Genomic DNA, 136,894 nt, shown 5'->3' with positions numbered 1-136,894 from the left:
GGTATTTTCCCTGCAGCTACCTGGTGGCAACGTGCCTAATTTCTTTCTTTCTGCATGTAGATCCCGAGCCAACAATGTCAGCTATGTTTTCTAATTCTGAGTCTGTGGTCTTTTTTTTCCTGAGATCTGGAGATAAAATGGTAACCAAGTCAGTGAGTCAGTGAGCATTTCCTGTATGGCTATTATTAGTGTGAGCCCTGAATAAAATACTGGAGCTGTGTCGCTGTGCGAACTAAAAGGAAAGTGAGGCTAAAGATCTACTACTTTGTAATAAATAAACTCCTAGAGTTCCTCCTTGTCTGCATTTCACTGAAAGGAAAAACTGTGTCCCTAGCACCAAACCATTTCCAGTGTGGTGGAGGCGTGGGCCGAGTGGCTTCTCTCTATAAGCCTTTTAGTAAATGAAGCCCTTCTAGCTGGGAATCTCATCCTGTCTATCTGACTTTCACTTTGGAAAACATGTTTATCAACTAAGAGATGAATCATTGCTGCATTTATGCTAAATAGACAAGCCAGGGCTACATAGTTATTTTCCACTGCTATGGCAGCCTTTCTTTTCTATTTACATCTGAATCTCAGCCCACTCCTGTGGAATAGAAAGCCTGGCCTCCTTCCAGACTTCCCAAATCTGATTATGGAGTCCTCTGAGGATAGGTCTCATTGGTATACACTACCTTGAAGGCCAAATCCAGCTCAGTGAGAGAGCTGCTTCTCTGGGCTAAATTGGTGTGTTATGGAGATGTCGGCCACTCTGAGTCATCAGCAAACACGAGCTGGTGTACAAGGTGTCCTGAAATGATTCAGGGCAAAGCAGAGTCAGTCTTCAGCTTTGCTCTCTTCTGACTGCTGGTAATGCACAAGAGATTTATATTATGAAGCTTCTTGTTGACTTTTATAATTCCTTAAAAAAAATTGTAAAGAAGTATGTTGCAGTGGTTAAAGACTGCTATGTTCTGAATGTTTATGTACCCCCCAAATTCATAATGTTGAAATCTTTATCCCCAAAGTAATAGTATTAGGAGGTGGGTCTTTGGGAAGTGATAAAGTCATGGGAGTGGAGATTTCATGAATGGGATTAGTGCCTTCATAAAAGAGGCCCTAGAGAGACTCCTTGCCCAATCCACCTTGTAAGGTTAGAGTGAGAAAACAGCTATGTATGAGGAAGCTGGCCGTCACAACACACCTTGATCTTAGACTTCCCAGCTTCCAGTACTATGAGAAATAAATTTCTGTTGTTCATAAGACAACCCGTCTGTTGCATTTTGTTTTAGCAGCCTGAATAGACAAAGACAAAGGCCTGGGTTTATGAATCAGAAAGAAATGGGTTCAGATCCTGACACTTCTAGCTATATGTCCTTGGGCAGATAAATTGATGTCACTAAATGGTAGTTTTCTCATCTGGGAATTTTGGCTAATCTTAGTATCTACTTTATAGGGTGATTTTAAGAATTAAGTGGAATAAAGTACATAAATGCAGAGCATAGATCCAAATGCAAGATATGGGCTCAAAAAACTGGTAGATATTATTGGTATTATATTAAATATCTTATTTCCAATATTAATTGCCTTATTTCCATAATAATCCAATGTTCTTTTAGCTATCACTACCATCATTCATTCTTCCTACTTAGCCATTCCTCTGACTTAATCCTCCTCAGCATGCCCCTTTATATCATATCTTCCCTTTCAGTTTAAAACTATCCATTCATCCAAAAGGAATAAAGACAAAAAGTCATGTCTGATAAGAAGCAGTAATGGGTAGCACTAATATTACTTTAAAAACTCAAAGACTAAGATAGCTGAAATTAATTGAACCCAAAGCCTATTTAAGACTTGGTTGTGGTGTTTGTTTTCATTGAGTTGTTTGTGTTTTGCTATTGTTTATGATTTCTAACAATAGAAGTGGACTTAAATTAGGTAGTTGGGCACTAGACCTTAGAGTATTTACTAATATGCTAAAATTCACAGGTATTATGTTAGAAATAATACAAATATAGTATAAAACTCAAAGCAAAGAAAGAGCTGAAACAAAATCTATTTGTACTTGCAGACGTGGCTTACACTTAGGTTTTCAGCCATGCTGGCAATCACCTGATGTTAGAACAAGGCCATGGCCCACCTTCATACCCCTGAGAGATTTCTATCTTAACCAATCTGATACCACCAACAGCTGTGCTGAAGTGGCCATTCACTGTTCTTTTGATCCCTTCTGTTTCATAGATTAATTAATTTTTCTAGTTCTGGTCTTTCATCTGTTTTCAGGCTTCCAATCTCATATATTTCATGCTGTAGCAGTTGCACTCATTTGCTAGGGCTGCCATCCCACAAAATACCACAGCCTGGGTGAGTTAAACAACAAAAATTTATTTCTCACAAGCAAACTGATTGTTTTCAATTTTTTGGATTGTTTTCAATTCACAATGAGGATTTTTTTTTTTTTTTTTACCTAATCTCAGAGTTTTGTTCACATTCAAAGTTTTTCTAGAGAATACCCCTAAGAGTGAAGGGATTTTATATTTCCATTTTTATTAGATATAGCCAAATTGCTCTGCATAATGACAGTACTAATTATACTCTCCCAGAAACCTCATAAAACTTAGTATTATAAAATATCTTCAGGTTTGTCAATCTTCAGTTGTGTGATATTTTCATGATGTTATTTTAACTCACATTTCCCCAATCTCTGTTGAGCATCTTTTATGTAGTTTTTGGCAAGTTGCGTTTCTTCTTTTTCTCTTAAATCCCTTGTCCCTTTTTCTACTTCATTTTCTACGTTTTCTTAATAATTTCAGCAGTTATCTATATATTTCAGATTGTTGGATATATTCATTGCAAAAGGGATTTGCTAATATTTAGCTTATCAGACATTTATTTATGGTATCTATTGCTATAGAGAGAATTTTAATTTCAATATAATCAAATTTATCTCTCTCTTTCTTTGCAATTATTTGGAGAAAGGAGTTAAGAAATGCTTCTCTATCCTGGCATCACATATTCTTCTGTAATTTTTAAGTTTTATTTTCACATTCAAACCCTTAATCCACTGAATGCAGAAAAGATGTGTGAATCAACTAAGAATGTTGAATAAAAAAATTGGTAGGCATGTTTACCTATTTTATAATCATTATCTGATAGTTCTAATAGCTACAATGTTAAGGAGATGACATGCTTTTTACAGTTTGTTGTATCTAATGATTATTGCTTATGGTAAATTTGTTCCCTGTGGGTTTTAAAACCTTGTACTGTGAACTTCTCTTCAAGAAGCTTTTCTATGTGGATTTAATCCTGGAAATGTGAGTTTGGTATGTCTCTCCAGAACAATCATACTTTTGCATCTGTCAGGCATTCCATAGGTACTGCTATCTGTTTAAATGTTATTTCAGATTATGGGTTTTTGGACCACTCATGTAGTGTAAATTGGAACCCTCAGGCCATATGAGAGAGAAGGATGCACATAGGTATGAATTCTCTTCATAGAGGAATCTCTATGAAGAAAAATAGAGGAATCTCTCTTTTTTTTTTTTTCATACCAGAACCCAGACTGCAATTTGTCAGGGTCCTTATGAGGATGAATTTTTTTTGATTTTACTCTTTTAATGCGAGTATAGCCTTTGTGGTGCCTACTTTAGTGTAGGATCTTAGCTCTGATTTGTCACCCCTTTTTTTGGACCCAAGAATAGCAGCTTTCTCCACCCACTTTCCACCTCTTTATTCCATAAACCCATCACTTAATGCAATTCAAGTGCCTTAGTGCTTTAATTTTTTATCTTGAATATTTCCTTTATTTTCCTGTTTGCTCAGCTATGCATTTAAAAAACTTAAAGGCCGGGCGTGGTGGCTCACGCCTGTAATCCTAGCACTCTGGGAGGCCGAGGTGGGCGGATCGTTTGAGCTCAGGAGTTCGAGACCAGCCTGAGCAAGAGCGAGACCCCATCTCTACTAAAAATAGAAAGAAATTATATGGACAGCTAAAAATATATATAGGAAAAATTAGCTGGGCATGGTGGTGCATGCCTGTAGTCCCAGCTACTCGGGAGGCTGAGACAGGAGGATCGCTTGAGCCCAGGAGTTTGAGGTTGCTGTGAGCTAGGCTGACGCCACGGCACTCACTCTAGCCTGGGCAACAGAGTGAGACTCTGTCTCAGAAAAAAAAAAAATAAAATAAAAACAAACTTAAAAATATTGTACCCATTCTAGTTGTTGTGTTGTTTGTATGTGTTGCTATAAATGGATGCCCTGCTTTTTTGTTAATAAATACTGTACATTAAATAGACCTACTTATGATTCACTTTAATTGAGCAAAGCAGGGTTTATATTGTGATTTATATTCTAAAAGACATTAATACAAACTCTCTGTTCTTTAGTTTCTGTTTCCTTTTCAGTGTTTTTATACATTATTTTTTCTAATCATAGATCACATGGGTGACATATTAAAGGCTTCAAAATCAGGATTAATTGCTCATAAACAGTACTGCACCATGAATAATTCGTTTGCAGAATTTCCATTGATTGGCTATCAAATTACTGCTGTCACATAAATTGCAGAAATACCCAACTGAGAGATTGTGCTATCAAGAAATGTTCCTCATCCCCACCACTTGGGAGTGAAAGCAGTGCCAATTTAAATTTTTCCAATTTATGCCATAAAGAACATCTCTCTCAGCAGTTTCCCAGCTGATCTACCTCTAATATCACTTATATAGCTGTAGACAGAATCAAATGATTCAGTTTATGTAATGTCTCAATTCTCATTCCGAAAGTCTCCATCCAGAATTTTTTTTAAAAAATCAACCAAAATTTATTTTACATATTTCTTCATCTCTTTATACTTTCTCTTATATACTTCTTTAATCTTTTCAAAACCTCTGTACTAATTTACTCATGGGAAACTGGTAGGAGGCATACAGTTTCTAACGAACCAATCAAAGGTCTGCCTCAGTTATTAGGGTTCTCAGAAATCTACTCAGTATCTCTTTTACTGGGTCATCTCAAAGAATGAGTTATATGGTAGCATCAGACAAACAGAGTCAATGTAAGAGACTTTTGTTAATTAAAGGAGACAAGGATGAGGATGAGCATTTCAAGGCTTCTCGTGCCATGTATTTTGGCCATTTCACTCACGGAGCCTGTCCTCTCGTCCCAGTGTCTATGCAACAGAGGTCACATGTAGCTTAAGAAAACTCACTTGTTTATGAAGAGCAAGTCATTACGGAATAGTTTTCTCACACGTTTCTTCTTTCACAAAGTGCTTTTGCTTAAAAAAGTAAATCTTTAAAAAGTTCTAACCCAGGTAATACATGCCATGTTTGTTCTCAGTTATCATTATACAAACTATTAGAAGCCATTTCTTGGTGATTATTTTCAAGTAGCTTGAATTTAATATACACTTCCGATGAGAATCTCCTTTTTGAGAGTGCCTATCCTTATTTTTGACTGATATTTTTTCACTTAGCTTTGCCTCTGACATAGAAATAATGATATTCACACACCAGAATTTCCATATCACCAGTCACTCACTACATTGTATTAAAAATCTATTGACATATGTGGATGGCACTGCTTTATGACATAGATCTTGCTTTTACTGACATATTTTCGAAATGTGTCAATGGTGAAAGCCATAATACACTAAATAAACATAACAGAGAGAAATTTTTTATTACTATAAAATGGCTTAAGATCAATTCCAATAGCAGTTAAACAACTAATCTAATTTTTTGGATTACGAAAAACATGTTATATTAATATATAACATGCTTGATATACACATTATGACACATATTATACTTCAAATCTCTATTAATTAGAATTCTTTAAAAAGCAGAATATTCTGATTAAATTAATTTCTGGTGATATCAATATATATTTAAGTAGCAGAAAGCTACAGTAGAAATAACTTAGGTGTTTGATAACTAAATTTTAAAATCTTGCTTCTATCACTGACTACTCTGAACTCATATTCAGAAAATCTTTTCTTTCATCAAAATAAGTATGGGTTAAAAACACCTTCCTTTCATTAAAAAAGTACTTGGTACATAATATGTTCTCCCTTATTCTATGTTTATTAAAAACACTACAAAGTACAATAAGCTATGTATTAAATAATAAAGTAATATAATTTAGCATTTCAGTGGCAATAATTAATTGATCATCATTCATTTCATTGTCTGTACTGCTAACAATATATAGTAAACATGCGACCAATATTATTTCAACATTCATCAGTATTTTGAGATTTTGCCACAATTTTCAATGTTGTTTTCTCATACTCATCTCAAACTGAAAAAGCCTTGTCTCCCCTGGCCTCTACTTCAACTTCATGACTGTTGCCATTTTCCCATTCTCCAGTTGTCCTTTGTAAGGACATTCTCTAGTTGATGGGGCATGAATTACTTAGTGGTAAGAGCAGACAGGGATGAGTGTTCAATAAGGCAGGAGACACTGGCCACAAACACTGTGGTTGTTTCACTGTGGTTGTTTCTGTCTTCAAATGGGATTCTAGAACCTGGGAAAGGCTTACTACACTTGTAAATATAAAAGACAAAGGAATTTGGAGCAAAAGAGGACCAGGTTCAAGACTTCCTTTGTAGATGTTCTCTTTTACATTAACACCACACTATCATCTTATTTCTTTGTATTTTATAATTTTTCAGCTAAATGTAAACTTTCTATTATATAATAATTAACACTATTAGCTAACATTTGCTACTTACCGGCCACTATCCTAAATGCCTTGCCTGTGTCTTGTCCTTTAATAGTTAAAACAATCCTAAGAATTACAAAAGAGAAAAAAAACCTAGCCTGATGTCTCCAACTGGTAAATGACAAGGACAGATGTTATTGGCTGAACTGTGTCCTCCCAAAATTCATATTGAAGCCCTAACACCCAGTACCTCAGATTGTGACTCTATATGAAGATAAATCCTTTAAAGGGGCAATAAAACTAAAATGAGGCCATTAGGATGGGGCCTAATCCAATCTGACTGATGCCCTTATAAGAAAATGTGGCCACAGGGAGAAACACCAGGGACAACCACATAAAAACACTGTGAGAAGGTGGCCATTGCAACCACAGAGAGAGGCCTCAAAAGAAACCAATCCTGTTGACACCTTGATCTCGGACCCTAGACTCCAGAACTATGAAAAAACAAATTTCTGTTGTTGAAGTCACCCAGTCTGTGGTATTTTGCTATGGCAGCCCTAGCAGACTAATGCAAAAGACTTAAACTCAAGCTATCATAGCTTACATAGTTATCTTTGTTTGTTCCTTATTTTTGTATAAGTATCAGTTGTTCTATCTATATTATTAATACCCACTCTGATCCTTTTTATTCTGACAATTGTACAGAGCTATTTAGGAACCTAAAAGTCACCCTAGGTTCTAAGTAACTTGTGATAGGTTTCATGTTGGTTCATTTTGTTAGAGGAGAGTATAATTTAGAATGGGAAAGACCACCCATTCTAAAACGTACAAAATGATTTTGTTAAGAAACTACTTTAGAAACAACTTGGAGGTTCTGAAGAATTAGAGATAGAAAGAATCCTACCTGAATATTTTGCTTATCTTAACATTGCCTCCTATAATCCCCAAAGCAATTATTTCTGCTATGTGATTGTTTAAAGAGAAGGAATCCAGGGGAAATGACAGACATCTTGTTGAATGCTTTCTGTGCATCTATGCCCTCAGAAACCCTGCCTAGCATTAGGGAAGAGTACACAAGAAGCAGATGAAATATGAGAGCTTTTTACCTAAACCAATCCATAAATCATCTGCAAGAAAAAAATAAATGACTAAGCAATTGTGATTCCAAGAAAACTGCCAATTTCAACCAATATGGAATACTTTATTTAATGTATACCTACAAGGTCTAGAACATTTATTTTTAAATCAGTGCCTATTTAGCCTCCTATCCCCATAATAATTTTCTTTCTTTTAATGTGCAATATTGGAACACATTGCATTGAGGCACATGTCAAAAGCACTGGTGATTAAGAAAAACACACAAAGAGAGTAGCAAGATTACTATAATGTAAATTTCTCAAAAACTAAATTAGGCTTATTATACCAATGACTTTGCTGAAGTTCCAAGTTTTTTAATGGAAATCAATTTGATAGTCTTCTTGTACTACTGATATATAGGTATTCTAATAATTCTTCCTCCTACAAAATGAGTAGAAATACTATATTAAAGAAAACTATTAAAATAATGCTAAACTGGCAAGAAAATAAGGGAACTTTTCAGATTATAAATACAAAACAGGTATAAGAATCCATGGAAGGATATCAGGGACTGATGGAAGCCATCTATCTGGATTTCCTGATTTTTTTTTTTTTTCAACTGAAGTTTTGGTTTGAATAGTTACTAAAGGGTCAGGGTAAAGCCTAGAGCCCTATACAAGTCTGGACGTTTGAAACACAGAACAACAAAGCTAAGGCTATATGCTGGCTCAATGAGGGGAAGGCAATATTTGATCTCTACCATTCACTATACACAAATATAAATTCCACATAGGTCAAGGATTAAGTGTGAGAGGCAAAATGTAAAATGTTTTGGAAAAGAAAGAAAAAATCATTTTTTAAGGTAAAATCCATAGCTTTCAAAATTTTTAATATTAGAAAGTAAGAAAAGACTTAAAACTAATAGTTTAGGACCAAAGTTAGGAAGTTATAAAAAAATAAGATCCACAAAATTTAACACAAAGAAAGAAACAAATAATAAAGAATATAATGGAAAGGTGAAATAGGCAGCAAAGCTACAATAGTTTCAACTAAGTTATGTAAAGGCAATACTAATACTAATAAAAAGATAATAATATGAAGAATAGAAAGGAGCTATAAGCACCAATGCAACATATGCATTTTTTAAAAATAGATATTATAATAGATATTATAAATAGATATTATAAAATTTATGCAAATAATTTTTAAAAACTCAATGAAAATGGTCAAGAAAGTCCTAGAAAAAGGACTGTAATAATCAAAACTAACTCCATTAGAAACTGAAAATCAGAATATGTATATATTTTATATATATACACTATAATATTTAACTATAAGCAATGTCAAAATGGTGTAAGACAATAAAAGATTTTAAACTTTAAAAATTATTTTCAATAGATCATACATTCACAAAGTTCAATAATGAAAAAAAATATAGAAAGGTGAAAAGTGCAAATCTTCTTCCCACCCTTGTCGCAACTTACTCAATTTCTAACCCTTCCCAACAAACAACCAATGTTATCATTCTCTTTATGTTCTCCTACATTTCCTTAAGAATATACAAGCAAATAGGAACATTTATTTTATTACCTCCCTAACATTTTTACACGAAATATAACATATACTATATAATAACTGAACCTTGTTTTTTCCTTAACAGTATATCTTAGAGATCTTTTTATTTCAGTATATAAAGTGTTTCCTCATTTTTTAAAGATTTGTAGAGTATATACTATTCTTTTGAATAGCTATACCAATTTAAGCAGATTATGTCTGCATAGTATCCTCTCTACAGCTATATCATATATATCTAACATTTTTGAGTTTCCTCAAATTTTTTGTTCTTGCAAACAAGTAACCTATGACTATCCTTGTACATGTATTTCTCAAGTGTGTAAGTATATTTGAAGGATAATTTTCCAGACTGGAATGATTGGATCAAAGGATACTTCCATTTGTAGTTTTAATAGATATTGCCAAATTGTCATCCACAGGAATTGTATGAATCTACTCTGCTAATAGTAATGTAAGGGAGAGCTTTTTTTCAGATAGCCTCTGCAAAAGAATGTCATAAAACTACTGCACAATTTGAATTTCTGTTTCTCTCACTTTTAGTATGGTATAGCATCTTTTCTTATTGGTAGAGCCACTATATTTTCTTTTCTTTTCCGTGAACCATCTATTCTTATCAATTATTTTTCTATTGAGTTTTTCCTTTTATTGTGTATTTCTAGAAGCTTTTTAATATATTAGAGATATTAGCTCTATGCCTGTGATATGAGTTGAAAAGTTTTCCCAGTCTGTCAGTTGTCTTTTGGCTTTGCTTATGGTTTTTTCTATGTACAACTTTTTAAATTTCACAATGTTTTCATGTTATTTTTAAAAAATCATAAAAAGAATTAAAAATTTTAGGCAAAATGACAGTGGCCAAGTAACTCCAAGGCCTCCCTTTTCCAAACTCAACAACAACAATGCTAACATAATCTTAGGTAAAATCTGATGCAGAAGCTTTTTATAACCTTGTAATGAACCAAATTAAATATTTTTTTCTGCTTAGATTAAGCCAATCTATTAAGATCTAAAACTTCTCTCCAAACTTTTTTAAGACTTGAGAAAATTCAATTTGTTAACATTCTAGGCCATAAAATCACTATATTAAATCCTATGAGAAAAGTTCTCCGTAAGTAGGGACAAATTCCTAAATCAAGCTATGGGAAAGTCTCTCTCCCATGAAGTACAAGATCTCTCTCAAATACTGCATGATGGCTTGGCAGGTGTAGTGATAGGAAAAGTCTCCAACATTCTAGCGTTCTACTTGCCTTAAATCATTGACAAACATGCAGAAGAAAATCACAAGCTACACTGAGTAGCTGTATTGAGCTTCTCCTCTTCCTGTTGGCCAAATGAAGGTTATTTGCAAGAGGAAGGGGAAAGGGCACAGAGAAAACATTTCTCTTCTTGAAGTTGGGGAGTATTTGCTTCTAAACACAAGAAAACTGGCTTCACTGAGTGACTATCATTTGGTTTAGACATAGGTCTGATGAAATCTCATCTTCCCACTGAACTGGGCTCATTTTAAATCCACTGTGCTAAATCCTGAAAGGCTGAGAATAGTGGATATGTACAATCTGTTCTTACTGTAAAGATTCCTGAGCGTTGTCCCCCATTGCATTTGTACATGTTTATTTAATATAAAACTGATGGAGAATGCCAAGCACAGTTAATGATCTAGAGAAAATGGAATGAGGTCATGTGCAAGTAGAATAGAGTTTAATGGAAAAAAACTTAGGAGAGCAAGGGGAAAGTTCTTAAAAGCAACAAGAGCATTACTGGACTGGGTGAGATCTTGGTTCTAGCGCCAGCATTTCTCTTAATTAGTTGTGTGACTCTTAACAAGACAGATCTTAGAGATATCCAATTTATACACTAATAAAATGAAAAATTTGAATTATTTAATCTCTAAAGGATCTTCCAGCAGCAGCACTTATTATTCTCAAAGAAAGTGAGAAAAGAGGAATCTTTTGATTGGAGTGAGAAACAATAAAAACATTTATTCTTTTGTTTATTTTCTTAGGTATTGATAATTATGTTTGGCAGTCTCCATTAATCAAATATATTGAAGAGTTGTCAAATTTTCTCATAATCATTCCAACTTTAAAAACGTGTGCTTAGGTATTTCTAGTTCTTTAAAAAATATTGAATTATTCTTATAGTTTGTTTTACTATTTTTTTTTTTTAAATATACTCTCACTCTGTTTCCCAGGCTTGAGTGCAGTGGCATCCAGCTAACTTTTTAAGTTTTTTGTAGAGACAAGGGCTCAAAAATGTTGCCCAAGCTGGTCTCAAACTCCTGGATTGAAATGATCCTCTGGCTTCAACCTCCCAAAGTGCTGGAATTACAGGCATGAGCCACTGCATCCAGCTATTTTACTATTTTTGAAGAAATTTTCTGAAAACATGTATACAATGCCCATTAAATGACAGAAGAACAACTGTGGCAAAATAAAGTTTAAAATTCTTTGCCTTAGAAAAATGTTTTCATATACATTTAGTAAATAAGTTGTGTGTAAAATCATAATTCGTTATTTTTTTAGAGACTGGCTTAAACCTTTAGGACACAGTCCTCAAGGGAAATAAATTTATAAAGACTTCATAAAGAAATCAGTTCATTAAAATAGGCAATCTGAAAGGTGTCTATACCTTCCTGCCTCCAGAAACAGGATTTTTTATCATGACCATAACAGATGCGCTGTTTTTTCCCTTCATAAACCTAATGAATCAATTATCAATGGCCTAATATATTCCATTATAGAAATCAGTATGTGAAAGGAAAGTCAATTTTTATGTTCATTAATTAACATGGCATCCATCCTGCACTAACATAGACACTGTCCTTTAGTGAATTTTTTATATGAATGGAAACAGAGAAGTTCTGTGTTTCCTTAAGACAGATGTTGTTTGCTGCTTGTTTTTTTTTTTTTTATTATTTCATAAAAGAAACTTTTATTTACTTATAGCTCCTCCTAGGTGAGTTATAATCAACATTCATGGTATTCTACTCTGCCCATACTTTGAGACTTTCCCATGATGAGTTTCTCAAGATATTTTATAATATGACCACTTTATAAAAAACAAAAATTCTCATAACACTTCACATACCAGCAGGAAATGATCCTTTTAATACTGCCTAAATTAGCACCTCTGAAGCCATAATGGTTGGGGCTTTCACTACCTGTATTACATAAAATATACTCAAACCCATCAATAAAAACCAGGGTTTGGTGGTTCTGCCTGTGGATAAGGGGAAATAACATACTGAATAGAAAGATTAAAATCTATCAGACTTTTTTATATTTGGTTCTTTTCTGTCTTCTTTTCAGATAGAAAATCAATGTTTACTTTTCAGTTACAATGAATTAAAGTAGTATGGAATTTACCTTAAGAGAAACAAAATTGTGCAGGAGCCAGCATCTCAGGATGACATTGAAAAGCACTGATTACAAGATGCATTTTCCCTGAACATCTACAGCCCTGGCAAACACTGTCAGCTATGAGCTGAAAGACAGAAACCGTAAGACCCTAACAGCCATCCCCAAAACAACACGGCTAAAAGGAGATTATGTTGGGTTTTTCCAAGAAAAGCAAGGAGCCAAGTTGTCAAAAGGATACATAAAAAAAATCTAGCTCATATTTTTGGTACAATTATTGCCCCATTATACAGATGAGAAAACAGAATGCCAGAGGTCACACACTTAAACCTGTAAATCTTCATCACACTTGCAACATTTTGCTTTTTGTATGTCTTCTCCACTAGAATGCAACTTTCAGAAGGGCAGGGGCTTTGTATTGTTTACTACTATGCCCTCAGTACCCACAGTAGTGCTTGGGACATAGTAAGTGTTCAATAAATTTGTTAGTGTAAAAACTGAGATAAGCTGAAGTCATTATTTAATCCACTCCACTATTTTAAGAGGAAAATGTTATAATTGATACTGTCTTGTATCTCAATTCTATCATTCTAGAAGTCAGAAAGTTCTTTCTAGTGATTTGGAATTTATAGCAATTTTATCAAATACATCTGATCAAATCAACAACAAACTCAAAATAACATTACAATATAGCCATATGTTTCAAGTCAGTTTTAAAAGAATTTTATACTTCTAAATACTAACATCAATTTTGTATGTTTCCATTTTTTTAAATTCTTTTTTACCACTTTTTAGAGATGGGATCTTACTGTGTTGCCCTGTTGCCCAGGCTGGACTTGAACCTCTAGGCTCAAGCAATTCTCTCACCTCAGCCCCCAGAGTAGCTGGGACTACAAGGTCTCCATATTTTAATGACAAATTTATTCATAGCCATTTGATATGATTTCTAAATTTACAGGAATTTAGTTTATGATGAAAAACTGAAAGGGCATATACACTCACCCACATTTCTGAATCTTAAATTTCATTTAGTGATGTTTTATTTAACAGAACTTTATTCATCCTCAGAAATCAACATAGACAATGAAATAGCTCCTCCTTAAAAAGGAAATAAAACATTAATATATGGTTTTAAGAATATAATAAAACAATGACCTGTTTTGTAAAATTTCTGAATCCATCATAGAGCAGACATAATTAATAAAATTTATCAGAGAACATAGTTTTAGAGTTCAATCATAAAATTAATTATGAAAAGAAACAAAATTCAGTATAAGAGAACATGAACTATATATCTCTCATGTACTGTGTGTACTTGAGCTTGAACTCTTTTATTTCTGAAGTGATGCTAAACACATTCTTAAAGACAGGCAAAAAAGGATGTCACGCTGGCAATGGCTTCCACTGTACAGACTGCCAAGGAGCAAATGATAAGAAACACAAGAAAATTCTGCCTTGTTCCTGAGCAAGAGCCATTAATTAATCTCTTCTCTACAGAAGGTCTTTCAAACTGTTAACCCTGATTTCCATACATTTATGTAACTGACAAGAAACATAATCTATATTGATTAACAATGTGCTCCATAGTACACAACTGGAAACACAACCCATACCCATCACAAAACCAATAAAAGACTGCTTGACCTCTGAAAACATTTTCAAACATCTATCCTTATTCTTTAGGTTATAGTAACTTCTTCTGTATCACCTGCCAATCCTTTATTTTCAATATCTTCTTAATAGACAGCGTGGTAGGATATTATAAAACTGGAGGCTTGAATTGCTACAATGTAGGGAAAGGCACAACAATGTAGTTAAGGAAAAGAAATAATATAAATAAAAAGATAAACTGCAAAGGTTAAAACTCAGAAATCCATCACATCAAGAACCAATATCTAGGGTATTTGGTTACTGAAATTATGGAGAAGTCAGTCCAAATACTATTTGGAATAAAATATGAGAACCAATTTTACGAAATAAAAATAAGAGATAGTTAAGAGCAAGTGTGACTGATAGTAAGGTTCTGAAAAACATAGCTGGAATTAAAAAACAGGAGAAGGAAGAAAGTTGGAAAGCCGGTCAGAATATATGAGCATAAGTAATTCCTAAAATCTTGTGTCAGGTAAGTTTTCAAAATAAGAAAAATGTAAAGATATCAAATATAAAACCCAGTTGATATAAGACTTCTGTTAAAAGTGTTTACAGAGTAAATAGCTGTAGTAGATTTCTAGATCATGGAAAGATCTTAGAATAACCAAGATACTTCCTCATTCATTTTATAATTGTTGCAGAGAAGACATGATCACAATTTCCCTCCTCCTCCTCCTCTTTTCATTTCCAGTAAAGTCACTATATAGGCATATTCTCTTAAACTGGCTTCCAATATTAGAGAAATTATGGTCTATTAACTCCCTGCAATTTTTTAAAAATTGGAATTAACTAATCAATAAAGAACAATTCACATCTGTGGCCATACCACACTGTACCTTATCTTGCCTGTTCTTGGAAGCAAAGCAGGGTCAGGCCTGGTTAGTACTTGGATGGGAGAACAGTTTCCTAAGGTTTTAATCTCAAAATGACTTTTCATCTGAGGTATTTTATACTCTCTCAAAGAGTAAGCCATGTATATATATGATAGATACAGGGCCCAACAACCTTGCAGTAATTTCTAGAGACAAAGCTGAAACTCATGTGAAACCCAGGCTCTGGGATAGAGTCAGATTTATGAGTCCATCATCATCAGAGAGAGTAAAATTTCCCCTTTGAAGATAAATAACAGGTTTCTTTTTTTAAATTAAGGAAACAGAAAAAGTCTCCTTAAATGCATACTACTGGCTACTACATAACTTGCTGAAACACATTAAGATCTTCATGAAAATTTTGTGGATTTGTCACTAAGTTCCAGGCACTGATCAAGGCACTGGTAATGAAACAGTAAATAGACACAAAAATCCCTTTCCTTATGAAGTTCATACATTATTAGGGGGAAATGTCAAATAAAATAAATATACAGTGTGTTAGTTGATAAATGCTATAGAGAAGAAATAGAGCATAAAAGGAAAATATGAAGAACCACAGGGCTCTTTCATTTTAAATTGAGAAAAAAAAAATGCCCTCACTAAGAAGATGGCATTTGAGCAAGGACCTGAAGGAGATGAGAGAATAAACTATGTGGCTATCTGGGAGAAAGAGGCAAAGGGAACAGAAATGCAAAAGTCTTCAGGTGGAGCCATGCTTGGCAGGTTCCTGGAACAACAGAATGACAGCTCATCAACAGAATATAAAGTAGAGGAGAGATTCTTAAGAGATGATGTAAGAAAAGTCAAGATCTGGAATGAGAGGACTTCAGAAGCAAGAAATTGAAAGTATTTAACAACTGCTTTTACATTGCACAGGCAAAAATGCTGGCCCGATCAGAAACTATGCTATTCTGCTATACTGGTTCTTACTGACTTTTTATCAACCCTTCTCATACACTGTTATAAGGGCTTTGGTTTTCATTCTTTCAGAGGGTTTTGAGAAGAATGAATGATCTGAGTTACATATTAAGAGACTCACTCTTGACAATGTGTTGAAAATTGGCTCTAGGAGCTAAGGGCAGAAGCATATTCCAGGTGAAAAATGTTGAAGACTTAGACCAAGGTAGTGATGATGAAGGTTAGAGAAGTAGTCAGTGTGAGAAACACACGCACACACACACATATTAATATTTTTTTTTGACAAGGTCTTGATCTGTCACCTAGGCTAGAGTGCAGTGGCATGATCATAGCTCACTGCAGCCTTACCTCTTGGGCTCAAGCGATCCTCCTGCCTCGGCCTCCCCAGTAGCTGGGACCACAGACACAGACCATGACACCTGGCTAATTTTTCTTATTTTTTGTAGAGATGGGATTTTGACATGTTGCCCAGCTGATCTTTAACTCCTAGCCACAAGTGATCCTCCTGCCTTGGCTCTCAAAGTGCTGGGATTACAGGTGTGAGCCACCATACCTGTGGGTATATTTTGAAGGGGAGCCAACAGTATAGGGTAGCTGACTGGGTGTAGCTTGGAAAGATGAAAGAAAGAGATTGACTCCAAAGCTTTTAGCCCAAGAAATTGGAAGGTTGGAATCAATATTAGTGAAATGAAAAGGGTAAAGGGGAAACAGGTTCAGAATGAAAGTAGAGAAGTTTGATATTTGTAAAGGTTAAATTTGACATGTCCATTCAATATCCAATTAAAAATGTTAGATATATGAATGCACAGGAAAGGATATTACCAGTCTTCTCCATAAATCCCAGACACAAAGAATACAGTAATTTTCTAGCACTAAAACCATATAATTATATGTTTAAATATATGTAATAATTTATAAATCAGCATACAAATATTCAATCATATGCAACTAAGTGAATTATGTTCATATATGTATAATACAGCATTTTTCCCCTAAGAAGTAACAAACAAAGTGGTATGGTTTCTGTCTGACACTTTTATGATACCAACTAGAAAAAAGGGAAGGAGAGAGCATACTTATTTTTATTTTTAGAGGAGGAAGTGGTGCTCAGAGGTATGGGTTTTTGATGATGAAGTTGTTGCGTAGAAACATACTTCATGACAGAGACTGGACAATCACTTCCCCATGGCTTCTTTTCACTAATATCAAGTACTTAGCTCTTGATATTGGAAACGCTTGGCATTTTGAAATAGTTTCCTGTTTATAATTTAAAATATTTTCTCTCTGATCCCTGAAGAAGGAACACAACTTTTGGTAACGAGAAACAGAGACCATATCTCCGGCTTTTCCTGCATTTTTTGGTTGCCCGGGGCCTATTCCCACTGAGGATACTTCTTGCTGGAAACACGGCTCCTCCTAACGTGCCTTTACGAAGAGGTAGCAAAAATGATTCTTGATAACCTCAGAAGCTGTGTACAGGGAAGTCATCTGAATTTGACCAAAGAAATTCATGAAGTCTATCATACCAGGTTCTAGGTAAATGTAATCGAGTTTCTTTTATCTCATTGGATGACTTTTCACCCACAGGTAGGGTAAACGAGGGAAACTCACAGAAGATACAAATGTGTTTGTTGAAGTAAGTATTCTTTCTCAAATCAAATGGAATGTTTTTATTTTACTTCACATATTTTGACCTGGGATTAATTTCTTAAGGATTTATTTAAATCAATGCTCTTTTTTGTAATTCAAATTTCTGAATTTAATCTCTTATCTAATACAATAATTTCATGTGGAAATGTGAAAATCCTAGTTATTTTATTTATCATCCTAGTTATTTATTTTATCATTCATCTCCTATATGTAATTTAAAAGTTAGTTTACTTCTTCTTTCAAACTGTCCTCTGAAAGTTTGGAAGTTATAGAATACTGAAAATGCCACTTTGATGAAGCAAATTACTATGTATTTTTTCCTTTAAGCCCCAAACATACAAATATTAGAAATTTTGAGGTATCTAACCTAAATAGCTAACCACAATTTATCTCAAAATAAAATTATTCTTGTCAATTTTTTAGAACTCTCCATTTTACAGATAGATGCAGCAGACCCAAGACTACCAAATTCAACATCAACCATTCGTAAAATAAATGCTTTTTTTAAAAAAACAGAAATGCATACTTGTTCACAAATGTTATTATACTATTTATAATATTGTATTGGAATAAATAACTCCCTCAAAAAGCCAAATAGTGTGTAGTATTAAATAAATATTGTGTAATTGTAAATAGGAAAAGCATTTGAGCCAAATAGTAACTAGTGTACTTAGTATTCTTCAAGGACTTGTATAATTTCCTCTTAGACATCCTTTTTTTTCTGGACAGTTTTGAAAACAAAAACTATTTGGTTTTATAAGTTTTATTTATTTTTTAAACAAATGTGAAAGCTAAAAAACTGGATTAGAAACAAGACAATGCTTTGAATTTCTGTTATATTTAAATCAATTATAGCCCATTGCAATTTTTCAAGATAGCTGGGGATTTTGTCATTTTTAAAAGTGCTGTTAAAATTTATTTTGATTTTCATCTAGGTCCAACTCACTCATCACAAAAATAATTTTGACAGAATAAATGCACTGATATCATTAAGGACAGAAATACCGGCATTGAGACTTCAAACTAAGTCAAATACTGACAAAACACCTAAATTGTAACAACCTCTACAATTTACCATAAGAATACATTTATTATATTTAAGTTCTCTATTTGGTTTCTAAGAAATTTTTTTATTTCAAAAATATCATTTGCACTCCTCCTCCTTTGGGAAAAAAAGTTCAATTTGAGTGTTTCAATCCACAGAATTGCTATTTTATATTTTTCCCTACAGTACAGGAGAATTCATTCCCATATTTAGTACATAATAGATTTCATAGCACTATTTTCATGTGTGGGGTTACCCTACAGGTATTTATAAAATAAAAACCTGAATTCAGGGAAAAATATTATATTCTCTAGTCATTAAGATCAGGATATAATAATGTGACACAGTCAAGCTTCTTTTGTACTTTTACTTATTGGCTTCCTTCAAGTAGTAAATAATGCCAAATAGTTCTAATAGCACATGGGAAGCTGTTTTGTCAAGTAAAACTAAAAACCACAAGATGAAAATCCTTTTCATTACTGAAGATAATTACACACAATGGATATTTAACCAATCTTCTTTTGTTCCAAAACATTCATATATAATCTGCCTGTTCTTGCAGAATCTAATGGCCTCATGAATTTAAAATGCACTACCATGTTTTTGACTACATATCTATATAGCAGATCTAAAATGGAATATATGCCTATGAGCATATTGGTGTAAAAAATGTAATTACCATATCTGAAAGTTCAGATACCATGCCAGAGATCTGCTTATTTTCTTTTGGTGTTGAAAATCTCTCTGAAATATCCTCATGGCTGATGGCAACTTTTCAAGTCATCATTAATAAGTATACACACACACAAAAAAAGAAGCAAAGAGATATTATTAACCAACCAAAGAAGGTTAGACCTTTAAATAAAACAACAGAAGAGTATACAGCCTCTCAGCAAGTTTTTCTTAATATAACTTCTTTAAAGGACCACAGACATGTCCATAAACCTTTAGGTTGTTTGTAGAAACAAAGAAAGCTTGTCCCTGAAGATACACTCCATGGCTCAGAAGGTTTCCTTTTGTGAGGTCGTAAACATATTCCTCAATGTCTAATACCACTCTTCATTCTCTTGATGCAATAGAAGGACTTCTGTTCCCTCAGGAATATTACAGAAACTTCAAATGTTTAATTTAACAATGTGACCTAGTTAACAATATTAAAAGAACCTAGATGCTTGGCTTTCCTGCTTATGAATGTATGAATTTTTGGTAAATACTTATTTATAAAGTAAATAAGCATTTTACATGAAAAGACTTAATGAATGACACTGTCTACACTTATGCAAACTATTATTGAAATGAAAGAAATCATGCATGCCCACTTCAAAAACTTGCTTGCAAAACTCTATTTAATACTTGAATATTGTTTTAACATAGTGCCAGGTTTGTTGTTAACATGTATTAAAGTTACTGAATTTAACTTACACAGAGACTTAGTACTGTATGAAAATACTCAAAGCAAGGCCTCAAATACCCTTCTTCAAATGATATCTAAATTTCACCCTTATAATATAGATACATGTACTTATTTACTAGAAGAGAATACAAATAAAATCCCTATGCCAGTATTATTACTACTTTATTATATTTTTAAAGAGGCACTTCTTCATTTTTCTTAGAGTATATTTTCCTGATGATCTCTTCCTTTTTATATAGCAGTCAAAAATGTGTGCAAATATCACTGACAACATAATAAGAGAAGTTATTTATTTTTAAGCCAGTTTTGGAAGCAGCTGCTCCCGAACAACTGGAAGAAAGAAAGAGTAGGCAGGCTGAGAGAAGTTAATGGACTACTGGCCTATTCCAAGTCAAATGTGGTAATTCTTTGAAGTCCACAAATTTCAAGTGACAAGACAACTAAAAAAGAAAGCACAGCTCTCAATGTAGAGAGGCAAATTCATTAGGGCAAATAGTCTAGTGTGTGTATGCATGTGTGTGTATGTGTGTGTGTGTGTCTAAGTGTGTGTGAGTGAAGCTGTACTACTGCAATTAAAACAAGAAATATATGGGTGCTCATTTAGTAGGTTATGTAATAACACACATAGCTCTGTGACACAGACCACCACATGAGAAAAAATTCCCTAAACAGTGCTAGCTAGCTGGTGCTGAGGGGAAAATTTATAAAGTTGAACGAATATCCCTTGTGTAAGCAGCTTCAAAAACATTACTAGAAAATGAGTTTATTCACAGACTGAACTAGATATAGCAATTTCAAAAAGCAACATCCTTGTAATTTGTTCATTCATTTTTATATATTTTACACAATCTAGCCAACTCTCAATTGCTCATTTGAAGACGAGAAGCAATGCAATGCAAAGTTTCCAAATGTGGGGCTGGAAGACAGTGTAAATGATATTTATAATTAGACAGGCATACATATGAAATATGCCATTCTAGTTATTTTTATATATGACACTTACTTTATGATAATGGAAAGAAGCTGGCTATGCTGGAAGAATTCTGAAAGCTGGCAATAAATGGTGCACATCAAGAGAAACTCATGAGAATGGAAAGTTGACTGCTCTTCTCTACTTACATTGTTTTTATTTTATTCCAATGGCTCACACTGTTTAAGACTAATTTATATTGTCTATAAAGCCCAGGGCTATGGCTAGGATTCTTGCAAAGATGAGAGTTGCTGTGGCTTTTTGTCTCTAATTCATTCCAATCTCTGTAATAATTATTTGATAGTTACTCTTCTTCTGCACGTGACTGGAGGTTGGCACTCTTAAGGTATCTTTCACTCGTGCTAATTAATGTATTTTTACACACATTAGACAGTCCATTGGTATACTGCAGATTGGCGAACTGATCTTGCTTTTAAGATTTTTGGCTGTAGAATTATAACTGGAATTTTTGGAGCTTTGGGCTAAAAAATGTAAAGGCTGCCACATGCCTTTATTTCTGTTGGTTTCCAAGTGTTCTTGGAGATGTGTTTTCAAAAGAATATTTTAATGGTAAATTCTCAATCTCAAGATTTATCATGCTGAAAGGGTGATAAAAATCTTGCTTTCTCACGTTAAAGTTTGAAATTTAAAATAAGATTATTAAAAGTTGCTATAATTGTAGAATTTTTATGAAATAAAACTTTAAATAAAATATGAATTCCAATTCTAGTATAAACTACATGCTATCTTACATGCCTTCAGATGATTTCATTCTATCTCCTGGATATAATGTATTGTTTTAATGTTTTATGAAAAGAAACTGTATACATATAGGATCACTAGGATAATTAACTCAAATTTGAGAAAAAAATATTTCACTCTTTGTCACCGAATACCACCTACACTATATTGAGACCTGTTCCTTCTTTGAAGAAAAAATATAGTTTAAATAAAATAACATATTTAAGATTGCATTATAAATTAAATTGGAATTCCCTTAAATAGGTACACTGAAAGTCTGTTTCACTATTTCTCATTTTCATTAACTTCAGTGGAAGTTTTCCAGAGTTAGCATCTCATGTAATCATCTATGACATCTCTAAAATCATTTAATATGTTTGATTTATTTTATAAGCCTGTCACATCAAGGACTTATTAGAGCTTAGTAAAAATATATATGGTGCATGTGAATATATATATATTTTTTTCCAACCAGTGCACAATAATTAGAAATTAGCCCCTTTTGTGTAAGTGGCAAAATTTTATGTTCAAAATTAGCTGTTAAAAGACTACTCACATATAAGTTCTCATTCTCTTGGTCAAAGCATTTTGAGGGAAAATGTTCTTAGAGTACATCAGACAGAGGGTACAGTGGGGTCTTGGATAAAAGGTGCATTGTGAAGACAGCAGTTTAAAAAGAATCCACTCTCTTTCACAATTCTACATCTTAATTGGGGAAACACATCTTTTCATGAGATTCCAAGAATTAAACAACATAGAAGAGTTCAATTAAGTGTTCAGTTTACCAGCTCATCTGCCATTCCTTGTCTCCAAAATGCAAGGCCATTAAAGTCACTAAGACACATTTTCTCTGAAATGAAAATCACTAGACAGGAAATACAGTAATTGTAATAATTTCCTAGAATCATTTAGTTCCCTGTGCCCATTAAAAGTATGTTTGAATACCGACACAGTTTCAGAGAAAAACAATGAAACAATCACTATGATAGCTGAAATATGGCTTCATAGGAAACAGGGCTACATTTAATTAGCTTTGACTGTTTATATCTTTCTGCTTTTTGTTAGAGTTCATATCACTGGTATAGACTTTTGAGCCAATCCTTTCCAAATTAAATTACTACCAAAATTTACAAACTTGACATGAAGATTACATTATATTTACAAAGAACTTGGCACTTACAGAATAAATTATTGACTTTTTTAATCCAGCCCAGGGCACCCATGGTTCAGGCAAATGGGAAAGCCTGATGCCTTATGATATATTATGCTACATTAACATGAATAAATAGGTTTCCAGCTGATAATTCCTCCACAGTGCGGTCCCTGTTGCTGAAAACCAGTACCTTCCATTTCTAATCCATGAAGGGGTGTAGAGAAGTTATTAGTCCAGAGAAAGCAAAGGTTGCATGTTTTCTTCCTCATTTTTATCCATGCGTTTTAGTACTGTAGGATCCACTACTGATTGGGATCTGGAAAGGATAAAGACAATGTCAGTGAGTTATTACCAAATAATCACCCAGATGATACTCTCTTCTCTGTCTTTTCTTTGTCATTACCTCTCCCGTGGATGTGGAATATCCTCCCCTACATCAAGAAATTTATGAACTGTGGATGTTGCACATTTAGGAAAAAAACCACTTATGGTGGTGTTTTGCATTGGAGTGAAGAAACAATCCCCTCTGGCCTCTAAATAGAATGATGAGAAGCAAAAGATTCTAAATAGACAATAATAGGCTTAAGTTCTCCCCTCACAATTGAGCAAGATTCTTTCCTTTGAGATATTGAGAATTTTTAGTGTAGGACCAAAGTTTTCCAATAAACATTTCCAAATGGAACAAATACTGTAGTGAAATGATTATTAGGAGAACTTAAATAGAAATGATAGGAGGCTTGATCCCTGTCTTAAAGGAATCCATGAAACAAATTCAACAGGAATGTGCATTTTCCTTTAACCATCATTTTTAATTTTAATGATGACATCAACAAAAAAAATCCCAAATTTGAATGCGATTTTGTTGAATTTCCCACTAGAACATTCATAGAACCTTTCATAGAATGGTTAAAGACTTTTAAAAAGAAAAACCCCCTCTTGTTTAGGCAACAACACTTTATGATTAGGAAAACACATAATTGGAATACCCACTTATACATGGGTTTGATAGCAGGTGGGAATTATATTTCAATTTATCATTAGGAAACAACATGAAAGCGGGAAGGAGGAAAATCAATGAAACATGCTCCCTTTGTGGCAGGAAGCTGCCATCTTAATAGCTATAGCATTAAGGAAGCAGCTGCCCTTTTAAAATTCTCCTCGGTAATGAATTCTTCCCCTGCTGCTGCATTCCAGCCAATTGGCTTTTGCTGTGGCAATATGCCTCTTAACAGACCTCATTAACTTTCGAAAAGAAAGACTATAAGCTAAAACACAACTGCACATGCTAATGAAAAAGAACAGCAACGGAACTAATTATCAAAGAAAAAATAATTACAGGATTAACTGATAAATTGATTCCTTTATTTAAATAAACTTAAATGCATGTGTTTCTAAAGAGGGAATGAAAATGAAGGTGAGAGCGTTAAAAAAGAGAAAGATTTTGTTTCCTAAGTCATTTACACTATTTTATCTCAATGTTAAATAGGCATTAGAGATCTATCTCAGCAAAGGGACTGACTGAAGTTTTTGTGTGTGTGTGTGCATTTTCAAGAGAGAGAGAAGGAGGAGAAAAGAAGAGGAACAGAGAGAGAGAAAAAAGATTTTTGCATCAATTTTAAATGTAGTAATACATATTTATTATCTTTTTTAAAAAATTCAGGAGTAAAATATTTTTTTAAGAAAGTGGACAATTGCACAAAACACTTAGTAATTAGATCTTTAACACTTTTTTAGGTAAAACCCAATGGAGAAAGTGAGCTTCCCAACATGAATCCATGTTAAAAAAGAAAAAGGTTCATTTGCTGTCCTTTGCTAAAGCATTAATTTGACAACCGGTACACACTAGCCTGTGAGTTCCATGAGCAAGGACTTTATCCGTTTCTCTCCTTACTGTGAACACAATGTGTGTCATAGTAAGGATGCATTTTTATCAATGTCTTAACTTCCATCCAGTAAATAATGCCCATATTAAAAGAATTTGGGTATTAAGCATTTGAAATGAAGAGTAATGAGGATAATGGAGAAAACAATTCTTTGTAAAAAATAAATTTTAAAATTCTAATAAAATTAAATCTACTATATAAATGTTGAGGTATGTCCTGATAATATTCCCTAAGTAAACACCAAAGCTTTTCAGACAGCAGGAGGTAATTTAAGTATTTGCATTTGCCATAATATTCTATTAAAACACACATCATACATATATAAACACAAGTACACACACATTCTTTTAAGTCCATGTTTCATGACTTTTTAAAAGAAATATTATTTGAGGGTATGACAATTTTAACAAAATATTTTAAATTACAGTGTATTAGTCAACCTGGGATTAGGTCCCCAGTTTACTTTTGTCATGCACTGTAGATATCAGAATTGTTGGATGGTAAATGTTGGTTCCATATGTGGAACAATTCTTCAACAACAGAAAAAAAGCCAGGCAGAGACAGTTTGTGATTAAGATTTTTTTTTAATATATAGTTGTCCCAAATGTACTATTATTTTAGTCCCAATTTTTTGTTTTTTCTCTCTGATATGAAAGAACGGGATTATTTGTGCAAGATCAAAACTGTTAATGAATTGGTTTATTCCAGCTGCAATAGAGAAAGCTGTCTATTAATAATTCATAATACATCTCAGGGGTCTCCACACAGCCTCTACTGTTTTTGCAATGAAACACTTGTTTTTTTTTATTTTTTGAAAACCAGTAATTTAAATTTAGGCATCCAGTACTCCTCTGTTCATTTATTATGCATCTACCATATTGTGCTATACCGTAGCATTAAAGAGGCTAGATTTTGGACAGAAGTAGATACCAATGCCAGTCACTAGTAATAACAATTAGTTTATTAGAAGAAAGCTATTCTTAGGTAGCTGTGTTTAATCATTTTTATTTTGGAAAACTTTTTGAGAATTTGATGAAATATATGTCCTTTCTCCAGAAAAATGCACCAAATATATATAGTACATTCACACATATACACACAAGATTTTACATACAACTTTTGGCACTTAACAGAATCCTTTGAGAGCCCATCCATGAATCCCTTAGGTTAGGAGAGAATAGATCTCAAGAAGTTCTGTTCTAAGAGAAGGGAGTTAAGAAGCCTAAAGTTGGTTTAAATATAAGCTTGCTGACTAGCAAAAAACCATTTCCCCACAATGTTTTGCACTAGGGATGGTTAGACCTTTAGACAAAGACTTGGCAGAGATATTGAAAAGGGACCACAAGTTTTGACCATGGTGTTTGAATCGAAGTGTGTGTGTGTGTGTGTGTGTGTGTGTGTGTTGGTTGCTTTCTTCAAAGGGAATCTTACAGAAGTCTAATCAATTGCTTAGATAGGAGAGTTGCTCTCTTCACGGTGGAAACAGGCACTCTCCCTACCCCACTGGTTGGCCTGAGCCACCATCAAAACTTTTGGTTCCTCAGGGTACAATATGAAAACCACTGGATCTGGTGACTTCTAAGGGCCCTGCTACATTATCTGTTAATCTGGAAAAACACTAAATTGAGGTTATGTCAAATGACTTTATCTTTGTCTTAATTGACAATCACATACATTTATGGGGTACAATGTGATGCACAAATACTGCATGATCTCACTTCTATGTGGAATATAAAATAATTAAACTCACAGAAGTAAAGAGTAGAATGGTGGTTACCAGGTACTGAGCTGGAGGGTGGAGAGATACTAGTCAAAGGGTACAAAGTCTCAGTTAGAGAAGAGGAAGTTCTGGAGGTCTACTGCACAGCAGAGTGACTATAGTTAATAATGTGTTGTATACTTGAAAACTGCTGAGTAGATTTTAAATGTACTCACTACAAAAAAAAAAAAATGACTTTATCTTTGACTCAAAATTTCTAGACATCCAATCATGGGAGCATGAAAGGCTTTAAAATCTCACTGGAAAAAATATATACAGAAAAAAATAAAACTTGGAGTTTGACTCAGGATGCCTCCCCAAACCCTGGCCCCAGCCCACTTCCCAATCCACCTCCAGCATACCTCTTCATGGACTTGGGGGAGAGTTCCTTTTCTACTTCCTTCACGGGCATGCTGTAGGAGTCCACATTGTACTCACTGTCATCATCATACTCATGGTCTAGCAGTGTTCTTGCCCATGTTCCCATGTCATAAGGGGGCAGCATTCCTCCAAACTCAGAGGGCAGAATCTCAGGATGAATTAGTTGGTGTAGACTGTTCAGGTTGTTACCATGCAAAAATATCTATAAATGCAAGAAGAGTGGAAGGAAGGAAAAACACAGAGGAAACTAAATACCATCCAAATGCTGGGAGGAGCAAGTGAGCATAGGAAGAGCAAACACAGAAGTTGTCCAAGTCTGTTAAGATTTTTAAGATCCTCATCCATTCTGTGAAACAGTTAGGGCTGGTTTTGTTATCCTAATATTTCCTATCAAAATCCTGAGGTTCAGAGATTTTAAGTAGTTTCTGGAAGGTCAAATAATTATTGGGTTAAAGAGCTGGAACCACAAGTTTGGTTTTCTGCTTCATAGGGAGGGGCATGAGCAGAATAAGATGTGTGTGCTCATCTGTACACATCCTGCTGTTGGTTGTGCAAACTTGATGATGTGCATAATGAATGCTGTGAAAACAGGCCCTTCTCATAAGAGACACCTCAATTACAGAGCCTGTCCAAGATATTATGCCCAAAAGCTGTCAGCAGCATGGCTTTCTCTTTATCATCAATAAAAATAAGAATACTGCAACCACTAAATCACCATTTTATAATGCAAAGTGGGTGATGTAAATAATAGAAGTAGATTAGCATCATCATAATGAAAGGTTGAGTGAGGTTCCTGTCCCAGGGGACATTATGTTCTGTAATGTTGCCAGCACCTTCTCTACTAAAGATTTCCATACTTATTGTCCAAATAGAAAATGAAATAATGGATTGAAAATGTAAAGCTGTGTGTATACATTAATTATTGGTATGAGTGTCTACATAGAGCTTTTATTCAAAACTTGAGAAATATTCAAGCCACATACTCAAGATTTCTCCATAAATTAATAACTTTCCTCCTCTTCTTTCATTTCAATCACAAAACTGCAGCTCAGCCTTCTCTGATACAGCATTGTTGTCATCTCATATAAATTTATGTAATGTTTATTTAAAAATTATAGTTTATATGTAACTTAAAAATAATTTCATTCTTCAGGTTCAAGAAGAATAAGCAAACATATTCATATTTGCTTTCTGTAACTTTAGAATCCACTGAAGTAAATATATAGGAAAACAAAGAAAGATTATTCTACAACATCAAATAAAATTGGAGGATGGCAGTCACCAATTAACAAGCATTTTCAGCAAATTATGGAAGAATAAAAGCAGATAACAGCATGTCACCGGCCAAATGGCTGCCAGTAATACATAAGACACAGTATAACAGGTTAATTTCAAACTTTACACATTCCCACTCCTGTCTGAGAGCACAACAGCCAGTATTTATGTCCAGGAAAACACACACACTCCTAAGTTATTCTCATAAGAAATAAAAAAAAAATTTCCCAGGAAAGTTAAGTTCTGGCACCTGAAACCCTTATATTTTAGGTATATAAACTTTATTTTATCAGATGTGTTTCTTTATGTAAGAAATCTTCTCCTTCAAGTCATGCAAGAATTATGGTAATAAATCCTTAGAGCAGCAACAAATGTAATCCTAGCACACTACTTCCTCTCTCTTCTCTAGCACTCTGTTACTTCCTCCCTCAACATCCCTTCCAGCTCTGGCCCTGCTTCCACTCTCACCGAGAAAATGGAACAACGAGATGACATCAACCCACCCATGAACATCTGTGTCCGTGTGTTTTGCCTTCACTGTTAGTACAATGGAATGATAAACCCAACAAAGGCCAGCCTCTCCACCTGCACACAGAATTCATCCTCTCTCCCCTACTCAGTGATATTTCTCAACAATTCTCTCTTGCCTCTCTCATATCATCAAATTTCCTCTCTCTGCCGGATCTTTCCCATCAGAGAAAAAAACATGCTGACTCCACTACCACCGTGCAGACACACAACCTTTCTTGGCCCTACTTCCACTTCCAGTTGTTACCCTATTTCTCTCCTCTCCTTTACAGCAAAGCTCAACAAAGGAGCTGTCTAAATATTCATTGTCCAAATACTCTCTCCTCATTTTTCCTAAATCTGATCCAAACAGGTTTTGTCTCCCACTACTGCATGAAAAAGCTCTTGTCAAGATCCTTCTCATCGCTAAATTCAGTCCAAATCTCAGTCCTTATTTATCTTGAACTCTCCGTAGCACTGGCTATCGATGACTCTTCTCATTGAAACATTTATTTCCAGTACCTTTTGCTTCTTGCCTCCTTTCCTAGATACTTCTTTATAGTCTATTTTTCTGACCACCCTAACATCTTAACACCAGAGACTTCCAGGTCTCAGTTCTTGGATCTATTCTCTTCTTTAACTATACTCACTCTTCAGTGATTTCATTCATTTCATTGCATTCAGTCAATAGCTTTAAAATATTGTCCATATACTAAAAATGTATGTCTTGAATCCACACCTCTCTCTTGACTCCCTATTTGTATTTCTACTCTCTACTTGACATCGCCATTTAAATGTTCACTGGGCACCTCAAATTCAACATGGCCAAAATTGAGCTCACGATCTTCCCCCTAAATCCACTTCCTCCTATTCCCAGCATCAGTTAATAGTATGACTATCATTCCAGTCTCTCACACCAAAACTTTCCACTCATCCTTTACTCTTCTCATCATCCAAGTTCTTAGTAAATCCTTTTTGCACTATCTTCAAAATACATCCTGAATCCAATCATTCTGACCAGCTCCACCCCTATGACTTTAACAAAAGCTTCTGTCCTTTAAATTGTATCACTGCACTCACCTTCTAGAATAATTGCTCTCTACTTCCTCTCTTCTACCTATACTTTATTTTCAACATAGCAGCCAGAATGAAAATGTCAAAATATGTCAGACCATATCATTCTGCTCATAATTCCCCATTGGATCCTTTTTTTTCCTCTTAGAGTAAACCATATAAGGCCCTGTATGAACTACTCCTTTGAACACATCTCCTACTACTCACTCCGTGCTGAAACACATCATGCGTATACTTGTCTTAGGATATGTATAATGGATTTTGCTTCTGCCTGGAGATTTCTGCCTTTCAGATATCCCCACAGCTTGTTGACGCCCACATCCTACAAACCTTTGCTTGAAAGTCCCCTGATCAGGCAGGCCTTCCCTGCTGAGCCTATATAAGGTTGTGACCCAGTCCAACCTGGAAAGCTCTATGCACTTTCTCTGCATCATGTTTCTCTACAACACCTCTCACCTTCTAATATATTATCTAGTTAAGTTATGTATGTATTGTCTTGATGATTCATAAAATATAATACCATTGTTTCTCCAAGGCCAAGATTTGTTGAAAAAAAATTATATGAAGATGCTCTTTTAGAAGACTTATATATGAATTGCGCCTCTGGGCTGGGCAATAAAGATGCATTGCAATTGCCCCATTGTTAGCTTTTGCTTTTAGATTTTTCTTTGTTTTGACTTAGTTCTGTGTGTGATAACATCATTTATTGATGTTTTACTATTTTTTCCTCCCTATATTTTTTTATCTTCCTTCATTTCATGCAAGAAGTCTGGTCCTTGTGGTCTCCTTTGCCTCTGAATATCTTACAATTTTAAGAATTATCCGGAATAATACTTCCATTTTTTTATTTTATTTTTCTACACTGTACCATTAAAGAGTTTATGCTAGGTGATCTGGAATGGAAACAAAGAGGATGAAATACTTTTGAGAATCAGCACGGAGCAGAAGAAAGTCCACCATATTGGCATATTAAGGAAGAAATTTGTGCCAGTTAGTAGGGCAACCTGTTTCCCATCAGCTCTCGATAAGTAGTAAGACCACAACCATGGACTCACTGAAAATGTACTGGGGTAGTGGCTGCTCTGGGGTTTCAGCTTCAGCAAATATGCCTACTTTTCACAGACAACTTGGGAGCACAAAGAGACCTTAATTCAAGGAACTAATATCAGTATGAACAATGAGGATGTCAGAAATGGCCATGATCGATGGGAAGTTTGACTCTGCATGAAACAGTCCAGATACTGGTGAGATTTTTTGGAGAAGGGCCCCCTATTATACCTAAGGTGGGTAGCCCTACCAGCCCATCATACTGGAGATTCAAAGTCAGATTTAATTTAAGAAAATCAAGAACCAGATGTTTCTTGCATACCTGAGTTTGTGGAAAAAGATCCACAACTGCTCCTTAGGTTTTCTTTTACCAGTTTTTCAGAACGTGGGCTTATAGCATCTGAGGTACAAGGTGTTTGAGCAATACTGTGACGCTGAGTCATTTGCAATATCAGTGAGGATATGATAGCTTTGCATTGTGTATTGATTATATAAGTAGAAATTAAGAGCATTTTAACCTATACTTATTTTCTCATATGAAAATTTCCAATTCATATGATTTTAATTAAAATTGTATAGTTCAGATACCTCTCTTAGACTTAGGATAATGCTAGCAATGCATTCTTCTAGGCATTGTCAAAATTGTCAAATACCATCACAAAACTCCCAGGGCACTCCTTGTTTTCTAGACTTGATCTTTAGTCTTTTTCAACAGAGTATAATCAGGTTCAAATCATGTCATAACAAGTCACCCTGTATTCAGTATGCTTCAAGGGCTTCTCTTTTCACTCTGCCTGAAAGCCCAGTTCCCTGCAATGGCACAGGAGGCCCTGTGTGATCTAGGACACCATAGTCCCTTGTAGCCTGTCTCCACTCCCTCCCCCATAGCTCATTCTGCTCCAGCCCTTCTGTCTCCTCACTGCTTGTCAAATACACTAGGCATGTTTCTACCTAAGCACCCTTGAAACCTTCTTTCCCATAAATCCACATATCCAGCTCTACTATCTACTATCTGTGATTCAGAGCAAATCGGTTAACCTTCTGAGCCTTATTTTCCCATCTATATAATGAGAAAAATAACAACACTTACCCTAGAGCGTTGTTGTGAGTATTAAATGAGTTAACATGTGTAAAGTGCTGAGAGCAGCATGTGGCACAGAGGGAATACTGCAGAGGCATTCGATGGTGTAATTTGCACAAAGAGCCCCAGCAGGTTTTCTGGATCACCTGATCACCCCTTTATGAAACAAAGCTTGATAGTATTTGTGAGGCACTTCTATACACTTTCTGAATTCTAAAATATGAATTGATTTGATGGTAGAAATAATTCGTAATATAAATTATATTTGTTTACAGAATTCTTTCTCCTGAACTACTGAAACATTTTCAACAAAGTCATTTACAGTGAACCCTATGTTCACTAGTGTGTGATACGAACACATACTTATAATTACTGCACTTTCATGCATACAATGAGGCCTCTACAACACGGAAATACCTGAAGTGACTTCTAGGTCATTGAGAAACATGACCTAGAATTATCTTCCATATAAATTTAGAAGTAAATATATTTTACTGTGGAATTAGCCATTGGGAAATTGGATACAGCACAAGGAGGTAAAACAGTTTTAAATGTGAAGCTGGAATCTTTTGGTTTGCATATTAGCTCTAAAACTTTTCTGCTCTGTATAGATGAGTGAGCAGGTTACTTATCCAGGTTACTTTTCTCAGCTCTGAAATAGGAGATAATGCTTATTAAATTTATTTTTCAGAGCTGTTGTGAGAATTAAATGAGATGTGAATTAAGATGTGTTTTTACAATCCATATTTTAATAAAAATGATAATCGTGTTCAGTATTTATCATGTGCCATGTACTATGCTAAATGTTTTACATAAATTATCTTAATCTCAGAAAAATAATTACTTCATTGTATGTACTTTGGTCATCTTCATTGTTAGGTAAAACTGAATCTTAAAGATACTTCAAGTAACTTGCAATTTAAAGAAATATTAAAACTTCTGCACATTAACATTCTTTCCAAAATCTGTGATTGATCATGACAGTCATTACAAAATTATATTAGATATCACAAAATTCACGATATTTGTTATAATACATATTGTGAAATAACTAAAACTCATCAGCATATAAAATTATAACTTTTGTTTAAATTTTCATTTGAATTAAGTGTACCCACTGCACTATAGTAACATGGCATAAAAGATTTTTTTGACCTTTAAATTGAGGCTTTAATATATAACGAATGTGCTAAAATGTCTTCCCCCTTTGTGAGAAAGTAGAACAGCTAGTTTTAAAATGTTTCTTTCAGATACACTGTTCTGAATTAATCACAAGGTCACTGAGAATTCAATAAGGTCTTTCATGTTTGATAGTTATATGCAAAATAGAAGTACAGTTTACTATAGCCAATATTATATATACACTGGGCAGTATAATTCATTAAATGAAGGAGAAGAAAGGATTAAAAAACAAAGAAATACCCTTTTCCGAGTCTTCTCCTTAAGGAAAGGTCGGATCACGGTGTACAGGGCATGGATATACCACGGCTGATTAACAAAATGAATTCCTCCAAATCGTGCTGGGAAACTATCCTAGAGTAACATGGAGAAAACAAAATAAAAACATGCTTTAATATACTGAGAAGGTTTAGGGAATGGTTATATGGTATAAAAATTTGTTGTTCCACACACTTAATTGAGATTATCTGTATAGTTAAGGAGAAGGAAGAAGAATCTTAGAATATTAAGCATTATAAATTTCATACAGTAACTGAACCAATGTGTAATAAAGCAAATCCTTCTCAAGAAAAAGGTTATTGATAAGAATTTCAGCATTTAGGAGGGTTGTACTTTAAGCCTGCAAACTGTCAATAGCTTTCAAAAGCCAAGGAACAAAAATAAAGGTTATTAGAGATTTGTCAATTAAAGTATTTATGTTGAATAAACGCTTATTTAAATTATTTACATTTATTCAAAACATGTTTAAATTAGAACATTTTATTAAATTCCAATACAGTCATAATGTGAGCCTATAATGTGAGCAATGTCAGATATCAAAACTCACTTTGTTTTCTCTTTATCTTATTATTTTATCAACTTTGTTATAAACATTCTCCTTTCTTTAACTACAAAAAGGGAAACATGCTTAAACAAAATAAAAGCATAGAATTGTATTGTAAGAAACCTGGAGATATTTTTGCTAGGTTAAATGAAAATCAAAACACTCTGAGCTCACTCCACAGGAGGAAAATGGAACTATCATGATGCCGTTCTCCTCAAGCAAGAGCTCACCTTGTGTAAGCTCTGAATCTGAAGTGATGCAGAAAGGTGTTTTCCTCCTACCCTTGATTAAATAGGTGCATCCCTAGCCCACTCCAAAATATGAAGGAATCCTTAAGCCAAATGAATGGCAACATTTGACACTGCACTTGAGTATGTCCAGAATCTACAAAGAACTCAAGCAAATCAGCAATAAAAAAAAATCAGAAAACTCTATTAAAAAGTGGGTAAAAGGCATGAATAGAAGATTTTCAAAAGAAGGTAGACTAATGGCCTAGAAACACGTGAAAAAACGCTCAATGTCACTAATCATCAGAGAAATGCAAATCAAAACCAGAATGAGATATCACCTAACCCCAGTGAGAATGGCTCTTATCAAAAAGTCCCAAAACAATAGATTCTGTCATGGATGCAGAGAGATAGAAACTGTTGGTGGGACTGCAAAATAGTGCAACCTATATGGAGATTCCTCAAAGAACAAAGTGTAGATCTACCATTTGATATAGCAATCCCACTACTGGATATTTAGCCAAAGGAAAAAAAGTCACTTTATCAAAAAGACACCTGCACTAGAATGTTTACTGCAGCACAATTGACAATGCCAAAGATGTGGAATCAATCCAAGTTCTCATCAATTCATGAGTGGATTAATAAAATGTGGTATATGTATACCATAGAGTTCTATTCAGCCATTAAAAAAAGTAATAGCTTTTACAGCAATCTGAATGGAACTGGAGACCATTCTCCTAAGTGAAATATCTAAAGAATGGAAAAACAAATACCACATGTACTCACTATTAAATTGGAACTAACCGATCAGCACTCATGTGCAAAGATGGAAGTAAAACTCAACAGAAATCCTGCAGGTGAGAGGTGGGAATAGGGGAGGGGTGAAATCATACCTAAGGGATACAATGTACACTATCTGCATGATGGGCACACTTATAACTTTGACTCAAGCAGTACAAAAGCAATCCATGTAACCAAAACACATTGGTACACCCGTAATATTCTGAAATCTTAAAAAATAAATAAAATAAAAAAAGGATTTCACATAAGTGGATCCGATTATTGCTAGTGGTTCAAAATTCCACATTGAACTGACTACAAAGGTCTGCTTAAAATAAATAAATAAACCACTGTAAGTGTATCTCCAGTGGCATCATAATACTTGGCAGGAAAAAAAGAAAAGTAAAGGAGCTGAAATAATTGTAGATTTTTTTTTTAATTTAAATGTTCCCTTGAATAAGAGGTCTGGTCAAAAATGCATGGCATCACCCCATTAAAATATTTTGTTTTCATTTGCAACACTTATGAGCTTTAGTGAATTAACTTAGTGTTTTTGCATATTGATTTGCAGAGCTGCTAAACAGTATTTTGCAAAGTACTTTTTATCTCTGAGAATATAACTATACTGCAACAGTACTTGAAAAAATAAATTAGTATAGCTGAAGGTAAAACTTTTCACCCTTTATGCCAGTGTTCTATTTCTTTTATAAATATGCAGTTTTCATTCATCAAGAGGTTATTACAATAATAAAAATGAATCAGACAGAAATGCAGACATAGTATGTTTTTACATTATGAAACTTTTATACTTGAAAAGAAGATAAATAATGAACATATAAGCAAAGAGAATACTAAGACAAACACCCAGATATTTTATTATTATTATTTTTCCACCTGAATATGGGAAGGACAGAGAAGTTTGCTTAAGGATTTCTTGTCCAAGAGGTGGGGGGTAGGGAGAAGGGATGGGTGTATACCTACTTGATGAGGGCGATGCGCACTGTCTGGGGAATGGACATGCTTGAAGTTCTGACTTGGGGGGAAGGGGGTGGGGGGAGGGGATGGGTGCATACCTACGTGATGAGTGCGATGTGCACTCTCTGGGGAGTGGACACGCTTGAAGCTCAGACTCGAGGGGATGGGGGGGCATGGGCAATATATATAACCTGAACTTTTGTACCCCCATAATAAGCTGAAATAAAAAATAATAATAAAAAAAAAAAAAGGATTTCCTGTCCAGTAGTTTTCCTAGCATAACCTTCCCTAAGGGTGTAGAGCCTGGAGGAGTGCAGGGTCTCACTCCCACTCCCCCACTTGCCCTCAATGTGTGCAAGCCTGGTGTCTGCTCCTGAGCAGACAACACCCCAAGCAACCAATGTTCTCCAAAGTTTTAGGTTCCTGCAATTAACACTTGCCTCCAGAGCCGCCCAGCCTTCACCCACCTGCCTGTCTTTTTTTTTTTTTTTTTTCCTATAGATTACTGTGTGTGCTTGACTCAGAAGGACTTGTCTCATGTTCCTGAGAGTTCAGCAATGCACCTGGATATATTTTTGTTGTGAGGGAACCAACATCTTGGTACTTCATAGTAGGAAGATCTGTAAGAATTTTTAACCTGCTGTACTGCCTGAAGCAGAAATATTTAATATGTTTTTAAAATACATTCCTGAATGAGCATTTGATCTCTAGAACAAAACTGAATGAACACCAACTATCAAAGCTATCAAGCAGAAAGTCTTAGTCCAAGTGATGCTTAAACCTTGAGGACCATAGCAAGCCTTGCTTCTTCTCTCCTTAAAAAATGAATATACACACACATACACAGAACTTGCACACAATGCCATGGGCTTTCTTGGACACATCTTTAAATATGCAATGGCTTGATCAGTACCAAATTGTAGGTGAGGCAGAGTGAAGGAGCAGGGAAAACCCAGACTTTGCAACCAATAGATCTAGCTTAAAATTCTGACTTAATGCCACCTCTCAATAATCAAAGTCCAAAACAAGGACATAATCCTTGATTAATTTCTTTTCCTTACTGTGATCTTCCTCATTTTCAATCATGTCCCAAATCTTGCAACATTTACCCCCTGCCTCTGTGGAGTTTCGTATTCACTGTCTACATGATGTCAATGTGATCCCAGTAAAACCCAAAACCCACTATCTCTACTGCATGTCATCTCCCTGCATCTCCTTCACGTCTGTGTCTTATAGCTTGTTGACTTTGTTCTCTCCCATATGCCTGCCATAGCCTTCCCTCCCTTTTTGTAAGATCTACTCTTTTTGGTTTTCTTTTTCTTTTTTCTTTTTTATTTTTTTGCGACAGAGTCTCTTCAATCTTTTGCACAGGCTAGAGTGCAGTGGCATCATCATAGCTCACTGCAACCTCAAACTCCTGGGCTCAAGTGATCCTCCTGCCTCAGCTCCCTAGTACCTGGGACTATATGCGCATGCCACCATGCCCAGCTAATTTTTTTCTGTTTTTAGTAGAGATGGGGTCTCGCTTTTGCTCGGGCTGGTCTCGAACTCCTGAGCTCAAAGGATCCTACCACCTTGGCTTCCTAGGGTGCTAGGATTAAAGCATGAGCCACTGTGCCCAGCCCAATCTACTTTTGCTAATCCCTTAAGACTTATATCTGGGAACATCATCTCCAGGAAGCTTCTTGTGAGCCCTTCTCTCACTTCTCACCCACCCTTTACCCATAGAAGCCTGTTCTGTGCCTTCACCAGCACAGACCTAGAGTCTGTCACTGTACTTTGCCACATGACCCTGAATTTGTCCTTTTTCTTTGTCTACCTCTACTACTAAACTGTGAGCTCTTTGGGGGCAGAAGTTGTATGTTCTGTATGGTCTAGTGGAGCCTGGCCTGGAATCCATTTCCACTCACGTCATGCCCCACTCTACAGGGCAGAGGATGGAAGGTTAAGCATATGATAGTTCTGCCAATGTGATAACACCTGGACAAGATTTAAAGGCCCAAAGGGAGAGATTGTTTTCAGCAGTCAGTCTCTGGAGCCCACCTTCCTCTTTCTAGGTGTCACATAGGAGGTGAGTGGCCTCTGGGATAGCAGCAGCAAAGATGGACACAATAGTTTCTTGGCCACTGAATCATATCCACAGGCATCTGACCTCAAAACCAAGGGTTCAGCAACAGTCCCTCCCAAATTCCACTGCTCCAGCTCTTCCAATGAGGCTGTAAACACTAACTGCCTGCACTAAAGCCATTTGTTCTTAAATCGTCCAGAGAGATTTCTGTGTTGTGCACTGAACTGAGACAGACTGTACCTTATTCACCTTTATATTTCCAGCATTTCAAAAACATATATGTGTTTGTCCCGGAGCAGAGTTAGATGAATGTTTATTGAATAGACTCTGACGTTTACAATTTAAGAAAACTATTTATCTTTTCTGAGCCACTATTTCCTAATCTGTAAAATGGAAACAACATTTACTAGGACTGCTGATACCTAACAATATCCATTAATTATTGAGCACACCTCCTAGACACAGGGCTATTAAGTTAACCACAAGCAGCCCCACTTTCCAAGTGTGGAAATGACCACAGGGGTACTTTTATAGTATGGTTTAACTGGTAATCATTTGGCCCTACATAGCACTACAAAGTAACCATCAAAATGGCAACATACAATATGACAATTGTTGACACTGTTGGCTACACCACTCTTCCCTGGGAATAATAAAATAGAAAGTGCCTGGCAATCAGTGAGAATACAGCCAAGATGGGATGAAGAGAGGTAATAGAATTCCTACCTTCCAAAATCTTTTGCCAGTTCACTTGCATACACTCTTTTTTTTCCCTTGAGCCAAGCTCTTTGTGTTCAATGCACAGATTGCCTTGCCTGAATGCTTCAGTTAATGGAAAGCTGGCCTGCCAAGGTTCTAGTGGAATTCAGGATTTCTACAAGCTTCTGTTGACATTATACACAAATAAATATCTTTCTTGGGAGAAAATGAGTTTGGAAGTACTTTTTCTGCAATATCTGAGCTTCCTTAAGTGTAGACATCTATGGAAAACCATTGTAAAATGAGAGTCAATCAGAATAAATCTACTTTCTCCTCATATAGACACTGTATATGGGGTAAATATAGATATCATATATATGTACATATCAGTGAATTATTCATATATTTCTAGCAAAAATATGTTTGCCTCAAATATGTAGCTATTCAAGAAGAAAAACTGGAGAAATTAACTATCAGGTATAATACCTAGCTATTCAAGAAGAAAAATTGGAGCAGTTAGCTATTGGGTACAATATTTGGGTGATGGGTACACTAAAAGCCCCGACTTCACCACCATACAATTCATCCATGTAACAAAAACACTTGTCTCTAAATCTATTGAAATAAAAATAATTTTAAATAAATTTTGATGAAATATAAAAATTGTGTTTTAAGATAAATACTGTGACAAGTAATATAGTCAGACTTGCAAACAAAATAAACCAATATAATTTCTGGTGCAATCAGGATACAGTTTAGAGCCACAAATGAGAGCAAAATGAATTTTTCTATGAGAAAGAAATCCACAATTTTGGTCTTGTTTCACAATAACACTGTCTAGGTCTGCTAAGCCAATCAATTGTGTTAAGAAGTGTCCTCAGAATGAACATAGGCAGAAATTGTATGTGTAACTCACTTACTTGGAATTAAATCTATCAGGCTTTCTTTTTAAATGTTTTGTTTTCCTTTTCTCTCCTCCATGTACTTTTTGAAACACTTAGTTTCAACTAAGTGCTATATGCACCATAGCAAAGTGGATGTAGTAGGAAGTTGTAGCACCCGACACCTAGAAATTACACCTGTAATCCCTTACCTCTACTCACAAAGTCACAGTAGAACCCAAAACATTGCATTATTCCTGTGTGATGCTTTTAGTATAACTATAAAACATGCTTATTATAGAAATTTTGAATACAAAAAGTATATTTAAAAAAAGAAGTCACTCATAAGCTTAACAACCAGCGACAAAAGCAATACTCTAAGCATCTTGGTGTATTCTTCCAATTTTTTTAGTTAAGTTTTATATAGATAACAAGAAACTCTATACAGCAGTCTGGAATTATGATAATATTTATAATGGCTCACAGGTATGTCACATATATGATATTACTTTCTCAAAGTGTGCTTTGATATTGAAAGTAAAGGTGATTATTGTAGCAGCTGGTATTACTGGTTCCTTCAGGAGTGTCACTATTGGCCACCTTCAGATATGTTTAAATTTACTAAATTTGGTCTGCCTTGACATGCTAACCACACTGTGTTTACCTAAATATGTCTTTTGGGAGTATCTTTTCTACATGGCATAATGGTATTTATATACTTTACACCCATCTTTTAGAATGTCGTATTAGCTATTTGTATGCATGTCCTACTCATCTGCTAGAAGATTCGGATTCCTGAAGGAAGTCATGCTTTTCCTAGTTCCAAATCCCTGCTTCCATTCCCCACCACTAGCATCCTTTGCAGGATCTGGAACTGAAAATAATGGCACTATAGTTGTAATCCCACATATTTACTCTCAGCATTAGTGGACAGACAGATCCATACAAGTCATTTACTTGCTTTCATGAGGAAAGCAAAGATTTTTACCAAAACATTCCAACTAGTATCTTCTGCCAAATTGAGAAAAGACAGCCAGAAAACTATTTAATTATCAGCTAATTGGAATGTCTTTTTCTGTGCCTCTCTTATAACTGGTAATGAGCCATAATTAAATGATTGCAAATAACAGGTTGAAAACAAAGAATTTTGACCCTCACACAGAGATAAGAGTTTAAATTAGAATTGTAAATATGCCGGAGGCTGCTTCACCTCCATCCTCTTAACTTCTAACTCCTCATTAAAATCTCATGCTATCCGGGTAGACATACAATAAAGGAACTTGATTAGAAGCAAAGAATTATGCAGAAGCAAAATTTCACCAAAAAAGAAAGTAACCTGATATGTAGGGAAACAATAATGAATACTTTTTTACATCCAGGTTATTTAACACTTAGGAATTTGCTATCAGAGAAAAGAGAAAAAATTAATTGAATGGAAGAAAAGAATAGCTAATTTGTTACAGGAAGCAAGTCAGTACATATACAATATATAACATTATGTTTCAAAGTAAGCACTTAGCACAGCTTTCTATTGAATGAACAATCTCTAAAACAAAATGCATGTAAATCACATATTTAAATTTTCACAATTCTTCAGAAAACAGTGTCTTAATTTTAATAAATGTTTTAAGAAATCCGCATGGATTTATCATGATAAACCATTTAAAGGAGTGATTTAAAAATACAATTATAGCCCATTAATGTGTGGCTTGGTAGGTAAAATTCTTGCCTGAATTTTCAAGTTTTGAAATACAAAAGTATTTTAAAATGATTTTGCCCTACTAAATGTTAAAATCCTAAATCTAAATATCCACTAAAATGTAGGTAACTTTTTAGTTTCAGTTTTTATATTTGAAAACTGATGTTCTAGGTTCGCACTTACATAATGTTACAGTATCTGTTTTAAGACACTTGGCCAAACATCAGCTATTTTTTAAATTGTCTGTCATGAATACAAGTGTGTCAACAAGTAATTTCTCTGAGGAATAGACAACACGATGTGTCCTATCCAAAGGCATACATACTATGTTTGACAATTCTATTAAAATAAAATCACTCCCCCATCCTATAGGCACTAATATTTGGCTAAAGAAAACTTCACGACACTGCAGTGCCTAGAAAATCTCTCTTTTGCCCTGCTCTGTCACTCTCTTTTAGGGAATTTAGTTCCCATCTTAGAGATGTGCTAGCTTTGCTCTTTTTCTGTTCTGAGGGTGTCCTCTTATTCGTTTGTTTGTTGTTGTTTTCATTAGAAATGATGCCCAAATGCAGTGATGCTGCCTGTTTCTGCCTCAGGCTACACAGAGGGACTTGATGGAGGGACCTGTCTTCTCGGTGCACACTACTAGGCAGTCTGCCGCAGGAATCTGAGGTTTCAAAAAATCGTGTTCTTTAAACTGTGAGTGGGCAGGCGTTGTAGGGGGAGCAAGTCTCTCACACCAACATTTTGAAGGCAAAGAGATTTGGCTGCATTGCTTTGGTGATTCTACAATCAGTATTTATAGTTTGAACAGGGAAAGTTTCCAACTTCCACTCAAGAGGACTAGGAGGAATCTTGTTAGGCCGCTCAGAACACAGGAGGGGTCAGGGCTGCCCCAGTTTATGAAGCTACAGGCCCTGAGAAAGACACAGAGCCACCCCTTCCTCATCTGTGAGGGCACACGATTGTCACCTGCCCATAGAAAAATGAGAGTTTTGTGATGTTATTATCATGGTTGTAATATTAATGTAGACTATCATTTCTCAATTTTTAGTTTTATTTTTAAAACCTGAAGAAAAAAAACTGTTAGTATAGTTGGTTTGTCTAAATCTATAATGAATAACTGCATTTCCTCTTTTACCACTAAATTAACACTTTCAATAACAGTTACATATTGATTCCATAGGGGAAAAAATACAATGTTATCCATTTCTTTTCATTTGCTGCTATGTTTTGAACACATGTACTGAAATAATCTATAACTCCCTTCGCTTCTAGGCTCCAGTGATAAATCCTCTTAACTATTAATGTGACTCTGTCAGCAAAGGTGCCCCTGTTCCTCCCTCCCAGCACATACACAGAATTTCCAAATAGACCGGATGGATCAATGTGCAGAGAAAGCCTACTAGAGTATATTGTGATTATATGCTCAGGGTCTCTGAAATTTGTGGGCTAGAACTCATTAGGCTATCTCAAAATATCAGGTATATGTTAATTCTTAACAAATCATTTTTAATTTTTTTTCTGTGTCCACAGATAATTACTTGGCGCTGCCTAACTATGCTTCAAATACACCCCCCCTCCAAATACAACCCCCCCACACAACCTGGGACACAATGTTGATGTATTAGTATCAATAGACCCCAATACCTGGATAAAACTCTCAGTTTGGGTGATTGTTTTATTGGTGACTTGGTGCCATTAACCATGCACATAGAAGGGAATATCTAAGTCTGGAGTACTACAAAATATAGATGAATTAAAGTGGAATATTATATGAAATATTCTCCATCAAAAGAGCTCTACCTAGATTAAAAACTATTACCCAAAGTAAAACCAACACTAAAAACTAATTTGCAATGTTTAGCCATCATAACTGCATGGACAAGAAGATCTCTTTTTTGTGAGCAAAACAGATATGGTCTTCTCACCAGTTACTTTTTCTGTCAGAGCAGGCTGATAACAGATTGGAGCAAGTCACAGCCACGCAGCCTCAACATGAAGATACAAGATTTATTTAAGTCAGCCGCTGCTGGTGTGTGCCTCATACAACCCGGGAGTGAGACAGCCTGGAGAACGTGACACAAAGCCATTCTCACCCAGCCTCACAACCCACGAGGCACTGATCTCAATCAAGTGTAACCACAGGAGAGAACGCAAAGTAAAAACTACTGCCTTAAAAAATATGACATCATCATGTTCCTAAGTCAGGCTCTTTTATTAAAACCGAATGGAAAGGAAAACAAATAATTATGCCACTTGTAAACAAGAGAGAATGTGTAGTAATTTTCTATGAACTGTTTTAAGGCTTGTAGCACCAATATGTCAGCTGATAGCAGGAAGGCCTTCCTATTACTCCACCCAGTATATCAATAATAGATTGGGTCTCCCACTTCACTTCTAAACAACTTTAGATAACACAAATTTAGAAGTGCTGACATTCTCAAAGTCAAATTTGCCAAAGGGTGGTTAAGCAGCAAAACTTCAGCTAGCAGAATTGAGAAGAAAAAAATTATAATAATCATCAGGCAAAAGTCCTTTAATGGATATTTCATAACACTGCTGCCTGTCTCAGACATGTGAAACTAGGCAAGATTGATTTTAATGATGAAACAATGCTACAAGGGTTTGGCAAGACAGGATCTGTCGTGTTCTGTGGAGGGAACATAAATTGGTAAAACACATTCCTGAAAGAAACTTCAAAACATCTCCTTGTTATATCCCCTAATGTTGTTTCTAGACGTCAATTATAAGAAAATTGTCATTAATTTGGGCAACATTTTATGTGCAACATTGTTTGTTTCGTTTTTACATTTTGTAATTAGACAACTACTGAAATCAATTTAAATTTAGTTCAACAAAAGAGTGAATAAATGAATAATGTATTGATAATATGTAACACTAAAGAGCCATTAAAATGGCATTTTCAAAGAATTCCTAATGACAAAAAGTAATCAAAATATAATATTAGGTTAATAAATCAGGAAAAAATATTTTAAAAAGGAATGTAAAAGAAAGAACTTGGAAGAGACATTAAAATATTAACTCAGTTAATTCTGTGGCATAATAGATGACTTTTATTTCATTCTTCATATATTTTATATTTTGCAAATGTTCTGAAATGACCATGTACTACACACATGCACACATGTATCTATACTAGTAAATATGTATAATAGTAAAATATCACACACTTTAAAAAAATCAGCACAAAACTCACAATATATATCAATTAAATTTAACAAATATTTACTGAAAATGACTCAAAGCTGGGAAATGAAAAAGGAATGTGAATTAAGCAGTCCTTGCCTTGAAGGAGTTTATAGTCTGCTAAAGAGAATAAATAACATAAAGCAAGGAAAGATAATTTCCACGATATGGTATGAGTTTTAAAGCAGAGAAAGAATGAGAGATTGAAAAGTTACAGGATGAGGAAAGAGCTCACAAAAGACGTAGTATTTAGAATGGGTCTCAAGGGTGTCCATGAGAATCTGGTAGAAGAGTGTCCCAGGGAGAGGGAGCAGTAGGAGCAGAGACGGGGAGACTGGGCCTCCTTTAGGACACAGTTGCTGGGACCATTTGTCTGGAGTTGAAGGTAAGCATGAGGAAGTCTTAGCAGCATGGCTGAGAAGACAATTTTGAGCCTACCTGGATAGCCCAAGCTGCCTTGCAGAAAAGTTTGTTTGTATCTTAGCACTGGCCACTCTTGAGAAGGGAGTGGAGTGTGAGGCAGACATCTATATGCCTGGTGTCCCCACCACTGGACAGCGGGGATGAGGCAGTGAGGGCCAGGGACCGGTCAGAGCTGGAGTAAGACTTGGGAACTGACAGAGAGAGGAGTGGAATAAGGGTCATGGATGTCTCTGGTGCACATTTCTTGGAATAAAAAATAGGGATTTTATGTTTTGACCTGCCCAGTTTGTTTGATGGAGACTTGCAAAATTTCCTACTTTACTTGATTTCTAGTAGAGAGAAAGCAAAAATGGAGACACGAAACCAAAGCTGTTAGCACTGTGCAGGTGATCAGAGCCTGATTGTCAGTCATACCAAGGTGTTTACTGTAAAAGCCAACCAAGGCACACGTGCTAGAAATGTGAAGAAGACAGAGGCTATACAACTTGACCAATGGTTGGATGCAGAGTGGGCATGGGAGAAAATCGCTGAAAGCAGTTTGCTACATTTTAATCTGGGTTAGTTGAGAGACCCACTAAATGTGCTAGAAACTGAAATAGGAAAAGGACCATATCTGAGAGTAAATGTGATGTGTTGAATTCCAAGTTTCAGTAGACCATACACATGAGGATGTCCCCAGGCTGGGATAGCTCAGGCTATAGTAGAGATGAGGAAAAGCAGAAACACAGCCAAAAAACAAAAACAAATTCAAAAGATTCATGAATACATGTTAAGTCATTTTAAAATGCTAAGGTAATCTGTATATTTTAAAATAATAATAATACACATTTTTCTCCCCAATTTCAGTTCTTGACTAGTATCATAGTGCTGGCTGGAGTAAGGAGTTGGGAGAGAAGAGGGAGGTTACTGAGCCAGAGTGATAATTTCCAATCATTTGCCAGAACACTTTTAGCTCTACCACCTCCTTCCAGAACTGTGTGGTGTCCATATGGATTGTGAGGCAGTAGATTATAAAGATAGCTTGAGAGGATCTAAAGATGTTTCAGGCACATGTTCTTCAAAAAAAGCACACATGAACAACAGCAAGTCTGGGGCTCAGGGTGTAGGCAGCCCCTTGGCCCGACACTGCTGATGAGGAACTCCCATTCGGTCTCCAAATGTCTTCTGCAGGGATGGCGGGGAGGGCGCTGATGCCTCAGTTTAGCTAATCTGGGAATATCTACATTCTCTTACCTGTTAGTTTTATAGCAAGAAGGAAGCAAGGGTTCAGCTAGGGATCATAACCCCCTTTCAAAAATCCAGAAACACTTACTGAATGTACCACTTAATACAAAAAAAAAAAAGAACTTCTAACTCAGTGCTTCAAAGACTTTACTGTGCTCTTCTTACATTTATTACAAAATCTGATAGATACTTATCAATTTTGGTTAATTTGAGAAGATTCTAATTAAACCACCAGGAAATGCATATGGCCCAAGTGGGATTCTTCTTGCTTTTGCTTTACCCCCTGGGACTTTACTGGCAAGTAATCATCACCCAAAGCTATTCCCTAGAAGTTTTCTTTCATATTGCTGCAAACTCTTCCTACAAATAAAGCTTCTTAGGAAGTAATATTCAACAAGTTGTTGAACCATTTGCACTTCACTGGAGCAAAGTTGGGGATGATTAGCACTTACTGTCTTCCTAAAGCATTATTGTGCATTCAGTGTCTCGATTCATTCTTGAATTTTATAATGGAATTGAAGAGTTCATATTAGTCTTTGTTCTACCAATTTGCATGAACAAGATATGCAAGCATCCCTATTTGTCCAAGCATTCACATCAGAGCAACCACACACACAACTGCAGTCTTTTCCTTCTGTAATCTCAGTCACACACACACAAAAAATTCCATTGTATCTGATGGAAAGTTTCATTCTAAGGTTCAAGTATTAATTCTACAAAATTTCCACACTTAAAAAAGTCACCAAAAAAATTCCTTCACATGTAAAAGTTAACAATTAGGTGGATATTATTCTGAAGAGTTTTGCTTTTATCTCTCTAATATTCTCTCTGCCAAATAGATTTAACCAAAACCAAAATAAAACAGCAACAAAATACCCTATTTCTTTTAATGATGCAAAACAAAAATGCTTTCTGAATATAATCCTATGGTGTTCTTCAAAAGAGATAATAAAAGTAGTTTTTTTCTCATTCAACAAGTATTTATTGTGCCTACAATGTACTCTATTGACACAAGGTTAGCAGTAAGATGCCTACTGTGATAATGCTACTTTTTTTCACCATTCAGAACGTACCTGAATCTATTGACTCACTGACTTTTTTTTCTATTTTGAAATAATTATAGACTCACAGGAAGTTTCAAAAACTGATCTGTGTGGTCTCATGCACTTCTCACCTAGCTTCCCCTAATGGGATACTTTACTAGAATAACCACCAAAATCAGGAAATGGACATTGATACAATCTGCAGAGTCTATTCACATACCACCAATTTTGCAAGCACTCACTTGTGAGTGTGTGTATGGGTATGTAGTTCTATGCAATTTTATCAGCTGTGGAGCTCTGTGTACCCACTACCACATTCAAGATACAGAAATATTCTATCACCACAGGGCTCCCTCATGCTACCCCTTCAGAGGCACATCCAACATATCTGACCCCAATTCCTAACCCCTAGTAACCACTACTCTGTTCTCTATCTCTATACTTTTGTTGTTTTGGGAATTTTATGTAAGTAGATGATACTGTATGTTACCTTTTCAGACTGGCTGTTCTCTCTTGCCTAATACCTTTGACATCCATCAAAATTGTGTGTGTATCAATAATTTCTTTGTTTTCATTTTTTTTCCTTTTTATTGCTAGGTAGTATTCTATGGTATGGATGTACCACAGTTTTACCCATTCACCCATTTTAGGACATTTGAGTTGCTTCCAGTTTGGGGCTATTACAAATAGAGCTGCTATGAATATTTGTGTATAGGTTTTTACGTGAACATAAGTTTTAATTTCTTTGCGATAAATGTTCCAAAGTCATATGTTGCTGGGTCATATGGTCTCATGTTTAGTGTTATAGGAAGCTGCCAGCTGCCTTCCAGAGCAGCTGTACTATTTTACATTCCCACCAGCAATATATGAAGATCTAGTTCCTCCACCTTTGCTCGCATTTAGTATTTTCACTATTATTTTTTTTTTAATTTTAGCCAGTTGAGAGGTATGTAGTGATATCTTAGTGTAGTTTTAATTGCATTTCCTACATCTTCTCATGTGTTCACTTGCCATATGTATATCCTCCTTAGTGAAATGTCTGTTGGTGTGTTTTACCACATTATTAGATTTTTATTTTTTACTGTTGAGTTTTTAAGAGTTGTTTATATGTCCTAGATTAAAAGTCCTTTCACAAATATGTGGTTTGAAAATACTTTCTCCCAGTTTGTGGCTTGTCTTTTCATCCTTTCAAACAGCATGTTTTACAATGCAATTTCTTTATTATAATTTTGATGAGGTTCATTTATCAACTTTTTCTTTTATCAATTGTGCTTTTGGCATCAAGTCTAAGGAACCCTTTGCCTGGCTCTGAATCCCAAAAAAAGACTCCTATTTTTTCTAAAAGTTTTCCATTTTTATGTTTTACATTTAAATCCATAATCCATTTGAGTTAATGTTTGCATAAAGTTTGAAAGTTTGAGGCTTAGATTGAGGTTCTTTTTTTTTTTTTTTTTTTTTGCCTATAGATGTCTAATTACTTCCAGCAACCTTTGTTCAAAAGCTATGCTCTCTCCACTGAATTGCTTTTGCACTTTTCTCAATTATCAGTTGGGCATATTTGTGTAGGTCTATTTTTGGGTTCTCTACTTTTTTCTAATGATCTATGTATGTCTATGCCTCTATAAAATCCTAATATTTATCTAGCTAATACTATTGTTGTGACATAAATTAGAAAAAACAAAATCTACTTCTTTTAAGTACGTACATTAAAAATATTTTCCAAATATTATCCTATGTTGTTCTATGAAAGATAAATAAAAGTTGATTTTTAAGGAAACAATTCCTTCTCCAAAAAAAGTTGACAAATTAGCTTGTCATTTTAAATCTTTCAATTTCATGAACCAAAAAAATATTAGTTTGAAATGTTTCCTTTAAAACAAAAAATGCTGAATATGCCAATATGAAAAAGATAAATTATAATCCTGAGTCAAAGATATCTATCTAAAGATTGAGAAAAATTGATAGGAAAAATGCAACTAAGAAATGACTAATTAAAAAAACTCTGACATATATAAGGTAACAGTAGACAACAAAGAAATCTTTGCTGTTTTTGATTTACATAATGTCCATAATCTCTTGGACAAATCTGCCATTGCATGGTCTTAATTTTACCTGAGGAAACCGAGGCACAGAAGGTTTAAAGTCCGACATAATCAAGCTGTTGTTAGTCAAGGTAAGCATGGACCCAATCACAGTTTCAAATCTACTGCTTACTACAGTTGGCTATAATTTTTTTTTTATTTCAGCTCATTATGGGGGTAAAAAGTTCAGGTTATATATAGTGCCCATGCCCCCCCATCCCCCCAAGTCTGAGCTTCAAGCGTGTTCATTCCCTAGACAGTGCACATCGCACTCATCATGTAGGTGTGCACCCATCCCCTCCCCCCACCCCCATCCCCCCCAGTCAGAACTTCAAGCGTGTCCATTCCCCAGGCAGTGCGCATCGCACTCATCAAGTAGGTATACACCCATCCCTTCCCCCCAGCCCCCACCTCTGTCCGATACCCAGTTGGTGTTATTCCCAAATGTGCACTTAGGTGATGATCAAGGAAACCAGTGCAGGGACACAGACCAGTGGAACAGAACAGAAAATCCAAATATAAAACCATCCTCATATAGCCATCTAATCTTTGACAAAGCAGACAAAAACATACTCTGGGGAAAAGATTCCTTATTTAATAAATGGTGCTGGGAAAACTGGATAGCCACATGTAGAAGACTAAACAGGACACACAGCTTTCACCTCTCACAAAAATCAAATCACGGTGGATAACAGACTTAAACCTTAGGTCGGAAAGTATTAGAATTCTAGAAGAAAACTTAGGAAGACTCTTACAGACATTGGCCTAGGCACAGAATTTATGAAGAAGACCCCTAAGGCCATCTCAGCAACAACAAAAATAAATAAATGGGACCTGATCAAATTAAAAAGCTTCTGCACAGCCAAAGAAACAGTCACGAGAGTAAACAACCTACAGAATGGGAAAAAATTTTCGCATACTACACATCAGATAAAGGACTGATAACAAGAATCTATTTAGAACTCAGGAAAATCAGCAAGAAAAAAATCGAACAACCCTATCAAAAAGTGGGCAAAGGACATGAATAGAAATTTTTCAAAAGAAGATGTAAAAATGGCTAACAAACATATGAAAAAATGTTCAATATCTCTAATCATCAGGGAAATGCAAATCAAAACCACAATGAGATATCACTTAACTCCAGTGAGAATGGCCTTTATCAAAAAGTCCCAAAACAATACACGTTGGAGTGGATGCAGAGAGACAGAAACACTCATACACTGCTGATGGGACTGTAAACTAGTGCAACCCCTGTGGAAAACAATATGGAGATACCTTAAACAGATTCAAGTAGACCTACCATTCGATCCAGCAATCCCATTATTGGGCATCTACCCAGAAGAACAAAAGTCATTCTATAAAAAAGACACCTGCACCCCAATGTTTATAGCAGCATAATTCACAATCACAAAGAAGTGGAAACAACCCAAATGCCCATCAATTCATGAATGGATTAGCAAAATGTGGTATATGTATACCATGGAATATTACTCAGCTATTAGAAATAATGGCGATATGGCATCTCTTTGGTTCTCCTGGAGAGAGTTGGAACCCATTCTATTAAGTGAAGTATCCCAAGAATGGAAAAATAAGCACCACATGTACAGTTGGCTGTAATTTTTTTATTCATTGGTAAGTAGGAAAGAGATCAAAATTTGAATACTAAAGCAGAGCTTTTTGCTTAAGGTTGCTTTGGCTATACAGGGTCTTCTCCAGTTCCATACGAAACGTAGAATTATTTTTATAGATCTGCAAAAAATGATGCTGGTATTTTAATAGGGATTGCATTGAATCTGTAGATCATTTTGAGCAGTATAGACATTTTAGCAATATTTATTCTGCTGATCCATGAGCATGGTATGGTTTTCCATCTGTTTACAGCCTCTGCAATTTCTTTCCTTAGTATTTTGTAGTTCTCCCTATATAAGATCTCTCACCTCCTTACTTAAATATATTCCTAAATATGTTATTTTCTTTGATGCTACTGTGAAAGGTATTGCATCTTCGATTTCATTCTCGGCTTGACTGTTATTGACATATATGAATGCTACTGATTTGTGTACATTGATTTGGTATCCTGAGACTTTGCTGAATCCATTTATCCATTCCAAGAGTCTCTTGGTTGAATATTTGGGGGTTTCTAGATATAATATCATATCATCAGCAAAGAGCAATAGTTGACCTCTTCTGTCCCTATTTGGATATCCTTGATTTTAGCCTCTTGTCTGACTGTTCTGGCAAGGAAGAAAAATCAACAAGAAAAAAATCAAACAGCCCCATTACAAAGTGGGCAAAGGACATGAACAGAAACTTTTCAAAAGAAGACAGACTAATGACCAACAAACATATGAAAAATTGCTCAACATCTCTAATCATCAGGGAAATGCAAACAAAACCACAATGATATATCGCTTAACTCCAGTGAGATTGGCTTTTATCAAAAAATCCCAAAACAACAAATGTTGGTTTGGATATGGAGAGATAGGAACACTCATACACTTCTGTTGGGACGGCAAATTAGTACAACCTCTATGGAAAGTAATAGGGAGATACTGCAAAGATCTAAAAGTAGCAATCCAGCAATCCCACTACTGAGTATTTACCCAAAGGAAAAACAGATGTTTCTACAACAAAGACATTTGCACTTGAATGTTTATAGCAACACAATTCACAATTGCAAAGGGGTGGAAACAACCCAAGTGGCCATCAAAACACGAGTGGATTAATAAAATGTGGTATATGTATACCATAGAGTACTATTCAGCCATAAAAAACAATGGTGAACTAACACATCTTGTGTTATTCTGGATGGAACTGGAGCCCATTCTTCTAAGTGAAGTATCACAAGAATAGAAGAACAAACACAACAGTACTCACGATTAAATTGGTACTAATTGATCAATACTTCTGTGCACATATGGAAGTAACATTCATCAGGTGTTGGGCAGGTGGGGTGGGGAGAAGGGGACGGATAAATTCACACCTTATGGGTGTGGTGCACACTGTCTGGGGGATGGGCACACTTGTAGCTCTGACTCGGGCGGTGCAAAGGCAATATATGTAACCAAAGTGTTTGTACCCCTGTAATATTCTGAAATTTAAAAACATAAAAAATAAATAAATAAAGCAAAGTATTATATTATATGAAGAATATACTCCACATACTTCTATAGCACTGACACTGCTTTACCCACACTACAACCAACAATCACTTGGATAATTTTCTTAGTTTAACATATACATATATATATACACACACACACATGTAATTTCTAATAAATTAATTTAATGAATATTTGTTATATTACCTTTTTTTTTCCATTCCCCTTGTGAATGTAAGACATCATCCTTGCCACCATGGATTTTGCCATCTAATTTCAATCATATTTTTATACTCTATGTTCTACCAGAAAGCCTTTGGGTGGCTTACAATGATACATAAGTATCACTGTAAGTTGGTGAGTATTTTATGATTTAAAATGACAGGCTGAGCACACGTACTTGTCTCCCCTACTCCCGATACTTCATTAAAAAAATGATAGGAGAGAATATTTTGTAAAGGAAATAAAACCATAAATTGTGAGAGAAGTGGAGAAAAAATAATCATCATATAAATTATTTCAAAGCATTTTTAAAATAAGAAAAGAAGATAAAAGCCTACTGCATAAAATAGAGGCAATATAGGTGTGAAAACCAAGGGGAAAAATAGGCAAATTAAATAAGAAATTGTAGATTTAAATCAAGAGTTAAGTGAAAAACAATCCAGGATGTTAGCCCAGCAGCAATACTAGAAAGCATTTAGACAAATTAAAAAAGACAGTAACTGAGCTAAAAGAGAAATTATTTTGAAAAAATACAAATAATTTGCTAAATAAATATTATGAAAAGGTAACTATACAATATTGGCAGTAAATAGTGAGAAAATGTCTTTTAATTATAAGTTCTATTTTATTTTTTATGAAGAGGTAAATAATATCTCACTCGAAATATTAAATCAAGTTAAGTTTAAAAGAAGGAAAAATAAGACCAAGAGCCTCAATAATTAGGCTAATATAATTTTTTTAAATGTACTACTGGTAGACTTCAAATATATCCCTGCGTGTTTTAGCAGAAGAATTTGGAGTTTTACTCTCTGACAATCTTCTGGAAATAGCCTCGTAAAAGATCATTGGATTCTTTTTGTCCTCTGACTTTACTGAGGTATAATTGATAAAAATTGTATATATTTTAAAAACTTAGTGTTTTGATATACATATAAATTGTGAAATATACACTATAATCAAGATAATTAACATATCCATCACGTCACATAGTTGCCATTTGTCTGTGTGTTCATGTGTAGTGAGAACACTTAAAGTCTACCCTCTTAGCAAATTTCAAGTATATAATACAGTATTATTAACAATAGTCACCATGCTGTACATTGGATCTCCAGAACTTATTCATCTTGTGTAAATGAAACTTTGTACCTTTTGACTAACATCTCAGCTCCCCCTCCGTTAGCAGGTACATGAGGTGGAGCTAGAAGTGGCATTTGCTTGCGCAAACAGAAGTGGGCCGCATAGAGATACCTAACACCACAGAAATCCATCCTTCCTTTCTTTGTTGAACTGAATGATAACTTTCAGAGAGGATTGAGATTTTCCTTACAAAATTATTTGAACTCCACCCTAATGCATGGCAAAAAAAAAAAAAAAAAAAAGTAGCATTTAACACTCTAGGATTTACTCCATTTAGTTTGGCTGAGTTAGTTTGGGTCTGGGATGTCAACATGAGGAAGAAAGTATGTGCTGTCATTTGGATCTAAACAGCCTAATTCCACTCCAATCTTACTTAGACTGCAGAGTCCAATTTGGAGCTATGGAAAGAGACAAAGGGAAGCAGATCAGGTGAAAATATTACTGAAGATAGGGATGACCTTTATGCGTAGCCAGCAGGGAGTGAGCAACTCCCCAAGCAAGCAATCATAGGTGAGTCTGAACAACATATAGTTTTAGGTGGCATAAAGCTTGACTTCAAAATGACTCTTTCCTGCCTCTCACTGCTAGAGCACTGAGAACATTAAAACCGAACATTAGACAAGGTTCTTGGATAACTGGGACTTCACTGAAGATTAAACATCACACAGTGAATTCAAGAATCCAGTCTCTTATCTGTCTCTTATAATAGCTCTATAGAACCAGAAAGGAGATCAAAGATCAGACACAGTGAGAAATGAACAAGAAAAGAATTAAATTTGCAAACTTTTATTAACAACCCCTTTAAAAGTCTATATCAAAGAAATAAGGGGAAAAAAATGACATGAAAGGAGACAAGGGAATATTATAGGACAACATTGTGATGGGGATAAACTATACTTCTTTTTCTGACAGTTGTAATTTGCACAGCTTTTACTCTGCTCTCTCTGTCTGGCCTGCTAAATGTCCAGTGTGCAGAGGTTATGAGCATTTCCCTAAGTGAGAGCAATGTATCTTCAGGTCTAACAGCCATTCTACATGTGGGATGATTCACGAGAGCTAGTCACACAGTACTTTCGACAAAAACTGCTTCATCAATCTATTTTAATACTCAGACTCCTTGCTACCTATGAATTCCATCATCAGGCAGTATTTGTTAAAAATATGGCTGATGATATGCTCAAAGTTCACTGGCATCTTAGTTTGGGCAACTACAATGAGAATATTGTCGACTGGGTTGTTTAAACAACAAACATTTATTTCTCACAAATCGGGGGGCTGAGAAGTCAAAGATCAGGGTGAGGGAATGGTCACGTTCTGCTGAGGGCCCTCTTCCTGATTTCCTCACACGGCGGAGAAAAAGACAGAGACAGTAAGCTCTCTTGTGTGTCTCGTCCTATAAGAGCAGTAATCTGATCACGAGGGCTCTACCTTCATGACCCAATTACTGCCAAAAGGCCCCATTTCCAAATACCATCACATTGGAGATTAGGATTTCAACGTAGGAATTTTGGGGGGACATAAACATTCAATCTATAGCACTGGGATAAATTGATAAAATGTCATTAATTTAGAAGGTGGCAACCAGAATGATACACTATTTAAAAATTATGCCATGAAGAGAAAGGGATGGAGGAATAGGTCTTATGTATTGGGAGAAAAAAAATATAAAAATGAGAATCATCAGATAACTTCAAGTGCTCAAAGGAACAGACCCCTATGTCTTTGAAAAATTGTTACAAACAAGACAAGTGCGTTAAATGGAGTGGCATGAATCCTGTGTTCAAGAGTTGGTACAAGGACCAATGGGTGAAAGATTCACAGGCCAATGTTAGCCGAATTTAGGAAAGAGCTTTGTTGTCAAACTCTTAGAGATGAAAAGTCCTGCTCTGTAAGATAGGGCACTAGCATGCTCCACATGTGCAAAGACAGAAGCCACACACCATCTCTTAAGATTTCTGTAGAAGTAATTTGTACATAAGATAGTCTGTGACTTCTAAGTTTCCTTCAAATGCTAAGATTCTAAGATTCTAGACCTGTCTACACTAAAATTTTATTACAGAATCTGACATAGCATGTGCTTCTGTGTTGTGTATCTGCTAATGTGATTTAGATCTATGTAGCATAGACAACAGTTCCATACAGAATTACATAAAATACCAAGAAATATCATCTCTATTAGATGAGAAAGATCACATTAAGGTGCTCCCTGATACTTTAACACCCAGTTTTCCATTCACATGCACTTAGTTATTAGTCTCGAAAGTATATAGGAAAAAGAAGTGCCCAATAGTAAATTTCTAAGCCTTAAAAATTTAAAGTATATAAATAGTTGTTTATAATTTACCAACATATGATCAAATTTTAGAGGAAAATGAATGTTATTAAAAAGCCATATAGTACATTATGCTATTAATGTGCTTCTCTGTAAATGCACAGTACATTAATATAATAAACATAATTTATCATTAGATGCTGAGCAAATACAAATATAAACCTTTTCAAGCGAATCTTTTCCGCAAGAGATTTTAACATACATAACAACTTATTTCATTTTTTTCCAAGAATCTCTTTAAACAGCATTCTAAATTAAGTTCTATACTGTTGTCTTACCAAAACTCCTGCTTTATTTCATTTAAGGTCAGCCTGATGAGCTCTGGGTATGCACAGCACAGCAGACCCGTCACCCTTTAGTCTATGCAGAAAGTACAGGTGAGCAAACCCGTGGGGTGGGAGAGAGTGGTCAGAGAGACTATGCTTTAAAAAGATAACTGTGTTCACTGCCCAGAGTGGGGATTGGTTAGGGGCAGGCTAGGGGCAGGCTTGGGGCAGGGAACCAGTTTTGTCCTCTGGGATAACCAAAGTGACATAGAACAAAGATTTAAATGAGGTCAGGGGAAAAAAAGTGGATGGGAAAGGACATAGACCTTCCCTTCCATTTCATTATCACTGACCTCCAGTAATGTGGACTTTCAGCACCTCTGGGCTGGATTGCTACGAAAGTCTCCAAACTGCCTACTTTTCAAACTTCTTTCTTTAAAAGTATTCCACTCATTGAGTATTTGTGGGATGAAAGCATGAACAAATGGATGATGCCACATTAATTTTTGTATTATCCATTTTTCATGATTTTTTTCTTCTCAAAATATTCACTGATTCTCCATTCTTCATAAAATATAGTTTAAATTCAAAGCCCATCCCATTTGGACCCCTCCATTCTTCATAAAATATAGTTTAAATTCAAAGCCCATCCCATTTTGACCCCAACCTTTCAGATGAATTCTTCACCTCCTCTTGCTTTCCTTCCTTAGGTCAACCCCTCACATTGGACTGCCTAGACGCGTTACCACCTCCATACTGCAACCTGTGCACCTTCACCTCTCTAAGTTCATGCTATTTTTCTCCCTACGCCTCTCCACATATTCAAATCATGTCATCCTTGCAGACCTAGCTCAACTTTCAACTTTTTCATAAAGGCATTCTTGCAGTTTAGTTCATGTCCCCTCCTCTGAACTATTAAACAATTTCTGTTTGTAAAATTTATTTTACCATTTGTTGAATTGATTTTAATAAGGATATAACTGATAAGCAGAAGCAACACATACTATTTAAAAACATGAGTGTCTTTGTAAGATGAAATTTATTTCAACTTTTTCTTTAATTTAATTTATCCATGGCTATCTTATTTCAGATTTGCCTAAAAATATTTTTTAAATAGTGCTTATTGATGGCTACTGGACTGAATTCAACTTCCTTCTTTCTTCCTTCCAAAAATTGGTTAGTACATGCCAGGTATAATATTAGCATGATATTTAGAGTTTTATATCAGTCTTGTGGTTTATAAAATATTTTTTTTTAAGGATGTCTGATCTTTTTCTCCAAGGCATATTTACATTTACACTAACTCTGCTTCCTAGAATCTTTCTGGAAATTTCCTTTGTGGTCCCAAATGTGACCTATCACATCTATATGTACTAGAACTGCATAATTTTCTTAAGATGAGCAGCTGCAGCTGCCTGATTCCATTAATCTACCCATCAAACTATGCTAATATTATTTTTTAGAGACTAACCTTTTAACATGGTGCATTGTATATTTATTTGTTAAATATTGCTTCATTTTTTACTGTATATCATGATTATTTGAAATAAAGATTTTATGATAAAAATATTATGTTCCAAATGGCAAAATATGTCAAATGCAGAGAGTAGAAAAAAGAAATTTTTACCACAATCCTGCCATTCTCATATAATCATTACATCCACCCCAATCCTTTCCTTCTCTTTTGTGAATATATTATTAATATAGATATTACAATATTTTACCTGTTTATATCACATATATTCCACTAAATATTATGTTAATAAATAACCATTTCTGATATTATTACAAACTCTTTGCAAACATTAAATGGAAAGATCATCCATCACAGAAATCTGTCTCAGCCTACCTGAATATTTCCTTTCTATATGCCTGTTAGGTGAGTCACCATTTTTTAGCATTAAAATTATTATGATCTATTTTATAAATTTATAGTAAATACCAAAAATAATGCTATGTGTTTTAAGTGAGTTTCCCTGGGTAACAGACTCTGAGACCAAGCTTTGCTTATAGAAGGATCATCAAGGAGTGATCTTAGGGTCAAAACTTATAAGGAGGTAAGAGAAAGAAACTAGGCAGAGGGAGACATTCAACTATGATCCAGTCACGACAGAGGCCTCAGCTGATCCACAAGAAGCTCTGGAGTTGGGGTGGCCTTTCAGATTTGTCCGGAATGGAGGAAAGAGGACACATTATTTGTAGTTCTGCAACCAACTAACACTTATTCTCACTATATTCCCTAGGGGCATAGCCTGTGGCAAAGTAGCTGCCTTTAAATGAAGGCAATTTCTAGAGAAGGACTCAGCTTAAGCTATCAGCTGCTAACACTCCGGGCACCTGGGAGAATAACTGCCTTGGCTCTAAGGGAAGCATCTGGGCAGCACATTATATTACCCATTACAGTTCACTCCTTGTGCCACTTAGATTCACTTGCTTCATGTAATAAGTTCATATTATTTTCTCTTTGGGAACTTAAAACAGGAAAGTTAGTAGGAAGAACCATACCTCGCACTGCTTCTACTGCTCTGAAAGCACTTCCTTCTTACAATAGATTTCTTCCCAGCTAAGGGAAATGAGCCAAAGATGTGTCTGTGGATCCGGTGGACCCACTGTGATTCAGATCTCAGCTAGAACTCCATTAATTCATTTCCTTAGCCTATACACTCCCACTCTAATGGGGCAGGGAGGGATTTTCATGATGGTTCTCAGGTCCCTGGATATCAATGTCAACTTGGTTCCTGTGTCCAACAGCCCTTGTAATGGCTGGATAACCCCCTTACTCGAGTGTACAGCTACCCAAGAAAATGGCTGTGGATACCTTTGAAAAGTAACTGATGAAATAATTGTATATACTTGGTGTTGCAGGGTCCTTCTTCATGGGAACGTATATTCTTCTTCAGTTCACAGATTTGGAGTCTGATAATTGGCCCAGATCAGGAAACTAAGCATGGTATTCTAACTTTACATTGGGATAGCTGTCCTCATCCTTTTGATTTCTTTTGGTTGAATATTTTAAATAAGACCTTTCTTGCCTTCCCATCTGTCTCATAGGAACACATGATTTAATAACCATATCCATAGTTTCCTGAGTACCAGGGCCTTATGGCTGCCACCCCAAGTGTGCCACTCAATTCAGTAATTTTACCCAACATACTTATGATGTTTAAATGCCAGTATTATTTCCAAATCTTATCATCCCCATTGCTCAGGAAGGTCTTTATCTAATACATTAGCTGTCTTTCCCAAAGTTCTTCTGATTATCACTCCTGAAGCTTTCAAATGCCTGAGATATTGAACCCTCCAGTGTATGTATGGTCTCTCAAGAAAATCCCATCCTATGTCACAACTTGTGAAAGTTTTAAGAATCATAGCTCTGCAATATGCCTTTAGTCCATCCCCCAGAACCAGTGGTATGGTCCTCCCTGCCAACTGGCTGCTGAGTTAGCTGAATTGAATGGTGTTCTTGCCATTGAGGATGTCATTACCTAGATGAAAGCAGTAAGGAGAGGTATGTATATTAACCATGCCTATACAAATCTCTTCAGGTGGTTTTGGCAGAAAATATTCATAATATTCTCAAGAGTGAAAATCCCAAGTCTTGGATCCTAGGAATAAACCAATGAGTCCCATTTTTTATAAAGAGCCAATACTTGTTACAATTATATTCAACCATTACCTTATAACCTGGAAGACCAGAGGCAAGGTCTATAAACATCTAATAAAAAACTGCCTATTGTTTTTAAGAAGGTGCATTAATTGTAGAAAATGTTGGGGGCAGGGAGGCTACTTTCTTTACATCAAAATTCAGTTGCTCAGTTTTATATGACCTGCCAAGTTTTGCTGATTAATTATATTACATAAAAATCATATTTTAGTCTAACAGGTTAATCTTCTTGTTACTTAAGTTTACTTACATTTTCTTCTTGAGCACAGAGCAGGGAATAAATGTATGGGCAGGACTGATTTTAACCTACTTTGACTAGGTATCATGTCGATCTCTTTCATATATGTTATCTAGTTCAATCCTCATAATAATACCAGGTGGAAGGTATTAACACCATTTTTAGATATGATAATAAAACTGAGATCAGTTAAGTATTCTATCCAAAACTGCAATCTGGACATGGCAGAAGCAAGATTTAATCCCAGGAATGCTTGAATCTAAAGTCTGACCTATCCTAGCAGTTGTCAGGAAAATAGAAAAATTTGCTTTGACTATATCCTGTACAATTGTTCTCCAAACAACTCTGTATGGAAAAAGCAAGTAAATAAAACATGATTTTCCCAGATGTCTACTTGGATGAAGGCAGAAAATTTCTTTCTTCCTCATATGGCCTCATGATGAAACACAAATCACAGTACATCACTCTCTTCCTATATATTATACAACCTAAAAGTGTTTTGTGCTTGTAAATTAGTTTATAAATAACATTATGAGAAGCCCCCAAGGGGAAAGGAAAGGGAGAGAATAATTCTGCTTTCAATGATAATACATGAGCTTTCAGTAAGCAATTCCACCAACTTTAAAAAAAAAAAAAAGAGCTATTTACAAATAATGAAGGAAAAGGAGTCTTGTAGGGAGAACCTTGGCTACTCAAACATAAATTGCGAGACTCAGGGAAAAAAGAGAGAAAAATCCACTTCTGTGGTGGCTCAACCTATTCTGAGTTAGAGGGGCCTAATTTAAAGGCCTTTATGACTAGAGAAAACCAGAACAGCAAAGCGGAAAAGGACAAACCGCAGGAACCGAATTCCTGAGAGCTCTCCATGGTGCTGCTCAAGTCAGCCTAAGCCTTCTTTGATGGTTTCTAGGCAGCACTGAAGTCATTTTAACTCTTCTTTGAGTTAAGGACCTTCATAGTTCTAAATATTTATGAAAGTGGAACACAGTTTCCCTTTATTTACAGAAGAGTGCATTTATTCCCTTTTCACTAACTAAATTATCTCTCCAAGTTTAGTATATAGCAGGAACCCACTATGACGCTGATCACCTACCCCATATTGAGACACCAGGCTTCAACTAAGTGTAGTTCGTTTTCAGTCCTGTAGAACCTCTTCATTGTCCTATGTAGAGCAGAATGTGCTTTCCTTTGGCCATCTTAGGAGAGAGAATGGGCTGACCAGAGACAGCTCTCTGAGGTCTTCTTTAAAAACCAGGCAATAAACTTGACTATCTGCCTGAATGACTACCCAATTGCAAATAAATGTGGCTTTCTATCCTTTAAAGTTTTAGATCAGGTGTTACTAGGCTGATTTTCCAGGACTTATGGGTACATCCCTTGGAATTTTTATTTTGGGAAACAAATTTATTCCATATTTCATCCCAAAAATGTATCTCTGGGCATTCAGATCAAAGAACATTATTATCTTCATCATTACCATCATCATTATGATCATAGTACAATTATTACCATATAAGAGAATAATAATTTCTCTTCTACAGTCTTATGCTAAGGTAAGAATGGTGGCTCTTGACCTTCATTTCTATCACCTTGTAATCATAAACTAGAAAATAATTGTCTTTAGGTCAGTAAGAAGCTTCCAAATCAATGTGGCAGACTGAATACGTATAATTTCCTTCCTTTTCCCCACAAATTTAAATAACAGTAAAGAGTACAAATGATAATAAATTTACAACACCACTGAAAACCAAATGAAGCAGGGGAGCATTAATGAATCAGATATTTTCATGAAATGTTGGAAGATAAAAAAAATACTTGTGGTTCTAACTCCTGCTTCCAAGAAGATGGGATAGTCATACCTTCCTTCATCCTTCCCATTAAGTATAACTAAAAAACCTGAACATTATATTTAAAACAAACATAAAAAGACTCTGAAACGGGAAGAGGAGAAGGCAGATCAGCTAGGGACTTTGGTACCCAAAAAATGACATGGTGGTAAGTTCCCTGGGTTTGATTTTGCCTCATGAATTCCAGATTTAAAGTGAAAGAAACTGGAAACTCCAGGGGACACACACAGATGAAAAGCCCTAACAAAAGCTTGCTCTCACTAGCCAAAGGCCCCGGAAAGATACTTACTGGCAACATACAAAACAGGCAATAACTGCTCTACTCTAGCCAAATAACACAGGAAAAAAGTCCTCACCCAAACCCGTAAAGGCCAAGGGGGGAACCTAGAGTTGTACCCTCACCAGGCTATAATGAGGCACTTCATCCCACATGAGTGCGGTGCCAGAGAAGGCCGAGTAGGCAGCCAAGACTCTGAAGCCTGCTGTATCAGTGTTCATAGCCTGATATTGCACAAGAGTTTTGGAAGATGTTACCAATTGGGGGAGACATATATGAAATCTCTCTGCATTATTTTTTACAAATGCACATGAATCTACAATGATCTCAAAATAAAAATAAAAGGTTTAACAAAAATGTATGTAATCATGAAACAGAAGCATTATGATACACAATTAAGAACACAAATAAAGAATCCATGCTATAGAAAAACCAGAAAGGGAATCAGAGAAAAATCTAGAGGAAAGAATAATAACAATAATGTTTCTTTTTCTAACTGAAGAATTCATTAAGTGTCTAGTGGAAACATAAAAAGATCTACTCCCAGATGCCTGTTTGAATGCCAAGTATGAAGAAAGATCTGAAAATCTTTTACAGAGAAGTTACAACAACATATAAAGTAAAAATAATTTGAAGCCAGGCATCTTGTCAGAAATCATGGATGACTAACAACTATGAAATAGTGATTTCCAAGTACTAAGGGAAAGTTATTTTGAAGTCATATTTCTATATCTAGCAAAACTATCAAACAAATATAAGAACAATATAAATACATTTTATAGGATGCAAATATTCTGCAATTTTACCTCCCTTACACTCTTTCAGATAAAACAGCAACAACAACAACAACAAAAAACCTAAGATTGAGTCTATCAAAATAAAAAAGAGAGAGAGAGAAAAGAATTAAAAAACTTGAGGAAATGAAATCCAAGAAACAGTTAAGACAACATGGCAGTGAAATTTTAAAAATTTCTAAGATGGCAGTTCTAATATAGGTCTAATAAAAAGAGGAAAATATCATAACATAAAGAATATCTAGCATACTTCCAAGAGGAAAGTACATTCCTTGTAGTATATAAGATGGAAAAATTAGGTAATGATAATATAACTTTTGCTTTTATTTATTCATTTCCACATTGATTAAAATTATATTGACTTCTGTATGTTTTCACAATATGGACAAAAAAAGAAGTAAAACTCCAATTGGCCTTTTAAAGTACTTGATAAATACTGATAATATGATGAATCCTAGGGATTCTACATCCTAAAATTTGACAGTGATTCTATTCTCTAAATCTATGTGACAAGACTTTATTGTGAAATTCAGTATTTCAGCAGCTAATATTCTTTACTGAAAGTTTCTTCAGTTAGGCCATCTCATTTTTTAAAAATGTCTTGTTCTCATTTTATGAAAATTAAATCCCAAATTTGGAAGATGTCTAACTTCAGGGCAAAGCAACAGCAATATCATTACATAGTGAACATACCAAATCCAAAAATCCAAAATCCAAAATCCAAAATGCTCTAAAATCCAAAACTTTTTGACAGCTGACATGGCACTCATAGGAAATTCTCATTAGAACATTTCAGATTTTGGATTTTCATATTTGGAATGTTCAACCCAGTATGTATAATACAAATATTTTAAAATCTGAAAAATCCAAAATCTGAAATACTTCTGGTCCTAAGCATTTTCGATAAGGGACACTCAACCTGTATAGCTGTTATGGGAGTCAATTTAAGGTGTCAACTTGAAAGGGCCACAGGGTGCCGATATATTTGGCTAAACGTTATTCTGGACATCTGTGAGGGTGCTTCTAGATAAGAGCAACATTTGAATTGGTAGACGAAGTAAAGTAGATTTCCCTTCCCAATGTGGCTGGGCCTCATTTAATCCATTGAAAGCCTTAATAAAACAAAAGGCAGGGTAAAAGAGCATTTTCTCTCTTTGCCTGGCAGTCTCTGAGCTGGGACATCAGTCTTTCCCTGCCTTTGAATTTGACTTGGATTGTAACTACATTATAGGCTCTTTTGGTTCTCAGGACTTTGGATTTGAACCAGACCTGTACTATCGGCTCTCTTGTGTCTCAAGCTTGCTCACTGTAGATCCTGGGATGTCTCAGCCTTGATATAACTGCATAAACCAACTTCTTTTAATAAATTGCTTTTTATGTGTATACATATATGTATATATCCATCCTATTGGTTCTGTTTCTGGAGAACCTAGACTAATACAACTGTCCTGACACAGTTTTAAGAATTTAGAGGAATTATTTACCTTTTTCTCCTTTTAAGTTCAGAATGTTTGGAAATACTCATCATAGCAGAGTCAGAGTAATTGTGGAGAGTTGAATTGATTGCATCACAACTGTGTTGTATTTGTTATAGAGACATAGTTATACTGATGCCGGTATTCACACATAGAAGTTGCCTGCCCCCTTGCCTTTCCAAAACTAGTCAGGTATAGAGATAGCAGTCAGCACATAGAATGAATTGTAGGAAAGATGTATTCATTCCTTTATACTTCAATATAGGAATTAAAGCTCCTTGAAACACTTTCTAATTATCAACTCTTTCTTTCACAGAACAAAAGCAAAATGTCTCTTAAAGAACTAATTGAAGAGTCATCAAAGTCATTTTAGGTAATCAGCATTGTGAAAAAGAGTACAAGTTGTCCAACCATTCCTCCCCTTCCTGAGATTATAGTTAGATTCCATTTCTCAACCTTCTTTATAATGAGTGTCCACTTGTCTGAGTTCTAGCCAGTAGAGTGCAAAAAGCAACAATGTGTACTACTTCCAGGTCTGGCCCATAGCAATCTATCACATGTAATCCTCTCTGTTTTTCACCTTACAGGGAAAAAGAATAGAATTGAGAAAAGTGACCTTGGAAGCCACATGGAGAAGGCGGCAGGATAACAAGGGAGAAGGGATAACAAGGGAGAAGGAATATGAGCCACTGACTGAATGAGTAGGAGCAGTACCATCCTCAGATCAAAAACATTCACTGGATTTCATGTGAGAGATGGATGAGCCAATGTACACATTTTGGTTTGCTTTTTACAGAAGCTAGAATTAAATTAAGTAACTGGATTACACTCACCCACGTTTTAAAATTCCAGTTGATGAAGGACTTTCAAAATGCAGTTGACTTTTGGTCATAGAAATACACTGCTATTAATTGTGCATAAAACAGCATCCCAGGATAAATCCAAGGAAGCATTCCTCTTGTGAGTTTATTGTGGCTTCTCTGATTGCAGATGAGAAGAAAACCAAGCCCATTAAAAAGAGCTCCTCAGAATAAAGGATAAATAGTATTTTAATTTCCAGAACAATCTTAAAGAACAGAACAAGAATGTTATCTGTGTATGGGATAGAAGAATCACTCACCTACAAGATTCTGGTATCATGGCACCAAAATTTTAAAATATAAAGAAAGGAAAATAACACCTTAAATTGATATTTCAAAAGATTTTAATTAAGTGCCCATGAGATAACATTTATGATGGTGAAATGGCTAGACGTCTGAAAGATAACCATGTCGATTTTATCAATATCTATAGGAAACCCTATTGCCACTTGGATACTAAACTACTTTTTAAAAAGGATAAATGGATGTTCACATTTTTCAGCTTTGATTTGAAGACAGTGAAAAAATGAGGTTCTGCTGGGAGAGGATACAAGATGCATTTACATTGCTGCTGAAAAGAATAAGAAAGAACCAGATTTACTCATCTTTTTTGTTCTCTAATGCAGGATATGTCTAAACATAGCCAATAAAATGAAATGCAGAATAGCTTATATGCTTTGTTCAGTTTTTTAACAGATAATTACTTTTTATCCATTCATCAGTATCTCAATGACTCAGCCTCCCCCCAAAAAGTGTGATTTGCTTCTTTCCCTTGTGTTACTGCAATTATTTGAATACTAGAAGCAAAATAACAACCATTTTGTCAGTGGTTGACTGTAGAAGCATTAAATTTCATTGATAATTACTAATACTATTTATTTAATTCAGTAAATACATGTTAAATAACTCCAAGAGCACTCATTTCTTTATTTTATGTTTCATTAAGGTGGATACCTGCCTCCCACAACTAGACACTTTTAACAGATTTAGCTGCTTATCAAAGGAAATGAACAGAAATTTTAACACAAGAAAAAATATGATTATATATATATATATATACACATGTGTATATGTACAGAATTAATCTAGACCATTATCAAGTATTATATAATCTTTATCCTGCTTGCTGAACTGAACATTTTGTGTAGCTTTTATGTGCCTATTGTCCACTTTTGAGAAAGACATACAATGCCCTAATTTTGGGAACTAAACCTCTCAGCCAGACCATATTCTCACACCATGAAATAAAGTAACTTTAGGGTTTTCACTCATTTTGTTTTAGGTTAAATAATAACTGAAAGGAAGCACACTTAGCTCAAACAGTTATGCATGTGATAGAAAAAATGTCACTTTTTTTACACACTGCCCTTGTCACTGTTTCTTAATATGGTTCTGCCTGTGCATACAAAATGTGGCAATAAATGTTCCTACCTCCAGGCTGTCTGAATGAATACAGTTCATTAGCTGTTGTGTTCATTTTCAAAAAGATAGGCATTGTTTCAACTCCCTCCCATCAATGCACCCTGATACTGTTTTAAGTTTAAAAGGTAGCTTATAAGCAAGAGGTTTCTGCAATTGCCCACAGAATTCTAAACCTGAAAACTAATAACAGCCTAACAACCATTACAAAGAACACTGCTGTAAAGCACAGATTCCTTTTATCATAAATTCCTAATTCAATCAATATCTCACAAAGTTCTTTTCTATACTCTCCCTTAACCACTTTAACCTGCCTTAACACAGGCACACACACACACACACACAAACACACGCACACACATGCATACACACACTCACGCACGCGCAATTTCAAAGCTGCCCGAAATTACAGGTAGGATTTGGAGGACTGATCAAGCTAATGCTAGACTCAAGTTAATGGAGCTCCTCACCCGCCAGCCTTGGACAGTGATGTTCCAAGTCATTAGCATGTCCTCTGTTTTTGGCAAGATTCCCTAGGTAGGACCGGCTTTCAAACAGTCAGAGCCAGAATTTGTAGAAGCTGAACTTTTTGCCTTCCACATGAATAATCAGAGCTCTCAGGGCTAGCAGATTGGTAGCTGCTGGAAACGCTGGGCCCTTGAGTCAAATGAAAGGGCCAGCGAATTGATTACATATTCTTTATTCTGTCACAAGTCCTACTTATTAAGGGCTCTTACAATATCTGGCACTATTTTAGGCATTTTGTAATGGCCCTACATCTGAGTCTTATGTAGCAATTCAAAGAGCTATTCAATCCCTTGTTACAGACAAACCCCTTGCCAGAAAGCCATGCCTTGACTACATTATGAACTTTTTTGGCAGATGGAGTTTGGGGATTCCTGTGAAATTGTGAAAGCAAAAGCACAGAGACACACAGCAGGACAGCACTAGGAATGACAAAGAAATATATCCAAAGGGCAACAAAAACACAGGTAGAATTAGGATAAGTTAAAAAAAATTTACAAATTGAGAGATTCTGGATTCATTAAAAAGTTTGAGTTTTTTCATTAGTAAAGAGTTTTAGGGATATTTTACAAGACAAAATAGAGCAACAGCAATAAAAAATATTAAAAGCATATAACAGCATTTCACTGTAAATTCAGAATCTAAGCTGTTCCACGTATTTCCAAACATTTCATGTTTTAATTGGCTTCCCAGGCAGATATCTTAGTCTACCAGTCACATTCACTTAATCTTGTATTGATTTTCTAAGAAACTTCCTGTTTCTATGACTACCCTAATCAATTAACTTCTTGTGAGTAGCAAGACAATTTTCTCTTTCTCTTTTATTTTTTTTTTTTTTCCAAATGAAGCCTGAATAGTTTCTTTCCACAAAAATATCTAATGTTGCCTCTTACTCATCACGGAACTACATTATGTTGGTAAAAATGGTTGATGTCTTTCATATTTGAAAACATTTGGAGATTCTGCACAGAGAAAGCATATAGACTTGCCTTGGAACAATATTATAAATGGTTTATCAATTTGTGGTTGGGGTGATAAAAGTCCTCTTTAGCTATCAGCAAAGAGGTTTCTCCTTGGCCTGTATGCTCTATCACAGAGGACTGGGAGGCTGGTGGTCACTTAAAAATGCAGCTCACTGAGAAAAAGAAAATAGTCTGCTATTTGGTGTCAAAAAGATACAAAGCCACAGGCCAACCATTTGTGACTTCTTTAGCTAGAATAACACTGTCTATCCTAATAAACAAACGTCACCTATATTAAAATGTCAGGATTTGGAGATGGGGAGACAGTTATTTTAACCTGAGCCTACTAACTTTTTCTTAAGGACAGGCCTGGAAATAATAGAAACCACAATATTCAGGAAAGGCCTTGGTCTTTGGAGTGAAGACATCCTGGACTCAAGTGTTGAGTCAGCTTAGGAAATTTAGTTAAACATCTTTTAAAATCCCTGAAGTTTGATTTCCTGTCCTATAAAATGGGAATATTATAATTACCTCAGTGGGGTTTTGGGGTTCTCTAGATATAACTTCTCCTTTCTTTAATTCAAGTCCATTCTTCTACCCAAAAGATCTTTCCAAAACAGAAAAGCGATTAGGGCACTTTCCTTTCCCAAACTTCCCCATGTCTGGAGAGCACAGGAAAAACCCCATAGTATCCAGTCTTTTGTCCCATAGAGCCAGGTTTCAGCCTGCCTTTCCAGGGTTATTTCTGGTTATTCTTCTCCATGTATTTCTCATTCTAGCCATGTCAAAACAGACGCATCATGTACTTTCAATCCCCTATAGCTATGTGTTTGTTCTAAGTACTTTCCCAATGTTCCCCTGACCAATACACCCATTCTGTTCTTGTCCACTTAGCAAATTCTTGCTCAACCCTCAAAGCCAAGGATATCTCCAAAAATACCACCTTTCTAGCTGTGCCTGGAGCTTATCCCAAAAGAAACAAAGATTAAATTTCATCAGGCGAAACAATCTCATTTGTTCTTTGGCTTCCAACATGAAAACACATTTTATTTGGCATCCAACATGAAAATAGCTAGATGCTATTTAACTACAAAGAAGTGACAGGAAAAAAAAATGCAGTCTGTGTATTTACAACCTGAGCACCAAAAGAAAAATATGGTATTCAGATTCCCAAAGTCAATCACCTTTAATTTATCACAGTTTATATAGTCACTGAGTTGGGAGAGAAGCAGCACACATCCAAAAGAATATGCTGCCTGAAAAATGAGCTGATCCACATCAATTACTTTAATCATTGATATCACCTGCTAGGTGCAAGATGTATCATTTCTAATATAATTACACTTTAAAATTGGTATAAATGAGTAGCCTGTGATTCAAACAAGTTTAGTAATCTGCTCAAGTATTTGATATGTGGCAGGGTTGTCATCCAAATCCAGGTCTGTCTGCCTCTATATCCCATTCTATTTCCACTCTTCCACATCATTTCCCAATTGACCTTATAGTGTGATGATATATGGACCTAGAGTAATGGTCCATGTGTCTTTATACAATGTATCAGATGCTATCTCTAGTCAGGTCACTCAAAATACTCTTTTGCTTAAGGAAAAAGGAGGTTGGTGATGTGAACAGACAGTTTACACAGCCAACTCAAGAGGAAGAGAGAGAAACCCTCTTCAAATCACAGTTACATCCCATTTATAATTCACATCATAAAAGTAAGTTTCCTCTCTGGCACGAGACCTACTGATAGCTTTTCTTATTTTTGGTCCCAATCCTTAGAAAATTTTAATGTTTGCCTAAATAAAATTAACATTATAGAAGAATTATGGTATAAGTTATCACTGAGTTATTAAAAATATTCTCATCTCTTCACTTCCCAACTGGATTAACTGGAAGGGATTTATTATTGCTGTGGTGATGGTGGTCTCTTGGTGATGGTGGTGGTTGTGTTTAGCAACCTAAAATTGTGTAAGCATCTTTACTTCAAATATTTGCAGTCTTATGTAAATCTTGAAAAAAATGTTTATTCATATTCTGGATGAAACATATAGCAATGCACAATGTGATGTTTCTCACATGGTAAATGCAAAGTAAAACAGAGATTTGATTTAAAGTTGGAAAATGTTACTTCAATATGAGGCTAAATATGAGATCATGCATGTCACAATGGAACATTTTTTAGCAATCCTATATTCTTATTTAGAATTATTATGGCTTTTGTTATCACTTCGTGGCCTTTTGGCTAAGATCAAGTGTAGAATTACTATTGCTTTTAGATATATATATAGACACAGACACAGACACAAAGACACAGATATAGCTTATACAGCATGAAAACATCAATTTGAACTGGAGAAAAATTGAGTTTAAAGGTTAGTAACATGTCAAATTTATTTCCAGGAAGAGGTCTCTTATTTTAAATGACTTCCTAACTGGGAATCAGGAGGAATGAACCCTGCCTGCTCAGTCTGTGTTCTGGGAAAAAAGGAAAGGGAATGAGGCATTTATGGGGAATGGAGAGAGGGCAGTTTTCTATGTGCAGCCAGCACAGGTCCCTGCAGTGAGGGAGCATCATTTCCCTCTCTAGACAGGAACATGGAGGTTTAACCTGACTGCAGCTTCTGCCATGCTCACACTTTGCACTTAAAGAAGTTCTGACAGTGGCAGGGTTAATGAATAAGCTCCCAAACATCGCTGAGCTGTCAGTTTGTTCTCCTGCAATGACTTGTCACATTATTATTAAATGACTCCATAAAGTATGTCAGTTAGAAAATAGCAAGGTACTGAATTTATCGTTGAGGCATGTTTTTTTTTTTTTTTGTTGTTGTTGTTGTTGTTTGTTTGTATTTAATTTCTTGGGACTAACATGAATTCTCCTGTCCTTCATGCAGCTGAAGGCCTAGCTTATCAAGAGCAAAGAGAAGACACAGGTTAAATAGGGATAACAATGATAAAAGACTAGCTTGCCATTCTGTGTTAAGTAACATAGTTTTTGGAAGCCAATTTTCTTCACAAACTGAAGACACTTTATATATTGCTGGTGATAGGGCAGAATTAGTATGGATTCTGCCTGATACACACATTTCCAAACATGTATTATCCTGTGTCCTCTCCCAACCCTTATTAACTGTCTCTGTGGAGTTAAAAACTATGTTGTTTAAGAGAAGATAGGAGCAAGACTGACTCACCAAAAGTAAGTAAGGAAACCCTGCGTGGGGAAGAAAGATCAGCATATCTCATTCAGCCCAGAAGCAGACATCAAACCATGAATTCAATTTGGTAAAATATCCTGCCACCTGGAGAAGTAGCCCATTTTTATGGAGTCAACAGTCATCAATTTAGGTGCATATAGATGCAGTCATAAATTACAATGCAGTTGAGATTTGGATAATTTTGGTTTATTCAATATAAAAAAGTCTAACAACCTGACTTAATGAATGACAAAAATATAACTCATTATTTTAAAACAAGTGATATTTTCAGTGGTAAAAATTAGAAATGTTAACTGTTAACTTGCATCTAAAATACATGTTGGAAAAACAAAGAATAAATACTGAATAACCACTCAAGAGTTAACTTGCAAATCCTTTTAAAAGCTTAAAGTCAGTTCCATAAATATTGTACACAAAGTAGCATAAAGCAAAGTACAGAGAAAGAGCAGAAGGACATCTTTGAAGTTAAAAAGAAATTGACAACAGCAGGTTTATGACATGCCACTAAATAATAATTCATTTTTCATTTTATAATTCCCAACCAGCTAAATATCATTCCCTAGAAGATAGAGTATTCCTGTATAAATTCTATATGACAACCCTTCCAACCAAAAAACAAAACAAAACAAAAAACCAATCAAATGTAAAGGTCAAAAGTAATTCAAAACAGTGACTTTTGTATCTTCCAGACCAAATAACATATTGACTAACTTTCCAACAGTAACATGAAGATGTTGCTGATCATATCCCAAATTCACCAGGTTAAATGGAATATTGAAGCTGATATTTAGATAATTAATTAATATATACAGAAAAGGAAAGAGAAACAAAAAATAAGCCTAAAGAGCTAATCATTAAAATCCAAAAAATGTTGCTCGTTCTGATTTTCAAGATTAAAAATCTCAGTTCCTTCCTTACTTGTATTTATATTTAGATATCATGTATACTGTGCCAAGTATCACAAACTCTCATCTAACTATTAAAAGTCTTGACATCCTTCAGCTTTTCTTCCATAATCCTTTGTTCAGTCAGTGTTTTAATTTTTGTGCTCAAAAACTATAAAATTTTTTGTTCTTATTCTGCAAGTAAGACATTTTGTTATTCTAACACATTAGACAAGAAAAATCAAGCATGGGAGAGCAAGAAACTGGGTAATTTGTATATCCTTACCTGCAGGCCTTCAATAGCTAATCGCAGCATGCTTGGTGTAAGTTTAGACGCTTGCTTGAAGGTGAAGTTACTCCAGTCTATGATCAAAACAAACCCATTCACTTGAAGCTCAGGATCTTCAATCATAGCTTCTAAAGAAAGCAAGATGGCACGCAAAATATCCACCAGTGTGTACCTAACAGCAACAGAAAAGTACTGAGTTAAATCTGACCACCATTTTTATAAAAACCATAGAAATTTTTTAGCACACTAAAAATTCCCTTTAAAATACCTCAGGAATTTTAAGGAAATGATTTTGTTCAAAACCTTCTTTTAAGAAGAGGTTTACTTTATATGTGCTCCAGAGACAGAATTTAACATGTATTTTATCCAAATACACGACAATGCCTTTGAAAATACTACAGTTTGTTTCATATTTTATAATCATTTAATTGATCTTCAAGCTTTCTTATGATTTTCTAAAATTTCATTCAACTATCCCAAAACTAGGCATTATACTTTTAAATAGTGCAACAATGCCCTCTATAATACTGACACTTCATATTTTCAAATTTGAAAGAATTGACAATGAGATTTGAAGGAGTCTTATCAATAAACAAGAACACTGTACACGATAGCTACGGATAAAAGTTAACACAAATTACTTGTATTGAGTTTGTATTAAAATAAAGAGGAAAGGTGGGAAAGATGGAAAAAGAGAGAGAAATATAAACAAAGGGGGGAAAAGTCATGGAAATTTACCTATTATAACGCACGTCATCCATATTTAGGAATTGGATCTTTTTTTTTTCCTGCCTTGCACCTTAGCAGTGCCTGACACATTCTAGAAATCCAATAAATGCTCTTTACGTTACTGTAAAAGGGTACTCAACTAGAGTGCAAAGACACTGGTTGTATTAGATTAAGCCCCTTCCTCAATGAAGGCAATGGAAGTAAGAACAAAAATAAGAAGCCCAATTTGAGAGGCATTTTAGAGGTAAACTTGTTAAAATTTGACAATGTAGGCACTAAAATTAGGGAAGTGTAAAGGATGACACACAGATTCCAGCTTCAGAGCCTGAATAAATAGTAAAACCTTGAATCAACAGCAATAATGCAAACATAAGATACTGTTGGAGATGGCTAGAAATATAGAGCTTTGAATAGAACCTACTTATTTGAGAAACATGTAGTATACCCAGAAAGATATATCAAGAAAACATCTGAACAAACAGATCCTAAACTCAGGAGAGAACTCAAAGCTGGAAATTCTGAACTCAAAAGCATACAGACCTTAAGTTCAAGGAAGTGAAGGAGGTAATGCAATCAGAGCTGAGAGAAACATGAGATAATTATTCTAAAAAGGGAATCCTTAGAAATCCCAGCATTTTAAGAGGAGTCAGAAAATTTCCGGAAGATGTTAATTTCAATTTTTGTACAGCCACATTTTTAAGTTTTTTTTTTTCTCCTGAGACATTCAGGGCTAGATGTTCGGGAAAAGCTAGAGAAAGAGCTCAGAAAAGACATGGGTTGGGGAGGAGAGTAGAAATCATCCCCATTTATTGGAAGTGATGGGCTCATCAGGGAGGCAGTGTAAGACAGTGAGTGTGTATGACAGAGTATTTCCATTTCACTTCTGAAAACATTTGGAGGCCACTGGAGAAAGCACAGTAGTTCAGAAAGGGAAGAATACTTAATATTAGAACTTCAAGCAATTTCTCACCCTCTCAGGGTCTCATTTCCTCATCTGTAAAAGCAGTAGTTTGGAACGGCATCTTTTTTAGAATCGTAGCATTAACCAAGCATAGGATATGGTGTCAGAAGACTTCAAGATGGAATCTCTACCCTGCCCCTCGTTACCTGTGTTGTCCTGGATGTGTCAGTGATTTATAATTCTGAGTATCAGTTCCCTTATCTGATAAAAAGGGAGTAACTATACCTATATCTCACTGTATCTCACTGGTGGTAGGGGAGTGAGAGTAGAGGTGGTAGAGAGTCAAAAAGATGGTTCAGGTGAAAGCATGTGCATAATTCTAGGTATACAGCAAGTGTTCAGTAAATGCTGGTTGAAATAAATACATAGTATAATTTTTGTTGTAATGGTAGCCATATACATAGTGTACTAGTCAGGGTATAATCACAACTGAAGAATGTTTTACTTCAAAAGTTAATGATAATCTTTAGGATAGCCTATTACTATTATAAAAAGCAAGGATCAAAAGGTCTAGGGATAGGGCATCCAAAAATACTTTGTGAATATATAAGACAATAAAACTTTTTGCAGAGCTCTATTATGTATTTGTTATTAAATCTGTCAAATATGTATGGTTGAATACCTTTATCTGTCACTTTATGGCTGGCCTACCATCATTTTAAACATAATGGCCTGACACACTGTTGTGAAATGAAACCTATAAACCTAAACACATTGGAAAGTCAGAATAGAAAGGCTTTATTTCTGGTGAAAATTTAGACCCCTACCCCTCCAAAGTCATTTTAATTTCTGAAATTCATCCCAATATCACGGTAAAGAAAATTAGACATTAGAAAACTCCAATTTAGAATGTTCCCCTCATTATGAAGCTGATCATTCTTACGTTACCCATAAGAATAATATGCAACATGAACACCAAAATACCATCAAATAAAACTTAAATCTGAAATAAGCTTTGAAAAGATGATGCATTTGTATATAGTGAAAATAAATTATGGCACCAGTAGGAACTGAAAACAAGAGGCAATTTGTTTTAAGTAACACACTTGAAGTATGGTTTTCCTAAACTTTGTCAAAATCAAAAGAAAAATATATATACATATCATTATTCTGAAGCAAATAATATAAGGCAAATCTCAAAGTCAGCAATGAGGAAAACAGTTTTGCAAAGTTTTCAAGAGCAAGTCTAACCAATTTTTTTTAATTTAATATCTTGCACTAAGAAAAAAATTAAATGATCTTTATATAAATCATAATTTATAAGTTTAACAAAAGAAACATGAAAAGATCCCAGCTACTTTTATTCAAGGGGCAGGTCAAAACCACTCTTGACTTAACTCCAGTCCTCTGTCATCAAACATGTCACACTATTACTATTAGCAGCTCAGCAGGCTATTCCTAAGCAGAACATTATTACACGGGATCTCGCCAGAGTCTGTAAAATATCTTTCAAAGAAATGTATCATCTATAAATTTTATCTCTTCAGGACTCCTACCATTATTCTCCTTTTAAAAATTATTTTAACTGTTACAACTTACACTACAATGTAGAGGTCACCACAATGAAATATTCCACATGTTCGCGTTTGGAGTTTATACCCAAATTGTATGGGTTCCACCATTGCTATTCTTCCCTTGTTTATTAGAAGAAAGCCATAAATAACAAACTAGCACATTTTTGACTCCTGAGTGTGCTTCCCAAAATAGCATTAAGTCAAACCTAAATTTGCAGAAAGAATGATATTATGTAGTAAGAAGAAATTGTGACACCAATAAGGAATTTTACAACTGACATCAGACTAGGTAGACCACTACTTTTGAAAGGAGTCAAAGCAGCTATAACACGTAGACAATATTCGGAGAAGACTTTGATATCCATAGTTCCTATTTACTGCCTGTGCAATTAGAAGGAAAACATTTCATCCCTGTTGAAATTTTTCAGTTATAAAATCAGTTTGCCTTACAGAGTAGAATGTATGTTAAAACATTCAGCTATAACAAATACAAAATAAAAATAAGGACTCTTGATGATTTTTCTAATCTTAGCTTGCCCTTGCACCTTGAAGAAGTTACTGAACCTTCCTAAGCCTCCATTTCTTCTTTCAAAAATGGAGATAATAATAGCTACCTCATAGAACAGAACATAAAATACTTAGTCCAGTGCATAGCACACCAGCAAACAATAAACAAACTTCCAAGATTGCTACATTGTCTTTTGTTCTTTATACAATCACATATTCTACACTTGCTTTTCATACTTTTCAACCATTTATTCTTAACTTGATAGAACTGGTGTGAAGATAAAAATGAAATAAAACATGTAAAGCTTTTAACAGTACTTGACATATATAGAAACAACACGTATTTTCTATAATCATTGCTGAAAATCTTTCTTCTATTTGGTTCTGTGATGCTATATTGAACTTTTTCTCTTCCCACTTTTCTGTTCACTATATATCTTTCATCTTTGGTTCCACTCCCTGCTCCAATCACCCAAATGCAGAAATAGACTTTGGTTCCTTGCTCTCATCATGAAGTATCTCACAGAGTTACTGAGTCATGCACTCATCCCTCTGGCCAAAACACTGGTGAATGTCCCATCTATACCCCCAGAGCAAGTGTCACTCTTGAGCAGCACCCTCATCTCTCCAGTTGCCATCTGAACATCAACACCTTACTGACTGCCTGTTACCTGAAGTATTTTATGTTAACGTAACTCATCTCAGTGCCTTGCAAATTCACCTTCCCTCTGGGATTGCCTATATTAATCAATTATTGAAGAATCATTTTCAGATAGTCCCTTTTCTTCTCTGTGTTTATTCACCAAGTCCCAAATATTTTTCCTTTATATATTTACATGTCTTTAGCACCTAACCTCTCCTTTCCCAGCTTAACTGCTTAATGTAATGGAACTTCTCTTTTTTTTTCTTTCTCTCTCCCTCTTTCTCTTTCAGAAATCTTGCATACTTCCTATTGTGAGATTAATCATCCTAAAACCTGCACATAACACTACCACCCCACGGCTCTTTCAAAATCCCACAGTTCCCTTAATAATCATACTTCTTACCTTGCATATCATGCACAGGCTCACATCGGCCATCAACATCTTATCAAATCCATCTCCCAGCAAACCAGTACACTGCTCTGCTCTCCCCTCACTTTAGTCTATGGGGAACACTCCTCTTCCTTTTCACTTTATCTGAGTTCTACCCTTCTCTGAGCCCACCTCCAGCTTGCCCTGCTCTGTGAGATTGTCTCTATCTGCCAGAGACCCCAGTACCTGCTCCTACTCTAAAACTCTAGTGCACATAACTGTCAGTGTTTGTCCCATGGTCCAGACATACACACTTAATAGCTGTGTTTCACCATTTGATACCACTTTCCATTTTTGGCACCCAACAAATGTGCCCTGCACATTGTAAGTGCACAATAATATATGTTAAAATCAAATTATTTCCCAAGGGCACAGATCACACTACTTTACTTTACCTACAATGGTCATTTAAGTGCCATAATAGCATCAGTTTTTAATTATACCATTCACTTAAGGCTTCCCTCTCAGCCCAAAGAGCAATACAAAACACCTTCCTAGACCAGAGAGAGTACAAGAGCCTTGTCACGCAGCATTGCAGAGGGGCAGCACCTGCCTGTAGCCAGGAGCCCCATGACTTGTTTTACAAGAAAAGTTAATTGTGAAAAATGAATTCTGCAAGTACTTTCAAAAAATATTGAACAAAATCAGAGAAGCTTTTTCTCTTGCCTCCGGCCATGCAGTGTTTCGGTGACTACCTGGCTTAGGCTTCTCCCCTGGCGTTCACAGCATCTCCTCCTCTACCACAGTTTGCAATAAGTGTAAAGATCAACTTCAATCACAAACAGGTCATATCCTTCTACTTTCCAACCTTTCCAGCATGACGGGGAAAAACTGGCATCTTGGCATCACATTGAGCAGCACAACAGCCAGCAATTTCCTTTTGTCACTAAATCAATCAGCCATTATTAAATTCTTCATTAAGGCTGCCCCCGCCCCTCAGTTTTCATTAAGCCACATTTTCTAATGTCTGAAGCACTTCATGTTAGAAAGGTGCTTGGGGGAGAGACAAAGGAGAAGAATTACTTTTATTAATGCCGCAAGATATCATTAGTACTAAAGTTGATGAACCCATGTAGGTGTTTTATATTACTAAGCGGTAATAATAATGCTTCTATCTGGGTAATAGTTTAAGATTTCTGAAGCAATTTCAAATGCATTATCTTAATCTCAAAACAACTGCAAAGTCTCTGAGCTGGCTTTGTTCCTAATATTTTACAGATGAGGACACAGGGTCTCAGAGAAATTAAACAATTTGCCCAAAATCACCATTGGAAGGAAGAGAAGAGCCTGGATTAGACAACACGTAGATCAGTGTTCTTTCTATTCCCTGTAGTGCTTCATACCTAGAACAGAGTTTGATGAATAGCTGTCTGCTTTTTAACGGTAGCATAATATGTGTGTCAGAAGACAGGAGGAAGTCAATACCAATGTGGCACCATGCCACACGCCCCCCTGCCTGGCCGCAGTAGGGGACTTTGGTGGAAAAAAAAGCATTAAGACTTCCATAGGAGTCAGGATGAGAAGCTGCAAAGTCTACAATCCCTGGAAGAAATATTAACTCTGAAATTTTCATCTGTCTGGCTTGTATCAATGAGCACAGAAGGTTAGCTGTCTGAGCCTTGCTTTAATTTTACTGCTGTGGGAATGTAGGCGAGTGAGAACAAGAGAGTCATAGGAAATGAAACATCTACAGGTGAATGTCCTTCTTTGAAAAAAAATTAAAAATTTGCACCTTTTGCCACCAAAAAAAAAAATTAAATAAAACAGAATCATCCTGGAAAAATACACACACATCACACAGGCAATTCTTCTTTTCAGGGCCAAATACTCCAAGCAAATATCCAGTTAGTAAATTTTGTGCCTTCAGAAAATTTATTCTTCCACCTTAACTTTCTGTTCCTAATTATCTGTATTCTGATATTTAATCAAGATTTTGTAAACCATAGATAGAATTATTTTTAATTAACAAAGCTTAATTTTTTGGTATGTTTAATTTTCTTTCCCTAGATTTAGGTTGATAACTGTCTGTAGACACAAAAAAGTTACTGCTAATTCACTTATTAGTTGTGTGACCATAAGCAAAGCGCTTACCTGCTATAACACCTATGATAGAATTGTTTTTAAATGAATGAATGAGCGAGTGAATGAATGCAAATGGCACAATGCAAGATTGAATTCAGTTAACCAAGGAGGCGTGTTCTCTTTACACCCCTCCATCCTGAACTTGCAGCACTGATAAACAGCAACCTCGTTAATCACATGTGACCTCTTTGGTAATTAATTATTCAGCTTTTCATGTTTTCTTCTCAGAGAAGTTGTATGTCACTTAGAGGTACAAAGTATGTGTTATGTGTCTTTATTTGCCCCAGTACCTACTAAATTTCTGTGGACATAGCAAATGCTCTACTGAAGTGTGTTTATTTAGTTAATTTAAATGAAATAGGAATTGCTCAATTTGTTATTTGATGTCACAAGGATCCAACATAACAGGAGTATCCTTTCCTTCATGCTAATAACACTGCTTACTATAAGAAATAGATGGCTTCGGTGAAGTAAGAGTTCAATCTTTCCCTCAAAATGGAGAAAATATATTAATGTACTAAGGATAACTTGATAACGTATTAACCACTGGCAGAATATCTTCAAATATTTTTCTTGAGGCATTATTTCAGTGTACTATAGTAACCACAAATCCTTTGCTTCTTTTCAACCTTGTGTAAAGTTGCATATTTGAAACATGAAAATAGCTTGGCTCGGGGCAGACCTAATCAACGTCCTACTGAAGGTTGGCACTCCTGGTTTTGCTGTTATTTCAGGATTATTTTACTAATTACTGTATAATTGCCCCAGTTTTTAGAGACTGTCCTATTTTTTTCAGAAGTTCTTCACAATATTAGTCTAACATTTCTCAGGACAACTTTTTTTCTCCCTATTTTCCATAGTATGTACCAAGAGTACAGTTTGGAATAAGTTGCAGTCTCCAGAGTATTTGTTAAAAGAGTTTCCCTATAAGGAGGCAATATGGAAGCTGTGCTGGGAAAGAAATCCCATGGAATCCACCCCTGCCATTTACACTTTTACCTTAATCAAAATCCACCCAAAACATGGCATAGCAATGCCTCTAGGATTTTGAAGGTAAGGAATCATAACCATGCCACTAGGTATGACACTGTAAAGCAAAAAGTGGAGAAGTATTCAGGGACAAGAATTCTTAAGGAATCAAGCCAAAAAATTAAGCTGCTTTTTTAAAAAACTTGTTTTTGTCTTTAAAATGACTGAGTACAAGTGTTTCTCCATGATTATCTGGTAAACTGTCCTTGACTATTTTAATCTATTCCTGGTCATTTTTATTTTATTTTATTCATTTTCAATACACTTCCAGAGACAAGTAAAGCTTTATGGCTGGCATTAATGTACACCTGCATGAGTCTATGGTTATTTTATAAATTGTAAGTTATCATCACCATAATCTTCTTTCATTTCGAAGACTGGCCACATTATTTTAGTAAATGAGAATATGATCATAATTCAAACTGAAGCCAAAAATAATTGACCATTTATACAATATTTTCTTTTTCGTGAAAAAGCCACACAGTAGGAAGAAACTGACAATAAGTTTTTTAGGCAAATTCCAGGGTAAGTTAGAGGATCATAGCAATGTCTGATCAGTCAGTTTTCAACCCTTCCGGAGCTTCACTACTGTAAGTGATAATCGATGCCCATTCAGACAAGCCAGAGACCAGACAAGATGCTCAGTGCTTTCTGAATTGCCACTATACTAAGAATCATTTTCGTTCCAATTGTATTTAATTGCTTTCTAATGGCTATTAACCAGATTCCAGGTAAACAATTGTTTGCTGAACTAAAGTATAGAAAACTGCTTTATAAGTCTAATGCGGTCTATAGAAGTAAAATATGCCTTGCAGACTAATTGACAACTTACAGGACAACTCTCATACTTCATGTCATCGTTATGTTTCAGGTAATATAATTTCATTCATGAATATTACCAATAATTATGTGCCAGTGGATTTCAGCTTCTCAGATACCTGCTTGCATACCCTAGGGCCTAGACAGCCATCTACTTTCATTCCAAACTTCCTTTTCTCAAGTAGTGTTAACTATTCTGGCTTTCTGGCACGTTATCTTCACACTCAGTTGATGAAATCCTGTGCACAATTTGAAGGTTTCTTCTGAATCCTAAGCAGGTCACTATTATTTAGGAAGGAAATACAGCATGTAATGCAAGGAGCATCACTGCATCCTCGTGATGCAGTGTAACAACCAAATTATTTTTAATTTTATGTAGTTTACTTTTGTTTTCAGAAATTTTATTAGACAAAAAGAAAGGACATAAAGTTATATAAATCTTTTCCTGCCCAATCTATGTAACAAGTCATCTGAGCCTGTTCTATTCTTCTCTAAAGGAACCACAGACCACAGCAAAAGTCATTTTGACATTTCAATATTTCAATTTTTTTTAGATTTGTTAGAAGGTAAGTATCTTGTAAATACTATGATTTTACTTTAGTCTTCCTGACGTTTCCATGTCTCTCATAAAAGCTTTGGGAGATAGTCTAATGCTTTATAATCACCTGAAACTAACCTATACTGTATTGCAGTAGAAAGAGACACTGAGGCCGGGCGCGGTGGCTCACGCCTGTAATCCTAGCACTCTGGGAGGCCGAGGTGGGCGGATCGTTTGAGCTCAGGAGTTCGAGACCAGCCTGAGCAAGAGCGAGACCCCATCTCTACTAAAAATAGAAAGAAATTATATGGACAGCTAAAAATATATATAGAAAAAATTAGCCGGGCATGGTGGTGCATGCCTGTAGTCCCAGCTACTCGGGAGGCTGAGACAGGAGGATCCCTTGAGCTCAGGAGTCTGAGGTTGCTGTGAGCTAGGCTGACGCCACGGCACTCACTCTAGCCTGGGCAACAGAGTGAGACTCTGTCTCAAAAAAAAAAATAAAAAAAAAAAATAAATAAAAAAAAAAAAATAAAATAAAAAAAAAAAAGAAAGAGACACTGTTTTATGTGCAGTCACTATCTCACAAACATTTACTGTCTTCAGTGTCCTGAGGAGCACAGAAAACTGTCCTACAAATTTAATATAGGTGAAAGCATATGTCAGATAAAATCCTACTCAGAATTGGTTTTTTTGATGCATAACCCAATTCAACTCAAATATTTACTGAGCATCTATTCTAGTTCAGGTGCTGTTATAAATATAAGAACATAACAGTCTTTTTTTGTTATACAGATCAATTCTTTCAGGGTTCTTTATAAATTTATTAAAAATTCATAAAATCCTGATTTTCTCTTTGTTCTTGGAAAGTTATTTGTTTCCCAATAAATGGAGGCATTTTCTCTATTTCATTTCTGGAATTCCCCTATATAATCATCTACACTTCCCACCTACTGTTTCTTAAAACGAGGCTACTTTTTCAAAAAGTTGTTGAAAGCCAGGTGATCCATTTAACAACTCAAGGAATGTAGTCAGAATTATATTCAGATGTGTTGTCTTCTCTAGAAACCTAGGGGATTTGAACTGGAAAGATCAGAGCAAGAGAGGTGAGAACACTGACTCAGAACAGAGGAGGGATGAGGAGCAAAGGAATCTGGCATGTGGCATATCCACCTAACCAGCAATAATAGTAAGGTAAACATGCAGGGAAGGTGATAGAGACTCCTGTAGTCAGATAAGCCTTGAGGCTTCATGGTAGAGGAAAGGGATTCAGGCTGAGAAGGGCTGGTATCACCCTGGCACTGCCGAAAAGGGAGCTCTTCTTCAGTTTCTGGACAGGGGCAGTCCTTAAGCACATATCCCAGTGATAATGGTTTACAAAGGATGCCAAGAGGACAGGTCTGCTTATCCACCAGTCCCTGTCATTGCATATATGTAGATTTGGGGAGGTGGACAGGTGGGGACAAGGGAAAGATTTTTACAAAAAAAAATAGAGGAAGAGGAAACCCAAATAAACTTTAGACAAGCTCTAAATCACTTGTGTACTGTTTTACCTTGATGTACTATAACTTCTAGATTAAACCTGTTCATATCCAACCATAGAAATAAAATTCACAATTATTAGCCTATAGATACTGACAGAGTATTTCTACAGGACACATCTTCTCATTTTCTTTTAATGGACAAAGTTTTAGTAACCTTTCATATAAAGCATGAGATAGCTAACTAAAAACCAGTTTCTTTAGTAAATCTAAAATAAGCACCTCCTCATTTACATGAGAACTGTGACTCTCATCCCAATTAAGTTTATAAATCAGTATATTAGTTCACGTATAGAAATAAATGCAAATAGATCTGAAAATAGAGATATATGTCTCTCTGAATGCAAACTGCCTCCACAATGATATCTCTAACAGACTTCAAGCCATATTTAAATATAAAATTTCCACCGACCCCATTTCAATATAGCTCCATAAACAAAGTTCCAATCTAACTCACATAAAAAATGTTAGTTTCTTTCTTGAATAAAATTTTTCAGTTTTGATATGCACAATCATTGACTTGCACAATCCTACAATATATTAATACTTCTCCGATTTAAAGAAACACTTCTTAAAAATTGTGGTCAATGGATGGAATTTTATAGTCCTTTAAGCTTTAAGCTACCTGATAAAAAGTGGAATAAGATCTCTATAACTAACAAAAGTAAGTAACAAAACTCCGTTCCCTTGCAATGGCTAACTCTATGACCTTCTTAGCTTTACGATTCTTCAGGTAGTAGTTTGTCTTTATATTTACCTTAAAAAATTCAAGTGATTCACAACCTATAATTATAGACAAAAAGTGACCAATTAAAGGGGAGAAAAATAGTTAAAAAGGTTAATTTATATTCTAAGATCCCAAGACTCTGAGAAGCCTATTCAGAAATCTGTAAGATCTAAACGATCTCTCTGTGACTAGAAGAGCCTTTTACAATTGCTCCAGAGACGGTATAAACTAACCAGATGCATTGAAAGTCATCATTCACAGAACTAAAAATACACCAATGTTTTAAGAACCAGCTTCTTATGATTCATAGTTCTGGTAGCATTTTTAAGTCCTATGAAATATATTTAACTTTGAACTTAATTGAAACTATATTTACAAAAGAGCCTTTTATAATTTCTTATATCTTTCACTCTGAGAAAACAATTCTGATTAAGGAAATAGAAGTGTCATTGTCTACATTTGTCTGTAATAATGTAGACAAAGTAAGAATATTATTTCTCCTCCAATAAATAGCAAGTGAGCTCAAAAAGTCTACCAACTGACATATCTGAACATTTTCCACTTCCTTCCGAAAGATGAAAAATCACATCAGACAGGAAACACATTCTTTAGATTAGTGACAGGTGTAGAACACGCACACCAGTCAGTCTTTATTTTCAGTGTCGGCAGGCATGCTCAGCGACAGAGGATACAACTCTTCCTTTTCATTGAAGTGACACACATCATATTATTCCTTCATCTACACATCACATCATCAAGCAGAAAAGTTCCCAAGCAATAGGACTACCTGCTCTTGGTTGCACACCAGGCTATTCTTAAAAGATAAAACATCAGTACTAAAGAGAGAGGAGGAGGAGGATGATAATGAGTCTAGTTTAAGAATTTCTTTAGGAGGAAAAGTTGTCTCCATCCTCATACTCATTTCTCTAGACCAAGGAAGTTATTCAGGAGGTGAAAAATTTAGAAGCTTTATTTAGAAGTTAAGTGATTTAGATCTCAGCACAATAATATGGTTCAGAAAACACTTAAAGCTTCAGCAGAAACTGGGTGTTAGTGAAGTAACAGTTTTAAAAGTAAAAATAAAAGCCCTCCCCCCATCCTAGGATACCCATCAAAAACTCATTTCTCAGTTCCAGCTTGTCTCTTCTCTCAGGCAAATAAACAAAAACATCAAAGCCATAAAATTATTACACTACTCAGGGTAAATTCTGGAAAATGGGAGAGTAAAAGGCTCTCTAGTACAAGTTTGGATTTAGGACGTACCTGCTCTGATCCCAGTTGGCAGCAAAAAGGACTAGAATCTTCCTGCCATAATGGTCCAGATTGGCCAGGCCCCCAGGGAAGCCATCCTTCAGTGCCTGCTTGATGCCAGGGTCAGTGGCCTTGAAGCTTTTGAACATGTCCAGATTCTGCTGCCGGTACTCAAAGTACTGTGCCAGGAGGCGGAAGGCCTCAAAGTGATGAAACTTCCTGGCCCGCAAGAAGCGTAAGATGAAGGCATCATCCGTGCGCAGAAAGCCAATGTCCGGCCTGGTGATGACCATGTCCCTCACCTCCTGAATGTCCTGGTGCAGTGTGTCTGGGTTCTCATTGAGCTCCAGGCGAGCCTTCTCCAGGGTCTCAGGAGAGAGACCAGCTTGCAAATGAGTCATTGTTCTGCTTATTCCTGAGCCTTCCCTTGTGAAGCGCTTGTTGACTGTTCCACAGCAAACCTGGCCCTTGCCACCACCACGCTCTGGCCCCCAGACCTGGCTGTTGCCTGCTTCCTCTCCCTTACAGGAAATGATTTGTCTTGGTGTCCAATCAAGTACCCTGTTGCTCCTGATTTCCCACAGCTTTACTGTGGGGGATACAAACTTCTTCCCCCACCCGCTCAAACACGATGCTCCACTTTGGTTCCTTATTCCTTTTCCTGTAAAGAGATGTGGACCTCTGGCGGGCTCTGCACTCCTCTTCTTGTCCTTTCTCTCTCCTAACAAAACACCCCTAATTCCACCTACCACTGGTGGTTCTGATCTTGGTACTGTCCTCTTCCCTTCTCTTCCAAGATGTAACAAAAACAACCCCCACGCACATCTCAGCCCCAGCACTGTGATGCTTCTGCGGTCTCTCCTGAAGGATGCGCCTGCCAGGGATCACGATGGAAATTCTGATTAATAATAAGGTGGCTCTTCAGCGCTGAGCTCCAGGGCGGGGAGAGAGCGTCTTAGCCAGAAAGAAAAAGAGAGAGAGAGAGAAAGAGGAGGAGAAAGGAGCTTATTTCTCCCTATACTTATTCAAAGATGCTATTTTTAAAAGACATATTTGTGGGATTTTATTTAAGATGATTGTGATCCAATTAGGTGGAGACTCTGCAGATAGCGCACCTTCCCCCCTCCCCTTAGAGAGACACAGCGTGATCTCACAAGGCACCGGCAGGGGTTTTGGTGGCCTTGGCACCAGCGTGGGCTCCCCCTACCCCACCCCCAACTTCTGCCTTCTTCTAGCCCTTTATTTCAACGGACTTGCCGCGGGAGGAGAGAGGAGATCTCTTTGGGAGTGTTTCAAAAACGGGGGGAGGAGAAGGAGTTAGGGAGAATAAAATAAAAATGTCTTTTTCTTTTCTATATAAAACCCCAAAGCAAGAAAGAAGAAAGAGCAGCCAGCTCCTACCAGCAAACCCGGAGGCGGGGACGCTAAGCAATGCGGCACTCCCTGGCATCCATCAGCCGCGGCTTCGGCAGCGGCAGCGGCGGCGGCGGCGGCGACAGCAGCATCAACTCCTCTCGGCGGGATGGAAGGAGCAGAGAAGAGGGGCGGCAGTGGGGACCCGGGCCGAAGACGCACTGGGGAGCAGCCGCGGCCACATCGTCTGCCGGCAGCCCGCTGTCTCTCCCAGCAGGAGGGGTGGGGACCGCAGAGCTAGGGCCACCGCTGTCCCAGGTCCTCGCCTGGCCTTGCCATTTTCGCCTTCGGGAGACAAGGGAGGGAGCGGGGACCCGAATGCCTGGATGGAGAAGGCCCCGCGGGCGGCCGCTGCCTTTGTGCTCCCGGGGCCGCCTGGGCGGTGGGCGCAGTGGGGCGGCTGCTGCGCTGCGCTGGCCTGTCCCCGTGCGCTCCCGAGCGGCCCGAGCCAGGAGCGCCCCACCGGGCTGCTGCTGCGGCTCCGGCTGCTGCTGCTAAAAGAGGACTCGGCTCAGCCCAACTCCTCTCTAATTATCCCAGCACAGATCTCGCTGCGACGTAAGCACTCGCTCAGCTCGCGCACGCACTCCGCTCCTATCTCCCTGCCTCGTTGGGGTAGGACGGCAATTTTGATGGCATAGAAATATCCCGAGTCCCAAGTTTAGCCTGCTTCTTGTCCTCACTGCCCAGCAGGCTGCTGGGCGGGCATCGCCCGGCCAGCCGGGGCGGTGTTGCCTTCCAGCCTCCCCACGCCCCTCGCTCACCCTTTGTGTGCGAGACCCCAGAGCGGCCGGGAGAGTAGCTGTTGTAGACAGTAATTCACACTGACACGCATTTTCTAGTTCCTGTAGGAGGTAATTTTGATGTGGAAGGAGTACGGAAACATTTTGTACTTGCCGCATTTGTTGTTGACTGAGATGTTTAATTTAGAAAAGAAGACTAGAGTGATTCCAAGGCATTGTGTTGAGGATTCAGCCTCTGGAGGAACTTACATGAATAGTTTTTCAACCATAAACTCTTCCTGCTAAATTCCTGCTGAAGAGGATGAAAATGAGCACTGGGGCAAATAAGAATAATAATGCAATTCTCAAAGGAAGAAAAATTAGGCACTTCTTGACTCACTGTTCATCTCATAATAAAGGAAAGATTTCTGGAGACACATACGATCTTTCCCTCAATTTTATGCATCTGTATACCAGACTCATCACAAATGAGCAGGAGTCTTTGAGCTTAAGATGACTGTCTACGGATGTGAGGAAAAGAAATGTTTTCTAGCTTCAAAACACTGCATGTATTACTGAGCATGTCACTAAGAACAACTTTTGGCTTACAAACTGTAGACTGGAATCCTGAGTTCAAATTAACTCAATACAACAAATATTTACTGAGCTCTACTAGGTGTGGGGCATTGCTCTGGATTGTATAGATAGGAAGTGGTGTTGAAGATAAGAAAATTTTGTCATGCTTTGAAGAGTATTAGAACCCTCAAATTACAGGCACATTATTTTTATTGTTCTCATGGCAGTGGTGTCGACAAAAGGAAAGAAAGAAGAAGGTTGTATGACAGAACTATACCATTATATTAATTAAATTAATGCTAAGTAATGCATTACGGGACCCCAAATAAAAGAACAAATTAATTACTCTCAGAGACACACACACACACACACACACACAGTCATCATTCTCAAGGAATTTACATTTTAAGTGGGGGAGGCAGAAAATAAACCATATAGATACATGTGTGTATATGTATATATATATAGGTGTGTTATACATATTCACTGTATAGATTTAAGGTCCTTGTACGACTTTATGTAATTATGACTCTCACAAGCATCCTGAATGCAAAGTGAACTGTTAAATAATTTGGTTCTCAGTTCAAAAAATTTGGAAAAAATCATTTTTGGCCAATCTTTTAGAGGTTGAAGAAAATTTCTGTCTCATATAACTATATGAAGAGATTTTAGTCATCACCAACATTGAAAGACAATTCTCCATGTATCTCTTATGTTTCTACATGTCTTACAAGAAGAGTGTCTTTTTAAGGAAGTTTGTATAGTGAACAGACTTGGAAGATCCTTGGAAGATAGAGATAGTACCTCCATCTGGACAAAAGGGTAGGTTTATTTATGACCCCATAAGCCATAGTGTTTCTGTCCTGAGGAAAGGGCAAGCAGGCTTATTTGAATTCCCTGACCTCAGAGCTACTCTGTTGTAATGCCACCCAGTGTGTGTGAAAGTATCACCCTCTTCTCTTGGCCCTGTGGGAATTAATGATCAAGGAAGAGTGCAAGATATGTTGATGTTCCTACTGCTTGCTGTGCCTGGGTGATAAAATCCTTTATCTCTAACCTAGGAGTTTTGTATCTTCTACCAGCATCCTGAAACTATAGCTGGCTAACTTGTTAGCTTGTAAGTAGGGTTAATACTCAGATCCTTCATCTTGCTGAAAAACTCATTGCTTAATTTTGTTCTTTAGACTACATTTTTGAAAGGAATTTATAAAATTCAATTAAATCTGCCATCCCATGGTATGATGGGACCAATATTTAGTGACAACATTTTTATTATTTGTTGTTTATGAATAATAGAATGGCTTCAAATAGGTTTATTTCAACATATCCATATATAGTATAAATAGCCTCTATCATTCACTAAGTTTGTTGGTCAGTTTGGCAGATATAAGAATTTTTTCTATTACATTTACAATCTATTAACTCTTTTCTCCAATGATTTTACTATGATTCTCTCTGTACTTGTACATTTGAACTCAGTTCTGAAACCAAAATAAATATAGAAAGCCACCTAAAATTAAACAAGGTGTTTATCCAGATGACATCAGAGCATTTGATTCTCATTCAATATTAATTTACCCTGAAAAATTAATGCAAAGTTATGTAGAAATTAAAATATGAGCATAAATTAACTAAACAAAAGGATTAATTAAAGCATTGTTGGAAAAATAATTAAATCAATTTCAGGTGTTTTCAAGTAACTAGAAAGGCAAGTTTGGTTTACTGCTATATTTAAAATGGATAGAGTAACTAATTTATGTTTTTAAACATTTTATCTCATTTATTGTTAAAGAAAATGTATATACAGAAAGGGTCACAAAACCAGGATGTACAGCTCAATTATATATTACCAAACAGACACCTGTATAACTATCCAACCAGGTTAAGGAATTGAGCATTGCCAGTAACCAGAAAACCCCTCTCCCACCCCTCGTGACTACTGGCCTCTTCTTTCCAACAAAGGAACCCACACTATCTTCATTTTAAAAGCAATCCTTAACATTTTTTTTCAATGTTACAAACTAACTACAGTTTATTTTTCCTGTTTTTAACATAATCATTCATATGTAATTTTGTGATTGGCATCTTCTATTCAACATGATGTTTGTGAGATTCGCCTATGTCGTTGCATGTAGTTAGTTCATTCATATTCTGTGACGATGCATGAAATTGCATTTTATAAACATACTATGATATATTTTTCCATTCTATTACTGATGAAAATTTGGGTTGTTTTTCAATTTGGGGCCATTATGACACACTCTGGTACACCTCTCTTGGTGCACATGAACATACCTAGGAATGAAAATTGCTAAGTCACCTGTGATGTGTATCACATATACACGTCAAATTTAGTAAATAATGCCAAACTATTTTCCAAATGGTTGTAACATTTCATCCTTCCACCCAGCAGTATATGAGAGCTCTCACTGTGCCACAGTCTCATGAATTCTTTTTATTGTCTATAATTTTAACTTTATCCATTCTGATTTTGAACAGGTGTGTTGCATTATGGTTTGGGTACGCATTTCCATGATTACTAGTCAGGTTAACTTTTCACATTGTTTTAGGCTACTTGTATACCTTTTTGTGATTTTGCCCATGTTTATAGTGAGTTGTTTATTGTTTTATTATTGACTTGTAGAAGATCTTTATAGATTCTGAATATGAGCCCTTTCTTGTGTGTGTTGCAAATATCTTCTCCCAGTCTGTGGTTTGTCTTTTCACTCTTTTAATAGTATCTGTTACTTAAAATAATTTTAAATTTAATGTAGTTCAATTTTTCCCCCATGAATAGTACTTTCGTTGGGCCCTCTTTAAAAATATCCCACAGTTACTCAGTTATTCTCTGATATACCTTTTAAAAGTTTTATTGTTTTGACCTTTCCCATTTAGACTTGCAGTCCACCTGGGATTGCACTTACTGCACAATACGAGAAAGAGATCAAGTATTTTTTATTGATTTGGCACCATTTATGGAAACTATTTATTGAAAAGATCACTTTTATTTTCCTACTGGACAGAAGGGCAACCATTGTCACAAAGTAATTCTCCATATATGCATGGATTTTAATTCAATATAAATTTTAAACTCCACTTTGTTTTACACAACCAACATTCCTCAGTGGTTCTCAAAGAGCGTGCTCCAGACCAGCAGCATTAGCATTACCTGGGAACTTGTTAGAGTTGTGAATGCCCATGCCTGACATACTGAATCAGAAATCCTCCCAAAGGTTTAGGGACTTGTCTAGTTTTCTAGTCAGCCCTTTGGGTAATTCTAATTTATGCTAAAGTTTGAGAATCATTGCTTCAGATTTGCCCACATATTTATTGTTATCTATTCATTTCTCTATCTCTGAGCTTCCGTACAATTCTTTTTTACTTGAGGAATACTTTTTATTATGCTCTTTCATACAGATCTGAGGGTTATAAACTACTTGTTTTGTTTGCCTGAAAGTTACTTTATTTTACTGCCAGTCTCAAAGAATATTTTTGCTAGATGTAAGATTCCAGATTAGCAGCTATATTCTTTCAACACTTTAAATAATTTATCCTATTTTTTTTCTGGCTGGTCTTATTTCTGTTTATAAAGTTACCTGTAAATATTTTCATTATTCCTTTGAAAGTAATTTCTATTTTTCTCTGATTTTATTGTCTCCTGTCTTTAATTTTCAGCAGTTTTACTCTACACGTTTTATTATTTTACTCCTTTACCACTCTTTTATTCTTGCATTATTTTATATATTTTTAAAATTCTGCTTGGAATTTATAGGACTTCTTGACTTTATCTTGATGGCTCTTATCTGTTTTGGAGTGTTCTAAATCATAACATCTTCAAATATTGCTTCTGCCTCCTTCTATTTCTCTTCTGCTTCTGGAATTCCAGTTACACAGATGTTATATCTCCTCACTGTTTCCTCTACATCTCTTCCTTTGTTATCTACATTTTCCATCATTTTTTTCTATCTTTTATTTTGGACATTTTCTGTCTAACTTTCTTTCAGTTTATTAAATCACTCTTTAGCTCTTTCTAGTGTGTTGTTCTGTCTCTTTATTGAATTCTTAATTTTGATTATTGTATTTTCTAGTTCTAGGATTTCTACTTGATACATACACAGACATAATCATAACAGAAATAACAAATAGAGATATATTAGTTATGTTATAATAATTATTAATTAAGTTTTTATCTCCTTATATATAATGAACATACTGATTTTAAAATTTTTAATAACTTTAATATCTGGGTCCCTTGTGGATCTCTACTTTTTATTATTTTATCTGTTGCTTCTACAAGTTTTAATTTGTACCATATTGTCTCCTTGAGTGGCTATTTTTTTTATTATATACTTGTCCTTGCACTTACAAAATTATTTTTAGGAATAAATAGATGCCTAGGATGATGTTATCTGTCTCCAAAGAGTTTTCACATTGGCTTCTATCAGTCACCTGAAAACACGAGCATTTATGGACAACTGGGCACTAAAATGCAGATCAACTTAATTCCATTTCAGGGAATAAAATTATGTGAAATTGAACTACATTCTCTATGAGGATAAGTATGTTTCTTGCAGTGGACTGAATGATTTTTCCCTCCAAAATTCATATGTTGAAACCTAATTCTTAATGTGATGGTACTTTGAGGTGGGGCCTTTGGGAGTTGATTAGGTTATGAGGGCAGAGCCCTCATGAATGGGATTAGTGCCCTTATAAAAGAGACCCCAGAGAGCTTGATCACCGCTTTAGCCATGTGAGATTACAAGAAGAAGATGGCTATAAGTGAACAAGAAAGTAAGCTTTCACCAGACATCGAATATGCTGGTGGCTTGATCTTGGACATTCTAGACCCCAGAACTGTGAGAAATAGATTTCAGTTGTTTATAAGCCACCAAATTGATGGTATTTTTGTTATAGCAGCCCAAACAGAGTAAGATACTTCTAATAAACTCCTTTGTGCTGGGCCCTGGACTCTAAACCTTTCTTCTAAACCTTCAAAGATGTCAGCCTCTCCAACTCTAAGCTGCTCTTTCTTCAATCATAAAATGACCCCAGAGGATAAAGTGATCCCAAATACCAAATTTACCTCCTCTGACCTTCCTCTGTTCCTATCTTATTGTCTGTCTGATATATTCAGGCATAGTTTGCTTGTATTTATTGTCCCTTCTAGATGTCCTCAGCAGGAAGGTTGATCTCCAAAATACCTAAACTGAATCCTTTTTTCGTAAGAGACTGCAGATTAACTTAAGCCAGTCTCCAAATTCTCTTATTGCTAAGAGGAAATTTTTTAATGTCAGAGATTATAATTTAATATCTATATCCATATTCATGTGCATAATTAGGAGATATATAGAAACTATTTCATGAGGATGAACTATGTCTGCATTATTAAGTCACTACTAGGAGCTCACATGTTCATAAAAACAAAAAAATACTTAAGCATTAAAACACATTTCTAAATTTTCCCTTTAGTAATTATTATTTTTTAGTAATTATTTCATCATCTGCAAGTATCACTCACAGACAAATGATAGTTGATCCCAAAAGTATAAGAAAAAATTTATAGGTTTACATTTAATTAAACTAAAATTTAAAATTCGGCATCGTTTAACTTTTTATTTTGAGATAATTATAGATTCACATGCAGTTGATGAAACAATGCAGAGAGATCCCATGTATCCTTAGCCCAGTTTCTCCCAGTGGTAACATCCTACAAAACTATAGTACAGTGTCACAATCAGGATATTGATATGGATATAGTCAAGAGTCAGAGCATTTCTGTCAGCACAGGGATCCTTCATGTTGCCATTTTGTAGCCCCATCCAATTCCCATAGCTCTATTTAACCCATGGACTCCAAAAGACCCGTGCCTCTAAAATATCTATATGCATCGAAGACTTGAGAGTCTTTTTTCTTCTGCAATTAGAGGGTTCATAGCTAATAGTCTCCTAAACACAGGGGGCATTATGAACATTGAAATAATAACTCAGTAATCTTCATTGTCATAACAATTCACAATCACCATTGTCATTGTCATAATTAATAGACAAAATTTTTTCCTCCAGACATTTACTTTGGTTTCTTCTTTCTTTTTTTTTAATATCTAGGTAGCACTCTAGCTAAGTTAAAAACTAAAATGAGTGTGTTGCCTTTAAAAGCATTGCAGAGAATAGGTGTTGCAAATTCTCATTTCATCTTAGTGTTGTGCTGTGTTGCCAATAATATCACACTTTCACAGAAGCCAGTAATAGCAAATTGATCCAGCTAGTCCCCTTGTGATACAAATACTTCCCAGATATCTGGTTAGAAGCAGTGGAGATTGTATTGCTCTCCTTTCTTTCTAAGAAGTAAATGTAATCAAGGAGGTGATTATGTGAAATCTTATTAGTCTGCAGAGTTTTACTTAAAATTATGATATACATTTTATGCAAATATTTTAATAGTATTTCATTTCACAGATCTATATTAAGTCAATTTTTTGTTATTTTATTTTATTTTGCAATGTTATGCCTTTCTTTTAATAAAGGCTTTCCTGAAAGGATAAAATTTGCCTGAGTCACTGAATCCCATGTGTCAATAGTTCCAATATAACTAAACAGGTAAAACTAGATTAATATAGTCATCAAGAACCACCTCAAGGAAAACCACTCCCTAAAAGGTTTGACAGGGTTTTGTGTGTGTGTGTGCATAAAAGGTGATGAAGGTCTGGCTGGATGTATAAAGAGCCTCGACTATTTTTAACCCAATCAGTTGTCATATGCTCACTCCCTGGCCAGCAGCTTGGAATAAGCAACACTACCTCCCCTAAAGTGTCTATCCAGGGTGAAGATACTTCAATAGATACACATATGGAAAACTACCATTTTGCTGAATTTTTTCAGACTTGTCATTTCTTATACGAATGCAGTTATATCTAAGCTTGTCAATGGCAGCAAACATGTCTGTGACTAAATGTCACCCTGTTGGTGATGTCTCATCAGTAGATAAGAACAAATTCAGTTCTGCCTCATTGCTCTTGTTTTGAGGCATATAATTTCAGTTCTAACATATTTTCATACCAACTGTTCAAACTTGAATCTCTTTCATTTTTCTCAGGAATAATTTTTTCTCAAAAATATTGACAATCTTGTTATTGCATCATATCTGTTAGTAATCATCTACTAGGACCTACTAGGACCTGCGTTTGTTTTAGTGCAACGTAATTAGCTAAACTTCAAAATGTTAGAAGTAAATTTTTTACCATAAGCACATGGAAACCGTATGTATGTTTGCCCTGCCTGAGAGTCCTAATGCCAGCATACATTAAACACTCAAAAAGGCCATCAGTGGGGGGGAAAAGTGGAAGAAAAGTATAACTTGTGAAAGCAAAAAGATATCCTGATGTGTTCCAGATATAGACCGTGTTTTTAAAGTACAAATAGTCCATATAATATACAAGTTAAACATTGTGGATTCTTGAAAGTATTTCGTTTTGACATTTGACTCAATTGTTACCAATTGTTTTGATTTCTTTTGCACTTCAGTTAAATTGTCCCTTGCAAGTATTTCCCTTAGATTTCCACGGGTCCACTTCTTCTCTGGCTGTAGTTACAGATAGTCATGTGTCTTTCCCAAACTGCTTCCCTTCTGGCTTACTAGAGAGGATTACGTGGTAGGAGAAAACCTTGAGACTGTCCAGCTGGATTTACACTGATGGATTATTAAGATGACATGCTTAGTAATACAATGAGCACTTTAAAAATCATTCTAGTAAGTCATGGATTGAATCCTCATGTGAAATTTGAAAAAGATGTTGTTTAAAAATTCAAATGATGTTTCAGTCCTTTATTAATTCATCTGTTCTTTCACAAAATATGTATTAATAATTAGGATGTATTAAGAATTAAGAATTAGGATGTAGGCCCTGTGCTAGACAACTTTTCCCTCTGCTTCATTTTCAGCTCAGCACTGTAGAATATACTATAGATAAATTATCTAAACTATTGGAGACTTATTTTTCAGAAGCTCACTTTTAGGATTGCTATGGTCATGTTTTCTAGTGTAAGATGGACACAAATCTACAAATTCAAACAGAATCCAATAGGATAATGACAGAATCCTATAGGATAATGACTGATACCAGTGATACTGTGGCTTTTTTTTTTTTTTTTTCCCTTTCAAATCAGTGATGTGAAAGGTATCCTTTAGCATCCTGTTAGGAGCAGCCCAACTTTTCACAACCATTCAAAACAGGTTTTCTCAACCTGTTTTAGATAACAACACATATGAGGACATCATTCATGGACCTGTGGCTTTTAGGTTTTGTGCAATCCCTGAAAAGCTTGCTTTCTCTGGTATTCTTCCACTCAAAAGAAGTATATTGGAAAAATAAGAGTGACTTATAAGAATATAACCTGGAATTCTACTCTCAGTTATATGTGTAAAGGTCAATAATTTCCAAACTTCAGTCCTTTAAGTCCTAGTGGTAACAAATTACATGTAATACACCTCAAGTGATCATTCACAAAGTGCGTCTGTTGGCTCCCTGTAATTAAGAGCTACTGGCCTTGGCTTCATCAATTGAAGTGAAGCTTAGCAAGTTTCTGTGTCTGAATAATTAGGTGCCTTTGATAACAGCACTTTTGATGACAGTTTTCCCTTTAGTGGTGTCAGTAACAACCTTAGGTTCCCAACCTCTGATTGCCTCAGCTCTGCATAGCCAAATCCAATGTTGGCTGCACTGGGAAATTCTGATCCTTCTCTGCTTTCCAGATCAATCAAACCAAAAGTTTCAAATTCAAATATCATTAAAGACCCAGCCGGCTGTCTTAAGATGGGAAGCAGCCTATGTAAGGTGACAGGGAGTGTTGGTAATTGTGGCAAACTGGAGAGCATGCCCAGCCTCCAGGTGTCCCAGTTTCTTTTCATACTGCTCAGGACACCAAAACATCTTCTGGGCTGTCAGTTTGCAACTCTTGACATTAACTAATATATTCTACCCAAACTATTCCTCTCTCGTGCTTCAAACCTCAGATTTAGGGGACAGCTACAGCTTTTGCTCCTGCACTGACCTCCTCACGCAGCACCTGGAACTTCCTTATTATCTACCTACAGGTGGACCCAATTCACAGGACTGAGTTGTGAAACATGCCCCAGACCCTTACATACTGTTGTTACAGACCATCCATCTGTTATTCTGCTTCACTCCTTCTGGTTGCTTTCCCTGTGGCTAGAACGTTACCTTCTGTCTGAAATCAGGTGCCTGCCTTCCATAGACAATTTCTCTAGAATCTAACCATGAGCCCTCTGACTTTTAAATGTTCTTCTACCAGTATGGGGACTGGAGGCTTCACTCGAACATGCAGCCAGGTTCCAGAACTTACTGCGACTATAATCATGGTCAAGAGCGTGTCTTTCCTCTGACACTGTGCCCGAAGGATGCAGTCCCCTCCATACAAGCGCCTGAAGCCCAGCAGCATCTCAGAGAGATTTTATGGCTCCATATTTCTTCCTGTATCTAACAAACATTGTTCCTGAATTCATTAGTTTTCCACATGCTGAGTGCTGCAAGTTTCTCTCCACATTTCAAGAAACTATGGAGAGCCTGGTGTTGACCACCAGAAGGAAAAACCATTCATAATACACAGACCAGAACACTCTGCCCTGTAAAAGCAGCAGTCAGCTTGGTCAAACTGTTAGCTGTCCATTTGTATGCTGCTTGGTTGCAAAGGTTAAGAGGCGTATTTACTATAAATATTTTCCTATACCTTAGCAAATTTGCAGCATATGCCTATCTGGAAAAAGGCATGAACAGCTCTCAGAATGAAGGAAAACCTAATAAGAAAACAACATTATTAAACTGATAGTAGCAATTTTCTCCAACTAGAGTTTCTAAATTGCCTGTTGCTAGAACATTAATCATTGAAAATCATATCTTATTTCTCTCTTCTGATCCTATAATCCTCTAGAAGCTACAAGACAGGACACTAAAGATAGCTGCAAGTTTTCTGAAATCCAAGTACAAGGGGATATCAAGAGTTTGATACATATTTATTGTCGAGTAGAAGAAATAAAATGCTGGTGTCATGATTTCAAAATTAGTCAAAGAATAATTGACTTCATATGGCTGTAAGAATTCCTTAAGTATAAAACAACGGAGGAAAAAAATTTCCCAACCCAAATTTCCAAAATATTTTCATCACTTCATGCAAATGGATCTACTCACTATCTCCTATAGTCAACAAGTACATTCTCCCAGCACCATCCATTCCTCCAAGCTCACAGCATGAGAGTAGAGCTATGGTCACAGATGCAGTCTGGCTTCCCACCACAGAAAGCTGCAAACTTGATAGAGCCTGACTAACATACGGTGGCCAAAAGCTCAGTGGTCACTTGGGGTCTGGTCTCTCTAATGCCAGTTAAAATTAAGGTTGCACGATTTAGGGCTATAAGAAAAGATGCTCAGAAAAAAATTAATTTCAGATAAACAACATATAACAATTTTTAGCATAAGTATTACTATGCAATATTAGAGACAGACTAAAAAAATTTTTTAATTAAATTGAAATCTAACTGGCATCCCATATTTTCTCTGGCAACCCTAGTTAAAAAGTCTGTTGGCTACAGAAGGGAAGAAAGAATAGTAATCTTTAACAGTGAAAGACAGGGTCTGTTTTATCAATTCCAGAAATGGAAGCAGAGGTGAAACGGGAGGAGGAGCTGGTTAGCAACAGCAGCCTCATGGTGACGGTGCTGCACCTGTCAGGTCAGGTGGTCAAGTGTCTGCTGGAGAGTGGGCTGCAGGACTATGGGATGGTGGGGGAGGGGAATACAAAGAGTGGACTCAAGAAAGACCTTGCATAAGAACTCACTAAGGGTGTCCACAGCCTGGAAAGCACAGTCATTTGACTTATCCAACCTATCTCATGTGACTGTCCTCACTATTGGAAGTAGCAGAGAAACTCTAGGACATTCCCCTGTCCTATGAAAGGGAACTGAAGGGTTGAAAAGTTGGAAGTTCGGATAAACTTGGTGGCTGTTTGGATTAAATGTGTCTTTAAGTGTAATTCCAGCCTTTGAAATGCCTCGTAGCTTAAATGAACTAAAACAGCAGGCAGGACTATGTCTGTCTTACATCCACAAGATCCTTAAGCTTCTTCAATAAAAGAATGGAATCATGTTCATCATTGACTCCCCAGTACTGGATGCAAACTTGGCTCAGTGGAGACAGCTGTAGATGTCTGTTGATTTGATGTGTTGTGATTATGAGACTGAAAATAGTGTTTCTCCAAAGAAAAGAAATGGGTCTCTCAGGGCATCAAGACCTGTATTTTCTTTTTTTTTTTTGAAGATGATCAATAATTCAAAGTATAATTGAGATTGTTTAAAGTAAAATAAAAGCAATCTGCTAAAAATAATAGTAACAAATATAAAATTGTAATATTTCTCTTCGTTTGAACACTGGAAACTACTGAAGCCATCTCTGTGCAAGACCGAACACTCCACTTTTTTAGGAAATGGTTAGCTGTACTCCAGTGGCAGTGATCTCAGTGTGACCAGGGTTTAAATTATTAGATGGAGAAGCAGTGAACTTAATATCTGGTAGTATACACAGAATAATGTCCCATTTCATCCTTCTTCTACCTCACACTACTGACCCACTGCCCCAGCTGGGATTGTTCTGAGACTCAGAATGTCCTTTCCAAAGGATAAAATGTATAATTCACAAGGAAAATGGCTGCTTCAGCCTAAGAGGCTTAACCTGGAAAATGTCGCATGTTGAGCATAAAATAATATATTAGACACCATGAGAATAAGGAAGTGACATGAAATTAGAAGCATCAAACAAAGCAAAAATTCTAGCTTATCTCGTAAGTTTTATCTTTCACTATAATGCTCAGACTGCCTAGTTTACATAAAAATTCACTTAGCTTACATAAAAATTCACTTATATAAGTACGACTTATATACAATATATATTTAAACTGTTTCAAAATTGATATTTTAATAGTTTCAATAGAAAATTATACTAATTTCTAAAGCTGTCATCTTCCCTGAAAATAACAAAATGAGAATGTATTCTTAGAAAAAAATCTACCTCTTGCAGAGGATTCACCAAATTCAAAAAATTTGTAACTGTTCAGGCTAAGGCAGAGGGATAAGATTAAAGAGGAGTATCATAGGGCTTTAAATGATTTGGTTCTATTTTATTTTTTTAGGATGTATGATGATTATAAGGGGTTTCTTATAATATTCTATCTGTTCCTATGTCTTAAATGTTTCATAGTAAGCTTTTAAGAAAGAAGTAGAAATCAGAGTTACGTCCGTTATACATATCCTATGGTGGCCTTTATATACAGGTCAAAGTATGTGCCACACATTTATTTAGTATGATTTTTGTCTTTAGGAACATAATCACCCATACCCTCTGATGCGTCTTTATGCATCCAGTTACAAATTAAAGGAAGATACTTTGATGAGCAAGAAAAATGGCTTTAGATTTTAAAGATCTATCATATACAGAAAATAGTATTTATTTATAGGCTTCTCTAACCCCATAAACCTAACTACCACCCTCTCTTTCCTCTTCTCCTCTTCAAACGTTTTGAAGAAGCTGCTTAAAGTCACTCTCTCTTCTCAGCTGTCCTCCGTTCATCCTCAGCCATGTCCTCTGACTCACTCCATTAACATCGTAGTCATGCATTAGTGGTTGTCACTAGCAAATTCTCACTAAATCTTACTTAATCTCTGTAGCATCTGCACTGTTAATCTCCTCATCTTTCTTGTCATATTATCCTGTCATCTTTAGGCTTCCATGAAATGATATTTATTTGGCTTTTCTCTTCTGAGTCCAGATTCTACCACTTATCAGCCTCTTCCCCTTGACAATTTTACTATGAGCCTAATTTTACCTATAAGACTGATTTTTTTCACTGTAAAGATGACTCATTGCAGCATTACTAGGACTGTTTATTGTATCTGTATAATAAAAGACCAGGCAGTCATTTTAAAATATAAAGTAAATCAGTTGTGATTGTCTGGAAAAAGTAGGTTGCACGAAAGTATTTTTTTTACTGGAATTATCAATAGCAATATAAATATGTAGAGAGCAGGAAAAATTAGATGCATATGCACTGTACTTTACCAAAGGTTGTTTTATGGAGTGGATTACATAGAATGTTTACCTTCTAAATTATGTATTTATATCATTGTAAATTTTGTATAAGCAGATGTTACTTTGATAGCTATAAAATATGAAAGAGAAAGTGAGAAATAGGGATATAATAGACTTCATTGTATTGTCAGGTTGATTAAATAATACAGCACTTGGCTTGGATTCATTGTGGGTTTAACTGTCTGTAGGACATAGTAAGCCCACAGTAAATGATAACTCTTATTATGACCTCATTGCACATTTATAGTTTCATTTCTCTTCCCTCTAAAATCCTAAAATGTTTATGTTCCCCAAGGTTGTCACCGTTGCTCTTTTTTATCACTCTATATGCTTCCCCTGCCATTCCCATGCCAATGACTGACACATTTCTAGCCCAATTACCTTGCGAAGCTACAGACCCACCTACCACAGTCTTGAGCATATTTATACTTGCAGATCCTACGTACCCCAAAATGCAACATGCATAAATTTAAAGTCTTCATCTTGACCTTCCATAAGTACTCGGCCTCTGGGCTCCCTAGTTCAGTGCCTGATACCACAATCAACCCACTGCATGAACCAGAAACCTGAAGGTCAACCAATATTCTGCTGTCATTTCTCATAACTGATACCTGGTCCAGTCGATTCTTCCCCTTTATCTCCTTTAGATATCTGGAATCCATCCACTTCTATTCAGCCTCATTACCATTCCCTTGGTCAGTCATCACACCTGTAACTGGATCCTATCAGTCTCATTGCCTCAGCTTTTTACCATTCCAATTCATTTATTCAACAAGCATTTACTGAGCAGAGTTTATAGTCATTGAGGAGAAAAATAAGTAAATTTGAAATCACAACTTCTATTTCCATCAGTATTGGCTTTATTATTCTTATTTCATATAATATTACACAGACATACATATATTATGCTCAATTTTTTAAGAATGTAGACATTTTAATGCAATCAAACCCTAGGATGACAGTGATATGACAGTGATGGTACAGGGGATCTTGAAGACACAGGATAGAAAACCAGCTTAGAGTGGACTATTTCAAGGAAGGCTTCCTGGGGGAAATAACATCTAAGCTAAAACCTGAAGTATGAGTGACTGTTGGCTGGACAGAGAGAAAGAGAAGTGTTCCATGCCAGAAGTACCATTTTCAATGTCCTAAGCCAGTCTTCTTAGCATGAAACATTCCATTCCAGTGTAGTAGTTATTTGTCATCAGGATACAAGAAACAGAAGAAACAGGCAGATCTCTGTAAACTTTGTAAGGACATTAGATTCCATCCCAAGGAGAATGGGAACCATTGCATGATTTAAAGCAGGAGTATCATGTAGTAAGACGATCACTTGGTCACAGTGGTGCCTGCCCTGCCCTCCAATCAGAGTGAACATTATGCTTTCTGCTTAAGACGCTTCATCAGATCTCTATTTCCCTCATTTTAAGCCCAAGTATTATTTGGTCCCCGTTTACTTCTTTATTCATATATCTTATTATTCACCCAGCTTTTACACACTCTGCTTCAGCAAAATCACTCTTCTATCACTCCTTGAAAACAAAAGTACTGCACGATCTTGCTTCTGAGCCTTTACATACTCTGTTCCACGCTCTGTTCCCTAATTCTGGAACATACTTCTGCGGTGGTAACAAGTACTAATCATTCAGGACTCATCTTGTAATCAACTCCATTATATGACGCATCCATTCCTGTGTAAGTTTGATCTGTGCCTCTACTCTACAATCAAAACACTGTATGAGGATCCCTGTATTTTTATCACTTATGCCTTACTGTAAATGCCTGCCTTTTTCTTTTTTTCTTTTTGTATTGTTTCCTAGTGTGCATAAATCCTGTAAAGTTAGGGGTTTGTTCTGTAGGGATATGATAAATATATGCTGAATTATATATCAATACCACTTAGTTTTCTTACTTCTTAAGAAACGCAGATTTCTTAAGGAATGCAAAAGCTCAAATAAATATATCAAATAAAATATTATAATGGCATTAATTTAAAACATATAAGAAATATCTTTATAAATTATATGATAGAAATTGTAGGAGTCAAGAGACCAGATATTAGTTATGTCTTTCTTACTTGCTGTGGTCCTAAGTTAGGTTATTCAAGATCTCTTAACCATTTTTTCTTCACTTGTAAAGGAAAAGTGTTCAGTCAGATGATTTTAACATGTCTTTCAAGTTTAAAATCCTCTAACCAGATAATAACATTTAATGTAGGTAGAATCTATGTAAGGTACAAATGTTTCCCAGGCCATTTAACTAACAATATAGTTTATTTATTTCTATTCAATTGTCTAAAACGGAAGTGAGGGAAATAGAATATATCTTTGTAAGCCATTAGTGTTTGACAAAATATCTTTCACACTCTCCTGATAAATTGGTTTGTTTTTGTGATTATGCTACCGAACGGAAAATTTAATTCTTAAATAAAATTGAAGTGGAAAACAATTTGTCTCAACCATAAATAGTGCCTTGAAACCCACTGTTAAATCTACTCTTAGTAATTCAATTCTAATCACTACAATTCAACCTTATATAGAAATTCACTTATCAATTGAATGGACTTTTTTCCTGAATCTGTGTGTTGTATTAGTATCTTTTCATGCATTAGCTTCTTTGATTAGAGAAATACAGAAGCTGGCGTGGAGAATTCTGAACGTGTGTATTATATTTCTTCAAATGAGTATGATTTAATGTCAGAACATTGCCATACAGCTATAAATCCAAAATTTCCAGTGTTAGATGATCAAGGTAATATCACCTTTGAGAATCTATCCACAAACTGCCAGAGCAAAATTAAAAGCCATTCATCAAAAGAACATACTGACTATCTTAGTAGAATGGGCATTGATTATGTACCAATTAAAGCAGACATGACTCACACTGAATGGAAATCAATGGACTCTATCTGTATAATAAGCATGATCCTACCCTCACTGTCTTGGAAAATAGAGCTAGGAGGATGGCTGGGGAGAGAAATGTGCTCTTTATGTCATGTAAGTGCTGCATTGGAGTTCAGCAAAGCTGAGGATGAGTCCCAAAGAATGTGTGGCCAAGGAAACAGCAGATGTAGGCCTGCATGCAACCCCCTCCATTCTTTAGTGGCCAACTGGCCTGTGGGGGGAACTCTGGCGGGAACTCTGCACTGCTGACCCCAGGAAGATCCTGTGCTTTTCCATGGAGGAAGAATCTGGCACTAAGGCAAAGGGCAGAAAAGGCCCCTTCTCCCACTAGAGCCAGGTGGTGTGCATTCCTCGGGGCAAAAGCATAAAGCATGTGCCTTTAAAGTAATGGGTGTCAGTCTATCACTTGCTGTCCCTTCCCAGCAGTGGGAGTTTGACATTGCATCCCCCCAGTGCTGCCAATAGCACTTTTAAAACGGAAAAAGCAAATTCTTAGGTTTTTTTTACACACTTTGTTACATTGCACTAGAATGGCAAGAGTGAAGGCCTTAAATCTCAACAGCTCCATTTATTATACGTTGTAAACCTTTTATCGTTTGTACAGACAATTGAGCATTGCAGTGCAATGAAACAAGAGTAACCACATGATGCCTGAAAAAGCACTTTAGGTTGCATGAATTCAGTAACCATATACAAACATGAGAGCAGCTGCTTTGACTAAAACGCTTACTATAATTTGATGCTGTTTTTTTCACAGAAACTATTTCATCATACAATATCATATAGCACATTTAGAAAAACTGCTAATTATATCCCTTTTTCTCTTTTTTAAAAATTTTTTTACAAATACCACATATATTATCAACCTTCCTTTGAGAATGTGGATTAAAAAAAAGAAAAGAAAAATCTACACTGTTTTCTTTAGACTTCACACTTGTTTCATACAATTGCTTTGTTTTGTCTTAAGTGGTCTCTCAGGACACGAAAAGATATTAGCTTATATTTGATTTTCTTGGGCTCTAGAGACAAATCTTTACCCAGTAATTTCAACATTTTTTTCTTACTTACACTTCTTTTCCTCTCTCTGTCCTTATTTATTTGTACCTCTATTTAAAGTATTGATACTTGTTTTACTCTGTCTAGCAGTGGACCTTTATTGCATGTTTCTAATCTATATAACAGGGTGTACAAGCTCTTAGAGGGCAGTACACATGGCTTGTTCATCTTTGCATCCCGCACAACCACAAAAAAAGATATTCTCCAAAGAGACAAAACTCAATATTTTTGTGTCTGATTGAACTGAGTTTAACTTAACAATTTTTTTAAATGTTTTTTTATCATTTAGAGAGAAAAAAATTTCTTGCTGAGTTAATCATTATGATCACTATGAACAACCTATGATCAGAGGCCATGATAGACGATCCATTTAGTGACCATGTTAGGAAGCAATGTGCCCTAATCACACAGGCTGGAAACTAAATGCAAATATATGACTTTTAACATAATAAGCAGTAGTGTGCAAACTATAGCATTTTTCTTGCTCTTGCTACATAATAAAGCATCAAATGGAAAATAAAAATGTCTACCAATTATATGGTTGTTTTATTGACAAAAGATTAAAATGTCAAATGGTCTAAAGGTATACTTTATACACACTATATATACATTGCTATTTCTATAGCTGCCTGTTCAATATCAATTGAGCAAAATACTTGTTGAAGTGATTCAACTTTATGCTTTCCATGCAACCTTGTACAGATAATGTCTTTAATTCATTTTTACATACATATTTTTCCATTTAATACATTTATTTGGTGCTTGTGGTGCTCAAAGCTCTATAAAAAGCTTTAATACTTTGTACTTGAGGTTTACAAAGTAAATTTGCATTCTTTATATATTTCATCCTTATAATAAGTCAGTATTTGTCTGTAAGTTTTTAATTCCCACTTTAGAGGTGAGAACAGAAAACACAGAGGTTAAAGTACATGATCAAAATCCCACTGGTAATATATACCTGAGTCAGGACTTCCAGCTCAAGGAAACTAGAAACTTACCATGGCTCCTTATTGCTCTACCATATGAGCACATCTAGATGGAAGAACTGTGATTGTCACATTCATTTGAATATTTTTCCTTGCACAATTCTTAACCTTTAGCAAGAGCTCCATGTAAACAAAATTATTTACAGATGAAACGACATGATGTCTAGGATTTACTTTAAAACATTCTGGAGGGAAAAAGTAAGGTAGTGGAAAGTTTAAAAACAATTGGAGAAAATGTTGACAATTGTTGAAACTGGGTTATGGATATATGAGACATTGTTATGCTATTTTCCCTAATTTTGTATATGTATAAAAACCCCCATAATAAAAAGTTAAAAAAATAAAGAGGATTTTTAAGCACTCACTTGGGAGCATAGATAGTAAATTATTCAAGTAAATGATTCCTTCTGATGTTGACAACAGAATAATTCTGGAGGAAGTCTAAGATTACAATTCTTAGAGCTTCAGGCCTGGAGATTTCTACTTCAACTCATCTCCTTCCAATAAACAAAACGTTCACTTTTCAAAAACATTTACTGAGCATTCAAATTCTTCCATGAGCTAACCAAACAAAGCAAAGTCTAAGGGAAAATTATACATAAAACTCCAAAATTAAAATTCCTTTTCAGAATTATAGATGAGAAGAGCTACTGGGAAAAGGAAATGATAAGAAACCACTTGAATATATTATTCTTCAATTCTATATAAGATGCTTATGACTTGGCACACTTTAAATTTAAGACTTTTTATGGAACTTAGAGAATACTTTTTTAAATAATGCAAGAAAAAAATCAAAGGAGTGAACAAATTTAATACAGTATGATGAACAAAAATAAAGAATTTGATCTTGAAAATTATGAAGCTGAGTGACTGCTGTATTCTGGGCCCCTTCTATGGCAATACAGGGGAAGACTGATAAAAGAAAATGACCATAAATTTTTTATAAATGCACCACAGTGTAGGTGTGGCAGCCCTCAGCATGTCACCTGTGATGAGAAAGGAATTTTCTTTTTGCTAACCAGGTAAAAATGAAGACGTGAAATATTAGGCTTGCCCCCACCCATAGTGGCACAAAAACAGCACTTATCATAAGAAATTAAATGTCCTCTGCAGAGTCTGCTAGTGCTAGTCCACCAAAGCAATTTGTCCAAGCTCTTCTAGAGAGACACAGACCTGAACTTTCTGTGGAGAGTAGCTAACTACCTTAAATGACAATCTCTCTGAGGTTTCAATTATATTCAATGCCATAAAGTAGGCAGAAGTTAAAAGAGAAGAGTAGAAACATTAAGGGTCTTTAATTGTTTCTGCATTAAGTTAGGCCAATAGAATTCACATTTTTATGTACATAAGTCAAGATCATACCACACTTGAATAGTGAAGGGGAAAAGAATATAAGTTAGAGGCATACGAGGAGAGACAAAACATGACCATTATGAATGATTCTTCTTTCCTTTTCCTTTAAGTGACTGCACAAGATGTTGTAAATCAATGTTAATATTTTTGTGGTTTTAATGGTCCTATAGTTATTTTGTAAATCATTTAAGGCAGGCTAACTCTAAGGCAGATTTTCTCATAATAGAGCCATCTTTGACATTTCTCTGGAATGTTCGAAGGGAATGGGCTTTCCAATTATACAGCTTGGGTTTGAATCCCTCTTCCACACCTTACTTATTTGGAGCAAGTTGCTTAAACTCTCTGAGCCTTAATTTTCATATCTGTAAAATTAACAAAATTGTACCAACTTTAATAGGATTGTTGTAAGGGTTAAATTAGGTAAAACATGTAAAGAGCTTAGTTTAGTATTTGACACATAGTAGGTACTCAATAAGTAGCAGTTAATAATATTATGCCGAGTAAAACATATGCTTCTTTTAAATTAATCTTTCTTTCTAGATTATATTAAAACTGGTTGACCATAGGCCAACACATCTCAGCATCTGATGCTGAAACAGAGTGTTAATTCCTCAGGAATCAAATATCTGATTTTAATAGAGTGTAGGCAACATTGTTATTTACTTACCATGAATCTATCCAACCTCCCTCTTCCTTCCTTAAAAAACTCATTAAAAACATTTTTATTGTAGAAAAAACCCTATAACATAAAATCATATATACAGTATTATTAACTATGTGCACATTGTTAAACAGCAAATCTCTTGAACTTTTTCATCTTGCATGACTGAAACACCATACCAGAAGTGAGGAACCTATGGCTTTAAGGCTACATGTGGCCTTCTAGGTCCTTAAGTGTGTGGCCTTTTAACTGAATCCAAATTTCACAGAACAAATCCTTTTATTTTTTAAGAAACATTTTTGTTCATCTTTTATATTTTATTTTTAAAATGAACATATTTAAAATACCAAAAAACAAAATAAATTTCAATGAAATAGTCCTCCAAGATTGGCCAGCACAATTAGAACATTAGTAACCCATAAGGGCTAAATTGACAACTGCTAAACTCATGGTTTATTTCTAACTTCTCCCACCTGACTGGTGTCACTACCTCATGAAGCTGGTGGGCGAGTTTATGGAATTGAGTATGCCAGTCTGATATCAGCTTTTAGCAGAGGTGCACTGTGTTTCTGTTTGAAGTGGAATTTGTGAATAGCTGAACAGCTCAACAGTATTTTTTAATTCTGTCTGCTTAACAGCCCATCATGTCAAAGAAGACCAACAGATCACTGATGGAAGACAACAGATGTTTTAATGAGGATTGGGAATTGCAATATTATCTTGTATCTGCCAAAGATAAGATGATTTGCTTGCTTTGTAATACTTCAATATCAACATTAAAGAAATTCAATTCTCATCAGCATTATAACCCTCATAAGGACCATAAATATTTTAAATTGGGGGAAAGGTGTAAAAGTTTGTATTGCAGAAATTAAAAGAGGAAAAGAAAAGCAAAGACAATCCTTTCAAGCAGGAATAAGACCTGGAAATAATGCCACTGAAGCAACTTATAAACTAGCTTATATACTCAGGGAAAGAGGGAATCCACTTGGTGATGTAGAAGTTGTGAAAGAATGCATTGTCAAATTTGTAGAATGCTTATTCCCTGATAATGCTGCAAAGTACAAACAACTACCTCTTTCAAGAACCATAACTGATTGGCCACATGAATTAGCCTTCAACTTAACAGAATAACTTAATGCAATACTTCAAAAGGAAAATATTTTTATTCAATCTCTTTCGATGAATCAACTGATATTACTGACTCGGTGCAGGTTTTATACTTCAATTTGGGTCATAACAGAAGATTTTCTTTGCTATGAAGAGTTACTCGCTTTGGGTACTCTTGCAAACAGAACATGGGGAATAGATATCTTCAACAACTTTCAAGATAAATGTCATGAAGTTGGACTGAATGTGGTAAATTGAGTGAGTGTATGTACAGATGGTGCACCTTCCACGACAGGAAAACATGAAGGGTTTATTGCACAGATTTAAAAAAGGTATTAGCAGATCCAGATACTCTCATTTCTTTTCATTACATCTTGCCTCAGCAAAATCTCTGTGCTAAAGCTACTATTTTAAGCGACACCTTGCAAAAAAGTTAAATGTTGTTAATGATATTCACACAAATGCAACACAGCATCATTAGATTCATAACATGCTAAAGTTGAATATTGAGGTATTCAGTGTGGATTTACCATATCATTCTAAATTACATTGGCTATTGCAGGGACAGGTGTCAGCCAAAATTTTATCTCTATGAGAACAGATAGTTAAATTTTAGGAAGAACAGAATCAGTAATGTGAATTATTGAAAGAAGATTTCTATAGGAATGCAACATTTCAGTGTGATATCATGTCAAATCAAAACAACTTGAATATTCCTTTGCAAGGTAAAACTAAGTCTATACATGATATGTGGCAAAAAATCCAAGGATTTTGAAAAAAGCTATCTTTTCTTCAAAACACTTCTTCAAAAGGAAATTTCATATGAACATTTTCCCCAGTTGGCAAAAGTCATTGATGAGCAGGATGATATATATAATTCATTTGAAAAATACACAGCTGTTATAGACCTATTAATTGGAGAATATGATGCAAGATTCACTGAATTTGAGAATCATGACAAAACACTCAAATTAGCATGTCAGCCTCACTTAGCTGATATCACCAAGGCACCTAAAGAACTACAGTTGGAATTGATTGAGCTCTCAGTAGATGACATTTTAAAGTCATTGTTCGATGCTAAGAAAGATCCAGTTGAAATATGGAAAAATGCAGTATAATCCCCACACTTTTTTCAACCTGCCCAAAAAATGTTTTCTTCCTTTTCAACCACTTATTGCTGCGAATCTACATTCTCCTACCTAACCAAAATCAAGACATCCTTAAGGTCACAAATGACTGATACCCATCTAGAGGATCAACTGAAACTGTGGACCTCTATGCTGCAACCAAATATTCAAATGCTTTCCAACAAAAAGCCGACACAACAAAGTTATTAAAAGGTTAGTTAACTTTAAAATTAACAAATAGTTTCCATTTTTTGAAATTATTAAGTACATAGTAATTATATTTTTACAAAATAATGTACATTTTAAAGTACATCTAATGATGTTTCTTGAATGTGGCCTTATTTGATTACAGCTAAATTAATTCAGCCTTCCAACATGAAAAGGTTACTCACCTCTGCACCATACTCATTGAACAGAAACTCCCCATTTCCCCCATCCTGCAATTACTGATAAACATTCTTCTACTCTGTTTCTATGAGTTTGAGTTTTTTAGATTCCACACATTAGCTCACACAGTATTTGTCTTTTTGTGTCTGACATTTCTTTTAGCATAATGTCCTCCAGATTCATCTGTGTTGTCACAAATGGCAGGATTTCCTTCTTTTTTAAAGTTGAGTAAAATTGGATTGTATACATGCATACCACATTCTCTTTATCCATTCAACCATCAGTGGACACTTAGGTTGTTTCCATATCTTTACTATTGTGAATAATGCTGCATTGAACATGGGAAGGAAGATATCTCTTCAAGATGGTGATTCACCATTCTACTTTCTGCTTCTATGACTTGATGACTTTAGATACCTCATCTAAGTAGAATCATATGGTATTTGTTCTTTTGTGACTTTCTTATTTCACTTAGCATAATTTCCTCAAAGTTCGTTCATGTTGTAGCACATTAAAATACATCCCTCTTTTTCAAGGCTCCACAACATTCCATTTTATATATGTACCTCATTTTCTTTATCCATTCATCTATTGATGGACATTTAGGTTGTTTTCACCACTTTTGCATTGTTAATAATGCTTCAATAAACATGGGAGTACAAATTTCTCTTCAAGATCCTATTTTCAACTTATTTTGATAAACACCCAGAAGTTGCACTGTTAGATCATGAGGTAGTTCTATTTTTAACTTTTTTAGGAACTTCCATACTGTTTTCTATAGAAGCTGCACCATTTTACATTCCCACCAACAGAGCATAAGAATTCCAATTTTTCCATATCCTTATAAACACTTGTTATTTTCTGTTTATTTTTGTTGTTTTTGTTTTTGAATAATGGCTATCCTAATAGGTGTGAAGCTGTATCTCATTGTGGTTTTGATTTATATTTCCCTGTTGATTAGTGTTGAGCAACTTTTTATATAGCTCTTAGTCTATGTGTCTTCTTTGAATAAAAAGTCATTTGTTTATTTTTTAATTGGGTTATTTGGGGTTTTTCATATTGAGTTTTAGAAGTTGCATATATATATACACATATATATATTATATGAACCTTTGTTTCCTTTGCTGTGCAGAAGTTTTTAGTTTGATATAGTCTGGCATATATATTTTTGCTTTTGTTGCCTGTGTTTTCGCCAAAATCAATGTAATGAAGCTTTCCTGTTATGTTTTCTTCTAGAAGCCTTATAGTTTTGGGTCTTCCATTTTGGTCTTTAATTCGTTTTGGGTTGATTTTTTGGGTGTGATGTGAGATAAGGGTCCAATTTTATTCTTTTTCATGTGGACATCCAATTTTCCCAGCACCATTTATTACAGTGACTATTCTTTCCCCATTATGTATTTCTGAGCTTTCTATTTTGTTTCACTGGTCTATATGTCTCTCTTTATTCCAGAACTATATTGTTTATTACCATAGCTTTATAATATGTTTTGAAGTCAGGAAGTATAAGGCCTCCAGTTTTGTTCATCTTTCTCAAGATTGTTTTGGCTATTCAGGGTCCTTTGTGGTTCCATAGGGATATGAGAATTTTTTTTCTATTTTAGCAAAAAATGTCATTGGGATTCTGACAGAGATTGCATTGAATCTGTAGATCATTTGGGGTAGTCTATACATTCTAACAATATTTAGTCATTCAATCCATGAATATGGGATGCATTTCCATTTATTTGAATCTAATTTCTTTCAGATTTTTGATTACTGATTAAATCTCCTTACTAGCTATAGGTCTGTTAAAATTTTCTATTTCTTCATTATTCCATTCTGGTAGGCTATATATTTCCAGCAATTTGTCCCCTTCTAGATTATCTAATCATTGGTGTGTAATGTGTCCTCTTTCATTGCTGATTTTATTTGAGTCTTCTCTCTTTTTTCTTAGTTAATATAACTAAAACTTTGGCAATTTTTTTGATCTTTTCAAAAAACCAACTTTTAGTTTTGCTAATTTTTTTTTTTTTTTGAGACAGGATCGTGCTCTGTCTCCTGGGCTAGAGTGCATTGGCATCATCACAGCTCACAGAAACCTCAAACTCCTGAGTCTTAACTGACCTTCCTGCCTCAGCCTCCCAAGTAGCTGAGACTCCAGCTATGTGCCACCAACTCCTGGCTAATTTTTCCATTTTTTGTAGAATTGAGGTCTCTCTCTTGCTCAGGCTAGTCTTGAATTCCTGGCTTTAAGTGAGCCTCCTGCCTCAGCTTCCCAAAGTGCTAGGATTACAGGAATGAGTCGCTGTGAGTGACCTAGTTTTGTTATTTTTTTCTATTATATCTCTATTCATTTCATTTATTCTGCTTTAATCTTTATTACTTCCTTTTTATGGTAACTTTGGGCTTTTCCTGATTCCTTGAAATGTAAAGTTAGGTGGTTTATTCAAGATCTTCCTACTCTTGTAATGTAGGCATTTACTATTATAAGCCTCCCTCTTAGAACTGCTTTTGCTGCATCCCACAAGTTTTGGTATGTTTTGCTTTCATTTTTGTTTGTCTCAAGATATTTGCTAATTTCCTTTTTGATTTCTTCTTTGACTCATTGGATGTTCAAGAGTGTGTTGTTTTGTGACCTAACATGTGATCTATACTGGAGACTGTCCCATGTCGCTTAAAAATAATGTGTATTCTACCATTGGGTAGAATGCTCTCTATATGTCTACTAGGTCTATTTGGTCTGTTGTGTTGTTCAAATCCTATTTTTCCTTATTGATCTTTTGTGCAGATATTCTACTCATCATTGAAAGTAGGCTGCTGAAATATACAACTATTATATTTCCCTTCACTTCTGTCAATGTTTGTGTCATATATTTGGATATTCTGAAATTGGGTACACACATACTTATAACAGTTATATATTCTTAGAGAACTGATCCTTTTTATGTCTTATGCTTATGTGATGTGCTTTGATTCTCCTTTCATTTTCTTTTGTATATCTTCTCTAGGTATTTTCTTAGTGGTTGCCATGGGGCTTTTATAAAACATCTTATAGTTATGACAATTTATTTTAAGGTGATAAAAACTGAACTTCAATCTTATACAAAAACTCTGCTCTTTTACTTCTCCTTTCCACATTTTATGTTATTTATGTCACAAATTGCATTTTTATATTGTGTATCCATGAACATGTTTATATAGTTTATCCTTTTGTCTTTTAACTTCTATACCAGAATTAAAAGTGATTTATGTACCATTATGGTATTATAGTATCCTGTATTTGTCTATAAATTTACCTTTACTCATGAGCTTTATACTTTCATGTGCTTTCATGTTGCTGTCTAGCATCCTTTCATTCACCTTGAAGGACTCTCTGTAGAATTATTTGTAAGGCAGGTCTAGTGATGATGAACTTCCTCAGCTTTTGTTTATCTAAAAAAGTCTTTTTTCCTTTATTTTTTAAGGAAAGTTTTGTCAGATGTAGTATTACTGGTTGGCATTTTTTTTTTTAATTTCAGCACTTGGAATATGTCATCCCACTCCCTTCTGTCCTGTGTGGTTTCTGCTAAGAAATCTCCTTCTGGGGCTTCCCTCAAATGTAACAAATTGCTTTTCTCTTGCTGCTTTTAAAAATTTCTCTTTGTCTTTGATTTTTGATAATTTGACTATAATCTGTGTTGGTGTGGAATTCATCTCATGTGGAGTCTGATGGACTTCTTAAATATGGAAGTCTATTTCTTTTTCCATATTTGGGATTTTCAGCCATTATTTCTTTAAAAAAGCTTTCTGACTCTTCCCCCCCCCCTTTTTATATACAACTTCCATTGTGTGCTTATTGGTCGATTTGACGGTGCCCCACAAGTCTTCTGACTAGATAATTTTGAATTACGTCTTTGAGTTTGCTGATTCTCTCTAATTTTTAGTTCAGTTATTGTATTATTTGGCTCAAAAATTTCTTTTTGATTCTTTTTTGTATTTTTCTCTTTGTTGATATTCTCATTTTGTTCATGCATCATTTTTCTGAGCTCATCCAGCATCTTTATGACAATTATTTTTAATCCTTTGTCAGGTGATTCATATCCTTCTGTTTCTTTAGGGTCAGTTTCTGGAGATTTGTTTTCTGACTGGGTCAGGTTTTCCTTTTGTTGTCAGTCTCTTGGAAAGTTTTCCTGAAAAAACAGAACTTTGGATTCATACTCCATTCTTTTCTTCCCTCTCCCCCTCCTGAAGGGAGAGACCACCAAGTTATATTATCCTCTGTCTACTATAGCACAGGCCATCTGGAGGAGCAGTGAGCCACCAAATTCTCTTCTGTTCTCAGCAGCCCCCAGGCATCTACAACATGCCAGGTGCCCTCAGTGCTTCAAGATATATAGTACAAAAACAATTCCCTCAACCAGCCCCCCGAAAAGTTAGCATGTTGGATACATGCTCCAATTCATTCCCTCCCAAGAGAAAAGCCAGTAGTTGGTGGTTTTCTCCCACTCATTCTATGCTGAGCCTGGAAGAGAGGCTATGGCAAGTTAATACAAGCTGGTTCAAACCATTACCTTCATTCCTGGTGTCTCCCAACCTGGTGTTCTTTCCTGTCAGTGTTTAGATTCAAGAAAGACATGAATCAGTTCCTCTGGAAGCCCCACAAAAAGTCTGAATTTTAGACATGTGTCTCAGTTTTCTCTTTCCCTTTTCAGGGAAAATTCAGGAGTTAGAACTTTCCTCCCAATCACACTGTGCTACCATGTGTGGTGGGACTATAGTGAGAGGCTGGCACATGTTTTCTACCATCTTTGATGCAGCTGGCGTCATGCTCACCTGGGGCACAGGAACCTCTTAACTGGTTTCAGGACTTCTCACAAAGGTAATTGGCCCATGTATTATTGTTGAGTCAGTGTCTTAATGGGGGAAATCAGGCTGCAGAGCTTCCTATTCTTCTATCTTGCTCTGTCAAAACTGAATTATATTCATTTATTCATCCCACCCCATTCATTCCCTAACTCTCAAGAGAATTAACTCCACTACCAGCTCCAGGAATGGGCCTGACTGTTCATTCTCAGGGTCATCTCATTCCTTTTGCCAGTGGTAAGACTAGTTTGTGTAGGCCAGTTTAATTCAAGAAAAGTATTGCTGTTGTTGGAGGGTTTTGAGAAATTTGAAAAAGTCTGCCTTGCTCTTCTGGGAGAGCCTCCAGAAGCAATGTTCTCTCTCACTCGCCAACATGTGAACAAGGAAACATCAAACTATTGAAAGGCATCTTAAGGCCATGAAGAAACTGGTGTTAGGTTGAAAACAAAATTATGGATGACTGCACAGACAGACTAAAAGAAACTGAGCCTTGGATAACATATTGGTTCCTTGAATCAATCAAAGCTGAAGCCTACCCTTAACTTTGAATTTCTTGCAATGTGAATCCTTGTTGTGCAAGTTTGAATCACATATTCTGATATTTGCAGAGCAAAGCATACAAGATGAACCAAAGAATGTCATTAACATCTCTGAAGCTTAATTCTCTGATCTGTAGGGTTCCTGGCATGAAAATGTGATAATATTTATAAAGTTTCTAACTACAGTGTTACACACATTCAGTTCTCAATTAGTATTAGTTCCTTTTCCTTCCTTGAATACTGAGATTCAGCATTTCATTCTCCACATACTCTTAGATTTATCAAAGGAAGTACTTCCTGTTTCTCATTTCCAAGGGTAAAAACAAATAAACCTCACATGGTTCCCAAAAGGAAAGATTACAGTTCTTCTATCAGAAAAAAATGTTTTTTTTTTCCTCTTTTGTTCCCAGTAATTAGTCCAAATACTTTTTCAACTCCCACCTCCTCAACTCTAGCCCCAATTTTTCTACAAAATTTTAAGTTCACTTGCTTGAGGTAACTGTTATTTATTATGTTCTAAAAATTGGGGTATAGGAACATATGATCCAGAACTTACCATTCGTATTCCAAGTCTAAGACCAGAAACAATGTTCCCCCAAAGTCCACAAACTATCTTTACTCCATAGATTTTACACAAAAATCAAAGGAATAAATGTACTACCATGGTAGACACTGGACTAAACCACTGTATTTAAGTCAGCCAAAAATATATAAATGCATAGCAAAAGTAATGGGAGACTTGAAGCCTGAAGATTACCATTCACAGTTTAAGACAGCAATTGGTTTAGTAATTTCTACCCTGCAAATTGTGATTTAAACTTCCATCTCTTTTACATAGAAACCTTGGAGTATCAATCAGATGAACACTATGCCATGTAATATGCTAGAATGGATTTAAGCTGATGCAATAAAAGTTGAATATTTTCTCTTGTGAAAGATTTGTGCATTTATGAACTATATCATTTGAATGATTTGTGAAGTCATTGGATAAATGACACCAATACAAATAGTGTCCATTGTGTAACATAGAAGATTTTTAATTTTAAGTGTGTCAGGCAGTGTTTATGATACTTTAAAATTTTCACACAGCTGGTGACAAATTATAATTGAAGAGACAGCTAGCTCTAATATAACTTTACTATAGATTTTTGCTCTGTGAACACATTATCAAAGCCATTTTTTCCAACTTAACACACATCACTGCCCTTCACTTGTGGATTTAGCTTCTTCTAAGCTATTTTTACTTCTCCTACCTACATTTTCTTTCTACACAGAGTTACATTATTTTTGAGGCATCAATGAAAGCAGTTTGAGACTACATAGTTTCAAGCAATATTGGTCATATTGTTTTTTAATCCATCAATGTCCATAGCTCTTAAAATGGACCAAAACCCCTGTGGGGTAAAAAAAAAAAAACATACAAATCTAAAGCAGAAGGTTCTGATTCAATAATATATGGAGCTAACTACTCCCTACGTGTAACCATTGCTAATAAGGCATTTTAAGAAGACCATTAACTCTTTGAGACTGTTTAACTGCAATTCACCAAGGATCATATGTTTATCCTGCATGCAAATAGCTGTTCCTGCAATCAATTACTGATTTATATTAGTATTACTTATTTTACTCCATAGCATATTTGTCTTATAGATCTCTTATATAAGCATCCAATTCAAGAGCAAAAGATTATAATAGAATAATGGGTTAAGAATTAATACAGCTTAAACAATTTTATGTCAATAAACAATTTTATGTTAAAGTATTTATTGAATACTTTGGTACCAGTTTAACTTGGGAAAAGAATAAAAATTATAAGGCACAGCTCCTATTTTAGGATTTAGTTGAGAAGAGAGAATAAAAGTTGTGGAGATACATATACACACACACACATACACACAATATATGTATGTATTTATACAGCCATATTATATATTGTTATATAGTTATGTTAATAATAACTATACAGTTATATAATGATATATAATATAATATATAATGATATATTATATAATATATAATATCATATATTATGATATATTATATAATATATAATATCATATATTATATGATATCATTATATATTATGTAATATATAATGAAATATTATTTATATATTTTATAATGTGCTTTTAATATATATGCAATGCATCTTACATTTACATATATTTATGTATATACATTTATATTACATACTTGTATATGTAATATATACAACAAATATATAACATGTTATATAATATATACCATTTTGTATATAATAATATCACTATATATAAGGTAAAGTATCAAAATTGAGTTGTTTATTCAGTCAGTCAACAAACTTTCTGAAGTAGAATGGAGCTTGGCATATTTTTTCTGTAAAGAGCCAAATAGTACATATTTTAGGCTTTGCAAGCCATATAGACTCTGTTGGAACCATTCTCCTCTGCAGGTGTACAATATGAAAATGAATGAGTGTGGCTGTGTTCCAATAAAACAGTTCTGTCTGCAACCTACAAGGCTCTGTATGACCTGGCCTATTTGCTCAGTGTCATCTCCAGGCCCTTGCTGCCCATAAGCACAGGGACTCCATGCTCACAGCCACCACCACAGGGCTTAGTACTTGTTTCTACCTGTAATTTTCTTTCCCCAGATATCTGCATGACTTGTTTCCTTGCCTCCTTCAAATCTTTATGAGTATATCACTTTCTGAGTGAGACCTTTCTTACCATGTTATTTAATAACATGATAGGTAACACTGAGACCTCCTGACAGCCTTGTGAAATATTTTATATTTTGCTCCATGGCATTGATTCAGCCCAGTAGTCAGGAAGGGCACAAATACCAGAACAAGAATGGCTGGGTTGAATTCCAGTTCTTTTATTTACTGCTTGTATGACTTTAGGCCAATTATTTAATCTTTCTGTGGCTCATTTTCCTTCATTAATAAAATGGGCACACTAATAGTACATATTTCATGGGGCTATTCTGAGGTAATTAGTTAATATATGTACAATGCTTAGAGAGGTGTTTGGTACTTCGTCTCGTAGGATTGTTGTCTACCTTTTTACTAATTTCTTATCATCTATCTCCCTCCACTAGAACATTAACTCCACTGGTGTCTTCTCTGGTCATCATTGAATTCTCAGTACCTAGAGCAGTGACTGTCAGAGAATAGGTGCCAAATTAACATTGAACTGAATGAAATTTCTAAAACAATAAAGGAATAAAAAGAAGTAATCCAGCAGAAAGCAGAAAAGCATAAACATAAGAAAAGAAAAATATATGAAAAAGAAAACACAGAATAAGTTGCAGAAACAATTTCATATCATTAACCATTAATTATAATGATTAGCCCCAATATATAAAAATTGGTTAAATCCATCTATTAAAAAACATGTTAGTGGGTCAGATTTTCAAAATAAATCCAGTAATATCATGCTGATAAGTGACACACTTAGAACACTCACACACATACATACACACATAGTACACACAGATTGAATATAAAATAATGAGAGAAGATATATCTTGTAAAAACTAGCCAAAAGAAAGTTGTGGTAGGATGTTAATTTTAGACAAAATATTAAGGCAAAATCCATTAAAAGAGATAAAGAGGTATATAAATATTAAATTTAAATTCCAACAAAAAGATACAACAATGATGAACTTGTATGTACCTAAGATATATGTGCAAAGATTTTTATTTTACCACTATTTACAATAGCAAAAAATATGGCATATTTACTCATTTAAAAACCATGAGATAAATTCAAATTTTAAAATATATCCTCATATGCCACATTTGTAAAATATGTAGATAGGCTTATATTTGCATAGAAAAAGAAACTAGAAAGACATTCATCAAATATTTAGCAATAGTTGTTATTTCTGAATGGTAGGATTCCAAGTGTTTTTAGTTTTTAGCTTTTTAAAATATATATATCTATGTCTTTCCTAATTTGAAATAATGGACATTACATATAATTTTGAAAACTACGAAAATAAATAATTTTAATTCAAACATTTACCAACAAATCGTGGAAATTTATTCTTACATATATATATGCATGATGGCTTCAACATTAATTTTTGTTTTGTGGGAGGAGCTGCTCATTAGCATGCTTATAAAACTACTATTGCCAATTGAATTTTGGATACATTCTAATGTTTTTATTTCTTGATGTCTCTAACCTTAGTTCAGTACAGCAATTTTAACCACATAGCCACAGTACAAATTTTTCACATATTTACTGAGAATATAAATATTCATTAGCATGTCTTATTTCCCTCCAGGGTAACTTCAGTCTAAATCACCACCCACCAACTCCAGGCTCTGTTTCTACACTTCAACTTTGCAGTGGAGAGGGCATGTTATTTATGTTTTCACACATATATTCTATACATTTGGAATGCTATGAAAATCCCCCTGCTCTTGTTATCACTCATTTAAAATGTTCTACACAATAACACAGGAGAAATGGTTTGAGAGAAAATAAAATGCATTTCAGTTGTTACATTTTCAAGATCTAACCAGAAATGTCTGGATGATTTTTTAAAACTTTATTGTAAATGCAATTCTATTGTCATGCTAAAGGGAGATTTCCTGCACCTTTGGGTGGTATTTTCTTAAATAGTTACCTCAGATGGCTTAAGTTCTTTTTTTCTTTATTTATTTTATTTATTTTTTTTATTTCAGAGTACAGATGCTTTGGTTACATAAATTGCCTTTGCACCACCCAAGTCAGAGCTACAAGTGTGTGCATCCCCCAAACAGTGCACACATCACCCATTAGGTGTGAGTTTACCCATCCCTTTCTCCCCCAGCACCTGCTCAACACCTGATGAATGTTACTTCCACATGTGCATATAAGTTTTGATCGATTAGTACCAATTTAATGGTGAGTACATGTGTTTGTTTTTCCATTCTTGTGATACTTCACTTAGAAGAATGGGCTCAGCTCCATCTAGGATAATAACAGAGGTGATAGTTCATCATTTTTTATGGCTGGGTAGTACTCCATGGTATGCATATATCACATTTTATGAATCCACTCATGGGTTGATGAGCACTTGGGTTGTTTCTACATCTTTTCAATTATGAATTGTGCTCTATAAACATTCTAGTATAGATGTCTTTTTTACAGAATGTCTTTTTTTCCTTTGGGTAGATACCCAGTAGTGAGAGTGCTGGATCAAATGGTAGTTCTACTTTTAGTTCTATGAGGTATCTCCATACTGCTTTCCATAAAGGAAAGCCAGGAAATAAGTCAACCAAGAAAGAAAACTACAGGCCAATATCCCTTATGAATATAGATGCAAAAATTCTCAATAAAATCCTAGCAAATCAACAATGTTAAATGTTCATACTGCCCAAAGTGATTTACAGATTCAATGAAATCCCCATCAAAATACCAATGTCATATTTCACAGATGTAGAAAAAATAACTCTAAGCTTCATTTAGAACCAAACAAGATCCCAAATAGCAAATGTAATCTTATGCAAAAAGAACAAATCTGGAGGCATCACATTAACTGACTTCAAATTATATGACAAGGCTGCATAGACCAGTGGAACAGAATAGGGAACCAGAAATAAAACCATGTACCTATAAGCAACTGGTCTTTGAAAAAGCAGACAAAAACATACACTGGGAAAAAGGAAGCCCTATTCAATAAATAGTGCTGAGAAAAACTGGATAGCCACATGCAGAAGAATGAAACTGGACCCCTATCTCTTGCCATGTACAAAAATTAATTCAAGATGGTGAAAAGACTTAAATTTAAGGCATAAAAATATAAAAATTCTAAAAAAAAAACCAGGAAAAACTCTTTTAGACATCAGCCTAAGCAAGAAATTTATGACTAACATCCCAAAGGCCAATATAGCAATAACAAAAACAAATAAATGGGTTTTGATTAAATTAAAAAGCTTCTGCACAACAAAAGGAATAATAAACAGAGTAAATGATAACTTACACAATGGGAGAAAATGTTTGCAAACTGTACATCCAATAAGGCATTACTATCCAGAATATACAAGGAACTGAAACAAATCACTAAGAAAAAAACAAACAACCCCATTAAAAAGTGAGAAAAAGACATGAACAAAAGTTTTTCAAGGAGTTAGACAAATGGCCAAAAAAATATGAAACAATGCTCAACATCACTAATCATCAGGGAAATGCAAATTAAAACCACAATGAAATACCACCTTATCCCTGTTAGAATGGTCATTATTAAAAAGTCAAAAAACAATGGATGCCAGCATGGATGCAGAAAGAAAGGAACACTTACACACTGTTGGCGGAACTGCAAATTAATACAAACTCTATAGAAAACAGTATGGAGATTTCTCAAAGAATAAACATAGACTTACCATTCAATCCAGCTATTTACCCGAAGGAAAAGAAGTCATTTTGTCAAAAAGACACCTGCACTCAAATATTTATTGTAGCACAATTCACAGTTGCAAAGATGTGGAATCAACACACATGCCCATCAATTCATGAGTAGATTAACAAAATATGGTATATATACACCATGGAGTACTACTCAGCCATAAAAAGAAATTAATTAATGTATTTTGCAGCAATTTGGATGGAACTGGAGACCATTATCTTAAGTGAAGTATCTCAAGAATGGATAAACAAATACCACATGTACTCTCTAATTATTTGGAACTAATTGATGGGCATGCATGGGCATAAAAAGAAGTAAAAATGTTTGGAAATCAACAAAGGGGAAGGAGAAGGAGGAAAGGGATAAAAACCTACCTAACAGATACAATTAACACCATTTGGGTGATGGGCACACTTGTAGCCCTGATTCAAGCATTATAAAAACTATTCATGTAACAAAAACATTTGTAGTCCCTTAATATTTTGAAATTTAAAAAAATTAAATTTCTGTTGTTTTTTTTTTTAAAAAAAGACACCTTCCCTTGAATGTTTATTGCATCACAATTCACAATTGTGAAATGTGGAATCAACCTAAGTGACCATTGATTAATGAGTGGATAAGAAAATTTGGTGTATATATACCAAAGACTACTGCTCAGCCATAAAAAGAAATGAAATAATGTCCCTTGCAGCAACTTGGATGGAACGGGAGACCATTATCCTAAGCGAAGTACACAAATCAGAGGCATTTATATATGCCAATAACAGTCAATCGGAAAACCAAATTAAAGACTCAATACCCTTCAAAATAGCAACAAAGAAAATAAAATATCCAGGTGTATACCTAACTAAAGAGGTAAAGGACCTCTATAAGGAAAACTATGAAACACTGAGAAAAGAAATAGCAGAACTTGCAAATAGATGGAAAAATATACCATGCTCGTGGATCGGAAGAATCAACATTGTTAAAATGTCTATACTACCCAAAGTGATCTACAGATTCAATGCAATCCCTATTAAATTACCAACATCATTCTTCACAGACGTAGAGAAAATAATTGTACACTTTGTATGGAACCAGAGAAGACCCCGTATAGCAAAAGCAATTTTAAGCAACAAAAACAAAATGGGAGGTATTAATTTGCCAGACCTCAAACTATACTACAAGGCCGTGGTTCTTAAAACAGACTGGTACTGGCACAAGTACAGGGACACAGACCAGTGGAACACAACAGAAAATCCAAATATAGAACCATCCTCATATAGTCACCTAATTTTTGACAAAGCGGGAAAGAATATACTCTGGGGACAAGAATCCCTATTCAATAAATGGTGCTGGGAGAATTGGTTAGCCACTTGTAGAAGACTGAAACAGGACCCACAGCTTTCACCTCTCACAAAAATCAAATCACGGTGGATAACAGACTTAAACCTTAGGCGTGATACAATCAGAATTCTAGAAGAAAATGTAGGAAAGACTCTTACAGACATTGGCCTAGGCAAAGAATTTATGAAGAAGACCCCCAAGGCAATCACAGCAGCAACAAAAATAAATGAATGGGACATGATTAAGTTAAAAAGCTTCTGCACAGCCAAAGAAATAGTCACGAGAATAAACAGACCATCTACAGAATGGGAAAAAATTTTTGCATACTACACATCAGATAAAGGACTGATAACAAGAATCTATTTAGAACTCAGGAAAATCAGCAAGAAAAAATCAAACAACCCTATCAAAAAGTGGGCAAATGACATGAATAGAAACTTCTCAAAAGAAGATATAAGAATGGCTAACAAACATGAAAAAATGCTCAACATCCCTAATCATCAGAGAAATGCAAATCAAAACCACAATGAGATATCACTTAACCCCAGTGAGAATGGCCTTTATCAAAAAAATCCAAAACAACACATGTTGGCGTGGATGTGGAGAGACAGGAACACTTATACACTGCTGGTGGGACTGCAAACTAGTGCAACCCCTGTGGAAAGCATTATGGAGGTATCTTAAACAGATTCAAGTAGACCTGCCATTTGATCCAGCAATCCCATTATTGGGCATATACCCAAAGGAAAAAAGGTCATTCTGTAACAAAGACACATGTACCCGAATGTTTATAGCAGCACAATTCACAATAGCAAAGATGTGGAAACAACCCAAATGCCCATCAATACATGATTGGATTAGTAAGCTGTGGTATATGTATACCATGGAATATTACTCAGATATAAAGAATAATGAAGATACGACATCTCTATCGTTCTCCTGGAGAGAGTTGGAACCCATTATATTAAGTGAAGTATCCCAAGAATGGAAAAACAAGCATCACATGTACTCACCAGAAAATTGGTTTCCCTGATCATCACCTAAATACACATCTGGGAACGACACCAATCGGATATCAGACTGAGGTGGGGGGTGGGGGGAGGGGATGGGTGTATGCCTACATAATGAGTGCATTGCGCACCGTTTTGGGAATGGTCACACTTGAAGGTGCTGACTCGGGAAGGGGGGGTGGGGAAGGGAGGGATATATGCCTACATGATGGGTGCAACGTGAACTGTCTGGGGAACAGACACGCCTGGAGCTTTGACTTGGGGGGAAGGGCGGTACATGGGCAACGTATGTAACCTGAAATTCTGTATCCCCCATAACAATAAGATGAAATAAAAAAAAAAAAAAAGAAATGGAAAAACAAACACCACATGTACTCACTAATAATTGGGAGCTAAATCATGGGCACAAAGGGATCTAAAGAAGATTGGAAACCTAGAAGGGGGGAGGATGGGAGAGATGTGAGTAGTAAACTTAACCTACCAGCTATAATGAACACTATTCTAGTGATGGGCACAATAAAAGCCCCTACTTAAACATTATACAGATACCCATGTACAAAAACATTTGTATTCCCTTAACATTTTGAAACTTTAAAAAAACACACAAAAAAAGAACAAAAAAGAAAGAAAAAAATGTTTTTCTGTGCATCCTTTTTGTACTCAACCACTCCTCCACTCCACCAACCCTTGGCAACCACTGACTTGTTTTTTTTCTCTATAGTTTTGCTTTTTCCAGAATGTCATATGAATAAAATGATATGATATGTAGCCTTTAGGAAAAAAACAAAACCTCAGTCCTCTCCCCCAACACACCCACACACATTTAGTATGATTAATGAGACTAAATACACTCACGGAAGTAAATAAATAAAAATTATTTTTCCCTAGAACAGACACATTATTTTTCCAGAACAAAAGTTAGTTCTACTTTCTGGAAAATCACTTTAAAACTATTTTCAACAAGCCTTCACTGTAATGGATTAAAATAATTTATCATTCTACATATCTGTCAACAAAGGAAGGGAGTTCACTTTTCCTCAAACGTTTCTTTTTGAATACATATTACAACTAATATTTAGGTTTTAACTGCTTTTGATTAACCTCTTGACTTCGATCAAAGAACACAAAATGATACAAAGTTATACATGTGTAGGATGTGCCACAGGCCCCTGTTCAGTATGTCAGGCTGGTTTATAAGTGTGATCCGCTGAGGAATAAAGAAAAGGAGGAAATTACATATTTTAAGAATCTACTATTTGACCCAACTAAAGGTGCCATCAATAAATTACCTCATTTTAGTGCCATAGTCTATTAAGTTTATATCTTCTTGCTAATGAGGAAACCAAAATTCAGAGAGGTATGTAATTTGTTAAAATGTGCACATTAGTTAATTATAAAACTGGAATTCAAGCCCAGGTCCAACTCCAAAGTCCTTATAGTTTCAATTATGCAATAATTCTTCTATTTTATGCTTATATTCAAATACAGCATGGGATGTATGTATTTGCTAAATACAATTTTCTTTTAAATATATTATGAATGGTATATATTTGCATATGCACGGGTTGCAAGATCACAAATAACCTCTCCCAAAACACAAGTCTTAACCAGAACCAGCCTTCATTGATGGTAAGTAAAAGATATATCAAATACAGCAGCATGTAGCAGAGGCCTTGAAATACCAGACACAAATTCCTAAGTCTATTTTCTGCATTGGGATATGTTGTGGGTCCATGATGATGAGTCAACTGAGGGCAAGTGCAACTAAAGAAAACCCTTTAGTTTTGAGGGGTGTGCACTTTTTGTACAATGCTCCATTCTGGCTACATGACTAACCGTCATTCTTCAGTGCACCTGTTGTCCATATATTGCAAGTTTGGTTACATAAACAGATTAAACAACCAGAAACATATGCTTTTAAATGCATTCCTAGGTCATTAGTTAGTATATATTGACACACGCCAGGTTCTCATTTATCTTCTAGCTAATAAATACCATAAGTTAACATTAGCAAGGGTTTCAAGTTGGAGTCAAACCAACATCAGATGTTTTTGAAGAGGAAAGGTGTAAGGACTCCCTGTTAATTCTTTCTCACAGATTTTATTGTGTAAAGATTGGCTGTAATTTTTACCAGGATCTTGAAAAATATGAAAAGACAGATATATTCTTCTGCCTGAGAACAGTGGACATTTATAATTGTCTATATAACACATATGTAGATTTGGAGCAATTGAATACATCTACATATCATTTTGGGTATAATAAGGCTCTTTCAGAATTAAGACATTAAGTTACTGATTACTATTTTAATGTGACTGGGACAGCTTCTGAGAGTCTACCTGGAGGAAATAAGAGGCCCTGGAAAGGCTCTCAAAAATATTCTCCCTCTCAGTTATGCCAATTAAAGGTTATTGAGTTTTCAAGACCTCTCTTTGGACCATCAATCATTCACACTTCAACATGAATTAATCAGTTAATTTTGATGTGTTTCTTGCTACATGTTAGCAGATTTGGTAAAAGAAGAATGTATCAAGAAACTACACGTATTTTGAAGACAGAAAGACCCTAAAGTCTACACATGGCAATGTGAGGGCAGTAACCAGTTTGGGGATGGAAAAAAATGAGCAAATATCAATAGAGAATCAGGAAGAGAAAAGAACTGGGAAAACACCCAACACACATCCAGCTTCCTAGCAGTTTTGACAGTGGCAAATCCTAGTGGTGTCCCCAAGACTACGCCACTGAAATCAACGTCTGGGCTACCATATGTTGTTGGTCCTTGCAATCATCATTCTTCGCTCTGCCTACATTTGTATGTCAGCTAGGAGCGATAGCTTTACATAGTTAATATCCCTCTGTATAGAAATAGAGCCACTAAAGTTTCCGTTCAATCCTTTAGTCAATTCAGAAATGCGGGGAATGTATTATCTAACAGTAGTAACTAAGGAGAAGTTGACTTTAGTATAAATGTAGTTTAGACGACAGGAGATATTATGTCCATAACTGGAAAAGAAAAGAATAAACTTCAATGAGAAAGGAAGTAAATAAAAGAGGTCATGGAAATAAAAATATGATTACTGAGATAAAAATTCAACTGCGAATTTGATGATAAAATGGAGATCTACCAAAAATTAGAACAATTAAAAAGAAGTGAAAATGTAAGAGAAAAATATAAGAAATAAAAACCTTAGAAGACCAATTTAGGCCATCAAACATATAATTAATAGAAATTCTAGAAAAAGAGAATAAAGAAAGGGATGGGAGAAACTCATTATTTAAGCAAAAAAAAAAAAAAACAAATATCTCAAAGTGGAAGATTGTCATAAGGATTTAGATTCAAAGGTATACAGCACTGAATGAAAAAGAAAATAAAACAAAACTAAAAAACCCTACCCCATTAAGAAACTGTAGCACACCATGAATGAAGAGCATGTCCTAAAAACTCTTTCAGAGGATTAAACTGATAAAATTAAAAATGCTGCATGAAAATTCTTATCACTGTAACCTGGTAGACATAGAGTAATCCCCTCAAGTTCTGAGGAAACACTTTTTCATTCTAGGAGTCCATAACTAGACAATTATCAATTATTTGGAAGGTAAAATCGAAACATTTTCACATATACAGAAACCCCAAAAATTTACCTTCACACAATTTTCCTTAAGACACTGCTTATGGCAATGTGATCCAGACCAAAAAAAAAAAAAACAAAAAACAAAAACTGCAGCCAACACTTTTTGAAGAGCCAATCTCTCCATTCTTCCTGCTTCTTTTTAGGTTTTAACATCTCTTCCAGGTGATCTGGCAATGATGATCCTAGCTCTTACTTTGAAGGTAATTTTGATCATTGAAACAAAACACCATTTACCCTTGCCAATAATTGGTTTAGGAGAAGACATAAAACAGAAGTCTGCAGAATGGCTTCTAGGGAAGATTTTGTTAGTCCAAAAATACAAAAATAAGAATGAGACTCTGGATATTTCCATGCATGTGCATGAGCCCAGAACTGTGGAAGTATTTTTCCACACTATCAGCAGAAAGACAACTGGGCAAAGATGATACACTAAGGACAGTAGCACAGAAAGATGGAAAGTGATTACATTCTTATTGAAAACTCCTTTTTTTTCCTTTAACATTACCATGCTTTATTGTCTTCATTTCACTCATTAACATTTGAATTTTCTCATAAATTCATTTACATGCTGATCTTTCTCCTCAGTGGACCATATGTTCTTTGCGAGCAGGGGCCTTGTCTGTCTCATTAATTGCTGTATCCTTATGACCTAGCTTATTGTGTGCCCTCAGTAAATATTTCCTGTTTGAATAAATGTGGGAAGGGGGATGAGATAATGTAAATAAGCCAGCATAATAAGACATCAATATATAAGGCATACAATTGATAAAGTAAAACATATCAATATGAGCATATTATTTAGAAATGTAAAGACAGCCAGAGAAGAAACAGTTAAAAGATATAAAAGTGATTGAGTTGCCTCTTTGGAGGCATTATCAGCAGTCAAATATGGATTTTCTAGTGTTTCAAACTGTATTTATAATATTATTTTTCTGTGCTTTCTCTATGATAACATTTAGTATCCTCAATCCATTTTTTTAACCACTTATTACTTGTCTTCCTAGTCTTCCCATGCTGAGACTGAAGATCATAAATTGAGGAACATGGTGCAACAAATCCATTTCTTATACAAATTAACATAATATTTGGATAAATCATCACTCTGCAGGCAATGGCCTCACTGGTATTTTATGCCTTTAAAACTTTTTCCTAAGACTCAAGACAGAAGTCTGAAACTGACTGATCTGCTGGAATGTTGGCCTACTCTTTCACTGCCAGCCAGGAGCTCAACTATGACTTTAAGCTTATTGCAGAAAACAGGAAATTTAAAGAAAAAGACTTTTATTTATAAGCATACAGTGTCCCTTACCTATCCATAGAGAAAGAATTAGTTTTGCAGATGTCATAATAAAAAAAATAACATTTTCATTTTAGTTTTATATTTCTGGGAGAAGTAACAAGTATTCACTTAGTGTTTAAAAAATAAGGCTTGAAGGAAAAGATATACTTTTAACTAAAAAAAATTTTAAAGGATACTGAAACCAAATTAAAATTCCTTGGGGCTTTAATTTTATCCCAGGCCCAAAGGAAATATTACAGAAGGAATTTCCCTTTAATTTCATAATGTAGGCAGATTTAAGACATTTTTTCTGTATGCCATTTACTGTTTACTCCTAATGTCTCTTGTATTGTAACTCCCGCTGTTGTGAAGATAATAGAGTTCCCTACCAAACTAGATAATCTATACCCTGACATTGAAGTGTAGTGATTTTCTAGTTTCACTCAGAATAGAGTAAATGATTTGTGGAACAAAAATCCTTGATGAACTGTGTAAACACAGTTTTACATGCTTAATAAAACCCTTTACATTCACCAACAAAAGTGAGAAACAATGTTTGCATCTAAGCCTAAAACAGCTTGGGTGGGGGGGGAGGTGTAAAATATAACAATAAGCGAAGGAGAAATAGAGTTGAAATCATTTCAAGCATTTTTAAAATGGCAGCAAAATCTATATAGATTAGTTATTTCCTTTTAAAGCCTTATTTTAAGGAACATTTATTTTCAGCAATATGATGGACTAGGTGCCTATTTCACTCTATAAATAACATCTTTTCAAATGTATCCATGAGCTGGCATGTGAGGACCAATTTGTACATTAGATACATTGGTTTCCTTCTAGTTAAGACTGGAAGCAGGGGACAAAGCCAAGCCAAATCTATCATGAAGTTTCTGATAAGAGCCTCTCATAATATTGGAATCTTCAAGGACTCCAACCACAGTATAAGAATTAATTAAAAATAAATGTTCTCAAGGGTTCAGTGGGAAAAAAATGCCTGTCTTGAAACTTGGCCCTAAAGTATAGGAAAGCAAATGGGCAATAAAAACCAAGGCACACTTAGAGAGAAGAACAAGATGAAAGGGCTTGCCCTACAGGCCAATTCTTTCTTTAAGCTTTTCTGTTTATTATAACATCAAATGCAACCAATAGCAACTAACAGATATTACTTATATATTGTTTCCCAACATTATCCCTCAGAGCCACACGATCATTAGGCATATTTTCAGCCTTGAGAATTATTTCAGGCAACAATTTTACCATGCTTTCATGGTTATATGCATTACAAGGATATTGCAATTCATCTTGCCTCTCATAATATTTTTTACTGTTGGCCAATGGTCATTAAGCAAATGCCACATATTTAAGTTGTTTTTAAAAATAGAACCCACTTTCTGCATCAATTTCTGTGTAAGGCAGAATAATGTATATTGTCATAACAAAAACCCAAATATCAGAGAATAATACAACAAAGGCTTATTTTATACTCAGACTACACATTTAATGTTGATCAGCAGTGATACTTTGTTCATTATAGTCACTCAGGAACTCAGGGTGATAGAGCCTCGATCATATGTTTCCATGACTACAACAGAAATGAAAGACAATGTAGCGAAGTGTGTACTGGTTCTTAAAGCTTCAGGCAGGAAGGAACACCCATCATTTCTCCTCACGTATTACTGGTCATGATTTTAGTAGACCACATCAAACTTTCAAAAAGACAGAGAAATCAAATCCTATCAGATGTCCAGAAAAAAAAGAGAACAAATATTTATGAAAATCCTTAATTAATATCACACTAGCAGAAAATTGAAATCTTACCAAGTATCTTCTCAAACCTCAGCAGAATAAAACTAGAAATCAATTCCAAGAGGAAATCTCAAAATATACAAATACATGGAAATTAAACAATCTGCTTCTGAATAATCTCTGGGTCAGTGATGAAATCAAGATGGAAATTAAAGAATGTTTCCAAATGAATGATAATGGTGACATGAGCTATCAAAATATCTGGGACATAGTAAAAGCAGTGCTAGGAGGGAGGTTTATAATGCTAAATGCCTACATCAAAAAAGTAGAAAGATCACAAATTGACAATGATCGTTACATTTCGAGGAACTAGAAAAACAAGAGCAAACCAAACTGAAGGCTAACAAAAGAAAAGAAATAGCAAAGATCAGAGTAGAATTAAGTGAAACTGAAACAATACAAAATACTAATGAAATGAAAAGTTGGTTCCTTGGAAAGATAAACAAAATTGATAGACCACTAACTAGATTAACAAAGAGCGGGGGGGGGGGGGGGGGGGCAGGGAGAGGATTCAAATAAGCTCAATAGAAAGGAAAATGTAACGTTACTACTATTACAACTGATACCACAGAAATACAAAAGGTCATCCAAGACTACGAGGAATCACTCTGTGAACAAAAACTAGAAAATCTAGTGGAAATGGATAAATTCCTGGAAATATACAACTCCCAAAACTGGAATCAGAAAGAAAGAGAAATCTTGAATAGACCAAATAACAAGTAGTGAGAGTGAATCAGTAATAAAAAATCTCCAAACAAATAAAGCTCAGGACCAGAGGGATGCACAACTGAATTTTACCAGACCTTCAAAGAAGAACTGATACTAATCCCACTGAAACTGCTCCAAAAGATCAAGAAGGTGAAAATCCACCCTAACTCATTCTATGATGTCAGTATTGCCCTGGTACTAAGGTTAGGAAAGAGCACAACAAAAAAAAAAAAAAAAAAGAAAGAAAGAAAGAAAGAACGAACGAACGAAAGAAAGAAAACTACAAGCCAATATCCCTCATGAACATAGATGTAAAAATTCTCAACAAAATACTAGCAATCTGAATCCAATAGCACATCAAACAGATAATTCATTATGATGAAGTTTGTTTCATCCCAGACACGTAAGGATGGTTCAACATATGCAAATCAATAAATGTGATTCACCACATAAACACAATTAAAACCAAAACCATATGATCATCTCAATACATGCAGAAAAAGCATTTGATAAAATTCAATGCTGCCTCATGATAAAAATCTTCAACAAGCCAGACATAGAAGGAACATATCTCAAATTAATAACAGCCATATATGGCAAACCTATCACCAACATCATCCTGAATGGGGAAAAGTTGAAACCATTCACCCTAAGAACTGGAACAAGACAGGGATGCCCACTTTCACCACTTCTATTCACCATAGTATTGGAGGTATTAGCCAGAGCAATCAGGCAAGAGAAAGAAGTAAAGGGCATTCAAATTGGAAAAAGGAAAGTTAAACTATCTCTGTTGATAATATGATACTATACCTAGAAAATCCTGAAGACTCCTCCAAAAGACTAGATTTGATAAATAAATTCAGTAAAGTCTCAGGTCAGAAAATCAACATGTGCAAATCAGTAGCACTGATATACACCAATAATGACAAAGCTGAGAATCAAATCAAGAACTTAATTCCTTAACATTAATCGGGTGTCGGGCAGATGTCGGGGGGGAGGGGATGGGTATATACATACATAATGAGTGCGATGTGCACTGTCTAGGGGATGGACACGTTTGAAGCTCTGACTCGGGGGAGTGGGGGGGCAAGGGCCATATACATAACCTAAACTTTTGTACCCCCACAATATGCTGAAATAAGAATTAAAAAAATAAATAAATAAAAATGTAAAAAAAAAAAATAGTGATGAAACATCTGGTCAATCATATGCAAATAAATTAATATTATTCATCCTTCATAACATATGAAGGATGAATTGATTTTATAATTAAATTATAGAATTAATTTTATGATTAAAACTATAAACAAAAGCTACAAAGTTTCTAAAGTGAAACACTAAATGGTATCTTTAGAACTTTGAATTAAACAAAGATTTCTGAAAGCGACACAAAAAGCACTAACCCTAAAATAAAAATACAAAAAAGAATAGACAAAGAAAGAAGATACATTGGATTTCATCAAAATAAATATGCTGTCCACTGAAGGCACCATAAGTAAAATTAAAAGAGATGCCACAGTCTGGGAGAAAATATTTGCAATACATGTGTGTCTAGTAAAGGGATTGTACCCAGAATATATCAAGCACTCCTACAAATCAATAATAAAAAGACAGATAATCCAATTTTTAAATGACCAAAAGACTTCAACAAAATATAACTTATCAACAGCCAATCAGTATAGAAAAATGGTGCTCAAATTATTCACCAAGAAAATGCAAAATAAAATCACAATGAAATACCACTATAGCCCCACTAGAATGACTAAAATTTCAAAAGGTGATGATACCAAATTTTGGTGAGAATAAAGAACAACTGAAACTTTCATAAATTAGGGCTGGGAATTTAAAATGTCACAGCCACTCTGGAAAACTGTTTGTCAGCTTCTTGTAGAGATAAACCTTATGATCCAGTAATTCCACTCCTACGAATTTACTCAAGAGAAATGAAAACATGCACTTACAAAATGACTTTTACAAGAACATTTACAGCACCATTATTTATAATGGCCAAAAACTAGAAACAAGTCAAATGTCTTCTGGTCCTAGAATATATATTCATACAGCGGAATACTGTAAAACAAATGGAAAAGAGCAAATATTCATCCACATAAATGAAACTCAGAAACATAATGTTGATCAAAAGAAACAAAACATAAAAACGTATATACAGCATGCATGTATTTAAGTAAGTTTAAAACTAGTATAATTACATAATATATTGTTCAGGGATTTATACATAGATGGCAAATCTATGACAATAAGCGAGGAAGTTGTTACAGAAATTTCAGGTTAGTGGTCAGTTGTTGAGCAGTGGAAGGAAATATGATCTGGTAAGTCACATAAGGGCTTCTGAATTCTAGCAATGTTCTTCTATTTATTAGTCTGCATAGTCATACTTCTTCATTTTATTATTCTTTATACGGTATATATGCTTTCTCATTATCACTTTTTATGAATTTGTATTTTACAATATTTTATAAATGCATATAGCTAATTCATTTAACTACAAAGACAGATAGAATTGTTTTTGTGCATTGTTAAAAGCCTAGTAATTCTTGTCAAATGCCCCATGATTTGTGAAATTTATCTTTTGAATTTCATTTAACTTAAATTTTAAAACATTACTTTTTAAAAAGAATATTGCTTAAATAAAATTTTTGAAGATACAATGAAAGCTACTTAAAATTTTGGATGGCAAAGTTAATTTTGTGTTACTTTAAATACCTTTTTCTAAGTTTATATGATATAGTTCCTATTAGAGTATTTGCTTATATAAGTTGTGACAATCAAATAGAAGGACTTAATTTTTTAAAGTTTAATTTACTGAAAAGTAAGCATGCACGTGGATACCGTCACCCAAACAATTCACCTTGAAAGGCTAAACACAGATGCAAATGATGCTGCAAACGTTTTTGGAAATCCTCCTTAGAAATGTCCTTCCAAGTCAATTTAGGAAACTGTATTCTCTGCTTTATAGTTTCACATTTTATTTGTAAGTCAAAATTCCACATTCTGCTTAACATAAAAAGAGAAGTAGAAAACTGTTGCCACTGTATTAAAGCATGGACTTATCTGGCATCACAGGTAACATGAATAAATGTACCTTTGACAGATGAAGAGCAATAGGTGGTCACTGTACCTGGAACAGATCAAGGAACAGATGGTATTTGTCTATGGTTTTGAACAAGAGTGAAGAGATGCTTACTTTGTTAGAAATGATGGTCCAGATATGGAAGGACAGAAAATCACCTTAAGAATAACATAATGAACTAACAATGAGGATAAGTAGATTTAATGTCCTACAAAAAGGAAAGAGCATATTATCTCTTGATTAAAAACACTACACTCTAAAGAAAATTGACTCAAAGCCCAAATCAAAATATAGGAAATATGTGCTTTGAGATGCGGTATAAATCTCAATCTTTTTTTTACTAACCCAATTGCACAAGCACACATTTAAGTCAAATTTATGTGTTTTGAAACATTTTTTGCTTAGTATCTGAAAACTCTTCATCATCTCATTCTCGATGGGTTGCCTAAGCAACAGAAATTAAAATCATAAACTAATTGGCCTAAGGTGATAATGATGGAAAATGGAATAAGATGTTTCTCCTCAAAAGACTTCAAGAACTAAAAGTAAAATAATGAGGTATCTTTTTTGATACCAAACAAATAACTTGTAAATACAGTAAAAAGTTATCTTTCTTTCAGAGTTTTCCTTACTTTGAAACATTACAATATACACTCATTCCAGGGAGGCTGACAGTATTGAAAATATTTCTGGAAATTCTTTTACAACTGCCTTAATATAAGTTTTGAGACAAAAAATTCATAATTTTATATTCATATTTTAATTAACATGTAATACAATTAAATGTCTTTCTTTCTCATCATTTTGGAGACAAATAAGTTTCTGGAGCCTCCATTAAACCTAATTCTCCACCAAACAAAAGGGATGGAGCTATGCTACCGCTGAAGATTTCCATAAGAATTTGGTGCAGATTCTGAGGCAAGTACTTTGGCATCAGACTTGAGTTCGAATCCTGACTCTATTTTTGTAACCATGGGACTACATTGATGCCAGCAGCTTTTGGGTTCATGAGGGTAGAAAGGCTCTCCAGCTGCTCGGGAGCCTGCTGACTGCCAGAGATGTGAGGGAGGGAGAAACAAACCACTCCACCCACCCTTATCACGGACTCCACGCCTCTCAAAGGTTGATCTCTGCCAATATCTTGCCCCTTCTTGTTCTGCTCTGCAATTTCTTGCCCTGGAATCTCTGGTAGTTTCTGGCAT

General features: G+C 35.3%; 1 protein-coding gene across 1 annotated transcript; it reads right to left on the bottom strand.

The window, feature by feature from the left end:
* Positions 1 to 23,286: 23,286 nt before the first annotated feature.
* CLVS2 (clavesin 2) lies at positions 23,287 to 86,056 on the bottom strand. Its single transcript, XM_069488585.1, has 5 exons — positions 85,668 to 86,056; positions 72,882 to 73,056; positions 33,488 to 33,598; positions 27,063 to 27,283; positions 23,287 to 23,374 (listed from the first exon to the last, which is right to left on the bottom strand). The coding sequence occupies exons 1-5, from the start codon at positions 86,054 to 86,056 to the stop codon at positions 23,287 to 23,289; spliced, it is 984 nt and encodes a 327-aa protein (XP_069344686.1).
* Between the last annotated feature and the right edge of the window lie 50,838 nt (positions 86,057 to 136,894).

This window comes from Eulemur rufifrons, chromosome 15 (assembly GCF_041146395.1).
Source record: "Eulemur rufifrons isolate Redbay chromosome 15, OSU_ERuf_1, whole genome shotgun sequence".
Lineage (NCBI taxonomy): Eukaryota > Metazoa > Chordata > Mammalia > Primates > Lemuridae > Eulemur > Eulemur rufifrons.
The sequence above is the reverse complement of the archived record's forward strand: the minus strand, read 5'-3'. Positions and strand labels throughout refer to the sequence as shown.

Coding starts and splice junctions, on each gene's coding strand:
- CLVS2 (XM_069488585.1), bottom strand. CDS start 86,056: ATGACTCATTTGCAAGCTGGTCTCTCTCCTGAGACCCTGGAGAAGGCT. Junction 73,057..85,667: donor GCCAACTGGGATCAGAGCAG/GTACGTCCTAAA, acceptor TGTTGCTGTTAG/GTACACACTGGTGGATATTT. Junction 23,375..27,062: donor TCCCCCAAGTCCATGAAGAG/GTATGCTGGAGG, acceptor TATCCTTTCCAG/ATCCCAATCAGTAGTGGATC.